The 144,179-nt window shown below is 44.2% G+C and overlaps 2 protein-coding genes across 3 annotated transcripts in view; both read right to left on the bottom strand.

Moving 5' to 3' along the window:
- Positions 1 to 18,651, bottom strand: part of LOC122935394 (trichohyalin-like) — a 26,380-nt gene extending 7,729 nt beyond the window's left edge. The window contains exons 1-7 of the mRNA XM_044291166.1: positions 18,428 to 18,651; positions 17,221 to 17,298; positions 14,273 to 14,351; positions 13,278 to 13,392; positions 10,497 to 10,681; positions 3,300 to 3,454; positions 1,097 to 1,259 (exon numbers count right to left, since the gene is read on the bottom strand). Coding sequence (XP_044147101.1) covers positions 1,097 to 1,259; positions 3,300 to 3,454; positions 10,497 to 10,681; positions 13,278 to 13,392; positions 14,273 to 14,351; positions 17,221 to 17,288 — 765 coding nt within the window. The 5' untranslated portion in view covers positions 17,289 to 17,298; positions 18,428 to 18,651. The remainder of the gene's footprint in view (positions 1 to 1,096; positions 1,260 to 3,299; positions 3,455 to 10,496; positions 10,682 to 13,277; positions 13,393 to 14,272; positions 14,352 to 17,220; positions 17,299 to 18,427) is intronic.
- Positions 18,652 to 36,977: 18,326 nt separating this feature from the next.
- On the bottom strand, positions 36,978 to 131,319 carry RNF217 (ring finger protein 217). 2 transcript variants are annotated; one of them, XM_044292271.1, is made up of 7 exons: positions 130,478 to 131,319; positions 61,198 to 61,431; positions 57,052 to 57,216; positions 46,535 to 46,736; positions 45,688 to 45,759; positions 42,786 to 42,855; positions 36,978 to 39,233 (listed from the first exon to the last, which is right to left on the bottom strand). In XM_044292271.1, coding segments are annotated over exons 1-7 (1,278 nt in total). In that variant the 5' UTR covers positions 131,012 to 131,319; the 3' UTR covers positions 36,978 to 39,232. The 2 variants fall into 2 exon arrangements, with proteins under 2 accessions (XP_044148206.1, XP_044148204.1); XM_044292269.1 differs by having other exon boundaries at positions 42,796 to 42,855.
- Positions 131,320 to 144,179: the final 12,860 nt, after the last annotated feature.

The following is a 144,179-nucleotide window of genomic DNA, read 5'->3' as shown; positions in this document are numbered from 1 at the left end:
CCTCTTCATTCAGTCTTGGCCAACTCAGTTTGCCAAATTTAGGTTAGGAGAACCCATTTTCTTAGTAATTAGTTGTCCTAGTGGTGTGTTATTCAAGAAAGCATTTAGCTTTAGGAAAACATTGACTAAAACTCAACAATTCACAAAACATTAAAAATCCATGGCAGTTATTGAACGGTCATGTTTCAGACAGAATGCCTTTTGATTTATGGGACACTTTCATCAGAACGAGGTATTTTTTAAACTGAATATTCATAATTTTTTTTAGCACTTTTTGCTGTTTTATTTTTCACGTTCTTCTGTAGCACAGAGAGATAAAACTCCTATATACATAGGGAACCCATTACAGTTTACTGCTGCTGTGAGTGGAAGATGTAATCTACTGATAGATTGTAGAATTGGGATAGCTGTATGACATATCTATTCTTGATAGGCCTAGATATAGATGTCCACAGAAGATCATTCCATCAGTGTCATATGTGGTGCCCTAACTGAGTCATTCATCCTCTTCCCTATCTGGCCTAAGTGAATAGTCAGATTGAGAAAGTCAAGCAAGGTTGAATGCTGTAGTGAAAGTCCAAAGAGAAAGTTAAAAAACCAGGATGGGAAGTAGAATACATAGAGTGACTTCAACAAATGATATCTAAAAAACCATCCACTCATTTTTACTAGAAAACAAATAACATAGAATATTCACAAATAGGTGGTTAGTATGTGATAAAAACGTTAATGGTAGTGTCCCTTCACAATTGTCTAAGCTGAGCACTCAAAGTAATTGTGTTTGTAATTGTTTTTTGTTTTTTTTAGTTAGGACTTGCCTGTGCATTGAAGAATACACTTTTTTTGTTGTCTCAGTGATGTGACCCCCACTTATTCTCAATATTATTGGCATATCCTGTTGGCTGAATTTTGACTTTAACTCGAACATTATTAGGTTCTCTTCTCTAGAACCCCCAAAAAAATTTATATGTAAAATTCTATTGGTGCTCACCTTTAGCTTATAAAGTAGCTGAGGAGGTCTAAGTCAACTAATTAAAAGTAGGATTGTCTTTTGTGTGAAACCTGTGGTTGCATGTAAAAGAACAATAATTCTTACTATTTCCAGCTGTTTGGTAAGTTCCAGTAGTTGGGTTTGCAATGCATTGTTCTCATTGGTCAGCTCTGCACAGTCGCTCATCATTTTCTGCCTCAGGACTCGCTCCTGTTCAGACAGCAGATCTTTCTCCCGAATTTGTTGATGGAGGAAACTTATTTCATTCCTGCAAAACCATAGTCTGTGAATTTTAACACCCAATCTTCATCCATTCTGCATACCTAAAAAGGGTCATCTTAAAAACAGATCCCATTTGCCAAAAAGATTCTTTAACAAGATGTTGCCATAAGTACATTGGCCCAAATAAGTCCTAAAGATAGTGCTGGACAGGCTGTCTAGACCTCCACCAGATTTATCACAGCAGCTCAGGCTGGATGATAAATGTGGAGAAGGAATAGACACCTTTCTCTGACTCAATCCCAACTATTGGTTGGCTTACTTTGACACAGATTTTTATGGCAGAATTGTGATGCAAAATGGAGCCTCTTAGGCCTTACTTCTTTCCTACAAAGCTCTACTTCCCTTTCCACCAAGGCTCGTCCCTTTACTTTGACACAGATTTTTATGGCAGAATTGTGATGCAAAAGGGAGCATCTTAGGCCTTACCCCTTTCCTACAAAGCTCTACCTCCCTTTCCGCCAAGGTTCGTCCCCTTGTCAAGCATGTTGGAAAAAAAGTGTAGAAACCCTAGAGGCACCAAATTGCTCCACTATTAAAACAGATTTTTGGTGTGGACACATTAGCAAATATGGGCCACGGTTTGGATCCAACTCATCAACCGTGTGGTATTTTCACACTAGCGTTATTCTTTTGCGGTATTGAAATCCGGTAAAGGGTCTCAATACCAGAAAAAGACGCTTCTGTTTTGTCCCAATGCATTCTGAATGGAAAGCAATCCGTTCAGTATGCATCAGGATGTCTTCTGTTCCATCCCTTGTACGGTATGTGACCGGACAAAATAGCGCAGCTTGCTGCAGTATTTTTTTCCAGCCAAAATTCCGGAACACTACCGCACTTGCTGGATCCGGCATTAATTTCTATTGAAATGTATTAATGCCGGATCCGGTACCAAATGTTCTGGAAATTGCCGCATTCTGTTTTCCAGTCTGTGCATGCGCGTTTTTTTCTAGCTTTGAAAAAATGAAATCCTGGATCCGTTATTACGGATGATACCGGAAAGACGGATCCAGTATTTCAATGAATACATCTAACGGATCCGGGGGAAAAAGATATTCATTTGCATACGGATTTCCAGATCCAGCAGGCAGTTCCGGCGACGGAACTGCCTGCAGGATTCTAACAGTGTCGGATTCTAAAGTGTGAAAGTACCCTTATATGTACATAGAAAAGACATCTGTTAAGCAGATTGGATTGTAAATCTTATTGTGAATATAGATTTGGATCATACATTGTCCAATGCCAATATGAATGTGCCAGAACTCAGGAAAGAAAATGCTACAACAGATTGTAACCTGAAGGCATGTATACTGAAGGGATCTTTATGTATCGCTTCCAGTAAGTCTGAGGAAGAACATGTACGGTATACCAATGTGCGTTGATCTAAGGCCATCAATGAGGAGGCGATTCACGTAACATTAAAGAAGAAAGAATACACGACCCAGATACCAATTTCTTATTAGTGAAAATAGAATTGGTCTTCTGGTGACACTTCAAATTCCTGACTCCTCCTACCCATTGATCATATCTAGATCATAGGTGACCACAGTCCTGGTTCCTGGCACTCTTCTGGAATATGTACCCATTTCTGCCATGAAAAATACATTTTACATGACTTGTGCTTGATGTACTTTTACAGTGTCTGACTAACTACTCTATGAGACTTTAATATGATTATTTTGCAGTCACCCTCACATTGTAGGTCTACTGTATGTATAGACATTGCAATGAGGAGTAACTGCATGGGTCAACACTGTGCAGGTAGCATGTTCTGGATCCAATGGTCATTGACATTGATCATTAAGTTTTTGGCCATTTATAAAACACGATATAACCACAGTTGATTTTGGAGAGTTGGCAGGACTAGCTGCTGCGGCACAGGATTCTATGCTGACGATGACAGAGTCTTCTGCATGGCAGGTAGCCATTATTGTGGTTTCCAAAAAGTACATAGTTAGTTGGCCCCCTGCTACAGATTATCCTCTTATTCTAAAGTACTGTAGTTGTTAGAAGAAACACATCTGTGCACCTTAAGTCAGGTGTAAGCTGATTCTGAGTCACCGCTGTGTGTTTGATCAGCTTTTCCTCCATTTCATGCCTGGCTGAAGTCACTTTCAGCAGCTCCATTCTCTTCTGTGACAGTTGATTTTCCATCTCTTTTTGTTGCTCCATTCTTTGCTTCAGCTGTTCAAAATAAGGCAGATTGACAAACTTGACAAAACTAGACAAAAAGAAACTATTGACAAAAGACTAATCTGGCATGTCTGCAGCTAGTGCGCCGCCCATTATTCAACTGAACTAACATATATGGCTATGGACACGTACGTAGAATATAATGCAATGATTCAGCTTCTCTTCTGGACATGGCTAGGTTCAAGATCCTTGTGTCTGCCTCTCTTCTGACAAATTGTACTTGATATATTTATTATATGCTTGTGGGCAACCTGGGTGCCATATGCAGGCCATCCAGCCAAACTACAAGCACCATGACTAAGGCCGTGATCAAGGTCTATTGTTGACCAAAGCGTTTGCCAGTGGCTAAATATTATTCTCTGGATGGATAAAAAAGTTAAAAAAAATCCAAAAAAGCTTTCCAATAAATAAGCATTTAACGAAACAGAAACTAGAGTGCCGTGGTTTTCTCTTCAATTGCATGACCTTTGTATACCACTGAGCCACCACCTTCACCGCAGAGGTGTGCCGTTCAGCTCCTTTCCCATATGCAGGCTGACCTGTAGAAGGGTAGGTGTTTTACAACCAGACCCAAAGCGTTCTTATATCAAATCAATCAAAACTCTCAAAAATGACACATTAATTACCTATATCAATTAACGTATACCGTATTTTTCGCCCTATAAGACGCACCGAGGTTTTTAACCCCTTAGGGACCCATGACGTATCGGTACGGCATGTTTCCCGAATCCTTAAGGACCGAGGACGTACCGGTACGTCATGGCTTTAATTCGCGATTCCGGCGCCGCGGGGGTTAATCGGAACGGGATGCCGGCTGAAATCATTCAGCCGGCATCCCGTAACATTTGACCCCCCCGTATAGACGATCGCAGAAAACCGCAGGTCCATTCAGACCTGCGGTTTTCTGCGTTTCCGGTCCATTCGGGTGTCCTGTGACCCGATGAACCGGAAAAAGACTGCGATCGGTGGCGTAATTTTACACCACCAATCGCAGTCCGAGGATTTGAGGAGGCGGTGCTGGCCCTGGTGCTGAACACTGCTGTCCAGGGTGCTGATTGGTGCAGGGGAGAGAGGCGCGAGATTCAAACTTCCTGCGCTCCTCTCTCCCCTCCTCTTCCTGTCCAGCACCCTGACCGTGCAGCATCGTTCAGCACCAGCTCCTGTGTCCCCCTAATCGGCATCCATCACCCTCCTGCACCCATCGCCACTCAGGTAGGTTAGGGTCAGTGAGGGAGAGGCACCATTAGGAAGGGAAAGAAGGGAAAAGTTAGTTAGGAAAAAAAAAAAAAAAAGAACTTTTACACTAAACTTTTTTGATCCATCTATCAGACCCCAGAGCCCCCCCTGCCACTTGCCCCCCCCTACCAGTGGTGAATTTGATGGTGGAGCAGACGAATCTGTACGCCCAACAGTTCGTCGCTCAAAACCCAGGCTCATTTTTGGCATTTTTGGCTAGACCCGGTGGCTGGACGCCGGTCAGTGCAGCCAAAATGAGGACATTTTGGGGCCTCGTGCTGCATATGGGTCTAGTCCAAAAACCCAGTGTCAGGCAATACTGGAGTGGGGACGTCCTATACCAGACCCCACTGTACAGTATGGTCATGACACGTCCCCGGTTTGAGGCCATCCAGAAATGTCTGCATTATTCCGATAATGCAGCATGTCCACCCCGAGGTGATCCTGCCTATGACCGGCTGTATAAGATACGGCCGGTCATCGACCACTTTGGGGCCACATTTCAGCAGGCCTACGTACCTGGAAGGGAGGTCGCGGTTGATGAGTCTCTCGTTGCGTTCAAGGGGAGACTCAGTTTCCGCCAATACATTCCCACAAAGCGGGCGAGGTATGGCGTGAAGCTATACAAAATTTGTGAGAGTACCTCAGGGTACACTTACAAATTTCGTGTGTACGAGGGGCGAGATTCCCGTATTCAACCCTCAGAATGTCCCCCCCACTCTGGGTGTTAGCGGGAAACTCGTGTGGGACCTTATGCACCCACTGCTGGATAAGGGTTACCACTTGTACGTGGATAACTTTTATACCAGCATTCCCTTGTTCAGGTCCCTTGCCGCCAGATCCACGTTCGCTTGTGGGACCGTGCGGAAAAATCAGCGCGGCCTCCCTGCCCACCCCCTCCAGGTACCTATCCCCAGGGGTGAGACCCGTGCACTTACCAGTGGAAACCTGTTGCTGGTCAGGTATAAGGACAAGAGGGATGTCCTTATGCTGTCCACAATCCACGGTAACAGCACCACCCCAGTCTCTGTGCGAGGTACCACGGCAACGGTCCTCAAGCCCGATTGTATCGTCGACTACAATCGGTATATGGGAGGAGTTGATCTCTCTGATCAAGTCCTCACGCCATATAATGCCATGCGCAAAACCCGGGCATGGTACAAAAAAGTTGCGGTCTACATGGTGCAGGTTGCCATGTACAACTCTTTTGTACTATCCCGAAGCGCTGGCAGCACAGGGACATTCCTCCAATTCTATGAGGCAGTCCTCAAAGACCTGATCTTTTCGGACCGGGAAAGAGCAGGCCGGAGTACCTCGGGAACTGGAGGCGCCCGGATCGTCCCTGGCCAACACTTTCCAGGTGTGGTCCCCCATACTGGAAAGAAGGGACGAACCCAAAAAAGATGCAGAGTGTGTCACAAGAGGGGGATACGGAAGGACACCACCACTCAATGTGACACGTGCCCCGATCATCCGGGCCTCTGCGTTATCGATTGCTTCAGGGAGTATCACACTTCCATGGAGTACTAAATTTTTATAATCCCCAACAGTCCACTAGAGAACATAAAACACTATGGCTCTTAGACTTTGGAGACACAGAAACAATTTTTTTCCCCAAAAAAAATATTAGTTTTAGAGCAGGCATCCTCAAACTGCGGCCCTCCAGATGTTGTAAAACTATAACTCCCAGCATGCCCAGACAACCTACAGCCATCAGCAGGGCATGGTGGGAATTGTAGTTTTACAACATCTGGAGGGCCGCAGTTTTAGGATGCCTGCTTAGTGTCTCCAAAGTCTGAGAGCCATACAGATTGGGCATCGTCGCGTGCGTAAAAGTCGTCGCTATAAAAATAACATTTGACCAAACGCCTCGAATGAACGGTGTTAAAAATATAAAACAAGAACGGTGCCAAAACACCCATTTTTGGGCAAAATTTCAATTTGAATCCCTTTTGCCGGTAATAAAGCAAGGGTTAACAGCCAAACAAAACTCAATATTTATGGCCCTGATTCTGTAGTTTGCAGAAACACCCCATATGCGGTCGTAAATGGCTATATAGCCGCACGGCAGGGCATAGAACGAAGGGAACTCCATACGGTTTCTGGAAGGCAGATTTTGATGGACAGTTTTTTTTTTGACACCATGTCCCATTAGAAGCCCCCCTGATGTAGCCTAGACTAGAAACTCCAAAAAAGTGACCCCATCTAAGAAACTACACCCCTCAAGGTATTCAAAAGTTACTTTACAAACTATGTTAACCCTTTAGGTGTTCCACAAAACTAAATAGCGAATGTAGAAACATTTTTAGAATTTAATTTTTTTGTTACATTGCCTCAAAAAAGAGTAATATAGAGCAATCAAAAATCATATTTACCCCTAAAATAGTCCCAAAACAACAACCACCTTATCCTGTAGTTTCCTAGATGGGGTCACTTTTATGGAGTTTCTACTCTAGGGGTGCATCAGGGGGCTTGAAAGGGTACATGGTGTAAATAAACCAGTCCAGCAAAATCTGCCTTCCAAAAACCATATGACGTTCCCCTCCTTCTATGTCCTGCCGTTTGGCCAAACAGTAGTTTACGACCACATATGGGGTGTTTCTGCAAACTACAGAATCAGGGCAACCCATTTTGAGTTTTGTTTGGCAGTTAACCCTTGTTTTACTCCTGGAAAAAATTGATTATATTGGAAAATTTTCCAAAAAATAGAAATTTCGAAATTGTTTCTCCATCTGCCATTAACTCTTGTGGAACACCTAAAGGGTTAACAAAGTTTGTAAACCCAGTTTTGAATACCTTGAGGGGTGTACTTTCTTAGATGGAGTCACTTTTTTGAAATTTCTATTCTAGGGGTGCAACAGGGGGCTTCAAATGGGACATGGTATAAACAAAACCAGTCCTGCAAAATCTGCCTTCCAAAACCCATATGGTGTTCCCCTCCTTCTATGTCCTCCCGTTTGGCCAAACAGTAGTTTACGACCACATATGGGGTGTTTCTGCAAACTACAGAATCAGGGCAACCCATTTTGAGTTTTGTTTGGCAGTTAACCCTTGTTTTACTCCTGGAAAAAATTGATTATATTGGAAAATTTTCCAAAAAATAGAAATTTTGAAATTGTTTCTCCATCTGCCATTAACTCTTGTGGAACACCTAAAGGGTTAACAAAGTTTGTAAACCCAGTTTTGAATACCTTGAGGGGTGTACTTTCTTAGATGGAGTCACTTTTTTGAAATTTCTATTCTAGGGGTGCAACAGGGGGCTTCAAATGGGACATGGTATAAACAAAACCAGTCCTGCAAAATCTGCCTTCCAAAACCCATATGATGTTCCCCTCCTTCTATGTCCTGCCGTTTGACCAAACAGTAGTTTACGACCACATATGGGGTGTTTCTGCAAACTACAGAATCAGGGCAACCCATTTTGAGTTTTGTTTGGCAGTTAACCCTTGTTTTACTCCTGGAAAAAATTGATTATATTGGAAAATTTTCCCAAAAATAGAAATTTCTAAATTGTTTCTCCATCTGCCATTAACTCTTGTGGAAGACCTAAAGGGTTAATAAAGTTTTAAAAAACAGTTTTGAATACCTTGAGGGGTGTAGTTTCTAGAATGGGGTCATTTTTGGGAGGTTTCTATTATCTAAGCCTCACAATATGACTGCAAACCTGAACTGGTCCATAAAAAGTGGGATTTTGAAGATTTCTGAAAAATTTCAAAATTTGCTTCTAAACTTCTAAGCCTTGTAACATCCCCAAAAAATAAAATATCATTCCCAAAATGCTACACACATGAAGTAGACATATGGGGAATGTAAAGCCATCACAATTTTTGGGGGTATTACTATGTATTACAGAAGTAGAGAAACTGAAACTTTGAAATTTGCTAATTTTTAAAAAAAAATGGTAAAAATTGTATTTTTTGTGTGCAAAAAAATTAACTTTTTTGACCCAATTTTAGCAGTGTCATGAAGTACAATATGTGACGAAAAAACAATCTCAGAACGGCCTGGGTAAGTCAAAGCGTTTTAAAGTTATGAGCACTTAAAGGGACACTGGTCAGATTTGCAAAAAATGGCCAAGTCCTTAAGGTGAAATAGGGCTGAGTCCTTAAGGGGTTAAGGAGGAAAAAAAAATAAAAAAAATTTGAACCAAAAGGTGTGCCTAATGGTGTTATGTGGGATCTGGGGATGGCACTGTTATGGGGGGGGTCGGTGGATGGCATTGTTATGGGGGTCTGTGGATGGCACGGTTATGGGGATCTGTGGATGGCACTGTTATGGGGATCTGTGGATGGCACTGTTAGGGGGGGTCCGTGGATGGCATTGTTATGGGGGTCTGTGGATGGCACTGTTATGGGGGGTCCGTGGATGGCATTGTTATGGGGGTCTGTGGATGGCACGGTTATGGGGATCTGTGGATGGCACGTTTATGGGGATCTGTGGATGGCACGGTTATGGGGATCTGTGGATGGCACGGTTATGGGGATCTGTGGATGGCACGGTTATGGGGATCTGTGGATGGCACGGTTATGGGGGGCACTGTGGATGGCACGGTTATGGGGGGCACTGTGGGTGGCACTGTTATTGGGGACTGTGGATGGCACTGTTATGGGGGGCACTGTGGATGGCACTGTTATTGGGGACTGTGGATGGCATTGTTATGGGGGTCTGTGGATGGCACGGTTATGGGGATCTGTGGATGGCACGGTTATGGGGATCTGTGGATGGCACGGTTATGGGGATCTGTGGATGGCACGGTTATGGGGATCTGTGGATGGCACGGTTATGGGGGGCACTGTGGATGGCACTGTTATTGGGGACTGTGGATGGCACTGTTATTGGGGACTGTGGATGGCACTGTTATGGGGGGCACTGTGGATGGAACTGTTATTGGGGACTGTGGATGGCACTGTTATGGGGGATCTGTTGATGACACATAAATAGCATTTTACGCTATGTGTCATACACAGACCCCCATAACAGTGCCATCCACAAATCCCCATAACAGTGCTATCCATAGAATGACCCCTAATAGGGATGAGGGGCCGGCATCCAGCTCTGTAATTACAGCGGGCCCGGTGCAGTCACTGTATTCTGCTACACCGGGCCCGCTCACTGTAGGAATCCTAACTGCAGGCAATGCTAACAGTAGTCTTTTATGCAGCCTGTACTTACGATTCTAACTTTCCGGCAGCCAGCAGGCAGGAGGCTGAGCTGGCGGGCGGGCGCTAAAAACGTAACTCACTATGTCACGCGCCGGCTCTCCCTTCTTCATTCATAAAGTGGGCGGAGCCGGCGCGTGACATAGTGAGTTACGTTGTCAGCGCCAGCCCACCAGCTCAGCCTCCTGCCTGCCGGAAAGTTAGTATCGTAAGTACAGGCTGCATAAAAGACTACTGTTAGCATTGCCTGCAGTTAGGATTCCTACAGTGAGCGGGCCCGGTGTAGCAGAAGACCCTGTCCAAGACCCTGATCCTGTCCAGAGGAACGCGTATTGCTGCCAGGAACGCTGATGAGAGCTGAGGTCATACAAGACCTGTGCGGTCATTTTAAATATTACAGCTGAGTGTCCTTGCTCAACCATGGGTTTACTGACCTGAACTCAGCTTTATAGGCATATATTCTTGGTAGAGATGAGCGAACCTGTCGAGGTTTGGTTTGGTCCAGGTTTCCCGAATTATTAAAAAAGCATATTCACAACATATTCCTAGATAACCCCTTTAAGGAGCACCTTATATGTGGTTATACTATATTGACAGCTGTAGGAACACTGCCCCATATGCTCCAGTAGGCCACATACCTGTGTCTGAAGTGCAGTTATCCTCTGGCCACTGTTGGATACAATGACCATCTCACGTTCTAACTCCTGCTTGTTGAGAAGTATCTCCATCTCCTTCTGAGAGATCCGTCGGTCAGTGAGCTCCTTCCCTTTCTTCAGCTGAACTACATCCTCAATCAAATGCTGCTTTTCTTTGGAATGGGAATCTACAGCAATTATATTGGAAAAATAATAGACGGTATTAGGAAAAAAGCATTGGGGTATATGTATTATTACTGAACAGTATGCCGCCATATCACTTCAGTGTAGCATGCACATGTTCCAAGTAGAAATGAGCCAATTGATTTGTCTCATCAACAAGACTTCTTCACCTGTGAGCAGGGCCGGTGCCACCCATAAGCAGAGTAGGCCACCGTGCATAGCGCACTCTTGCTGGGGGCGCCAGCGTTCTGGAGTCTGGCTGCAATAGAAGTGCAGCATACGGGTAGGCTACCCGACACTGCTAGATTTGAATGTGCATTTCCCTTTAAGCCAGTCAGGCCGGTTACCGGCAATCTTTATCACAGCCAGCAGAGGGAGCCCCCAGTTCAGTATAAATAGGCTAGGGCCTAGCTCAGGAAGGGAGAAGTTTCCAGACTCAGTGCAGAGAGGGTTCCCCTCCTGAGTCCGTATGCATAGAAGTCAGAAGGGCATAGCTAAACAGCCTGAAGACACAGAATACCACAGAGGCCGATCAGATAAAGCAAGAGGTACTCAAGATAACAGAGGAGGTACTAGATAAGGACAGCTTCAAGGATACGCCAGATAAAGGGCATTAGACCTTGGAGAGAAAGTCACATGTTTCAGGACCAGTCAGGAATAGTGTGCAAGCCGCCTGTACTGCATCTCCTGTAATTAACACTCTGTAAAGAACATTGCTAAGACCGGCCATTCTGTACTTCTAAGAACCAGCTGTATTCAAATAGTAACCAACTGTCTTTCATGGAACGGCGCTTCCAACTGCGTCCATGTATTATAATCACTGATATTCAGTAAAGTTCCAGTTTTTGGTTGGCTATCCCGTGGTTGCTTCATTCTTCTACATTACTATACACGGCGTGTCACCGTTTAATTGACACTGGCGTCACGAACAATCAACATCTGCCTGTTCCAGTATTTGCCCCAATTGAAGACGACAGTGGATCCCAGGTTAGTGGGTCAATCTGCACTACAAAGCCCAGCATACACTACTGACCCCCTGGGACACTGCAGAAGTCTCAGTAGCAGACTGCTACTAGCAGTGGCATTGCAAGGGGGGTACGGCGGGTGCGGGCTGCACCGGGTGAAATGTCTGATGGGGTAATCCCGGTCCAACACACACGCCTACGCAGCCAGCCCCGTCCCGGCGGAAGCCCCGGCGCTGCACTATCCTCTTGAGCGCATACAGTGTCAGGACGTTGTGTGCACACTATGACCTGATGCTGCACACCGTCAGGTGAAAGTACAGCGCCAGCGGGAAGACGGGAGCGGGAGGAAGAGGAGCCGCAGCGTTCTAGGTAAGTATTGTAGTATGTAGTTAGTTCCGTTTGCCGCAATGATTTAAGTTTTGATGGGGGCATTGGGGGCTGAGTGGGGGGGTCTTTGGCTGATCTGAGGTCTGAAGGGAGCTGAGTGGGGGTGTTTGGGCTGATCTGAGGTCTGATGGGGGGGTCTGTGGGCGGGTCAAAGGGTGCGTGGTCAATAGGCGGCAAAATTAGCTTTTGCCTAGGGTGGCAATAATCCTTGTGAGGGGCTGTCTCCACTGCTTGAAATACAGGGCCGAACATCTCGCCTGACCATGACAGTCTCTTGCCTGTGCAGCACAAGCGCAGTGGCTCTGCTTCCACTTCTGGAGCAGGAACTGTTCATGTGCCACTATTTCAGTAGAGGCATCAGGAATGTGCAGGCACAGGCCAGCAGCACAATGATGTCATTGGAGCGCCTCTGGCTTGTGCTGTCAATCTAAAGAAAGGAATCAGCTCTCAGCAGAGCCAGGAAGAGCAGGCCAAGGCCTGGAACAGTGAGATAGGACAACCCCTCTAACTGAAAAGAAATTGCCATATTGAAGGTACTATCCTATGAATGAGATCATGTTTTTACTTCACACAAGGGCTCATGCACATGACCGCTGGTCAATGAGGCTGCAAAAGATGCAGACAGCACACCGTGTGCTGTCTGCATCCATATGTCCAATCCGCAGTACCTGCAAAAAATAGAGGATAGGACAGTTCTAGTATGCGCCAGACGTTCCATTCCGCAAAATGCGAAATGCAAACAGCCGGTATCCATGTTTTGCGTGTCTGCAATTTGCGGACCTCAAAAATAGCTACGGACATGTGCATGAGCCCTAAGGCTGGGTTCACATGACTTTTTTGCCATCCATTTAACTTATACAAAAAATTTGCAAGCGCACTGCTGTAAACGAAGCCGATGCCCTCAAAGATTTATCGTATTGTTCATGCCCAGGCTCAGAGGTAAGCTGTGCAAGTGCGGGAACCCGGGAGCTGGAGAGGATGATGTAAGATGGTTACAGGGCTGGCCAGATGAGGCTGAGGAGGAGCGCAAAACGCTGAGGGGCCGGGCACTTACAGCCAGAAAACCTGCCCTAGGGCACTTGTTAACCTGTGTTTGCATACCATGAAAACCTTGTTTTTGCAGCTTTAGAAAATCTAAAACAACAAAAGTACCGTTATGGTCGTGTGTGTGCAAGAAGGAAATAGAAGAAGTGTAGGACGTGAAAAGTTGATGACAGACTCTCTTTAAATGAAATGAAGATAATAAGACCTTCAGCTTCTCTGATCTGTCCTCTGAAAGATTCTTGATCTCGCTGTAACATAAGCATATGGGCATCTTTGCGCTTCACTTCCAGTTTGAGACCCTCACATTCTGAACGGAGATCCTGAGAAACATAAAAAAATTAATGGTCAGTCGTGTACCTGTATGTGCAAGCTTGTCCTAGTCATAGAGGTTCTTAACAATTATAGTCTGTGTTCCAGCAAATCATCATTAAGTTTTACATTAAGAAATGATTGCCTTCTGCTTCACACTGAATCCCTTGTCAACTTGATCTGTAATCTCTGAACTCCTGACAGCTCATAAACACGATCTGTCATTAGTAATGTGTATGTCCATACTCACCTCTATCCCTCTGCTATGTACCCACATACCAGCAATAAAATGCATAGAGCGGACTTCTTCTGGAGTCTTCTCCATTATGTCCTCTCAATGTATTCCATGACTGGTTTGTGTTTGTACAGCAGGGGAATGGAGGGTTGTGATGACATACAAATTACTGATCTGGAGTCAGCGGCAGATGTTCTATACATGTATTACTGTACTTTTTAGGGCTTGCTGCCGGAGATGACTGATTCCCTTTAAGCTAAATTCTTATTAAGTTGATAACAATTTAGCTATAATGAGCATTTGGGAACTGTCATGAAAGTACAGATAAAGGGCTACAGATCGGGCCTCCAGAGCAGCTGCATGGCAGAGTAATGAAGCAGAACGTGATAGTCTGTAGATGCACTGAAACTGAAAGTTGTAAAGGAAAAACAGTTGGAAATCTTTATTAAAGACCTATGTAAAAAATCATTTTAATTCCAAAATGAGTAAAATGCCCCTAAATGTGGCCATAGCCTTTAAATCCCCTGCCACTGTGGTGGTCCCTGACAGTCTTTATTACTGTGCTGCTGTGGTGACATCAAGTCATCTGGCCTCAGCGGTGGGGCACTAGAATCCACATCATATAAATAACACTTAGGGAATAACATGTCTCTTACCAGAAGCTTCCTGAGCAGATGATCTGCTTCCAGGGTGAGCTGGGGCTGAAGATCTGCAGCCTTTTTAGTCTGCTCACGAGTAGAGATCTTAAATTAAGGAACCATGTAATAGGGATCTGAATCAGCTCAATTGTCCAGTGTAGCCAGCAGACAAGTGTTATATCATCCAGCAAACATCTTTACGATGACCTCCCAAAATTGCATTGAAAAGTGATCTTCTAGAGCAGGAATGCTCAACTTGTGGCCCTCCAGCTGTTGCAAAACTACAACTCCCAGCATGCCTGGACAGCCCACAGCTATTACGGCATGCTGGGATTAGTAGTTTTGCATCAGCTGGAGGGCTGCTGGTTGAGCATCCCTGTTCTAGAGGGTTGTCTTCTAAAGAAGACGATTAGCATGCAAAATACATGGCCAGTCATGCATTTCCCTGCAGCTGCTGCTAGGAAAATGTAAGGCCCCATGCAGACGAGCGTTTGTCACGCTGCGAGTCCGCAGCGTAGCCTCCGGCCTAACCTCCCAGCACTGCCGGGGTCGCATAGCATTCTATAGATTTTTATGATGCTATATAACCCTAAAGCCTCATTCACACGTCAGTGTTCGGTCAGTGATTTCCATCAGTGATTGTGAGCCAAAACCAGGATTGGAGCCTCCACAGAGATAAGGTATAAAGGAAAGATCTGCACCTGTTCTGTGTTTAGAGCCGCACCTGGTTTTGGCTCAAAATCACTGATGGAAATCACTGACCGAACACTGACTGTGTGAATGAGGCCTAACAGTTCTGAAATGTATTAGATGACACTGACATAATGCTCGAATATAGTCTGATGATAGCACGTTGGTGCTGAAACGCGTCACTCTGCTGTCATGTGTGACCAATAAATTTACCGTACTAAAAGATATCTACTGCGAAGTGCCGGTCTTTTTTGCAACACTGACATAATGCTGTCAGTGTTATCCAATACATTCCAGAACTGCAAGGGTTACATTGCATCATAAATCAATATAACTCTATGCGACCCCGGCAGTGCTGGGAGGACAGGCCAGGAGCTGCGCTTCGGACTCGCAGCATGACCAACACACGTCTGCAAGTTGCCTAACACTGTATGGCAGAGATTCAGAGGATGGTTCGAGTCCATCAGAATGGAAGAGGCTCATACAGGGTGGCTCTATGGCAGTTATGGCTGACCTTGGCACTCCAGCTGTGGTAAAACTACAACTTCCAAGATGCCCCCTTTGCTTGGCTGCTCTCAGAACTCTGTAGAAATAAATGGACCATTCTGGGAGTTGTAGTGTCCTGGAGTGCCAAGGTTAGCCATCACTGCTCTATGGCGTAGCAGTGCAGCCAGAACTGAATGGAGTTGCAGCATGTTGCTGCGACTGCAACCCCAGAATCACAAAATTTCCAGCAGCGTTGTATTCTTTTTTGTGTGATTCTGGCAACTTGTGACAACTTGCGAGTCTCGCTGTGACTCCATTCAGTTCAATGGCTGTACTGCTACACAGCGATCATAGGTTGTGCGATGGGTGTTGCGGCCAAGATTGCAGTTTTGCCCTAAAGCTAAATAAAATGAAAAGGACAATTCCGGCACTTATTGTTCTTCCCATAAAATCTTCCTCTTTATAGAATCACATCATATGCGGAACAGTATCACAAACAGCCCTAAAGCTACATGCGCACGACCTTATGTGTTTTGCGGTCCGCAAAAAAAAAGGATGACATCCGTTTTTTCTTGCGGATCCATTGTAACAATGCCTTAAATGGACAAGAATAGGACATGTTCTATTTTTTTTGCGGGGCTACGGAACTGACATACTGATGTGGACAGCGAATGGGCCCACATCCTATCCACAAAAAAAAACGGAACGGACACGGAAACAAAATACGTTTGTGTGCATAAGGCCTAAGGCTACATTCACATGACTGTATTTTCAGTCTGTGTCCACTCTGCTTTTTTTTTTTTTTGCGGATTACACCTGGATCCCTTCCCTGTGGCTGCAGAAATGTGGACAGCACATAGATGTTATCTGTGTGCTGTCTGCATCCATGCGGCCGTGACGTAAATTACATCATATTTTCTATTCTTGTCCATTTTGCAGACAAGAATAGGCATTTTTACAATGGGGCCCGTGAAAAGTGCTGGATGCACAAGGACCAGATCCGCAAATTGTGGACTGCAAAACAGATACCGTTGTCTGAATATAGCCTAAAGCTTCTCTTCTACTTCAGTACATGAGGGCAGGAGCAATGCTGGCACCTGGGCTTCAGGATACAAAATGGTGATTTATCTGAAGACCACCATAATTTGTAAAAAAACAAAATTTATATATATATATACACACACACATACATTTACACACACACTAAGGCCTCTTTCACATGACTGTCCCCCCCCCCCCCCGTATTTTGCGTTCCGTATACGGAACCATTAATTTCAATACTCTGTATGCATTCCGTTTCCGTATTTCCGTTTTGTTGAGAGATAGAACATGTCCTATTATTGCCCGCAAATCACGTTCCGTGGCTGCATTTAAGTCAATGGGTCCACAAGAAAAACGGAACACATACCGAAATGCATCCGTATGTCTTCCGTATCCATTCCGTTTTTGCGGAACCATCTATTGAAAATGTTATGCCCAGCCCAATTTTGTCTATGTAATTACTGCATACTGTATATGACATACGGAAAAACGGAACATAAACAAAAAACGGAACAACGGATCCGTAAAAAACGGTCCGCAAAACATTGAAAAACCCATACTGTCGTGTGAAAGATATGTCATTGATATAACTGGCTGTCCAAGTAAGTCACATATAACACAGAATTTGGGCTTTCACCATTCTATTAAATCTAATATTTAATTAGCTGTATTTAGCTTAATTACACAGATATCTATCATCGCTGTAGAAAATGCACTGTTGCTCATTATTCTCTACTGGAAAAGGATATAGGAAGTTAGCCTCAAGTTCCAGGAAGTATATCTGCTGTTGCAGGTTCTTGATATATTCTGCTTCCATAGCTCTAAAACTGAGAAAGAGAAACAACCTGAATACTTTAGTATGTATTCTACATTAGTAGTATAGTTATATACTGTATATACCTGTATACAACCTGAATAAGTATGTATTCTACATTAGTAGTATAGTTTTATACTGTATATACCTGTATACAACCTGAATAAGTACGTATTCTACATTAGTAGTATAGATACATACTGTATATACCTGTATACAACCTGAATAAGTATGTATTCTACATTAGTAGTATAGTTTTATACTGTATATACCTGTATACAACCTGAATAAGTATGTATTCTACATTAGTATAGTTATATACTGTATATACCTGTATACAACCTGAATAAGTACGTATTCTACATTAGTAGTATAGATACATACTGTATATACCTGTATACAACCTGAATAAGTATGTATTCTACATTAGTAGTATAGTTTTATACTGTATATACCTGTATACAACCTGAATAAGTACGTATTTTAAATTAGTAGTATAGATACATACTGTATATACCTGTATACAACCTGAATAAGTATGTATTCTACATTAGTAGTATAGTTATATACTGTATATACCTGTATACAACCTGAATAAGTATGTATTCTACATTAGTAGTATAGATACATACTGTGTATATACCTGTATACAACCTGAATAAGTATGTATTCTACATTAGTAGTATAGATACATACTGTGTATATACCTGTATACAACCTGAATAAGTATGTATTCTACATTAGTAGTATAGATACATACTGTGTATATACCTGTATACAACCTGAATAAGTATGTATTCTACATTAGTAGTATAGATATACTGTATATACCTGTATACAACCTGAATAAGCATGTATTCTACATTAGTATAGTTATATACTACTGTATATACCTGTATACAACCTGAATAAGTACGTATTCTACATTAGTAGTATAGATACATACTGTATATACCTGTATACAACCTGAATAAGTATGTATTCTACATTAGTATAGTTATATACTGTATATACCTGTATACAACCTGAATAAGTATGTATTCTACATTAGTAGTATAGATATATACTGTATATACCTGTATACAACCTGAATAAGTATGTATTCTACATTAGTAGTATAGATATACTGTATATACACACACATATAGTAATAGTGGATACACTGGTTGTTTCGTGTAGCGCGACTGCCCTCTGGTGGCGGACTGCTGCTCTGCAGGACACTGTAGCTCAGCTAACAAACGTCACGTCATTAAGTACTATAGAACGGCAGTGACATTTTAGGGAGGCGTGCAGTGGGTCAGCACACTACCGGTACACGGAGCCTTCCTCTCGGTGCAGCGTCCTTCAGGCTTCCGGTGTGAGCAGGACGCGGTGCCGGTTGCCCAGGGATGCAGTCACTTCCTGTGTGAGGGGGGTGGAGGCACAGACGTGTTACTGCCCAGTGTGTACAGTGGCACGGAGTGCTTTCTTACACTGTGTGGCAGAAACTGGTGCAAAAAGAGAGTTTTCATACCCTGTAAATGGTGTTGCAACTAAATTTAGTTGCAGTTGGGGTTTTTACACCGCCCTTGCCTCTTTCCAAAAAGGGGGCATGATGCTGCGCAGATGGTACTTACTTTCACGCAAGTGTTTAAGATTTCCGGTATTGAATTCTGTCATAGGGGCTCAATACCGGAAAGAAACGCTTCAGTTTTACCCCTATTCATTGTCAATGGGGACAAAACTGAACTGAACAGAATGGAATGTTCCAAAATGCATTCCGTTCCGTTTAGTTGCGTTCCAGGACCGGAGAGCTAACCACAACTTGTAGTTTGCTTTCTGTCCTGGGATGTGGAGCAAGACGGATCCGGCATGACCCACAATGCAAGTCAATGGGGACGGATCCGTTTCCTCTGGCACAATCTAACATAATAGAAAACTGATCCGTCACCCATTGACTTTCAATGGAGTTCATGACGGATCCGTCTTGGCAATGTTAAAGATAATACAACCGGATCCATTTATAACGGATCCAGTATAAACGCTAGTGTGAAAGTAGCCTTCGCGTATTTCTGAGGTAAATGATGTGCCCCTGCTGCCTGTGTACCTCGATTTCACAGGCAGCAGGGGCACACTTTCATTAAAAGTGATGGGATGATGGATGGCGCTAAATACAGGGTAAGGGCTTGTTCACATGACCGGTCCGCAAATTGCGGATACGCAAAACACGGATGCTGCCTGTGTGCCTTCCGCAATTTGCGGAACGGACAGCCCTTTATAGAAATGTCTATTCTTGTCCGCAAAACGGACAAGGATAGGACGTGACTTATCATTTTTGCGGGGCCACAGAACGGAGCAACGGATGCGGACAGCACACAGAGTGCTATCCGCATCTTTTGTGGCCCCATTGAAGCGAAAGGGTCCGTACCAGAGCCGCAGCTGCGGAACAAAACCACAGTCGTGTGAATGAGTCCTAAGGGCCCTTGCACACGACTGTATGCCCTCTGAGACATACCGTCCGTTAGCGGGCTATATGTCCCTGAGCGGCATTGATCATGTGCAGAGGAGCACACAGCATCATAGATTACAATTAGGGATGAGTTAATCGACTTCGGATGAAAGATCCGAAGTCCATTCGCATAAAAGCAGGAGCTCCGTACAGTATTAGAATGTATTGGCTCTGATGAGCCCAATCTATAAATTAACTTGTACTGCAAAAAAACATTTTCCGAAGGTTCCAAGTGGTACCTTGAAACCAAACCCGAGTTTGGGAAATGTTTTTTTACAGAGAAAATGTATTTATGAAGTTATTATGCGTAGTAATAACTTCGGCTCATCGGAGCCAATACATTCTAAGGCCTCATGCACACGACCGTTGTGTGCATCCGTGGCCGTTGTGCCGTTTTCCGTTTTTTTTCGCGGACCCATTGACTTTCAATGGGTCCGTGGAAAAATCGGAAAATGCACCGTTTTGCAGCCGAGGCCGTGATCCGTGTATCCTGTCCGTCAAAAAAATATGACCTGTCCTATTTTTTTGACGGACAACGGTTCACGGACCCATTCAAGTCAATGGGTCCGTGAAAGAACACGGATGCACACAAGATTGGCATCCGTGTCCGTGATCCGTGGCCGTAGGTTGCTTTCATACAGACGGATCCGAAGATCCGTCTGCATAAAAGCTTTTTCTGATCTAAGTTTTCACTTCGTGAAAACTCATTTCCGACAGTATATTCTAACACAGAAGCGTTCCCATGGTGATGGGGACGCTTCAGGTTAGAATACACTGCAAACTTGGTACAAGACTGCCCCCTGCTGCCTGGCACCACCCGATCTCTTACAGGGGGATATGATAGCACAATTAACCTCTTCAGGTGGGGCACCTAAAGGGGTTAATTGTACTATCATATTCTCCTGTAAGAGATCAGGGCTGCCAGGCAGCAGGGGGCAGACCCCCCCCTCCCCAGTTTGAATATCGTTGGTGGCACAGTGTGTGCCCATCGCCCCCCCCCCCTTCCTCCCTCTATAGTTAAAAATCGTTGGTGGCACAGTGTGTGCCCATCGCCCCCCCCCCCCCCCCCTCCTCCCTCTATAGTTAAAAATCGTTGGGGGCACAGTGTGTGCCCATGGCCCCCCCCCCCCCTTCCTCCCTCTATAGTTAAAAATCGTTGGTGGCACAGTGTGTGCCCATCGCCCCCCCCCCCCCCCCTTTCCTCCCTCTATAGTTAAAAATCATACTTACCTGCTTGCTGCTGCGATGTCTGTGACCGGCCGGGAGCTCCTCCTACTGGTAAGTGACAGTTCTTTAGCAATGCACCGCACAGACCTTTCACTTACCAGTAGGTGGAGCTCCCGGCCGGTCACAGACATCGCAGCAGCAGGCAGGTAAGTATGAATCTTCTACAATTGTACTATTGCTAAGTAACCATGGCAACCAGGGATGCAGTAGCTTCCTGGTTGCCATGGTTACCGATCGGAGCCCCAGCGATTAAACTGGGACTCCGATCGGAACTCCGCTGCCACCAATGATGGGGGGGGGGGGAGATGGAGGGGGTCGATGGGCACACACTGTGCCACCAACGATTTTTAACTATAGAGGGAGGAAGGGGGGGGCCGATGGGCACACACTGTGCCACCAACAAATTTTAACTATAGAGGGAGGAAGGGGGGGGGGCGATGGGCACACACTGTGCCACCAACGAATTTTAACTATAGAGGGAGGAAGGGGGGGGCGATGGGCACACACTGTGCCACCAACGAATTTTAGCTATAGAGGGAGGAAGGGGGGGGCGATGGGCACACACTGTGCCACCAACGATATTCAAACTGGGGAGGGGGGGTCTGCCCCCTGCTGCCTGGCAGCCCTGATCTCTTACAGGAGAATATGATAGTACAATTAACCCCTTTAGGAGCCCCACCTGAAGAGGTTAATTGTGCTATCATATCCCCCTGTAAGAGATCGGGTGGTGCCAGGCAGCAGGGGGCAGTCTTGTACCAAGTTTGCAGTGTATTCTAACCTGAAGCGTCCCCATCACCATGGGAACGCCTCTGTGTTAGAATATACTGTCGGAAATGAGTTTCACGAAGTAGCTCATATCCGACAGTATATTCTAACGTAGAGGCGTTCCCATGGTGATGGGGACGCTTCAAGTTATGTTCAGGTGTCCGCCTGGCCGTGCGGAGGCAAGCGGATCCGTCCAGACTTATAATGTAAGTCAATGGGGACGGATCCGTTTGAAGATGACACACTGTGGCTCAATTTTCAAACGGATCCGTCCCCATTGACTTGCATTGTAATTCAGGACGGATCCGTTTGGCTCCGCACGGCCAGGCGGACGCCAAAACGACTTTTTTTTCATGTCCGTGGATCCTCCAAAAATCAAGGAAGACCCACGGACGAAAAAACGGTCACGGATCACGGACCCACGGACCCCGTTTTTTCGGACCGTGAAAAAAAACTGTCGTGTGCATGAGGCCTAATACTGTACAGTGCTCCTTCTCTGTACAGTATGGGAATGAAATTTAATTTAAATCGACTTGGGATGTTTCATCCGAAGTTGATTCGCTCATACCTAATTACAATGATTCTGTGCACGCTGGGTCGCCTGCTGTGATATTGTCCTGCACTTATAAGATCATATGAGTGCGGGACAATAGTCCTGAGGGTGAAACGACGTGCACAGAATCACAGTAATCCATGATGCTCCCCTGTACATGATCAATATCGATCCAGGAGATATGGACCGCTCACGGACTGTATGTCTCAGAGGGCAAGGGCCCTAATCCTGGAGGAAAACCTCATAGAAGCTGCAAAAGATGAGATGGGGGCAGAGGTTCACCTTCCAGCAGGACAATGACCCTAAACATACAGCCAGTAAGTAAAAACGGATCCGTTTGCATTATCATGGAAAAAAAAAAGTTTATTTTTTTTTGTTCATGGTAATGCAAACGGATCAGTTTTGAACGGATACAAGCGTTTGCATTATAGGTGCGGATCCGTTTGTGCAGATATCAGACGGATCCGCACCTAACGCAGGTGTGAAAGTAGCCTAAAATGCAGGGGCTATTCCCCTTGTAGTGAATATGTCAGCTCCAGTTACAAGAGAAATCAGCAATAAAAAATGTAATGTTAATGGCCTCCCAAAAGTTTTGTATGACTTTATGAGGAACACAAAAAAAAAAAAAACAACCACCACCACCACTGGTGACCATAATTTATACATCCCTTTTTACATCCCCCAAATTTAAAAAAGTATAAAATTATTTTAGTTTACCCCCTTTTTATTTTTAATAACTACAGTTCTCAGCAAGGCTCGTCTACTTCTCCAAAGGATTTCATTCAAGGTCCTGTTCATACAGGATGTGGTTTTATTTCTGTGCATTTTTTATATACGTTTTTGTTCCCCCCCCCCCCTCCCTTCCCGGAGCCATAGGTTCTTTTATTTTTCTATTCACATAGCCATGTGAGGGCTTGTTGTACTTTCTACTGGCACCTTCTTAGGCTACTTTCACACCTGCGTTCGATCGGATCCGTTCTGAACGGATCCGATCATATTAATGCAGACGGTGGCTCCGTTCAGAACGGATCCGTCTGCATTAGAACTTAGAAAAATTTTCTAAGTGTGAAAGTAGCCTGAGCGGATCCGTTCCGACTTTACATTGAAAGTCAATGGGGGACGGATCCGCTTGAAGATTGAGCCATATGGTGTCATCTTCAAGCGGATCCGTCCCCATTGACTTACATTGTAAGTCGGAACGGATCCGCTCGCCTCCGCACGGCCAGGCGGACACCCGAACGCTGCTTGCAGCGTTCAGGTGTCCGCTCACTGAGCGGAGCGGAGGCTGAGCGCTGGCAGACGGATGCATTCTCAGTGGATCCGCCTCCACTGAGAATGCATTAGGGCCAGACGGCTGCGTTCAGGGCCGCTTGTGAACCCCTTCAAACGGAGCTCACGAGCGGACACCTGAACGCAGGTGTGAAAGGAGCCTTATATTGCATATGATGTAGTGGGACGCTAGAAAAAAAAAATCTAAAATGGGGTGGCATTGGGAAAAACCCCCCTCAAATTCTGCAATAGTTTTATGGTTTTATTTTTACGACGTTTCCTTATGCAGTAAAACTGGCCCGTTACCTCCATTCTGTGGGTCAGTACGATTATAATGATAGCTCATTTACCGTATATAGTTTTTCTGGTGTTTTAATACTTAAAGAAAATAAGTAAAAACTTATATATATATATATATATTTTTTTTTATATCTTTTCAAAAATTTTACACATATTTTAAGTCCCCTTAAACATGCAATTTAGGCCTCATGCACACGACCATTGTTGTGTTCCATTCCGCAAAATGGGGTTCCGTTGTTCCGTGATCAGTTTCCGTTTTTGTTTCAGTGTGTCTTCCTTTATTTTCGGAGGACCACCAGACAATAAAGGAATGTAAAAAAAGTCTAAGACAGATTTGCCATGCAAATTATAGGAAAAAAACGGGCGCGGACGCGGATGACAATCTTGTGTGCCTCCACATTTTTTAGCGGTCCCATTGACTTGAATGGGTCCGCAAACCGTTTTCCGCAAAAATAGGACAGGTTATATTTTTTGGACGGACTGGAACCACGGATGCGGATGCAAGCAAGTTCAGTGAGTTTGCGTTCTGTTTTTTCCGCGCCGGTGCAATGCGTCTTGATTCGTTTTTCACGTGTGATAAAAAACTGAAGGTTTACAAACAACATCTCTTAGCAACCATCAGTTTTTCACGCAGCCCCATTCACTTCTATGGGGCCAGGGCTCAACAATCACAGACATTAGCTCCGTGTGTCTGCTTTATAAGGCTACTTTCACACTAGCGTTATTCTTTTCCGGCATTGAGTTCCGTCCTAGGGGCTCAATACCGGAAAATAATGGAACAGTTTTATCCTAATGCATTCTGAATGGAGCGCAATCTGTTCAGGATGTCTTCAGTTCAGTCTTTTTGCCTTTTAAGGACGGAGATAATACCGCAGCATGCTACAGTTTTATCTCCATCCAAAATTCTGGAACACTTTTCCCATTGACATGCATTAAGGCCCTGAATGTTGCGGCAAAACGGATCCGCATGCTCAGAAAAATGTGAAAAAAATAAATGCCGGATCTGTTTTTCCGGATGACACTGGAGAGATGGATCCGGCGTTTCCATGTATTTGTCATACGAATCAGGATCCTGACAAATACCATCAGTTTGCATACATTTTAACGGATCCAGCAGGCAGGATCCTCTGCCGCAAGTGTGAAAGTACCCTAAACAAGAGACACCCAGCTGCTTTGGTGCCCTGCGCTTTGGAGCCTATTTTAAAGAATAGATTTCCAATGTACAAAAGTATGGCGGATTTCCTCAAGGGCTTAAGCCCTTTGAGGCCACTGCAAACTATTTTGGTTTAGGTGGAAAAGCCCTTTAGGCTAGGGCTACACGGCAGCATTGTTTGCAATGATAGTCAATTGTGTAGTCATGCAAAATGCTGCGAATGCAACGCGACAGTCAAATCCATCCAAGTCAGATTTCTTTTTTGCAGCATGTCACTTTGCAAAACCATTGACTATCATTGCAAAAAATGTTGCGAGACTTTAGAGCGACAAGAAGTTGACGTGTAGCCCAAGTCTTAAAGGGTTTGGTTGTCTGGCAAGATAAAAAGCCTTTTAGCTGTTGCCAGAATACGAAATAATAAAACTGTATAATATACTTTAATTCTGCAGACTGCTCTGCCAGCCTGATATTGACCGCCTTCTCCCTTGAATCCACGGCAGTTTTATTTCCCATTATAGCGAATGGTGGTCTTTTACGCCGTACTCGCCACTTGAGAGTAGGAGTGGGGATGTCAGCCGGGACTTCGGCCCCGACATATTAACAATCTTTTACACCTGGAAACATGCATAAAAGAGGTGCGAAAACGATTCCAGTCTGGGGCTGGAGTAGTTTTCACTCCAGGCTTACAGAGCGCTGGAGTTGCCTCTGGATAGGTCATCAGTGTCTAGTTGGTGAGGGTCCGACCCCCGGGACCCCTGCCGATCAGCTGTTTGAGAAGGCATGGGCGCTCCTGTAAGCACCATGGCCTTTTCACAGTTTACCAAGCACAGTAGATAGTACATGGTAGAGCGCTGTGCTTGGTATCGCAGCTCAGCTCCATGGTATCAACCCTCAGCCATGTCGTCACTGGCCTAGCAAAAGCGGAGAAATTACTGCAGCACTCAGAGGAGCGCCGGAGCTTTCTTTAACAGATGATCGTGGGGGTACCAGGTGTCAGACCCCCACTGATCAGATACTGATGACCTATCCTGATAATAGATCATTAGTAGGGATGAGCGAACTTCAAGTTTTGAAGTTTAGGTATATGGTGAATTGCGCTATGGATTCCATTTCCACAGACCATAAACGCAATTCTACGACGGAATGCATAACCCAATCCCTTTAGAGGCATTCCGTTATGCTGGTCATAGACTTCTATTATGATGGAAAGCATAACAGATTGCCTCTAAACGGATTGGGTTATGCTATCTGCATTGAATTACATTATGGTCCGTGTTAATGGAATCCATAACGTTATTCATCATATACCCGAACTTCAAAACTTGAAGTTCGCTCATCCATAGTCATCAGTATAAAAATCTCAGAAAACAAAAAACTAATTGTGTCTGACAGATAACCTCACACCCTTCTGGTCTATGACTGATATTCTGTAATTTTCTAACCGCATCTCCTCTTTGTGGCAACCTTCAATTTCCCTTCTCCCTAGCTAGTCACCCATAATTAAAACGTAGGGTCACCTTCCAGCTATTTTCATAAACATGTGATAAGTAGAAGTTCTCGAATATATTGTTCCTGGAATGACATCCAGTCACTGTGAGAACATTCTGATAAGATGATGCACGTTTTTTTGCCAAATCAAGTTCTCTGCCGTTGCTCTGAGTAATCAGTATCAGACACATGCAGCCACTTATTGAATGCTGACAAATCTGAAGTTCTCAAAGCCCACATGTTATCAGAATACTCCAGCGATTCTGTTGACCTTGAATGAGATAATTCCACCTTATATTGCATCATCAGAGAGGTCCCTAAAGGCTATAATTCTTGGCTCTTCACCAATTACATATATAACAAAGCAACTTTGCAAACAGAATGCATAAAAAAAAAACAATTGTACACTTTTTGAACAAGGTTGATGTTTGTTGCTCCATGGTTCGCCTACACAATCTGTGCATTCTAGTCACCAAGGAGCTAATTTTTAAAGGGGACACTTTATGGTTACTGTTGACCAAGGTCTTGTAAAATTACTATATGATAGCCTTTGGTGATATTTTGCACCATTTACTATATTTCATAATGTAAGCCCCCTTGTTCACAAAGTCTTTAGAGCTGTTCACATAGAGGTCCTGTCCTTAAGATGGCTGTTGATGGAGGGTCCAGAAATCACATCAATCACCTCCATTCAAACACACTAATTCTGTACTTGTAATGTTGGGAGTTTAGAGCAGGTGTAGTGTGAGAATGATTGATGTGTTTGGGGGAAGGGGGGGGGGGTTGCGCTTTTAAACGGATAACCTTAACCAAACCCCGCACCTTCCTCGGCAACCTCAACAGAAAACAGCCACTACAGTGAAACCTGTTAGTGCTAGGCTCCACTTCCCTTTAGGCCTCATGCACACAAAGTATGTATTTTGCAGTCTGCAATAAACAAATTTGCAAAAAATTCCATATTTTGTGGAACAGAACAGCTGGCCCCTAATAGAACAGTACTATCCTTGTCCGTAATGCGGACAATAATAGGACATAAGAAAAACGGAATGCACACGGAGTAACTTCCGATTTTTTTTGTGGACCCATTGAAATTAATGGTTCCATATACGGTCCTAAAAAAAAAAAAAAAAGGAACGGACACGGAAAAAAAAAGCGTTTGTGTGCATAAGGCCTTAGTCTTGGTTGCGTAATGCTACCTGCAGATGGGTGCAGGTTTACAGATTTTCATGCTGATTTCTCTGCATTTCATTACCAAATTTTTACCCCATTATCACCCTTTGCATTGCAATGGGTGAAATCCACGCCCAAAAAATGTAAAAATCCACACGGCAGATCAGTTTCCGCACCGAAAAATATATGCAAACTGTATATAAGATTCAGCAAATTTTATTCAGTCTCCTGGTACTGTTAACCCTATTCTTGCCTTCGAAATTACAGAAACTGTGACAGAATTTGACAAAACCTATTATAAATTAATGAGGTCCATTGGGCACTGGTGGTATCAGACATATGATGGATCCAGCAGGGCATTGTGGTTTTTGTTATAGGCGGAGGCCACAAAGCCTTATCTGAATGTTGCCAAGTTTAGTAATCTGAGCATTGTACTTAGTGAAGTTTACTTATTTTCGATGAAGAATCGATAATCCACAGGGATCCTTTGGTTTCAAGATAATCCTTCTGTGGAAGCAAAATGGTGACGATAAAGAACCACCAACAGAATAGAATAAATAAAATGTATTATACTCACAAAGGTAGCAAAAAATTAGGCATAGCATAAAACCATATCAGTCCTTGTTACTCTGCCCGACCTAGGTTTTGCTTTTGCTTCTTCAGGGGGCGCATGCGGTGTTTGGCTTTACCTTATGAGGGACACCTGGATATTTGGAGCAGCGTGGTCCTAGATTAAGACAAATTGACTGTGTGAATCAAACCCACTTCACTTTGGGACCTGCAGTGCCACTAGTAGGCAAAGTAATCGAGTAACTTTTCTTTTTTGAAGAATAATATAGCACCTTATGTATCACCGGCAAGTTTTTAGATGTGTCTTTCTGTTCACCCATAATATAAGATATTTTTTTCTATTTCCAGACCCTATTTCTCGGACATCCCTGATGTTGACACTGTTGCAGTGGTGATCCCACCTAAGCTGAATTGTTAGCTGGCTGTTGTTGAGAACACTTCTCTATTATGTTAAATGGTATCTGTCAGCAGATTTTTACCTATGAAACTGGATGACCTGCTGTATGTGCGCTTGGCAGCTGAAGGCATCTGTGTTGGTTCCATGTTTATATGTGCCTCTGAGAAAAAATATGATGGCCCTGCCAACCAGAGTGGAGAGGGCGCGGCAGCTTCAGAAAGAGAAGGTCCCCTAGGTGTAAAGTCAATGCCTCAGTTGCCCCTAGAGACTCATCTGCATATATTAAAACATTTTTCTCAGCAATGCGGGCACAGAGACACGTGGACAAAATAGTTGGTACCCTTCCATTAAAGAAAGAAAAACCCACAATGATCACCAAAATAACTTGAAACTGACAAAAGTAGTAATAAATAAAAATTACTGAAAATCAGCTAATGAAAATCAGACATTGCTTTTGAATTGGTGTTCAACAGAACAATAAAAATATATATATAAAAAAAAAACAAAACTAATGAAACTGGCCTGGACAAAATTAATGGTAACCTAGAAAAGATTGAAAATAATTTGACCATAAGGACATGTAAAACTAAGGTGTGTCCTGTAATTACCATCACACGTGTGTTCAAATTTAAAATCCATCAATTTGCCTATTTGAAGGGTGAAAAGTAATCAATGTGCTGTTTGGTATCATGGTGTGTATCACACAGAACATGGACCAAAGAAAGCTAAGGAGAGAGTTGTTTTAGGAGATTAGAAAGAAAATTATAGACAAACATGCTAAAAGGTAAAGGCTATAAGACCATCTCCAAACTTGATATTCCTGCTACTACAGTTGCACATATTAGTAAGAAGTTTATAAGGTCTACCGGACTGTAGTCAACCTCTCTGGACATGGCCGTGAAAGGAAAATTGATGACAAATTGAAGAGACAGATAATATGAATGGTAACCAGAGAGCCCAGAACAATTAAAGAGATTAGAGGTGAACTCCAAAGTCAAGATACATCAGTGTCAGATTGCATCATCCGTAGCTTTCTTAGCCAAAGTTGACTGAATGAAAGATGACCAAGGAGGAAACCACTGTTGAAAGCAAGTCATAAAAAAAACCAAGACTGGAATATGCCAAAATGCATATCGACAAGCCACAAAGCTTTTGGGAGAATGTAATTTGGACAGATAAGACAAAACTGGAGCTTTTTAGCAAGTCACATCAGCTCTATGTTCACAGACGCAAAAATAAAGCATACAAAGAAAAGAACATTTGGGGAGATATATCAAACTGGTGTTAACTAGCCCATAGCAACCAATCAGATTCCACATTTCATTTTTGACAGCTCCTTTGGAAAATGAAAGGTGGAATATAATTGGTTGCTATGGGCAACTAAGCTGGTTCTACTTTACACCAGTTTGATTAATGACCCCAATTGTGCCTACTGTGCAAAATGGAGGCTGCTCAGTTATGTTTTGGGGTTGCTTTGTGGCATCTGACACAGGATGTCTTGAATCTGTGCAGGGTACAATAAAATCTCAACTATCAAGGAATTCTGGAACAAAATGTGCTGCCCAGTGTCAGAAAGTTTGGTTTCTGTCGCCTGTCAAGGGTCCTCCAACAGGATAATGACCCAAAACACACAGCTTAAAACATCCAAGAATGGCTAGGAGTAGAGATGAGCAAATTTCCACTTGCACTCTGTTTTTTAGCCCATAGACTTCTATTATGACGGAATGAATAACAGAATACCTCTAAAGCAGGCATGTTCAACTTGCGGCCCTCCAGCTGTTGCAGAACTACAATTCCCATCATTCCCGGACAGCCTACAGCTATCAGCCTACAGAAGGGCATGGTGGGAGTTGTAGTTTTACGACAGCTGGAGGGCTGCAGGTTGAGCATCCCTGCTCTAAAGGCATTCAGTCATAGAATTGCGTTATGGTGCGTGATAATGAATCCATAACGCAATTCACCTTTTACCACCAAACGAAGTGTGAACGAAATTCAAAATATTAAATTCGCTAATCTCTAGCTAAGAGCAAAAGTACTGGACTATTCTGAAGTGGTCTTCTATGATCCTTGATCTGAATCCTATTAAACATTTGTGGAAAGAGCTTAAACATGCAGGCTGGAGAAGGCACCCTTCAAACCTCAGACAGCTGGAGTAGTTTGCTCATGAGGAGTGAGGCCAATATACCTGTGGACGTACAAAAATCACTTGAATGCAGCAATCGCCTCAAAAGGTTGTGCAACAAAATATTAAGTTAAAGGGGTTGTCTCACTTCAGCATTTATGTAGAGAAAGTTAATACAAGCCAATTACTTATGTATTGTGATTATCCATATTGTCTCCTTTGCTGGCTGGATTCATTTTTCCATCACATTATACACTGCTCGTTTCCAGTTACAGACCACCCTGCAATCCATCAGTGGTGGTCCTGCTTGCACACTATAGGAAATAGAGTCAGCCTGTCTAGTAGCCGGGACCATGGGAGCTCACATAGGCTGGTGCTTTTTACTATAGTGTGCAAGCATGGCCACTGCTGATGGATTGCAGGGTGGTCTGTAACCATGGAAACGAGCAGTGTATAATGTGATGGAAAAATGAATCCAGCCAGCAAAGGAGACAATATGGATAATCACAATACATTAGTAAGTGCCTTGTATTAACTTTCTCCATAATAAATGCCACTTGCTGAAATGAGACAACCTTTTTAACAGTACCATTATTTTTGTCTAGGCCAGTTTTATTAGTGCATTTTATAATTTATTCTGTTGAACCACAATTCAAAAGTAACGTCTGATTTTCCGTAAATTTTTATTTATTACTACTTTGGTCAAGTTATTTCAGTGACCATTGTGGGTTTTTCTTTTTAAACGGAAGAGTGTATGAACATGGGACCAACACAGATGCCTTCAGCTGTCAAGTGCACATGAACCTAGCTGACCTGTTGCATGCCTGGAATAAATACAGTCAGGTCCATAAATATTGGGACATTGACATCATTCTAACATTTTTTTGCTCTATACACCATCACAATGGATTTGAAATGAAACAAGATGTGCTTTAACTGCAGACTGTCAGCTTTAATTTGAGGGTATTTATATCCAAATCAGGTGAACGGTGTAGGAATTACAACAGTTTGCATATGTGCCTCTCACTTGTTCAGGGACTAAAAGTAATGGGACAGAATAATAATCATAAATCAAACTTTCACTTTTTAATACTTGCATGCAAATCCTCTGCAGTCAATTACAACCTGAAGTCTGGAACACATAGACATCACTAGACGCTGGGTTTCATCCCTGGTGATGCTCTGCCAGGCCTCTACTGCAACTGTCTTCAGTTCCTGCTTGTTCTTGGGGCATTTTCCCTTCAGTTTTGTCTTCAGCGAGTGAAATGCATGCTCAATCGGATTCAGGTCAGGTGATTGACTTGGCCATTGCATAACATTCCACTTCTTTCCCTTAAAAAACTCTTTGGTTGCTTTTGCAGTATGCTTTGGGTCATTGTCCATCTGCACTGTGAAGCGCCGTCCAATGAGTTCTGAAGCATTTGGCTGAATATGAGCAGATATTGGCCAAAACACTTCAGAATTCATCCTGCTGCTTTTGTCAGCAGTCACATCATCAATAAATACAAGAGAACCAGTTCCATTGGCAGCCATACATGCCCACACCATGACACTACCACCACCATGCTTCACTGATGAGGTGGCATGTTTAGGATCATGAGCAGTTCCTTTCCTTCTCCATACTGTTCTCTTCCCATCACTCTGGTACAAGTTGATCTTGGTCTCATCTGTCCATAGGATGTTGTTCCAGAACTGTGAAGGTTTTTTTAGATGTTGTTTGGCAAACTCTAATCTGGCCTTCCTGTTTTTGAGGCTCACCAATGGTTTACATCTTGTGGTGAACCCTCTGTATTCACTCTGGTGAAGCCTTCTCTTGATTGTTGACTTTGACACACATACACCTACCTCCCGGAGACTGTTCTTGCTTTGGCCAACTGTTGTGAAGGGTGTTTTCTTCGCCAGGGAAAAAATTATTTGGTTATCCACCACAGTTCTTTTCTGTGGTCTTCTGGTGTTGCTGAGCTGACCGATGCGTTCCTTCTTTTTAAGAATATTCCAAACAGTTGTTTTGGCCACGCCTAATGTTTTGCTATCTCTCCGATGGGTTTGTTTTGTTTTTTTCGGCCTAATGATGGCTTGCTTCACTGATAGTGACAGCTCTTTGGATCTCATCTTGAGAGTTGACAGCAACAGATTCCAAATGCAAATAGCACACTTGAAATTAACTTTGGACCTTTTATCTGCTCACTGTAATTGGGATAATGAGGGAATAACACACACATGGCCATGGAACAGCTGAGAAGCCAATTGTCCCATTACTTTTAGTCCCTTAACAAGAGGGAGGCACATATGCAAACTGTTGTAATTCCTACACCGTTCACCTGATTTGGATGTAAATACCCTCAAATTAAAGTTGACAGTCTGCAGTTAAAGCATATCTTGTTCGTTTCATTTGAAATCCATTGTGGTGGGGTATAGAGCCAAAAATGTTAGAATTATGTTGATGTCCTAATATTTATGGACCTGGCTGTACGTCTATCCTAAGATAAAAAAAAAAAATAATATAAAAAGGGCAGACTAGATGGACCAGGTGGTCTTTTTCTGTGGTCAATTTTCTATATTTCTAATAGGCCCAACATCATGGTATGAGAAACATGCTCATATCATGATTTTTTGCATCACCATGCTTTACGGTCTTCACAGTGTACTTTGGCTTGAATTCAGTGCTTGTGGTCATCTGACAAACTGTCTGCAGCCCAAAAAAGAAAAATGTTGCTTTCATCAGTCAAAATGTTGTGTAATTTTCTTTTTGGGCCAGTCAATGTATTCCTTGGCAAATTTTAACCTATTCAGGACATGTATTTTTTTTCCCCCAACAACGGGACTCTGATGAGAGTTCGTGCTGGTAACCTGGCTTTACTTAATCATCTTCCGATTATAGCAGTACTTCAGATCTTCTTTGATCTTTCTGGAGGTGATGATTGGCTGAGCCTTTGCCATTTTGGCTATTCTTTGATCCATTCAAACAGTAGTTCCCCACTTCCTTCTGCGTCTTTCAGGTTTTGGTTGCCACTTCAAGGTGTCTGAGGTCATTTTAGCTGAGCAGCCTATTTACTGCATTTTTGTAACTTTCTCAATCTCCAACTTTTTAATCAAAGTACAGTATATTCTTCGTTATAACAATGTCTGGAACAACCTATTTTCCCCAGTATTTCAAAAGGAAATGCACTGTAACCAACATGTGCAACATTTATCACCCTCCTACCTTAAAGGGGTATTCCAGTTAGATTAAGTTATCCTCTATCCACAGGATACAGGTTAACTATTAGATCGTTGGGTCCCTACTGCTGGGACCCCCCACAATCACAAGAACGGGTGCCCCGTATCCCCCCCTGGAAAAAAAAACGGAGAAGCAGGTTGCATACGTGTGTGGCTGCTCGATTCATTTCTATGGGAGTTCCGGAAATAGTCAAAAGAGATCCTTTAGGGGATTGCTTCTAGCTCATGTGGCTGCAATAGGGACACTAAAGGTGGTTGCGTTACAACTATTTGACTGTGACCTTAGTGTGTGTCTTCACCCTCTTAGGTTACCTGCACACGGGTGCAGGTATACAAACAAACAGAAAATCCTCCCGGAATTCCATGATATTTTTTGTGCATTCCTGCACCAAAATCTGCATGTGTTACTTGCAGTTTTTGGCACTGATTTTATGCATATTTTCCACAGATCTCATTCTTGCATTAAAAGGGGAGAGATCCGCAACATGCGCAGGTAGCTTTACAAGCACATAGCTTTGAAATGCGATGCAAAAGTCTTGTGATATAATTCATGCTGTGAATTCTGACCTGCAAGGACTTAAAGAGCCCCTTTCAGCATGATCAACCCTATTAAACCAGGCATACTGCCTGGTAGGCTTGACCATGTTGATTAAAATAATATTATTTTTTATATATATATATATTTTTTTTTTTTTTGTCTGTGTGCTAAACAGCTGCAGGGATATCTGCATTTTTATTTATATGCAAATAAGCAAGATGGAGCACCAGGGCCGAGGCGGAATCCTTGGAGTACTGCTTTTGTAACACTGCTATGCTCTGCACACTCCTCCCTCTACTTGATTGACAGGGCTAGAAAGCTGTATCCTAGCATGTACATATCATATACACCATTATAGCCTTACCATGTTGAGAATAGAGGTTTTCTATGCTTAGAAAGCTAATACATATTACCGGTTTATTCACAGGCACGTCCACTATTCTCAAAATGATAAGGCTATAGCATAGAGGTAAGTGGTCTCCTTTGCAAGTAGATGTCCCAGGTTCAAGTCCCGGGAGGACGGCTATATTTTTTTTCTCCCTCACTTAACCCAAATAATATATTGCTGGTTTCTTTATAATCATATATTGTGCCTTTGAAGAAACCAGTAATATGTATTAGCTTTCTAAGCATTGAAAACCATTATTCTAATGGTAAGGCTATAGTAAGTAACGTATATGATATGTATATGCTAGGAAACAGCCCTATATGCTCCCTCCCCCTATATGCTCTGTGGAGAGTGTGTAGAGCACAAGGGTGTTATAAAAGCAGTGCTCCTAGGATTCAGCCCTGCCCCCTGGTACTCCAACTCGATCATTTACATATGAATACAAAAACACAGCTGCAACCTTTTAACATACAGACAAAAGAAAGGTATAGTTTTAATCAGAATGATCAACCCTACCAGGCAGTATTCCTGGGTTAATAGGTCTCTACAGTGCTTAGGAGTGGATTACCAAAAAGCAGATTAGAAATACATATTTTTACAAAAAAATTTAAACTTTACAAATTAAAGTTTTATTTTAAATGTAAGTAAGTATATATGGTACAATGATTTCCATTCTGACATAATAACAAACAGGACAGCAGAGGAGTATAAAAAAATGTTTATTTCTAAAACATTACCAAGCCCATCTGTTTATTCCAATGACAAGTCACTTATCTGTACGTTTAGCATTTTATCTTGTAACAAGATGGCATGTTAATTTTCACCTACTGGAAACTTGTATCATGTCTGATCAACCTGCTATACCAGTCGGAACAACTGGGAACATTCTGGGCATAACTAACAGGAAAACAACTGATTCAGAAAATAAGGCACTAAAGTATATTTAAACAAGTATGCAACCACTGTGTATATGCATATACTTGCAGTATATACTGTGCACACATCCATATGACACAGCACCAAATGGAAGCCTATGGAACGATGTTTATCTTCACCTAGAAGCCATGTTTATGTCATGTGCAATTAAAACGTATTTCTTAAAGTGCAGCTTGTACATTATCATTAAATAAGTTACATTAAAATGATGGTGTGTGTAATGCCAAACATAAATATTAAATTACAGTACAAGAGACACAGTCACCCGATTACCCCGTAATGCTAAAGTACAGAAACAAGAAAAAAAAACCTCTAGGTTTGAGAGAAACCAAAGAACCAAATTATATTCTATGCAGACATCTTACTTTTCGGCCTCACAGCTAACATAACAAGGTTCTATAAAATAAAAATAATTAATGGCTACAACCGTATCATAGTATTTTACAAAAACTGTCTGTGAGAGTGAAATCACTAAGATTGTACTGAACACAAAACAAAAGAAGAACCCAAAAGAGTAAAAAAAAAAAAAAAAAAAAAAAAGATAAAATAAAAATACACACTATAAATCACTTATTATTATTAATCAAATAAGACGCACATCGAAACAATTGAGGTGATCTGTACTCAACGATATCAGACTTATAAATGGAATAAATAAAAATGCAGTGTACTTTAGAGGGGTATTAAACTAAAGGAACAATTGGCCATAAAAACTAAGCCATACTGGTTGTCAGGCTTAAAGGGCATCAGTCAGCAGATTTGTACATATGAAACTGGCTGACCTGTTGCGTTTGTGCTTGGCAACTGAAGGCATCTGTGTTGGTCTCATGTTCATATGTGCCCGCATTGCTGAGAATTTTTTTTTTGTATATGCTAATGAGCCTCTAGGAGCAACGGGGGCATTGTTGTGACTCCTAGAGGCTCAGCTCTCTCTGAAACTACCTCTCCACTTTGTTGACAGGGCCAGGCAGTAAAAATGTCATCACACCTGGCCTGGTCAGAGTGTATAGGGTGCGGCAGTTGCAGAGAGAGCAGAGCCTCTAGTTGTAACGGCAACGCCCCTGTTGCTCCTAGACGCTAGTTTGCATATATTAAAACATTTTTCTCAGCAATGTGAGCACATATGAAGCTGGGACCAACACAGATGTCTTCAGCTGCCAACCGCACATGCAACAGGTAAGCCATAGGTACAAATCCACTGACAGATGCCCTTTAAGAATTAGCTTCTCAGAAACTGGCTAGGTTCACATCCCTGTTAGGCCTCTTTCACACGTTAGTGTGAATCACGGATATGTGCTCTTCTCTGTGGACAGCACATGTACCTACCAATTTTAATGCATTTATGGAAAAACAACAGAGACATACTCTGAAGTCTATGGGTCTGTGAAATCCATCAGATGAAATCCGAATGGCAAAAAACAGACACATTGACATCTTCACAGACCATCTTGTCACGGATGTCATCGCAGACGTGTGAAAGAGGCCTTAGGGTGCCTTTCCATGTGGCAGATTCTGTGGCAGAAATCTCTGAAAACCAGTTCCATTCATCTAAATGGGGTTGGTTTGGCGTAAAGCGCTTGGATTTCAGATGAATGGAACAGATTCTCAGTTGCAACAAAATCTGCGGCAGGTGAAGGCACCCTTAGTGGCGTACACAAAAAAAACAAACAAAAAGCAGTGCATGCTGTGCTGTTTTGTCTGGTAAACCCAATGAGTCCATCAGACGCCCTTCATTTCTATCATATGGCACTTTTTTCTTTAATTTTTATGCCCCTAGGATGGAACAGAAAAACTGAAAAAGTACGTGTCCTATACTTGGCCCCAAAAAGCAGTTCACCGATTCACTGAAGTCAATGGGTCCACACAAAAAAAGAAAAAAAAAGCAACATGGTCGTCATCCGTATTTTGTGGATGCTCGTTTTGGGGATTGTGAAATGCAAACAGTTGTGTGCATGTGGCTTTAGACACTGAAGGAAGATCCTGCATGGGAAGGAAATAGTCTAATAAAGGTGATGCCAGGATTTATGGCACTTGATTGCTGAGGCCAGTGATCGGCTGCAGTACGGCACATCATTGTTGGCAGCCTGTAAACAAAGACCATAGGGCGCCACCAGAGCATGTGCAATGATAGGTGGGGTTTTAATGAGGCAAGTATTGTTTTTTTCATTGAAGGACGTGTTTTTTTTTTTTGATCTTGGACAACTCCTTTAGAGGGAACCTGCCGTCAACATTATGCTGACCTCACTGAGGGCAGCATAAAGTGGTGGCAGACACACTGATTACATTGGTGTGTCATTCATGAGCTCAAAGTAAGTGGTTAATCATCACAGCCCCGGCCTGGAAAAGAGTAACAGTTGCCTAAGAAGAGTCATGGTTGTTCATGAGCTCCTCCTCTCTCCACCCACCCGCTGATGATTGGCAATTCTCTCCTAGGGTGGGCGGGATCTCACAGATAAGTGTGACTCTTCTTCAGGCAGCCATGACTCTTTACCAGGCCCGGGCTGCATTAATTACTATGCTGGTTCTCAGCAACCACTTACTTGTAGCTCACGAGTGACATACCATTGAAATCAGAATGTCTGTCGCTACTTTATGCTTCCCTCAGAGAGGTCAGCATAAAGTTGATCACAGGTTCCCTTCAAATTATCTGCACTGCTCTAATATATTTTTACTGTCACAATCAATACAGCTATAAGACTCAAGAGACAGCTGCAGTGAACTTACACTCCCTGCACCTACCCTAGAGGTTAGAAATTGGGGTCCCGCCTTTACAGTAGTCTAAAGTTTGACATTATGTTAACCAAAAAAAAAAAAAAAAAAGGCTGCTGAGAATTAGATTTTCCCACAACAGTACTGCTCCCTGTTCCAATATCTGTCTGCAGCTGTAGTAATTCATTGTGTGAATCGGGGGTACACACTGCCCAAATCAAATGTGAGCGTCATAAACATTAATTCATCAAGTAAAATAGCAGAATGTTATTTATTTGGCGTATATCTAATGCTGGAAACAAACAGTTAATCATTGTCCCAATGGTCAAGAACATTACAATGACCTTGAGTGTGAAAAGTATCAGTGCAATACACTTCACTGTACTGAGTGAATTACTTGCTAGAACAAACATACACGTTCACCGAACACAATCTCACCGACAGCAGGGAAGGGATGTACAGAAACAATAAGGCAATGTATTCCTAAGCGGTCTGAGACACGTATATACATTCTGGCCCCTGAATGCACAGATACTTAAGAAACGCTGAAACATATTATCCAAGGCTCTCACTTCAGTACAATCCATACATGACGGCTTTTATGGCTTCTGACTAGGACTGAGACTCTGGCCAAGGCATTATACCAGCCTGAACATCTGTAAAGGCAAAAATCAGTAAATCAAAATCACTATTTGGCAAAATGGCTTTCAAATGGCATCGTCAACATAGTAGTCTTCAAAAATGTGTGACATCTTGAGAGTCCCATGCATTCTTTTCCCATTTAGAATAATGTAAAGAGGAACAGAACACATTTTTTGATTACTGATCTGGAAGTTGGGATAAGGTTACAGAAAATGAGGAAATGTAGGATTCTTGTGTGACAAGACCTCTTACAGCAACAAATAGTGTCCAGTTACATTACTGGACAGTTTAGCCACCTTATATTTATGCGATGAATGTATCAAGTACTTAGGCTGATGGTCCAGAGAAACCCAAATATCTAACCAACCAATTTTGTGGCTGGAGTTTAATGCATTATTTTTATTTATTTTTTAAAGGGGTTAAAGTGGCATAGGAAAAAAATAATCAAATAATAAATAATTATGTAATCCAGTGACTGCCGAGTGGTCATGAGACCGGAAGTAGAGACTGTCGGGGTACCCAGAAAGCATGAAAACAGGAGTGGCTGGAGGTAGGAGTTGGGCGTTTTAATTTTGTTTTTATTTATTTTTTTATGTTTTTAACGTTTAAGGAGCTAGTCAACCCCTTAACTGTGGAATGATTTCTAGTGCCAGATGGATTGGTTACTCTATCTCAGAATTCACTGATCTATCCAACAGTGGTCTCTAACAAATTATGCCCAGAACAAAAAAGCAACCCATTCTGTTGGTGAACTGGTTAAGATTGCCAGACTGGATAAAGCTGGCAGGGAGGAGACATTACTTCAAATAACCATGTTTTAACAGTTGCTTGTGGAAGAGTTAGCCATGTTCACCTCCCCGGCAGGAAGTTCCAGCAGAGAGCAACCTGCCGAATTTCTCTGGATCCGGCATTGCCAGATATTATAATTTACAGCCAATTGACTGTAATGAGGTGTGGCGGTGATCCGGGTTTCGGCCAGACAAAAACCATTGCATGCAACAGTTTTTGGTCCAGCCGACATTTGTGCCAGATCAGGCAGCTGGAAAACTAGCTGGAGATGTGAACGCGGCCTTACTTGAAGCACAGAACCTGCATGAGCAGAAGGTAGGTTCAACTCCTGTCAGTTAAGAAAGGGAAACTAGGAATACAGCAGACATGTGCTCACCAAAACTGGACAGATGAAGACTGAAGTAGTCACAAAGAAGGTGACTCACAAGGCATCGTTCATCCCCAAACTAGTTTCATGAACATGACTGGGTTCAGAGTGGACTAGCCAGTCACCACATCTCAATCCAGTAGAGCACTTTTTACATATGGGCGAAATGGGAGATTTGTGTAGCTAATAAATCTGCAGAAACTGTGTGGTCCCACTATGACAACATTGACCAGAATAAAAAAAAAAAAAAAAAAAAAAAAAAAAAAAAAATTGTTCTGAGGACAAAGGAGAGATCCTATCCAATATAAAGCTTACCTAATAAAGTCACTGAGTGTACATTAGCGTGATTTTATGACAAATCCACGTTTAAAGGGGTATTCTGGTTTTAACAAATTATCCCCCCCCCCCCCCCCCCCCATCTCTGGCGCTCCCATATATAACCATGATATTTATACAGTCAATAGAAGTTCTGCGTTCTTGTATCATTGACATCTTGTCCTGAAAATGCCCACTGGTGGAGGATCACGTGATCTGTCCATATGCAACCTTCATTGAAATGCACTCTCGATGCAAAAAGTTTCCTGGATGTACAAAGGACCTGCACAAGTGCAGATAATAGCTTTGTGGCAAGGCAAGGAGTGTGGCGTAAATGACAAGAAATCAGAACGTCTAATGAATGGATATTAGTAGGTCGGTCATATTGCCATTTTTGAATACATAAAGCAGCCAAGCCAACCCTTTTTCAAGAAAAGATAAAGAGTAATGGTCATTCAGCTTCTGTCCACCTCACATAGACAACACTTCACTGGGATTGTAGGCACTACAGCAGACCTAGTATATAAATGTAGGGGTTTACCATGTGCAAAAGGTGTTCATTGGCAAAATGAAAACCATACAGTTCATTTTGGCATTTTTCTTCTTGGCAAACTAGGAAGGTCCTCTATAAAATATAAAACTTGATAATCCCACAAGCAGAAACAGAATCCAGTTCCCTTCCAACTTACAAAATCTTAATCACTCCTTAGGCAGCTGTAAATAGATATTAGATATTCGGTACTATAGCTATAAAACAATGCACATTACTACTTTATAATCCTGGTTACTAAAGACTGTTTATATATAGTTTAGTGTATGAGCAGGTTTCTGATCTTTTGGAGAAAGGCTACAGAAAGGGAATCCATTGGATGGTTTGGGAGATGCCACCTTCCCCTCAAAAGATATATTACGAACTTTAATATAGTCACAAGTACTACTCATTTATGCAAGTAAAAATATATATAACAAGTAGCTTGAAAGGGGATAGGGAATAAGTGTCTCATTTGTGGGAGTCATCTCCAGCAGTCCCATTAAGAATGACAGCCACTCCTTTCATTTGGGGAACTCAGGACCACTGTTCTCAAAACCTCTAATAAACCAATCAAAGCTGTGTAATGGAGAGAACGCAACGTACATTGTTAGTTTTTACACTCTAGACCGTGGCTGAACAGAAGATCTTACTTGTTGCTGAAGAGGAATTGTACTTGACATCGCTTCTATAAGTGGTATTTATACTACACAAGAGATTGCAACCAAGGTCTAAAATAAGCTAGAATACATGCCATTTTGTGGCAGAACATTGCTGTATAGATTAATACAAGCAGCTGACAATCCTTTATATTAGTGTTATATCGAATAGTTACTGCATCGCACTGTATTCCCTTAGAAGATGTTATAGGAAAGAAATGTTGCTTTAACAGGAGCTACGCAGCTTAACTATGAGAAGATACACAGGGGAGAAAAAAATAAAATAAATGCTGATAGTTGAACCCTGGAAAAAAATTAAAAAAATAAAAATAAAACTTAAATCTCTATGCAAGCTCATAATGCCAGAATATGAGAAATCTCAAAAACCACATCTTTTTTGTACACACTCTGTGCGTAATGTAAGAGTTCTCGTTACCCACTTTGCTCTGTACTGCACTTGGTAAAACTTTCCAACATTTATAAATCAGGGTTTCTTTAAGTAGGCCAGCTCTGTAACAAAGGCTTCGGAACAGACACAGGCTGCTCAAGCCTTCAAGTTCTGATCAGAATAATTTGATTGTCTAAAAAAAAAAAAAAAAAAAAAAATTATATGGAATCTGGTCTACACTTCTATGAAGGGAATGGCAATTCAAATAAGTGTTCCAAAATAAAAATACAAATATCACAAATAAAAAAAGCAGCAATTCTGGGCATATCCAGCTGGGAGTGCACCGTTATCAGGTGGCCTCATGGTCTGCCTTTGGGGGCTGTTTAGAATATTGAAGTAACGGTAGTCTACTGTCCATGTTCAAAGTTTAATTGACAAAGGTGGTAATATTCTCCGGCACACAGCAATTTTTGGCCCCCAGAGGACTTTTTCAAGCTTCAGGAAGTCCTCCACTCTTACCACGGCATACCAGTCCAAGTTCTTTTCCGTTTCTTTTTACAAAGGCAATAGATAGGCAGTCCAAATAACCCTAGGAGAAACAATAAAACAGACAGCGACACATTATTATGTATTTCCTAAATGGAAGAGTGGCTGTCAAGTAACTTTATACTGATAGCCTGTCCTCAGGACCCTACACCCCGCCGATCAGAAGTTCTGCACCAGACAGCTCTGTCCATTGTGTAGTAGATGGAGGTGGTTACTGTAGCGCTGCTCCTATTCACTTCTATGTGAGCAGCTCTGCATTAACCATCTGTGTCCACTACACAATGGATGGAGCTGAGTGGTTCCAGCGCTGGAGCTACAGAATGTTGGACCCCCACCGATCAGCATAAAAGTAATGGACAACCCTTTTGATACCATAATAAAAATAAGCCAATGCTGGCCATTACACAGTGAACCACTTTCTAAACTCCTCCATATCAGATCGGCGGGGGTCCGACTCTCGACCATCCGCCAATCAGCTGTTTGACGAGACCGCAGGACTCCTATGAGCTCTGCATTCTCTTCACTGTTTACCTGCTCACGGCCGACACTGCAGCGGCGAGCAGCGCAATTACAGTTCCTCTGTCCCATTCACTTAAATGCCACTGCAGGGCTCCTTCTTATTCAAGTAAATGGGATGGAGGAGCTATAATTACACTGCTCACCACTGCAATGTCCATGGCGGGCAGGTAACCAGAGAAAAGAATGCAGAGCTCATACCTGCGCTGCGGTGTCTTCGAACAGCTGATCGTGCTGAGAGTCCGATCACTGCCAATTTGATATTGGCAGGAATAGTTATCAATATCGGAAACTGGAAAACGCCTTTAAGGGCAGCCTGTAAGAGACAGCGTGTTACTTGTTACTCAGTACATCCCAGAGAGATGTAGACTAATCCCAATCAGCCAATTAAAATACATTGCATACTCCCTTCACCAACATACCATATCAGTAGTGGGTTGGTCAGTGGGTGTGACTCATTCTGGGCATAGAGATGGAAATCTTTGGACACTAGAGAGATCTGCTACCCTTCAGTGTTAAAATGAAACATATCCTTGTCTTTACAAGAACTTATTTCACTAGGAGAATCACTGTCAAAAGATGCTTTTCACATACTTTCATAACACAGTGGGGCAGTTTTACTTAGGGTACTTTCACACTTGCGGCAGAGGATTCCGGCAGGCAGTTCCGTCGCCGGAACTGCCTGCCGGATCCGGCAACTCGGACGCAAACGGATGGCATTTGTCAGATGGATCTTGATCCGTCTGACAAATGCATTGATGTATCGCATCCATCTCTCTGGTGTTATCCGGAAAAACGGATCCAGTATAATTTTTTTTTACAGATTTAAAAAGGTCTGCGCATGCGCGGACCGGAACAACAGATCCGTCACTAATACATTTCAATGGAAATTAATGCCGGATCCAGCATTCCCACAAGTGTTCAGGATTTTGGGCCAGAGAGAAAACTGCAGCATGCTGCAGTATTATCTCCGGCCAAAAAAACGTAAGAGGTAGTGAACTGATGCATCCTGAAAATAAACTATTCCACACCTTCCTAAAATGTTTGCACTTTACTGTACATCGTGTGGATATGTTCACTTAACTTCTTTTACTAACAAAGGATTTACTGGATGTCACATAGGGCACATCCTGGATTTTCGACATTAAATACATAAAAGGCATTGGAAAGGATTTGTGTGTTAGATGTGGATTTCTGTCTATCCCCCATCTGTATGAGCTCGTATACCGTCTGCAGGAGGATGCACAGCAGGTGTCCCAGATTACGTCCGAAGAGAGCAGACGGCTACATGTGTTCAGCTGCCAGCGGGCAAAGCTGAAAATAACTGCATGCCAGTTGTATAGAGAAAATGTTTTAATTATTCTAAGGAATAAGCACCCATTTAAAATGAAAATGTAATGCGCAAGATTCAGCTTGTTTTATGGTCTGATATTGTCATATATTTATTACATGTCTCATGGTTAATATTTCATGAGCATAACTGTGTCTTGATAGGATGGGATTGGCTGGTACTTACCGTAGAGGACTTTGTGCAGTCTGCTATGGAAGAATTGAATTGCTGCTGGCTTATACTGCTATATGGTATATATGTCCCTGAACTTTTTACTGTTTTACCAGATAAGATGGTGTTTAGTGGTTGTAGGCTGGGAGAGTGTAAAGACAGTACCTACAGCAGAGTCGGCAGGGCACAGATATAAAGAGCGTCATTCTTACCACTAAGTGGTATGTCGGGGAAAACCGCTGTATGGTGTAAGCTGCACAACAACGTGGCACACAAAAAACTCCCTGTTGTAACTGGCGCTGCTGATTGCGTGTTCACAAATTGTGGTACGTACTGAAAGCCAAATGTTCTTCTACTGACACCAACGGTAAGGATATCTGGAACCCTCCGACATATGGCATTAGAACGACAGGATTTTTCCTTTCATATCTACCATACTATATTCACGCAACCATGACGTTTAGGTCAGTGCTTGCACAAACCACATTGGAACTGACCACTGGATTGTAGTACTTACCTTCTACAGCATGGATGCCCAAACTGTGGCCCTCCAGCCATTGCAAAACTACAACTCCCGGCATGCCTGGACAGCCTACAGGTACTAAGGCATGCTGGGAGTTGTAGTTTTGCAACACCAGGAGGTTGAGCATCCCTGTTCTAGAGAATAGTCCCCCATTGTACAAATTGACTGATAAGTGAATGAAATACATTGCACATACTTTTTAGTCCAAGCTAGAAAATCTCAGGGACCAGGTGGTACCATGCCTACGGATTTAATTTCAGCACCTAACTTGCTTTATTTCTATGTTTGCTTCTAGTGAAGTTACTGCAAGTTCTTATTGTAGGAACGGTTCTTACCTATTACAACTGCAAGAGCCCCCAATGCCAGGGCAATGACTAGGAGGAAGGGTGCAATAAGTAGCTTCCCAGCTAAAAAAAAAGAAAAAAAAGAGGTCATCATTTTATAGAATAACAGCAGCCATAGAGATTTGTAAGGGGACTCTCAGTGTAACAAATGCACTGCAGATGGCAGTCCAGGATTGGTTCCACATTCACATATATGGCTGTATGAAGTCATGTTTCACACAACGATGCTGCAAATCTCAGGCATTAATCAAACCCTTACATCAGGAGGCTGCAGCATATGGAATCGTGGGAGCCATACATAAGAAGGGGAAAATCTATAGCTCCATTACATAGCTATCTTCAGAGTGTGGTCTGCCTTTTTAGACGAAAATATCTGCCTTACGCCTAATTCAGGCGCCAGTAATTAATGTATATGCTATCCGGACTGCACCCACATCAGTGGGTCACACAGACCAACTTGAACCATATTGTTGTCCTTTTTCTGTCCAAAACTCATTCAACTGAACGGTTCTGGGAAGAAAACCAGATGCACCCTGATGCAATACGAAAGTCCAGATACATCCATGCTTTGTTGGCAGAAGTCAGAATGTCCGTCTAAATTTGGCCTTAACGTTGGGTCACAACACTTTAATCATAGCGTAGACACTGTAGTTGAATTATTTTAATTGCACATTATGTAGTTACTATGCTATCTTTCATGTGATCTTGTGTAACTGGTTTTGCCGCTGAAGACCAGGGTGTCTTTGTCCCATCTCAAGATTTGATCTTTCAGAGGTCTTCTGATGTCTTGAAAATGTGTTGCCATGCAAATAAAATGCCTAGTGATTCATGCACTCACCACAAACAGAGCCTCGCACTAATCTCCTTACATGCGGTCTCTCGGGGAGGTAGCGGTATTTGCATCCAAATATACTGAGGTTTGATGTGTGATCACCAAAGAAGCGCAGCTGGCGGTACCTCTCCCCACAACGGTAGCAGAAATTAGTGTTACACTGGGAACAGGACATATGATCGCATCCTTCTGTTCTCTGAATGTGGACCTGTAAGGTGAAAAGAAAAAATATACTCAAAGTAGGAGGCCGGGTCTATATCAAATTTAGAAGAATATTGTATGTGTCAAATCTCATTTTTCCCAAGTGATATTGTCTTGTGGAAATACAGACGGTAGTTAAGACTACAGGTGGAGCTTAATGAGGGACTGCGAGCTGACAAACTCTTCTGTATAAGGATTTGTATGAAGACAAAAAAAAATAAGAGGGACTAAATTTGGGCAACTTGCAACTGCAAGTTACAGTTCTGTCTTGGATTTTACAGCAGAGGTATGGTGTTTCTATGGACCTATTTTTCTACATTGGCGCCAATGTAAAGACACAAAAACAAAAAGTTGCGCAGTATTTGGGAAAATAAAAATAAAAAAATAGATTCTGAACTACCCAAGGTGGCCAGCAGAGGGGGCTTCTGCCCCATTAATATTTGTGTAATATTTTGTATGCTTGTACATTACACACAGACACATAGTACAACATAAAATAGATCTGATAATGACATAGCATGTTGGTTTAAATAGAATAATAGTTAAAATAATCATGATATCTCATTTTATAGGTCTAGTATAGGAAACAAAAGCACTCATAGAATGCTTTGCTAAAAAACATCAGATTTTTAGTGGCATATATTTCTACACTTCTTCTTACCAGAATACCCCTTTCAGCAACATGATTGACTCATTTTGTGCTTATTTTAATAGTATATTGGATTTAGGCGAAAAAATGAAATATCAATAGAGAAAATATTTGTCACTTTGGCATGGACTGTGATTACTGATGAGGCCACAGCAGAAAAAGATTTCACAATACATTACTTTATTAAAGGGTGAGCGTCCTTCTATTCTATCCATATGGACATCCCTTTAAGCTGCCCTGATTTAAAGAGCAACCAAATCCTTTCAAATAGCATCAAGATGCCTATTAACAAATGGCAGAGAGAGGTCTGAACTAATATGAATGATTATGCATGGAGAAAACATTCCCCACACATGAGTATTAGACTAATAGCTGTAATAGAAGACTGGTGTGGCCATACCCATGACCGGTGATATCCACCCATCTTCAGGCCACCTATGCTTCATGTGCAATGTGGCTAAAAGCTCACTGGTGGCGGATCTGTTTTGGGAAACGTGAAGTAATATTTTTATCCATGTTGGAAATCCCTGAGATATCTCAGACACTGATGGAATGATGGAAGTGTTAGTTTAAATTATAAGGGGTTGTCCCATGAAAAATATTCTACACTTTTCAAACCAGCACCAGTACATTTGTTAAAGGGAACCTGTCTACAACTTTATGCCGACCTCACTGAGGGCAGCATAAAATAGTGACAGAAATGCTGATGTCAGCGATGTGTCACTCATGAGCTAAAAGTAATAGGTTGCTGAGAACCAGCATCATAATCATTGCAGCCCAGACCTGGAAAAGAGTCAGATCTACCTGAGAAGAGTCCTGGTTATCCATAATCTCCTGCTCTCCTCGCCCATCTGCTGATGGTTGGCAGTTCTCTCCTAGAGAGAAAGGGAGAAAACTAGGTAGAAGCCTGTCAGCCATCAGCAGGTGGGCAGGAGAGCAGGACTTCATGAATAACCAGGACTCTTCTCAGGTGGCCGGGACTCTTCTCCAGGCCCAGTCTGCAATGATTGGCAGTTCTCTCCTAGAGAAAGGGAGAAAACTAGGTAGAAGCCTGTCAGCCATCAGCAGGTGGCAGGAGAGCAGGACTTCATGAATAACCAGGACTCTTCTCAGGTGGCCGGGGCTCTTCTCCAGGCCCAGTCTGCAATTATTGTGATGTTGGTTCTCGGCAACCACTTACTTTTAACTTATAAATAAAAATCAACTCACCTGTCTCTACTTTATGCTTCCATTAGTATGGGCAGCATAAAGTTGATGACAGGTTCCCTTTAATTGCATTTTATTAAAAATAACCAATGAGTTATCCAATAAAATGCGTCTGAATAGTGCCACCTGCTGTTTCTTCTTTTTCTTTTTTTCTTCATCCACCTCAGAAACATCACTGAGGTGGTCACACATGCTCAGTTTTAATCCTTCCACTGTCACCACCCAGATCCATTGTTAAAAGCTGTGACAGTTACATGGAGAAAGCTGCAGGAAAAAAGACATGCGGGCCCCCTGAGTAAAAGGCACGGGCCCCCTGAGTAAAAGGCACTCCCATGAGCTGACAGCCTGAAGAGAATCTAGCAGAGCAATTGAATCGGGTCAGGATCTATGTAAGGTACAGGGCTAATTTTAGCTGTGTTAGAGATGTCATGTACTATATGAGGTCTGATTTCCATTTTTGTATTAATCATGGCATAGCCCATTTAACTAGTAACCCATTCCAGAGTTATATAGATCAAACAAGCCTTGTGCATAGCTCCATTGCTATTATATCATGGGAATTTGATGTAATTTTATCATTTGCCACAAAATAAATGGACAATCATAGCGGATAAACTAAGGAGCAACTAACAAAATGGCAAACACCCGCCATTCTGAAAAAACAGAATATATACACAGACCTTCAGCCTCAGAGCAGTCATCTGAAGAGCTGTGTAATATAGACAGGATGTTTAATCACCCGTCACAGAACATAATCTGATCGCAATCTCCAACTGTTCCACAATACAGGGTATCCCATTATCCCACTGCTTATCCCACCCACAGCTGTAATCCCTCCACTAATCCGGATTATGCTTGTGAAGGTGACAGGGAAAATTTACTGGCTTGGTTTCAAGAGTTTCTACTACACTGAATATAAAATACTGGCTTGGCCCCAGGGTACAGCCAGGGAGCCCGCAGTTCCCCTTCATTAAAGGGAACCTGTCACCATGATTTAGCGCATAGAGCTGGGGACATGGGCTGCTAGATGGCCACTAGCACATCTGCAGTACCCAGGTCCCATAGCTCTCTGCGCTTTTATGGTGTTAAAATACCGTTTTTAGTGATATGCAAATTACCTCCTATGTGTCCTGTAGCCGGAGATGAGTCCAGCGGAAGGGAGCCCAGCACCGCCCCGCGTCCGCCGAATCTCCTCCTTGCCTGCTGACGTCATAGAGCTGCAGTGCCGAAATCTCGCGATGCGCGAGCTAGCGCATGCGTAGTTCGTTCCCTGTGCTGATTCCAGTACAGGGAATGAACATGATGCCGAGACTGCGCATGCGCTAGCTCGCGCATCGCGAGATTTCGGCAATGCAGCTCTATGACGTCAGCAGGCAAGGAGGAGATTCGGCGGACGCGGGGCGGTGCTGGGCTCCCTTCCGCTGGACTCATCTCCGGCTACAGGACACATAGGAGATAATTTGCATATCACTAAAAACTGTATTTTAACACCATAAAAGCGCAGAGAGCTATGGGACCTGGGTACTGCAGATGTGCTAGTGGCCATCTAGCAGCCCATGTCCCCAGCTCTATGCGCTAAATCATGGTGACAGGTTTCCTTTAAGAAAAGGACATGATATATATAAACTAGGATGTGCAGACTATCACATTTTGTGACGGTGCTGAAGATATAGGGCAGCTGGACTGGACTGGGCATTAGCGAACATGTTCTGTACTCACAGGGAAGTCATATGTCAGAATGCCAGTAGAAGTGAGTGTAATGTCATATCATCGACATCCCCCAGGAGTCATACACAGGAATAATAATCCTTGCCCCTGGTCTCATAGTCCTAAGGCTGGAGCTACACCTACACTTGTTACAGCACTTTTAATTGATTTGTATCAATTGAGCTACAGTTAGGCCCCTTTCACACGGGCGACTTTTCCGTGCGGGTGCGATCCGTGCGGCGAACGTATGGCACCCGCACTGAATCCTGACCCATTCATTTCTATGGGGCTGTGCACATGAGCGTTGTTTTTAACGCATCACTTGTACGTTCAGTGCAAATCGCAGCATGCTCTATAATGTCCGATTTTGACGTGACGCAGGCCCCATAGAAGTGAATGGGGTGTGTGAAAATCGGATGGCATCCGCAAGCAAGTACGGATGCCATGCGATTTGCACGCATGGTTGCTAGGAGACCATCGGGATGGAGACCCGATCATTATTATTTTCCCTCATAACATGGTTATAAGGGAAAATAATAGCATTCTGAATACAGAATGCATAGTAAACCAGCGCTAGAGGGGTTAAAATAAAAAAAAAAATAATTTAACTCACCTTAGTCCACTTGTTCGCGAAGCCGGCATCTCCTTGTGTCTCCGCTGCTGATGAACAGGACCTGGGATGAGCTGCTCCATTAAATAGAGCTTAAGGACCTTCGATGACGTCACTCCGGTCATCACATGATCTTTTACCATGGTGAATCACCATGGTAAAAGATCATGTGACGTACCATGTGATGACCGGAGTGACGTCATCGAAGGTCCTTAACCGGTATTTAATGGAGCAGCTCATCCCAGGTCCTGTTCATCAGCAGCGGAGACACAAGGAGATGCCGGCTTCGCGAACAAGTGGACTAAGGTGAGTTAAATTATTTTTTATTTTATTTTAACCCCTCTAGCGCTGGTTTACTATGCATTCTGTATTCAGAATGCTATTATTTTCCCTTATAACCATGTTATAAGGGAAAATAATACAATCTTCAGAACATCAATCCCAAGCCCGAACTTCTATGAAGAAGTTCGGGTTTGGGTACCAAACATGCGCGATTTTTCTCACGCGAGTGCAACGCATGACAATGTTTTGCACTTGCGCAGAAAAAATCGCGCATTTTCCCGCAACGCACCCGGCTCTTAGCCGGGCCAAAAAAATGACGCCCGTGTGAAAGAGGCCTTATAGTCTAAAGAAGTAAACTGACTTATAGTGCAGTGTACAGGGTAGCATACAAGTCAATTAAAAGTCTGGGTGTAGCTCCAGCCTATGGCCTCCTTCATATGAGCCTGCCCACCGCGGAAAGCATGCTCCATGTGGGAGCGTGATTTCCCGTTATGGACACTGCTCTTTTCACAGGATCACAGCAGTATAATGATTTATAATGCTCTGTGTTTCTGGCTTATGTTGCATCTACTGAATTATACTGACATAATGCTGTCAGTACAATTCAGTAGATGCAGGTCATGGAGAGACACACAGCATTACAAATTATAATGTCCTGCAATCCTGTGAAACGAGCAGTGTCCATAATGGGAAATCACGCTCCTACATGGAGCGCGTTTTCCACACTTGATGCGCTCATCTGAAAGAAGCCTAGGAGGTCCTAAATGGGAAACCACTGCAGAGAGTCTCTTGGCCTAGCAAGACCCAAATACTCACTTTTTTTGTATTATTTTGTGCTGGACTAATTTTTCTACCACGTTAACAAGGAAACTACACTCTTAACTGCTTAAAATGTACCTAACCCACCTAATCAGCAACCTCCGGCACTGCAGCTGTGATGACACTACGACTCCCAGCATGCACACTTGCTTGGCTGTTCTCAGAAGTCCCAAAAAAGTGAATAGAACATGCTGGGAGTTGTAGTTTCACAACAGCTGGAGTGCTGATCCCTGACCTAACCTTTTCTTTTTGAACAATTTTTTTTTAAAGCCTTTTTTAAATGAGCCATAATATTTTTTTTGTAATATACTTTATAATAGCAAAGACATGTGCACTCTGCGGTCTTACTAAACCCTCAAACGGATTTTAAAATTTAGAGATTAGCCAACACGTCCTACGATGTAGGACATGTCTGAGCCCGAACACCGCGCCAAGTTTTCTCAAGTAGCTTGGGGACCTAACAGGCCTGGTCAATATCAGTTCCATGCTGGAGGTAACTGGTGAGTTGAGTTGTTTGTGAGTCGGCCTCATGCTCCTGTAATTTGCCCACTGGTTCCTGGTATTGCCCACATGGCATAGGTAGGTGAGTGTTAGGTCCCGAGCTACTTGAGAAACCTTGGCGCGGTGCTCGGGCTCAGACATGTCCTCCTAGTAGGACATGTTGGCTAATCTCTCAATTTTAAAATCAGTTTGAGGGTTTAGCAAGACCGCAGAGTGCACCTGTCTTTGCTATTATTTTGTTATATTGCTATATTGATTATCACATCCACATAATTGCTATCTTGTGTAGGATGTCTATTGTGGTACTTGTGGGTCGCTGCGGGCATCCTCCACTGTATGCATTTTTGCTGGGGATCGTTATTAGCAACGGGCCACAAGTGCAGGATCTGCTCCCCTGTTTATATATGCACAACTGCATGTGGGTTTGAGCACTTCCTGCTAATACCATGCCATTCTTTTCAGTTTGTATATATTGTAATATACTTTACTTATTTTTCTGTCTCAGTGACCTAATAGGCACCCGAAGTTCAGGGAATCTGTATACTCATACATCATTGACGGTGACCCCGATTCCACTGTGGGACCGCAGTGAGCGATACATTATCACTACTCCTGCCTGTACCCACTCCACTAAAGCCTGGCATAGCACATCCAGAGTGGGCACAGGCAGGAGTAGTGATGTGCTATGCAGAACTCCTGCTTGCACTCTCCTTTCAAGAGCCATAACTTTCTTACTTTTCTGTTCACAGAGTTTATTTTTTGCAGGAGAGGTTGTATTTTTTAATGGCACCATTTAATGTATCATGGCACCCGAGAGATTCAATCACCGGTATCCATGGCAAACCGGGCGGAAAATCTGAAACAATCCACTCATGAAGATTTTGTAGCCGATCCTAAAATCTGCAATAATGGTATGTTCACCCACTTTACCCTAGCCCCTAACTAACACTGTCAGCTGTTTCAGTCAAACGAAAAAGTGACCTACAGTGGGGAAAACAGCCATAGCGAGAGATTCAGACTTGTGCATGCGCTGTGGGTTCTAACGCCAGGCTAGTATCATGCGCCCAATAAATAGCACGTGATCCTGTACGTGGACCCTGCATGGGTTCACCGCTCAACTCGGATATCACCTTTAATTTAATTAAAAATACTATTGGAAAATTCCTTTTAAGAGGTGAGTGCAATCAACCCTCTATATCCATATGTAGGATATATAAAAATAAAATAAAATAATAATAAAAATTAAAAAAAGTTAACTACATGTTTGGATTTAAATATTTCAGCCCACTTGGATTCTGGATCAAAAAATTGTTTCCGGGCCAATTATGCGCAAGCATGGTGGTGCCAGGTTACTTATCTATACTCCTTACAGTTTTTTTTTTTATAACTATATACCTTTGTTTTTACCTTTTGTATTTGTTCGCTGCTTAATGTAAAGAGATTTGAAAAAAATAAATAAAAGTTAAGTGACTGTTGTCTTCTGTTGATTCTAAAAACAAAATTCTCCTTCCCAACCCTTTCTAAACACTGTGGAGAACTGATAACAGCGTGTTTATACCTGCGTGTGTTCAGACGGCACAGGAACAGTGACTAGGGGTGCCCGGCACACGCCAATCAGATGGCCGTTGAGCATTCTTGCCTCAGGGAATGTGAAACAGTAAACTTACTTGACTTTTGTCAACTCAGAGGTGTTGCTGAAACAAAAGCTTCAACCTCACAAGGCCTGGCTACTGTCAGTCTTGTGCTTCAAAGTCGAGCAGACCACATATGGAGGGCACAGAGGAATAAATAACACAATAGACTGGTACATCTCACAGTGGAGCCCAATGTTCTCCAGCGACGGCCGATTATTGTAATGTGAGAGGAGATCATTGTTTGTGAAAGATTGTCCCAGTTAAATAAACTCTGGTTACAAAGCTTGCCTTTGCTGCAGTGGAGCGTCAATTATTAATGCCCGAATGACATTTGTGAGAATACAAGCTCCAAAACCACATTGCTGACAAAGGGGAACAGAGTGAACTCGTCTACCATCACCTTGTGAGATCAGTTAGATGTGTAAGGATGTGGCATTTCTGCATCACAGCATCTCAGCTGAAAGCAAAGGTAAATGCATCCATTATTTCTGAGCGTTCCCGTTTCACCTCACTGACCCAAAGAGGAAACCACAATTTCATTTTCCAGAGCTTACTTAGGCCTCAGGATGGATGCAGAGCGTGATGAGTCTTGAAGAGGTTGTCTTGCAAGACCATTACTCTTGTGAAGAAACCTGCAGTTTTATTGGAAAGTGCAGTCAACTATGCTTACCAGTGGAGCCAAAACTACTGATGCTTACCAACCATATGTATGCCAAAAACAAGACAGTAAGGGCCAGTTCACATCACAGTTTAGCTTTCCGTTCTTCTGATCTGAGGAAAACCGATTCGTTATTTTGAGCGTCAGTGATAATTCCATGTCACTTCCATCAGAGATCAAGCAAAAAAGTAACAGAAACGCCGCATACTGAGGCTGCACATCCAATTATAAAAATAAAATAGTTTATTAGTATACACAAAACCCCCCAAAATAGACCCCTGAGGAAGCCAGTTTGACCTGGCGATACACGTGGGGCGTATTATCCGCACACCATGATCACCTGGTGCCCTTATTCGATGAGTATTTTGTACTGTTTTTGATGCCATATTTATGGATTGTATATTTTCTTGGCAGTCTCATTTATGTTCCTATATTGAACTTGGCGTTTGTGGATATGTGTTGGACTTATTACTGATCCAAAACACAATGTTGTAATTGTATACAATGGTTTTAACTTTTGGGATTTTGTGTATACTAATAAACTATTTATTTTTACAATTGGATGTGGAGCCTCAGTGTGCGGTGTTTGTTACTTTTTTTTGCTTAGTCATGTGTTGATGCCATGGTTTGCACTCCTCCATTGAATGCGGTTTGCCCCCTTACTTCAGATTTTTTACTTCCATCAGAGATCAGCTATTTCTAAAGCAAACTGATCATAACTGATGCTCAAAATAACAATCCGTTTCTTCTTTATTTTTCTCAGATCAGAAGAATGGAAAGCTTATGGGTGATGCGAACTCAGCCTAAAGCAGATTTATGAATACTAAGATAATGTACACAGATGTAACACAGACGCTGGATGATAGGTGGTGTAAACTTAGACAAGACACTCTAAAGGTGCACCAAATTTCTTTAAGGTTGCCTTCACATGCTGCAGATTTTGTTGTAGAATTTTCCGCAACTGAAAATTTGTTCCATTGACCTGGATGGGGCTTGCAGAAATCCGTGTGCTTGCCTTCCCAATTCTGCAACAAAATCTGCAGCATGTGAAGGCACCCTAAGCCATAATCGTGGGCCAAAATTCTGGAACATTTTTCTGGTGCAGATTGTTTCATCTTCAGCACATCTCCTTTGCCAGTAGGCCATGCCCATTTTTCTAATAAGCCAAGCCCTTTGTTGGATGAGTCATTAAATATTGCCTTAAGGTCCATTCACACGTCCGCAATTTTACGGAATTGCAGAACCATTCACTTCTATGGGGCAGCACAATGTGATGCCTGGATCTGGAATTGCGTACCCGCACTTCTGTTCCCGAAAAAAAAAATAGAACCTGTCCTATTCTTGTCCGCAATTGCGGACAAGAATAGGCATTTTCTATTACGTACCGGCGATGTGCGGTCCGCAAAATGCGGAATGCACATCGCCGATGTTGGTGTTTTGCGGATCTGCAAAACACACACGGACGTGTGAATGGACCCTAAATGTGTCTAAACATTTCATACGGTAAGTGCACTGCAAAGCATGGATGCCAGTTTTTTTAAGCAATTTGATTAGTAAATCATCCCCAATGTTTCCCAATCCAGTCCTCAAGGAACCTCAACAGGACACATCTCCAGGATTTCTCATATGATAAAAATGTTATTACCTTACTGAATCGGATTAAAGGTGAAACTTGAAAAATTAGAATATGGTGCAAAAGTCCATTTATTTCAGCAATGCAAATTAAAAGGATTTTCATTAATGCAGCTTAAAATTTGAATTTTGTGAAAAGGTTCAATATTCTAGGCTCAAAGTGTCACACTCTAGTCAGCTAATTAATCCATATCCCCTGAGCCAGGCATCCTCAAACTGCGGCCCTCCAGCTGTTGTAAAACTACAACTTCCACAATGCCTTGCTGTAGGCTGATACCTGTAGGCTGTTCTGGCATGCTGGGAGTTGTAGTTTTGCAACAGCTGGAGGGCCGCAGTTTGAGGATGCCTGCCCTAAGCGAAGGGTACAGTACCTCAAAATTGTGACTTTGGGGTTTCATAAGCTGTAAGCCATAATCATCCAAATTATAACAAAAGGCTTGAAATATCTCGCTTTGCATGTAATGAGTCTCTCATATGTTAGTTTCACCTTTAAGTTGCATTACTGAAATAAATGAACTTTGCATGATATTCAAATTTTTCGAGTGTCACCTGTAGTCTGACCAAGTGCTTGGCTTAGCGATTTCCAGGAGCCATTTGATATCCTTTACACAGCCAGAAACTCACCTTGCACCTGGGACACTTCTGAGCATTCCTCTGCCCATACTCAATCTCATTGGCCCAGTGACGCAGAAGCTTGTCTCCTTTCTTGTACTCCCTGCAGTTAACGCCTTCATGCCAGGGAGAATGGCACTTAAAACACCATACAAATTGGCAAGATGGACACTGAATCTAAAAGCAGAAAAAAACAAAAACAAAAGAAACTATTACTTAAAAGTAGACGTGTAGTCATTTGTTACTGTCTCAAGTCATCCAATAAGGGGGGCCAAATAAAACTTGACTATATATTCATAATTAAATACAAATAAGGCTACTTTCACATTGGCGTTTTGTCTTTCAGTTTGTGAGATCCGTTCAGGGCTCTCACAATGGGTCCAAAACGGATCAGTTTAGCCCCAATGCATTCTGAATGGAAAAGGATCCGCTCCGTTCCACCTCCATTCTGCTCTGGAGGTGGACACCCAAACTCTGCTTGCAGCGTTTTGGTGTCAGTCTGACGAAACTGAGCCAAAACGTTTTCTATGACACAATCTGGCACAATAGAAAACGGATCTGTCCCCAATTGATTTTCAATGGTGTTCAAGACGGATCCGTCATGGCGATAATACATAATACAAGATAATACAAACGGATCTGTTCTGAACGGATGCAGACGGTTGTATCATCTAAATGGATCCGTCTGACAAATGCATTGCAATACCAGATCAGTCTTTCCAGTTGTCATCCGGAAAAAAATGGATCCGGTAACTTTTTCACATTTTTAAAGGCCTGCGCATGCCCAGACCGAAAAAAAACGGATCCGTTTTTTCCGGAACACTTGGGGCCGGAACCGGCATTTATGTATTTCAATGGAAAATAATGCTGGATCTGGCATTCCGGCAAGTGATCAGCATTTTTGGCCGGAGAGAAAACTGCAGCGTGCTGCGGTATTGTCTCCATCCAAAAAACGTAAGAGGGACTGAACTGATGCATCCTGAACGGATTGCTCTCCATTTAGAATGCATTAGGATAAAACTGATCAGTTCTTTTCTGGTATTGAGCCCCTAGGACGGAACTCAATGCCGGAAAAGAATAACGCTAGTGTGAAAGTACACTTATGAATTAAGTGCATCTAAATGCCATTAGATGTAAGGTAGCTATGCTACAAGTCAATACTCAACCTTTTAAAGGGAACCTGTCATCACCTTTATGCTGCCCATACTAACGGCAGTATAAAGTAGAGACAGGCGAGTTGATTTCAGCGGTCTGTCATTTATAAAAGGTAAAAGTAAGTGGTTGCCGAGAACCAAGATCCCAATCATTGCAGACTGGGCCTGGAGAAGAGTCCCGGCCACCTGAGAAGAGTCCTGGTTATTCATGAAGTCCTGCTCTCCTGCCACCTGCTGATGGCTGACCACCTTCTACCTAGTTTTCTCTCTCTCTCATGAGGTACTTCCTTAACTAGAATACTACGTTATGTTTCAAGGCCTGTTTAAAAGGTCAAATATTAATTTAAAGGATAGCTACCTTACGTCTGGCGGCATTAGAGGCTTTTTTTTGGGGGGGGGGGGGAAGACTAACAATGAGTCATGAGACAAGACATAACTAATTGATGTTTGTTATGAATGTATAAATATCGATGTCACGCGATAAAACAATTATTTGATTTTAGTTATATATGTATTGCTATAAAATGTCAATTTATTGATGTTGGCCATCTATGCATCATCATCTCTGAGGGGATCGATATAAAAGTAACAGGAAACCCCTTTGAATATTCTCAAGACTGTAGAGGTGATGGCTAACCTCCGGCACTCTAGTTGTGGTGAAACTACGACTCCCAGCATACTCCATTCATTTCTATGGAGTTCTGAGAACAGCCAAGCAAGTGCACATGTTGGGAGTCGTAGTTTTACCACAGCTGGAGTGCCGGAGGTTAGCCATCACAGGTACGAGGGGAGGACTGAGAACTTAAAGTGGCCCTGAAAAAAAAATAAACCAACAGTGGACCCATGTTGTAGGTGGGGCCAAACTGACAGAAGGCAGGGCAACACAAGTAGGCGGAGTCAACACATATAAGCAGGGAAAACTGAAGTAAGCAGGGACAGCAATACTGTAGTGCAGCACAAAGTACCGCCCCAGAAGGACCAAATACCACAGTGCAGCATAAAATACTGCCTCAGCAGAACCAAATACTACAGTGTAGCACAAAATATTGCTACCCGTGCCACAGCATGAAAATGTAGCATCGTCCTGAGGACGGCAATACAGCTGAATTGAGAAGAGCACCTGCGGCTGCTGGCCAAGTGGATAAGTGTCTGATGCTCCAACATTAATTAATGCTGAGAGCATCAGATCTTCATGTACCTGGCTGGCGGCCATGAAGAGGCCTTGGGTGGTCCTCTGGGCATCGACCTACCGGGAAATTTCCCAAATCGTCCCTGACATCTACCTTCCACCTGTTGTGTGCTTGAGTAATTTCAGCAGATCAGTGAACCTCCACATTCTGGTTATATACTGAAATCAAATTTGCATCCTAGTATACTGTGGCATCTCTAATATTGCCATGTAATACAAGTCATAGAGCTAAAAGTCTGCAATACTGTTACTAATGAATTGTAGGCACTTTATGTGTTATGTAACTGCTCTACATATTAAAACCTTTCAACAAGCTACAGTTTAGTCATCTGCAGATTGGTATGCTAATAATGATGGTGATCCGCTGGTAATCCCAAAGGGAATGTGGTAACTTAGGTTCAGCATCGATGCACATTCGAAATAAGCTGGGTTTACCCTCAAGAAGAACATGGTCAAGCAATAGAGCTCATCTATTTCTATTATACATTTTCACTGAGCGTTTCATTAATTTTTACACACGTTCCATCAACTGACGTGTGGTTGATGCTAGATCTACATAACGTAACCAAAGCTATAAGATGGCAAATTCTCCTTCCACCTAATAGGCAGCGTCATCTCAGCAATACAATCATTTATATGGTACCATGCAGATGTTGGCCTTGGCCGATTTAAACCGCATGATAACAGAGCTACAGTATATACTGTAATATACTAATAAGATTTCAGTAAAAGGAGCATTTAGGTTTTGTTTTATTTTCCATACATTTTTAGATGTCTGGTATCAATCTCAGACAGGTTTGTTAGGGTAGGTGCACACCGGACCCCATTGACTATAATGGAATCCAGCAGGGATCCTGCCACTTTCTGGCATATGTACCTGTTTTCACCCATACAAAAAACATTGCACGCAAGTTTTTGTTTTTTTCCGGCCAAAAGCAGGCATTACTCCAGAAAGCGGTGGCATCACATTGAAATCAATGGGATCTGACGGTGAACAGCAGTATCTGGCTAGCCTGCAGGATCCATTTAACAGGTGGTCCTGGTTAAAAGGAGAGTTATTTTAAAGGAAATGTGTCACCAGTTTTCTGGTGTAAAAGAACAGTGAAATCTATGGCAGTTCGGAGCTGCTGCAGATTTCAGTTTACGCACATGGGCTGCTAAAGGCTTGCGCAGTCATAAATCAGGTGCATATATCATAGATCAGCATAAAACGCGGGTCTTTGATAAATAAGGCCACTGCCACTATCAGTCCTTCCACTTGTAATAATTTTTTTACGATGTGGAAGTTATGGCATGTGCATAATAATTTGGAAAATTGTGTATAATGAGATTTAAAAAAGAAGGACCAGGGACTGGCAGAGCTGTGCGAGAACCATATTATGTCACGGTCACAACGAATGGGAGTTGCTGACAAATTATTACTGCCTTCAGGAATTAATGGAGTACAGCCCCAATGCCAGAAAGTGGGAGCTGCATACAGAGCCTTGTGTGTACATAGTTCTGCCAGCTTGCCTCATCTAGGCCTCCCTCAGTGCAGAGAGGTCACCACAATCAACCCTATTAAACCAGGCATAACGCCTGGTGAGGTGAATTTAATGAGCCCTCTACCGCTGCAATTATATGTACTGTTGCAGCATAATTATTACTTTTATTCCTATGCAAATTAGGTGATTGGAGCACTGAGGGGCTGGCCTAGCCCCTCTGAGCACCGCTTCACCCCCTCTTTTCTCTGACTGCCAATCCCCCTCATGGCCTGCCCAACCTGTTGGCCAGTCCCACCCAAATCACTTCATTCTGCGATCACCACTGGCTTACTTTGAACTTGTTCTCGGATTTGCTCGGGTTTGGAATGTGGATCTTCCTCTTGAAGGTTGTGAAGTGCCTGCACTGCGGGCAGGGCTTCGTGCTGGAGTCTATACGGCTAAGTTCCAGGAAGTACTTGTACTTGATGATGTCATCATGTGGCAGGTTGAACAAAATGGTGGATTCCTCCAAGTGTTTATTGCACTCTGTTATTGGGCATTTAATCTCCACTTGACCAAGCTGCACCTGTTAAGTAAAGGTAAGAGATAAGCAAAGGTTTATCAATGTTGTCTCTTCTGTGCTTTGCAGAGTAAAGTCAGTTTTGTAAAAAAAAATATATTACACAGCAATTTATAACACAAAGGAATATTTGACACATTGGGACATCTTCAGTTTGAATGTACTATATCCACTAGGAATATGGTTTTCAAACGTTGATCAGAACCCTCTGTGTGGGGAACCAATGCTTTCAGTGCAGCACTTTACCCCTCTCAAGTAAGCAGACCACAAAGAGCAATACTCCGTCTACAGAAATGGGACCCTGTGTACAAGGGCTATTCACAGGAGCAACTACTCAAATCACATGACACCATATAGTAATGATATTTCAATCAAAAATAGTTTCATTGCTGACTGTTTTGTGCTTCTGTATTGAGAAATAAATGCTGCATGCTAATACATACAATTATTGCTGTATGTACATGTACCGTATCTTTCACACCATAAGACACACCGAACCCTGTTTTAGAAGGGGGAAAAAAAATAATATTTGAACCAAATGATGCCCTAAATAATTATTCTTGCAGACAGTTAAAGAAGCATTCCCTTATTCTGAGCTGTCAGAAAGGTACAGGGTGTAAACTGTAGTGAAGGTAATCTTCTTACCAGTGACTGTATTTGTGAGTTATAACCTCCCTTCTAACAACACAGCATCTTATGTGTGGACAGGAAGTCAGTTTATTCTCCGTATTCCCAAGGGAGCCTCAATGTCAGTCTCATAGAAATGAATAGAGAAACTGACTTCCTGTCCTGTGTCAGTTGGAGAGGCAAAGGGTCAGTCACATGACACAGCTAAGGATCAGAAGGGAGGTTATAACTACAAATACAGTCACTGGTAAGAAGATCACTTTCAATACACCTAATGGGCCAGGGAATAAAGATTTTTGTGGGAGTGTTAATGTTACCAAGTGACTTATTTTTCTCCATCATAATCTACTGCTACCCTTGACATACACTTGTTATTAAGACCTCATACACGTTTGAAACACAGCTACGTTGCCCCTTTATGCATGTGGTTTAGGCTACTTTCACACTAGCGTTCGATCGGATCCGTTCTGAACGGATCCGATCATAATAATGCAGACGGAGGCTCCGTTCAGAACGGATCCGTCTGCATTATTTTTAGCATATAACAGCTAAGTGTGAAAATAGCCTCGTACGGATCCGTCCAGACTTTCAATGTAAAGTCAATGGGGGACGGATCCGCCTGAAGATTGAGCCATAATGTGGCATCTTCAAACGGATCCGTCCCCATTGACTTACATTGTAAGTCTGGGCGGATCCGCACGCCTCCGCACGGCCAGGCGGACACCCGAACGCTGCAAGCAGCGTTCAGCTGTCCGCCTGTCCGTGCGAAGGCGAGCGGAGCGGAGGCTGAACGCCGCCAGACTGATGCAGTCTGAGCGGATCCGCTCCATTCAGACTGCATCAGGGCTGGACGGCTGCGTTCGGGTCCGCTCGTGAGCCCCTTCAAACGGAGCTCACGAGCGGACCGACGAACGCTAGTGTGAAAGTAGCCTTAATGTGTAGATTAAGTTTTTGAGGTATTTTTTGGCCTCTATTGACCCTCTTGTTTTAATTTTCTCTTAGGTTTTCTTTTTTCTCCTAGATTCTACATTCATTTTATTGACCATGGTACACTAGTGCTGTGCACTTTTCAACTTTCCTACTGCTTCCCAAATACTCTGCAATTTAGACACCAAGAGATACTCTTGGGCACCTGATGTGCCATGCTTCTTTACTCTGCTGCTCCATGTGCACTATGGCGAGTTTCCATCTTAGGCTAGTTGCACACTAGCAGTAGCGATCCCAGCCTGAAACAGCCTGACGGAACAGCCTGCTGAATTTCTTCGCACTCCGGCATAGCTGGAGGTTTGTAATTGTATTCTATGCCGAGACCCTGCTGCATCACACTGTCAGACATACTGACATTTTAGTCCCATGTTTTGGGAGAGAAAAAAAAAGTATGTCTTCTTGTTTATTTACTCCCCCTCTCTCCACAATAACCTCTGCACAGGTCACAGAGCATGTTAGAAAACACAGAAATCAACGAGGTCCCCTCCAGATTATTGTGTCTATGGTCCAAGTGGCTGCTGTAAGGCATCTCTAACTGCTGTTGAAAACAGCTCAGGCAAGATGACTGCCTCCATTATCTTCCACGGAAAATAGGATAAAAAAAATAATCTATAAATCAGAAAATAATAGATTAGAAAAGAAAGTGTTTGTTACTATCTGATTTTAATTGCCGAAAAAAAGATAGGTGACCCATTCCCTTTCAGCATCTCAGCCTTGTATAAGCTTCCTCCAGAAAGGAGACCATGGCATGTCTCAAAGTCAAAGAGGTTATTTGTTTTTTTACAGCTGGAGAGCTCCAGGGTTCACCAAGGTTTGGTTTGTTATGTGAGACATCTTAGAGAGAATGATTTATGGTATAGTGAGCAGAGTGATCACTAAAAGCTAGCATGTATGGCCTTCTGATACAAAATCTAGAACTCTCCAGATAGAAGTATGCAATGGAAACACACAGTAATGATTAACAGACCCGCCTTTTGAGTCCCTGCTGTTCTCATCCTATAGAGCCTTACCGTCTCCTGGTAAGCACTGGTGTCATCTAGATGGGTAACTTGTGACCCACTGATCTCCACGCTCAATCGGTTTAGCTGTTCTGTTGACACAAATTAAATCCCGTCCTCTGCACAACCTGACACGGAGCAGCAGGTTCAGATGCTTAGTCATTCCTAATTACATCAGACGCAAACGTAGCATGAGGGATCAGCTCTAGCCTCGACTTCTACGAGGCCAGGAATGTGCTGCTTAGTCTACAGCAAAAACCGTACATATGGATATGGGCAATATTTAGTCACAGGGACAGTTTATGTTTGGCAGGCGAGTGCGACAGTCGTGTCAGGGCCAAATTTACTAACATTTATGCATGCAAACCGGTGCATGGACTGCTTTAGAATCGCCTAATATATGATAAGGCGCAGCAACGTAAGGGGGAATCTAAGACCTGGGGGGGGGGGAATTATCAAAGACCATCTTTTGTTTTGCCGGTCTTTGATAGTCCCTGTGCTGCTGAAGGAAGCGCCTACCTCTGACGGATATAGTTCTCACTCCTCTTTTACGCCCGTTTCCAGGTGTAAATGTTTGCAAATTTGCCAGGGCTGATGTCCTGGCCCCCACCATTCCCAAGTGGTGATGATGGCTCAAAACCCCCGTGAGACAGAATATTGCTGCATGGGAGTTTCAAAAGTTGCAAAAAGGGATCTTGCATCTTTTTACTCCAAAAACTGGCGTAGCTTTCATACTATATTTTGCAGTATCCATTTTCCACATACACAAGTCTATGGATGACAGGTGACTACACAGTGGTGTCCATCAGAGGTATAAGTCAAGAGGTCCTCCCATTGTATACCTCCGGCAGACACCAGAGAACACAGTGTGAAAGCAGCCTATTACAGCCATGTACATATGAGCCCCTAGCCTGTGTCTATGAATGACACACACTAGGGCTGCACGATATGGGAATTTTGTGCGATTTGCGATTAGGGCCCTAAAAATTGCGATAACGATATGCGATGCAATATTTTAAGGGAATTGTGCTAGAGGTCTATTTGCTTGGATTTTCAAGGCAAAAGCACACACAAATTACCGATAATGCTGAAATGTAGTTATGCTCAACTCAACTGAAATGCACAGTGTTTTTCAAAATAAAACATTTTACTAAATTAAATAACATATTTGCATTACTGCAAAAGTACAAAATACAAAACTTGCCATTTTCTTAATAGCACTGCACAGAACAGATAAATAGAATAAATAGAAGAACATTTGTTCATTAAAATAACGACTTGCCTCCAGCCCATCCTCCCTCCCCAGCACTGTAACTGATGTATCGCCGGCCGCGCTGTGCAGCACAGCGGCCGGCAATTCATCCGTGTCAGCCACGTAAAAAGTCAACCATCGCTTTATAAGACGCACTGCCATTCTCCCCCCACTTTTTTTGGGGGAAAAAGTTAGTCTTATAAAGCGAAAAATATGGTAATACAATTGCAGCATTTTTGGGTCGGCCAATTGGCGATTGCGGTATGGCGATTTATTGCTTTGGCGATATATTGTGCAGGCCTAACACACACACACACACACACACACATATACACATACATACATACCCACTAAAAGAGTTAGGGGGAGATTTATCAAAACTGGTGTAAAAGTAGAAATAGCTTAGTTGCCCGTAGCAACCAGATTCCACCTTTTCACAGCTCAGCTGGAGTTAATTTCACACCTGCGGCTGTTCTCTCCGGCAGGCTGTTCCAGCATACAATGTCGTTCAACCGGACAGACAAAAAGAGTTGCGTGCAGTGGACCCCATTATAGTCAATGGGGTCCGGCAGGCACATGGCAGTAGCCGGCAATGCTGGATCCGGACCGTCGGCAGGTCCTTCACAATCCTCTGCAAGTGGATGAGGTGAGTGATTTTTTTTTTAACCCCTAACAGGCCATATTGAAGTAGTGTAACCGTTTCTTACAGCAGGGCTTGACAAATTTCTTTGGAATCTAGGAGCCAGCTAAAAAAGTTAGGAGCTAGGCAGAGCTGCGTCATAAAGCCCCTAGTAGGTGCCCCCATAGTGCTCCCCCCCCCACTTTTCCATAGAGCCCCCACCCCCCCAATAATGCTGTATACCATGTTACATATACCGCCGCTCCGTCCCCGGACCCTATTGACTATAATGGGGACAGGGGTGGAGCTCCGGCGCAGCACGGCAGTTCGCGGTGAGAGGCCGCCGGACTAAAAAGTTGGACATGCAATACTTTTAGTCCGGCGGCCTTTCACCATGCAATGCCGAGCTGCGCCGGAGCTCCGCCCCCATTATAGTCAATTGGGACTGAGCAGTGGTCCGGCGAAACAGCGGAAGGACGGATCCGACATGGGTGAACAGCCTGCCGGATCCGTCCTGCCGCAAGTGTGAAAGTACCCTTAGTTATATAGCTACTGAATGAGACAGAAAAAGGGATGCCTTTAACATATATATCTCCATGAGAAGCCAATTTGATCCTAAAGGGTTAATTCAAACTGTAATCTAAACTCTGTCCTGTCACTTCTCTTATCTCTCTGCTCCTGTCCCTTAAAGGGTTTCTACCACTTCGTTTTCACATAATTAGCTTTCAGACACTAGCGATCCGCTAGTGTCTGCTCTGCCAAACAATCCTAATATAATAGCTTTTGGGGCAGCCGTTTCGAAAAAAAAAATCTCGCGCATGCGCTGTGTGCGTCTGTATTCGGCGCATGCGCAGTGAATGTCCGACCGCTTCCCTGCTCAGACATCTCCACTGCGCCTGCGCCGATGACGTCATAGTGCTCCGAGGAACAGGCGCAGTGGAGATGTCTGAGCAGGGAAGCGGTCCGACATTCACTGCGCATGCGCCGAATACAGACGCGCACGGCGCATGCGCGAGAATTCGTCCGCTTGATCGCATTCCGGAGGAGATGGGCGGGCTGGAGGGACGCGCTGGGCGGCGGCATTTTGTGACGGTAGACCGATCCTCTAGGTGCTAATGACGCCCCCATAGCACCTAGAGCAGTGTTTCCCAACCAGCGTGCCTCCAGCTGTTGCAAAACTACAACTCCCAGCATGCCTGGACAGCCTTTGGCTGTGCGGGCATGATGGGAAGTGTAGTTTTGCAACAGCTGGAGGCACACTGGTTGGGAAACACTGACCTAGAGGGTCATTAGCATATCAATATAAGTTCTTTTTTTAGCGAAACGGCTGCCCCAAAAGCTATTATATTGGGATTGTTTGGCAGAGCAGACACTAGCGGATCGCTAGTGTCTGACACCTAATTATGTGAAAACAAAGTGGTAGAAACCCTTTAATCTTATCACTGCTGCAACAAAAGCATCAGCCCCAGTGTAAACTGTTCTAGAGTCTGACTCGTGGTTCTTTTAACTCCAAGAATCAAATGAGTCTCTTACCAAGTCGGATCTTTAGATTCTATAACCTTTGACTCATTCGATTCTTTCTCAGACTCCCTGTACTTGTGTCAGTGACTCAGACCCAGAGCTGCTAGTGCTTGCATTGCCTCAGCTCTGATTGGTTGGTGGGGTGTCATCAATAAATATAACTTGGACAACCCCTCTCTCATTTATTCATATACAGGAGGCGGGAGCTGGCTGCAGAATCACATAGCCGGCTCCCGACCTAATTTATACCGATATTCTGGGAATTTTTATTTTTTAAAAAAAAATAAAAAATTCCCACAAATCTGCTGAAAATTAATGTTTATTGTTAATGTGTAGTTTTTTTTTTTGAGTTAACTACCGCAGATCGCAGCTACTGCTCATAGAGGTCGGGAGCCGGCTATGTGATCCTGCAGCCAGCTCCCGCCTCCTGTATATGAATAAATGATAGATTAATCTTCATTGGTGGTGCAGTGGACATAGCTCCTCCCCTCCTCCTGTCCCCTCTCTCCTCATTGGCGGCAGCAGCAGCAGCACAGGGGGGAGGAGACACTGCTTCCTTCTCCCCTGTGCTGCTGCTGAGGGAACACGGAGAGCGCTGTCAGCAGCGCGATCTGTGTTCCCCATACACTATCGGAATATCGGCAAAATAGATGCCGATACCGATAGTGTTCAAAATCCTGAATATCGGCCGATAATATCGGTAAATCCGATAATCGGTCGATCCCTATTTCAAACGGTGCTGCCTCCGGACAGAACGGCAGCTCCGCACCCATCGCCCGGGCACCTTTGAAAACGGGCTGACAAATACCCAAGCGCCAGGACTAAATTCCTGGTCGCCATGGCGACCTGGTGCCTGGGATTTGTCGAGCCCTGTCTTACAGCCATTAGACTGGACTAATGCCAAAGTGGCCGTTAAAAATGGTCTCCATTATTTCAATGGAGTCCGTCAGGCCGTAAAAATGGACAAAAATATGACATTCTATTTTTTGACGGCCGCTATTCACTGGCAATTAAAAAAACGGCCATGTGAATAGCCCCCATAAAATGCAACGGTTCAGAAAACGGCCGTGTGGCGGCTGTTAAAAAACACAGCCATTTTTCCCTGTGACTGTAGCCTAAGGTCAACAAATACTGCACTGACAAACTGTTAAAATACATACAATATATAGCCATAGTATAAATATCTTTTCAACATGGCAGCATTCCACGTCATCTATGCCTACTCAACGTGTCGCACGGACTTCAAAGTAGTCTCATGAAAAAATAATTCGGGGAGCTTTTATTACTAGCTGGCCATTTTAGATGTATGCTCGGAAACAAGAGCCGTGGTTGAAAACAATCTATTACAAGCGTTTACTCTGTCTGAACATGGTGGTAACAGCCAAAACCCGTGCTGACAGGTGGGTTTACCGATAGCCAGCATTAATTACTGCTATCAAGGGATATCTTCCAAGTACACCGCTACAACTGGAGTTCCCCTTCATAATCTACGTAGTTTCTTTCAACTTTGATAGTGTGCTGTCCGCATCAGTATGTCCGTTCTGTAGCCCCACAAAAATAATAAACACCATCCGCAAATAAAACTAAAACGGATGCCATCCATTTTTTTTGCGGACCACAAAACACATACAGTCGTGTGTATGTAGCCTTAACATCAGGCAGTACAAAAAAAAAAAAAAGTACAAGATAAAAAAATTCAAGGAATTCAAATTTTACTCAACTTTTTATACAGGGTTCTGCTGTGACTTACTGCAAAAGGTCTTTCAAAAGTCGCATTTTCCTGTAATAGACTACATTTGTCACATAGTCATTGATCCAGAGTAGAAGGGGGTATTATATTTTATAATCAACACACCTCTCCACGAGCTGAATTTTAAAAGTTGTTATCCAGCAAGAAAAAAACTGCCTAAACAGCTTAGGCCTCGATTACTTCGCAGTCAAGATCTGGCTGCCTGGTTCTGCACAAATGCCGGACAAAAAAAACAAACAAACAAACAAACAATTGCGTTCACTGTCGGACCTCATTACAGTCCATGGGGATCCAGCAGTCTGCCGAAACAGGCTGCTGGAAGTCCTTGACGGAGATGTGAATGAGGCTTAAGGGTACATTCACACGACAGTGGAAAAACTGCTGCCATTTTTTTTTTATGGCCATCACACGGCTATTTTCAGAACCATTGCAGTCTATGGGGCTATTCACATGGTAGTTTAACAGCCAGTGAACATGAATAGCAGTCATCAAAAAATAGGACATATCCTATTTGTGGTGTGTTTTGATGGCCAGAGGGACCGCATTGAAATCAATGGGTCCGTTTGTATCAGCTGTTTAACCAGAAGTGCACCCGTCTAAAGCTCAATAAAAATGGGTACACTATGAAAAAGAAACACTCACCTTACCATAGGCCCAAGAAGCGACACTTGCTTGCACTGGAGGCAGCAGGACATGACGCTCCGAGCTTGATCATGTGACGTTATGACATTAGGAGTGTCAGGTCCTGCTGCCTCCATTGTGGAGAGGTATTCATTTTATTTTATTTTTTTAATTGTTGCCACTATTGTGGAGGGAGGGCATTATATATATGGAGGCCATTAAGAATACAAGGGGCACTATGGTACCATTCTTTATACAGGGGACACTAAGGGGTCCATAATAAATACTCAAGGCCACTAAGGGGGCTATAATGTATACTAGGGCATTAATATATATTCAGAGCGCTGTAGGGGCATAATTTATACAGTAAAATAAAAAGCCAATGAAATTCATCAGTTTTTAATGGCAGATGCAAAACGCATGACAAATGGAAATCGGTTTGTTATTTCCATCAGTTAGGCCTCATGCACACGACTGTAGCAGTCCATGCCCATAGTGCGGCCAGCAAACAGTGGGTCTACAATATACGGGCAACGGCCACGTGTGCACCGTATCACGGATGCAGACCTTATTACTTGAATGGGTCCGCAATCCGGAGGACACGGTGCGGAACTCCGTAGCGCTTCCGTAGGTTTTCTGTCCCTGCCTCGGCACCACAAAAAAAGTAGTGCATGCATGAAATAACTGATTACATAGCTGAAGTGTGAACTCAGCCTAAGGGCTCATGCACACGACCGCTGCTTGTTTTGTGGTCTCCAAATTGCGGATCCTTGTCCGTAATACGGGCAATAATAGGACATGTTCCATTTTTTTGCGGTATGGCCATGTGGGTCAGCGCTACAGCAGTCACATGTCTGTATCGGGAGGGAGCAGGAAATAGAGACTAATGGCTCCCCTGGGCAGTACCGGACCTGGAGTGGCGAGGGATAGGGTAAGGTGAATATGCAAGGCGTTTTCAAAATACTTTTTCCCGCCTGGTCAACCCCTTTCATTTGGCTGCCATTTACCTTAGGCCTCTTTCACACTGACGTGTGCGGCCTGTTGCCGTATTGCGGCCCGCAAACTGCAGGCCGCAATACACGGACGCCGTTCCGTGGGCATTCCGCATCACGGATGCGGACCTATTCACTTGAATGGATCCGCAAATCCGGAGATGCGGAATGGTGCGGAACGGAACCCTACGGAAGCACTACGGAGTGCTTCCGTGGGGTTTCTTGCCGTTCTTCCGTTCCGCAAAAAGATAGAACATGTCCTATCTTTTTGCGCAGCGGCCGGATCGCGGACCCATTCAAGTGAATAGGTCCGTGAGCCGCTGCGGCTGCCCCACGGACTGTGCTTGTGCATTGCGGCCCGCATTTTGCGGGCCGCTGCACGACCACGGGCCACACACGTCAGTGTGAAAGAGGCCTTACTCAAGGAGTAGTTCAAACAATAAAAATAACTGATGCCGAAACAGATCCCTAAAAACAATCCCATATCTTCAGACACAAAATTACCTAAAAGTATTAAACGTATACAAATGGAAAAGTTCTAAAGAAAAATAAAAGTAACAACTTGGCATGCCCCCACTCTCTTCCAATAAGGCTGGACTTCATGAAAGGCAGTCCAGCTGTTTTTATTGGAGGGCGAGAGGGTACCACTGACCGCTATGTTTTTTGAATAGTGAATGCGCCTAATCTCATAAGCCTTCCAGTGATGTGACAAGCCCACATGTCCAGGAAACCAAAAATGTTTTCCCATGCTGGAGTGTGTGAGCACATATCTGGATGTAAAGTGAAAAGAACGTCTGAAGCTTGGCCAGGGGAAGCCGTGAAGAGCCTATTAATAAGCCAGCAGGTCACTTAGAAGTGTTCTCTTGCAGGGGACTCTGGGGAGCTGCCAGCCAGGATACATTTTTATGCAGGAGGTCAACTACCCGGCTGACGTTAAATTGCCAATAGTGATGTTCACATGTTTAAAGCTGAGCCATTAAACAGTTCTTCCCACAGGAAGGGCCAGCACACAGACATTTCCGTATATTTATTCAGTGTAGAAAAGTCCGTGAAAGAATCCAGTTATCCCAGATCAGGAGGCGCGCAACAAACAATTCACAGCTAAAGCCTGGCCAAAAACAGACGGATATTTTGATCGGTACAGCCGTTCATGTCACAGTCCGTCTGGATGGTATCAAAGGAACATCGGAGAGCTGCTCTGTAGGATCAGCTCCTGTTCTGGTGGAGTCTAGTCATCCTTATATTTCATGGACAATGTCTTGTAACTCTACGTTTCAATGCCTGCCTGGAAAAATCGATAGTTTGCCATGGGATCCATGAGTGATCAGTTGATTGTCCGGCAGCCACACTTTGAGAAGACTTGTCTCTGAAGACCGTAATAGCCTTCACTTTACTATTTACATGAGCTCTTTAAAAAGTCATGAAACACCGTCTCGCTGTATTGAGTGACTATAATGGAGAGGAGCAATAAAACAACCTATAAAAAAGCTGTATACGTTCCCACGCAGTTGTAACGGTACTATACAGTACAGTGCACCTTTGTGTTTGTTTCTCCAGCTTCATTTACTTTTAGAAAACCGGTTTCATTACTGTAAAGCCAGCAGACTGTGTTTGTGTGCTCAAATCAGTGCCCACTAAGCCTTGAGCTGATGACCCGGCTGGATGCCAACGTTGCACTGACTAATGCTGGCCATACACAGAGGGATTATCCAGGATAGGAAAATACGGCTGCTTTTTTTCCCCCCCAGAGACAGCGCCACTCCTGTCCACAGGTCGTGTGAGGTATTGCTGCTCAGAGCCCCATTCAGTCCAATGTAGCTGAGCTGGACAGATGTAGTGCTGTTTTTTGATGAAAGCAGCCATGTTTTTCTAACTCTGGACAATCTCTAACAAAAGCAGTCCCGTAAGAAATTTTAATTTTAATATGTTTTGGTCCCTAAGCCTTTATATTTTTGTAATGTAGCATGAATTTTCTCACAATTTGGCCTCATGCACACGACCATTGTTTTAGTCCGTATCAGAGCCGCAGTATTTGCAGCTTGGATGCGGACCCATTCACTTCAACGGGGCCGCAAAAGATGCGGACAGCACTCAGTGTGCTTTACACACCTGTTGCTCTGTTCCGTGGTCCGCAAAAAAAAAAAAAATATAACCTGTCCTATTCTTGTCCGTTTTGCGAACAAGAATAGGCAGTTATATTAATGGCTGTCCACATCGTTCCGAAAATTGCAGAACGCACACGTACGCCATCAGTGTTTAGTGGATTCGCAATTTGCGGACCGCGAAACACAACGGTCTGTGCATGAGGCCTTTCTTTATTCTGGATTTATCAGCATACCGTTCCTCCCCTGTACCAAGTGAGCCACACTCCTTGAATCTCTGGTGTGGAACGGAAGTCAGTCTCTTTAGATGCTAAGATCACCATAAGGCCCCTTTCACACGGGCGAGTATTCCGAGCGGGTGCAATGTGTGAGGTGAACGCATTGCATCCACACTGAATCATGACCCTTTTTTTTTCACGCAGCCCTGGCCCCACATAAGTGAATGGGGCTTCAGTGAAAAACCTATTGCACACAGAAGCAAGTGCGGGTGCGATGCATTTTTCACTGATGGTTCTAGGAGATGTTGTTTGTAAACCTTCAGTTTTTTTTATCACCCGCATGAAAAACGCATCAAAACGCATTGCACTCGCACGGAAAAAACTGAACGCAATCTCAGACAAAACTGACTGAACTTGCTTGCAAAATGGTGCGAGTTTCACTGAACGCACCCTGAACCCCGTCACGCTCGTGTGAAAGAGGCCTAAGGCTCATGCAAATACATTTCTGTGTGTTCAGAAGGTCAGCCCACCAGTCACATGGTACAACTGATGTACAGAGCGGAGGCTGATAAAATCAGGAATAGCCTTGCTGTAAGAAAATTAGCGTCATTACCATTTGCCTAACGGCATTAGAACTGGACCAAAGCATTTTTTTTCAGAGTGCTTCTATAAACACAACTGAATCAAGCAGTGCTGATGATGAGAGTACAGTAGACTCAAAGTCAGGCAAGCGCTCACACCACCGTATGTTAAGTCACTAGGATGATGTGAGTTAGGACTCATGTACACGGCCGTTGTGTGCACTGGGGACTGCAATTTGCAGTCCCCAATGTATGGGCAACACCCACGCGGATTCCGCGGACGGATCCAGACCCATTCAACTTGAATGGGTCTGTGATCCGTCCACACTACAAAAAAGTATTGCATGCACTAATTTTTTGCGGTGTGAAGGCACAGAGAGAAACCCCCTGAAAGAACTATGCAGTGCTCCGTGCCTGGGTCCGCATCCGTAATGCGGTGCAAAAATGGCCGTGGCCCGTATATTGTGGACCTGCTGTCTAAAAATGGCCTTATGTACTCAAAGTATGACTTTCTTTATGACTTGTATAATAAAATAATTTACAAACGAAAAATGGCCTTATGTTATACGTTCATATTTGCATTGGAGGCTCCCATTCGAAACATAGGGAGGTGTTGGTGGCATCCTATGCCAGGAGAGAAGTGCGGCAATTACCGTATATCTGCCATGAACTAGTAGCAGACCTCAAACCCCATTTCTGGAAAATAAAATGTGTGTAGGCTCTGTTCACATCTGCATAAAATTTCTCCATACAGTGCCTTGCAACCCCCTTGACTTTTTTTGTGTTTTGTTACATTACAGCCTTAAGTTCAATGTTTTGTTCATCTGAATTTTATGTGATGGATCAGAACACAATAGTCTAAGTTGGTGAAATGAAATGAGAAAAATATATAAATAAAACTATTGTTTAGAAATAGAAAACAGAAAATTGGCATGTGCGTATGTAGAAGTCACATAATTAGTGAAATGATATCCACCTGTGTTTAATCTAAGTGTCACATGATCTCTCATTACGTATACATACCTTTTTTGAAAGGCCCCAGAGGCTGCAACACTCAAGCAAGAGGCATCACTAACCAAACACTGCCATGAAGACCAGGGAACTCTCCAAACAAGTAAGGGACAATGTTATTGAGAAGTACAAGTCAGGGTTAGGTTATACAAAAAAATCCAAATCTTTGATTATCCCCAGGAGCACCATTAAATCTATCATAACTAAATGGAAAGAACATGGCACAACAGCAAACCTGCCAAGAGACGGCTGCCCACCAAAACTCACGGACCAGGCAAGGAGGGCATTAATCAGAGAGGCAGCACAGAGACCTAAGGTAACCCTGGAGGAGCTGCAGAGTTCCACAGCAGAGACTGGAGTATCTGTACATAGGACAACAATAAGCCGTACGCTCCATAGAGTTGGGTTTTATGGCAGAGTGGCCAGAAGAAAGCCATTACTTTCAGCAAAAAACAAAAAGGCACATTGTGAGTTTGGGAAAAGACATGTGGGAGACTCCCAAAATGTATGAAGGAAGGTGCTCTGGTCTGATGAGACTAAAATTGAACTTTTTGGCAATCAAAGAAAACGCTATGTCTGGTGCAAACCCAACACATCACATCACCCAAAGAACACCATCCCCACAGTGAAACATGGTGGTGGCAGCATCATGCTGTGGGGATGTTTTCCAGCGGCCGGGACACTGGGAAACTGGTCAGAGTTGAGGGAAAGATGGACGGTGCTAAATACAGGGATATTCTTGAGCAAAACCTGTAACACTGTGCGTGATTTGAGGCTAGGACGGAGGATCACCTTCCAGCAGGACAATGACCCCAAACACACTGCTAAAGCAACACTTGGGTTGTTTAAGGGGAAACATCTAAAAAGTGTTGTAATGGCCTAGTCAAAGCCCAGATCTCAATCCAACAGAAAATCTGTGGTCAGACGATCCAACTTGAAGGAGTGGTACCAGTTTTGCAAGGAGGAATGGGCAAAAATCCCAGTGGTAAGATGTGGCAAGCTCATAAAGACTTATCCAAAGCGACTTGGAGCTGTGATTGCTGCAGAAGGTGGCTCTACAAAGTATTGACTTTAGGGGGTGAATAGTTATGCGCACTGACTTTTTCTGTTATTTTGTCGTATTTGTTGTTTGCTTCACAATAAAAATAAAACATCTTCAGTTGTGGGCATGTGCTGTAAATTAAATTATGCAAATCCTCAAACAATCCATGCTAATTCCAGGTTGTGAGGCACCAAAACATGAGAAAAGTCACTGCATGTGACATGAAAATGTGTGTGGCATGCAGTGTCATTTTTCACATCAAACCAATGGACACCACGGCAGAAACTGACAAACCCCATTAAAAGCCAACTGATCTATAGTATGACAGACCCAGCAGAAGACATACGAACCATAGGAAGTCTTAGGCTACCTGCACATGTTGCAGATTCCACATGGTTTTTACACGTGGATTCCTGTGCGGAAAAACAGTTGCATAATACAGTACCAGCAAAGTATGAGATTAGACACCGCTTTTCTGCCATGCGGAAATTGACTGGATAGGAAAACTGAGCACATTTAGAGTGGCCAGTCCAAATTTTTCTATTGCTAACATAGATTATCTATTTTTGGGAACGTTGGCTAGTGTTCAAAACAATGGCACTGTTCTCGCGTCACTAGCCAGCTGTCACCAAACAAGGAGGCTCGTGTTACAAAGCTGTATTATCCATTTGTAGTTCATTCAGGAGACAAGTATACAAACGTGCAAATAGAAAGAAGCTTATAGAAGGGGACTTTACTACTTTTGCTAGAGGCAGAAAAACTCAACCAATGTAAAATTATCTTCTGAGCTCTTCAGGATTGTCCACATGGCCATATGTTTGGGCACGTGTTCCATCCAAGCGTTTCTTTCAGACTTGATGTGAATGGATCCCAGCAAAGCAGGAATACTTTTCTACATGAAGCACAGCTTACATCAAATGCTGTTTCCAGTCCAATATACTACAAAATACATTAAAGGGAACCTGTCTACAACTTTATGCCGACCTCACTGAGGGCAGCATAAATAGTGAAAGAAATGCCGATTTCAGCGTTGTGTCACTACTGAGCTAACAGTAAGGGTCCATTCACACGTCCGTTTTTTCTTTCCTGATCTGTTCCGTTTTTTCAGGAACAGATCAGGACCAGATCTGGACCCATTCATTTTCAATGGGTCCTGGAAAAAATCGGACAGCACAATGTGTGCTGTCCGTTTCCGTTGTTCCGTTCCGCATGTCCGTTTAAATATAAAACATGTCCTATTCTTGTCCTGAAAAATCGGATCCTGGTACAATACAAAGTCAATGGATCCGCAAAAAACGGATGACATTCGGATGTCATTCCGTATGTCATCCGTTTTTTGCGGATTCCGTTCCTGGAAACACATAACAAATTTTTTTTTTTTTTTTTTTTTTTTTCAATTTTTTTTCAAAGAAATCCAAACAACTTTATTTGATTATTGAAATGTATACATGCTCCCGTTTTTTGCGGATCCGCAAAAAACGGATGACATACGGAAACATTTTCAGGAACAACGGATCCGCAAAAAACGGACCGTTTTTCAGGATGAAAAAAAACAGGACGTGTGAATGGACCCTAAGTGGTTGCTGAGAACCAGCATCATAACCATTGCAGCCCAGGCCTGGAAAAGAGTCAGATCTACCTGAGAAGAGTCCTGGTTATCCATAATCTCCTGCTCTCCTCGCCCACCTGCTGATGATTGGCAGTTCTCTCCTAGAGACAAAGGGAGAAAACTAGGTAGAAGCCTGTCAGTCATTAGCAGGTGGCAGGAGAGCAGGACTTCATGAATAACCAGGACTCTTCTCAGGTGGCCGGGACTCTTTTCCAGGCCCAGTCTGCAATGATTGTGATGTCGGTTCTCGGCAACCACTTACTTTTACCTTATAAATGACAGGCCGCTGAAATCAACCTGCCTGTCTCTCTGATGACAGGTTCCCTTTAACATTAAAATCAGACATCAGCTCTTGCATGCAGTATATGGAGATGAAACCGTGGCACTCACTAGGATACAGCTCATAGCACTTCATTCAAACAAGATGGCATTAAGTCAGTGGGGTGGATGACCACGCTTTCTCAGGCTTCACGCTCCCCGAAATGTTTTAGTAATACGCAGTGAAATGTATCCTGCGAATACCCCTGGTTCATCCCCATGTACTGCATTGCATTTACTATTAATACATTAACCACCTCCCGTCTGCACGTTGACTATAAACGTCCAGGAGGTGGTTATCTATCTCTGAATGGACGTTTCTGAACGTCTAGAGATCGCAGCTGCTCGCTAATCGTGCAGCTGCAGATCACGTTGCCCGCTGTCAGTGACAGCAGGGCAACCCTTAGAGATGGCAGGGACAGTTCCCAGGTGTCCCTGCCTTCTAGATCGCTGTATACACAGCACTCACCGAGCGCTGTGTATACAGAGCAGCAAGCACTATGCGCTTCCTGTTCCGGTGGTCATGTGAGTCGGGAGAGTGCAGGAGCTATCGGGTCTTTCACAGACCTCGTACCTGGGGCTACTATATATAAAAAAATATACAAAAAGTGAAGGTAAATGTCCCCCAGAGGTCTTGTATGCCCTTATGGGGGCTGAAAAGTGTAAAAAAAATAAAATAAAAAAATAAAGTGTTAAAATAAAAAAAAAGGTTTCACATGTAAAAATAAAAATTCCACAAGAAATTAAAAAAATTAATAAAATAGACATATTTGGTATTGCTGCGTCCGTGACGGTCGGCTCTATAAATATATCACATGATCCGAGTCCGATAAACACCATTAAAAAAAAAATATATATAAAAAAAAATCACAAAAAGTGCAACACCAAGTGATCAAAAAGTATGTCCCACAAAATGGTACTAATAAGGCTACTTTCACACTAGCGTTCCGGGCTTCGCTTGTGAGTTCCGTTTGAAGGCACTCACAAGCGGCCCCAAACGCATCTGTACTGCCCTAATGCATTCTGAGTGGATGCGGATCCGCTCAGAATGCATCAGTCTGGCACAGTCTGTCCTCCGCTCAGCAGGCGGACACCTGAACGCTGGTTGCAGCGTTCGGGTGTCCGCCTAGCCGTGCGGAGGCAAACGGATCCGTCCAGACTTACAATGTAAGTCAATGGGGACGGATCCGTTTGAAGTTGACACAATATGGCTCAATTTTCAAACGGATCCGTCCCCCATTGACTTTCAATGTAAAGTCTGGACGGATCCGTCTGAGCAACTTTCACACTTAGAATTTTTTCTAAACTATAATGCAGACGGATCCGTTCTGAACAGATCCCATCGTCTGCATTATAGGAGCGGATCCGTCTGTGCAGACACCAGACGGAACCGCTCTGAACACAAAGTGTGAAAGTAGCCTAAAACAGTCACCTCATTCCACAAAAAATTAGCCCCTACATAAGAAAATTATTTATCCCCTAACATACCCCTTTTAAATTTTTGAAAAGGAGAAATATTGGAATTGTGGAATTTCGGACATCATTTTGAGCTTGGGGTAGCCAATAAGGGTCTGAACGTACTGCATTGAAGTCTTTCATTGAAGGTATACAGTACTTTAGGAAGATTTTTCAATCTATATAAATGTATAGCCATACATCATCCATTGGCCAAAAGGTTAAAGGGGTATGTCACGTTTTGATGTAATACTGATTACCTTTTCTCAGGATAGGTCATCAATATCAGATAGGCGGGGGGGCTGATTGCAGGAACCCCCGATCAGGTGTTTGAAGAGAACGCAGCGCTCATAAGCACTGTGTTCTCCTCTCTGTTTACCTGCTTACCGTTGACTTTGCAGCGGGGAGCAGGTGTAATTATAACTCTGCCGTCCCACTCACTACTATGGGGTGGCTCCTGCATAGTCAAGTGTATAGGAGGATGCTGAGAAGAGAACACAACACTCGTATGAGCACTGCGTTCTCTTCAAACAGCTTATCTGCAGGGGTGCTGGGAGTCGAGCCTAGGGTTGAGCGGTAAACCAGTGTCAACGATATACCGCGGTATTAAGAAACAGCGATATCGGTGTTTCCAAATAACCACTGTATTTGGTGACCTCATAGGCGCGATCATATGCGTGCTGACCGCTCCTAAATCTGTGTCAGCCCACCCCTGCATCATGCATATGCGTACCGTACATATTACTTCCCGCAGCGGCCGCCCTCGACTCCTCCTCGCTCCCATATTCAAGTCTCCGCCCACAGGAGAGAGGCGCGTAAAGTCAGTCAGCAGTCCGTGTCCAAGCCAAGGTGGGGGAAGAGGAGTGAGAGACCCTAACGGCCCAGGTGTCAGAAATAAAGGTTGTACTGTCTATGTCTTCTGCGGCCCTGACCTTGCCTGCAAGCTGCACTGCACATGGCCCACTGCCTGCTGAGCAGCCAGCCCATACAGTATGTAACATCTCCTTGTGCCCCGCTGCCCGCCCATACAGTATATAACGTCTCCTTGTGCCCCGCTGCCCGCCCATAGAGTATAACGTTTCCTTGTAGCCCCAAGTGTTTTTTTTCTTCTAAATGGGTATTTATTGCGATAGATCTTGTTATCGCGATACATTTCTTAATATTGCTTTCGTGGGAATATTTTTTATATCGCCCAACCCTAGTCGAGCCCCCACGATCTGATATTGCTGACCTATCCTGAGGACAGCGCCGGCTGCGTCCTATATGTGGTCATGTTATCGCCTGATGAAGGGTTTATGTTAGCCCGAAACGTTGCTGCTTGTGTACCACTGTGCCCGGCTGAAATGACATGTACAGTTCTTGAGGTGGAGCCAAGAACAAAACCTGGACGTGCACCCAGTTTTGCCAGGTTAAGAAAGAGTGCTGTGGTCAAACATATTTGAAACTATCCTGAGGACAGGTCATCAACAAAGCAGGCAACACTTTTAAAGAAACACATGAGTGGTATGTTTTTTTTTTAGGTAGCCTACGATGCAGGAAAGTGTATGACTATGTATACAACCCATCCTTGTGGCCTCTGTTGAGTAAACTGGAACTTTTCCTAACCTACACCCCGAAGGTATGACTCAAATGCAGCGTGCACAGAGCTAGTCTGCACAATGCATACGTAGACTAATACACCCAGGTTATACTGTGTAAAGGTGAATGACAACAGTAGTTCTGCTGCATTTTTATTTCCAGTTGACGTCATCCTATTGTTGAAAAATACAATATGGGAAAGTTTGGCCAAACTCTTCTATACACTCATTACTTCAGGCATAAACAGTAACGCAAACAAGAAGTTAAGTAGTCCATAGAAACCAGATCACAGATTTCATTGGAGCAGTACCTTGGAACCGAACCAGAGTTCGGTAAAAGGTTTTTAACAGTAGAAATTCATTTCTGAAGTTACCCAAAGTCTTGCAAGACTTTGCAAAGTAATACATTCGGCTCATAGGAGCCAATACATCCTAATACTGTACGGAGCGCTCGCTCCGTACAGTATTCTAACAGAGTTTTATGTAAATCGACTTGGGGTGTTTCATCTGAAGCCGATTCGCTCATCCCTATTGATGAGCTATCCTTAGCAAATTTGCTTCCGTTTAGACAGATCCGTTATTACAGATCTACCAACGCAGATGTGAACCCTGCCTAATCCTGTATAGCTGTGTGCAAAGCAGTGCTGTAGATGCCGACAGTGGAAAAACAGTGCCTGGGAAATGGCTTTGAAATCCTTAAAGGGACACTGTCACCTGGATTTCACTTACTGAGCTATTAACATCACCACATCAGTCTCCACGATTTATATTAAAATTTACTAGTATTACAGCCCTGAGTCTTGTAATTTGTCTCGAAAATCGCTTTTATTAATATGCTAATTACCTCAATAAGGAGCCCAAGGGGCTGTACCACCGGCCGTTGGAGCCCAGCCGCGCCCATTACCTCCCCACTGCTAATTTATTCACTCCTCTTCGCCAGTGTAATAGGTTTGTTGCGCTCGAAATCTCGCACATGCGCCGCAGATACAGATGTCAGCACCCGTGTGGTGTCCTGGCATCGGCCTCACAGAACAAAGTGCGCATGCGCCAGCTTAGCTCAACCCGGAGATGCGCGAGATTTCGGGTGCAACAAACACATTACGTCGGCGATAAGCAGTGAATAAATTAGCAGTGGGGCGGTGCTGGGCTCCTTATCGAGGTAATTAACATATGATATGATTAAAAGCTATTTTCTAGACCGATTACAAGACACAGGGCAGTAATACTAGTAGATTTTAATGTAAATCGTGGAGACTGGTGATGTTAATAGCTCAGTAAGTGAAATCCAGGTGACAGCGTCCCTTTACCGTCACATGTCTTTGTCCTTGTGGAATCATGAGCTGGGCACCTGCACAACGCTTTGTCATCTAAGAAACCGCAAACAGAAGCCTGGAAATATGAGACAGGGCGAGACAGATACATAACGCAGGAACCACACCCTATCCACTAATGGTTTGATGGTGGACTATCAGATACAATTTATAATGGATTTACATAATTAACAGTCTATGAACTGCGTCAGGCCACTTTCTTTTAGAATCCTGCCTAAAACGCGGCACTTCCTGCACTCGGGGGATCTCATATTTACCTCAGCTTTGACAGATCTGGACTATGAATCTTCATAGGTCGTTCTGAATTAGCCAGACGCTTCACAGCAGAGGCCTTATACAATGCTTTCCTAGGACAGACTGTAACCGTCCTGGTATATGAGAAGAATAATCTACCACACGGCTTCCAGATTATGGGTGTTTCTAGATTAACAGCCAGATAATAAGTAGCCATAAGGGGAAAAAAAAAAGAATTATGTTGCGGAACAAGTTTAATCTCATTCCATGTCTTCTAGCTCATAACTATTTTTCCACCATAATTACATTTTACGTGTCATTTAAAAGAGAATACGTCACTTGCTCTGGGGCCTGTAATCCACTATCTTGCATTCACACGACCAAATGTATTTCACAGTCCACAAAAAATACAGATGACATCTGGGTGACGTCCGTGTTGCATCCATCTTTTTTTGCGGACCCATTGTAACCATGCTAATTCTTGTCCACAAAACTGACTTCTTTGCCGGACTGCCGAACGCATACAGCGCGTTGTCCACATCTTGTGCGGCCCCATTGAAATTAAATCGGTCCTCCTCATCTGATCTGCATTATTTTTTTTTATATGGTTGTGTGAATGTACAGACCCCCCCCCCCCCCCCCCCCAGAGCAATTCGCTTGGGGGACACATGGGGGCAATGACACCCCCTTTTTTTCCATTATACATTAGGTTAGTTCTTGTTCTCTCTCCAACCCCCCCCCCCCCCCCGCCCCCCGCCCCCCCTATTTTTCCCTGTCCTGCTTTCCCGCCTTATTTTTCAGGTAAAATTACCTCAGTCAAGGTGAAGATGTAGTTTAATCAGGTTGGAACTGGTTCCTGTTTCTTTAGATGAAGATATACGGCGAGTCAAGCCATGCTCCTGATTGGTTGCTGCCCGTTGCTTGGGGGAGATTTCCAGCGCTGTGATTTGTTCTCGCCCACACGGCGGGAAATTTCTCCCCTTTATATTCCCAGGTTCGGTGCTAATTCAGGGCAGTCGGAGAAGATTTAATTAATTGATTTAATTAATTGATTTAAATTATGGTATTTATTTATGGTTACCCTTAATAAAGCACTGCAGCCATTTCTATTCTATTCTATTAAGTTGTCAGTGTTTTATTTATTTAGTTAGGCTTTTGAGGCTGAGTGTTGTCATTTGCCTCCATGGGGCCTAACTCTGTCCCTGGGAAATCTGTCTATTATGTAGAAAAATACGTTTTCGGACTCTTCTCCAGTGGCATTGGACACGTGTAGTGAAGAGAGGTGTCCTTGACTTGTCCATGTACACCACACCGCTGGAGAGGAGTCCGGGACTAAATTTTGGCAATTTCTAACTTCTACCTTATTCTAGGTAATCCCTTACATGAGTAAGCCGAACCCCAGCTGCATAACACAGCATGCTGGTAGTTCAGTAGCCAACAAAGCAAGCAACAGGATCCCTTTTAAAAAAAATTGTATTCTACCATGACTGCCTCCATACAGAATTGAACACCACACTTAGAACCCAGGATGGCACCCAGCACCATGCCGGCACTAAATACAGAGTGATTCACAAAGGATGGTACAAAAGTAAAGTCCTGTAGTTAAAGTTAACAAATTCTGCTCTTGAATACAATAAGCTGTGCCGTGATTGATTATTTATTTTCAACAGTTGTCACGAACAGTTGTCGCACTTCAGAAAGTGGCATTTATCATGTAGAGAAAGTTAATACAAGGCTCTTACTAATGTATTGTGATTGTCTATATTGCTTCCCTCGCTGGCTGGATTCATTTTTCTATCACATTATACACTTCTCATTTCCATAGCTATGACCACCCTACAATCCAGCAGCAGTGGCCGTGCTTGCACATTATAGGAAAAAGTGCCGGCCTCTTTGGTGGACAGGACCGTGGCCGAGCTTGCACACTATCGGGGAAAAAAAAAAAGACTAGCCTACAGTGTACTTTTTCTTATATAGTGTGCAAGCATGGCCACCGTTGCTGGATTCCAGGGTGGTGGTAGTAGCCATGGAAACCAGAAGTACATAATGCAATGACAAATGAATCAAGCCAGCAAAGTAGACAATATTGGACAATCACAATACATTAGTAAGTGCCTTGTAATAATAAATGCTATTTGCTGAAGTGACACAAAGGAGCAGGTTTAAAATGGCGACTTCACGTCAAGAAAAAGCTGCAAGAACGGAGTCTATTGCGACAGTACAGTGAAATCTTCAGAATAAATTTGGTAAATGTGCGCAGCATAGAAACTACATTTCTCTTTGGGTGAAGTTATCGGAAACCACTGGCTGTTTGTGTCATGGGAAAAGTCTGGGCCACCCAAAGACTTCAGAAAAGACAGTGAACAGAATTTGAGCCGTGTACAAGCATATGGGGTCATTTATCAAACTGGCGTAAAGAAAAACTGACTTAGTTGCCCATAGCAACCAATCAGATTCCAACTTTCATTTTCCAAAGGAGCTGTCAAAAATGAAAGGAGGAATCTGATTGGTTGCTATGGGAAACTAAGCCAGTTCTACTTTACACCAGTTTGATAAATAGCCCCTATAGTCCTTTAAAGGACAATGCCGACAAGTATGGAAGTACGAGTGCTACAAGCCAGGGTGTGGCGTATCTTTCACAACATCTCCAATGTAAGGCACACAGATTACAAATTCTTTAGGCGCTGCAACTGGAGGACAAACTGAAATGGCATGCCTTTTGCACTGACTTGCATGGCCAATTGGAAGAGGATAAATTCACCGACAGGCTGGTGCTCAGCGATGAGGTTACCTTTTACTTGGGGCAGGTCAATCCCCACAAAATTAGAGGCAGTTCCCATGGAGGCTTTTGCCGTGGAATTTTCGCTGGCAGCCACGTGGTTTCTGCCTCCTACTCTTCCCAATGGGAGACAGCGCTGAGGATTGAGGAGCAACACCAGGATTTCGGCACAGCTGCCTACCCCCCAAATTCCGCCATTATTAAGCACATGAGGGAGTCAAAGTAAATATATGTTCTCTGCAATGAGCAGGCGCAATGTCTACGGACAGTTAGTTTTTGCAGAGAATACAGTCAGTGGCCACTCCTACCTTTTAAAAGGGTATTCCAGTTTTGCAATTTTTAGCGTCTACTCCATAGCAGTCCAGTAACATTTTCCCGATTACATCCTGTCTATATCTGAGATATGATAAAACTTGTAAGGCTCTGCCCTATTGACACAATATCAATGAGCTTGCAGGTGGCAGCAGTACACTGGAATATACTGAATTAAATCCCATTACTGAATAAAAATGGCAACCTGATTATTTCATGTTGGTGTCCCCTTGGGTGCCAAAAAAAAAAAAAGTAAAATTTAAATAAAATAAAAAATAAAAATGACCCTCCATTTCCCCAGAATAAAAAAATTAACAATAAAAAATAAAGATCATAGGCATTTCAAAATGCCTGAACTATTAAAATATAAAACATATTTATCCCATAAGGTGAACCCTGTAATGAATTTGCTGTTTTTGCATTGCTTCTCACAAAAAAAATGATCAAAACGTCATACACACTGCAAAATAGTATCACTGAAAACTACACATAAAAAAAAGTCCTCTCACAGCTCCATAGACTTAAAAGGGATCCTGTCAATCTTTATACCGACCTTACTGAGGGCAGCATAAAATAGTGACAGAAATGCTGATGTCAGCGGTGTGTCACTCATGAGCTAAAAGTAACCATTACAGCCCAGGCCTGGAAAAGAGTCAGATCTACCTGAGAAGAGTCCTGGTTATCCATAATCTCCTGCTCTCCTCGCCCATCTGCTGATGGTTGGCAGTTCTCTCCTAGAGAGAAAGGAAGAAAACTAGGTAGAAGGTGGCCAGCCATCAGCAGGTGGCAGGAGAACAGGACTTCATGCATAACCAGGACTCTTCTCAGGTGGCCGGGACTCTTCTCCAGGCCCAGTCTGCAATGATTGGCAGTTCTCTCCTAGAGACAAAGGGAGAAAACTAGGTAGAAGGTGGTCAGCCATCAGCAGGTGGGCAGGAGAGCAGGACTTCATGAATAACCAGGACTCTTCTCAGGTGGCCGGGACTCTTCTCCAGGCCCAGTCTGCAATGATTGTGATGTTGGTTCTCGGAAACCACTTACTTGTAACCTATAAATGACAGGCTGCTGAAATCAACTCACCTGTCTCTACTTTATACTGCCGTTAGTATGGGCAGCATAAAGGTGATGACAGGTTCCCTTTAAGTAAAAAGTAATGTGGGTCAGAATATTGCAATGAAAATTATTTATTTTTTTAAGCATTAAGACACAAGCAAAACAAAAATGTGGTATCGCTGTAACCACACTGACCTGGAGAATAAAGGATACAAGTCAGTTTTACTGCACAGGGAACGCCGCAAAAACAAAACCTATAAAACTGTGGCAGAGTTATGGCTCCGGGAAGGCAGGGAGTAAAAAAGCAAAAAACTGAAAAATCACCACAACTGGAAAGGGTTAACAAAGGGCCCTCCGCAGCATGGTTATGTTTGTAAACTTAGCAATGGGTAGATTTCCTCACAGTGGCAAAATGATCACGTTGTATTACTCATGCCAGGCTTTTATTACAGAGAATTAAAGGGCGGCGATGACTGTGCACACATTTGGTATTTAGGTGGCGCCTTCAACTACAATTGCAGCGGCGAGAACAGGAGTAAAGAGCTAGGTGTGCAGGCCATTATGTGGCGGAAGAGACTGTGACTGGAGCAGCAATTCCATCCACTTTCTTAAGCTACTTTCACACTTGCGTTCAGAACGGATCCGTCTGCATTATATTGTAAAAAAATGTCTAAGTGTCAAAGTAGCCTCAGACGGATCCGTCCAGACTTTACATTGAAAGTCAATGGGGGACGGATCCGTTTGAAAATTGAGCCATAGTGTGTCATCTTCAAACGGATCCGTCCCCATTGACTTATATTGTAAGTCTGGACGGATCCGTTGCATTCTGAGCGGATCCGCATCCACTCAGAATGCATTAGGGCTGGACGGATCCGTTCGGGGCCGCTTGTGAGAGCCTTTGAACGGAACTCACAAGCGGAGCCCCGAACGCTAATGTGAAAGTAGCCTTACTTGCGCCATTTTTGCAAACATGACGCATCAGTAGTATACTTAATTTACAGAAACACGGCAGAAAACATAATCGTACCTCTTCATTATGGATCATCTCCTGGAGAGCTTTTTCATCAACACATAAGTGACAACCACTAATCAACACCATTACAGTGCTCTTAAAGTATAACTGTCATATATATTTTTTTTTGGGGGGGGGGGGGGGGGGGTATTGGATTGTGGTGATTAATATCACCTTGGTGGCCTATTTCCACTTTTCACTGTGTACTCAATTACCCCTTAATTCCACAGTTTTGTTCCCTGTACTGCCTACTTTTACCTGTGCTTAAAATCAGGCATGGTCCGTCTATGTGTTGAAGGACGGAGGACGCAGAAGCAGGCAGCGTGCAAGGTCAGATTACTGACAGCCAGGGACTGTAAGTAAATGATTAAAGCCAGGTCCTCCCCAGCAGCTGATAACAGTGCCTGGGCTGTGTGCACTTCTCCCTGTCCCTGCGCTTGGCAGACGCTCCCTCACTCAGCAGAGCGGGAGAATGCAGAGTGGAAGCAGCGCAGACCAGGGAAGGGAGATCTGCCGTCTGCTCAGTGTATAAATGAAAGAAACATGTGGTAAGAGGACCCCTTTGTGCTGCAGGAGATTAACCCTTTAGGGGGAGGGCTCTGGTTACTGACACTTTTGGGGGGCTATTGTTACTGGCTAGTGAGGGCTGGCGGGATTAGCCTCAGGGTGAGGGCAGTGGCGGCCATCTTAACTGAATAGTGAAATTGCAGTTTTATGCAGACTGGTTGCTAAGGGCTGAATCTTATTAAATATGGGGTAAGTCAGTCTAATAGTTTATTCTGATTCTGGAATATCATGTTATTAGTAACTACAGTTATCCTTTAAGAGTTGTCACAGAACTTTTCATAGTCAGCGAATGGAATATAAACGGTATTGTTACGGCCGCTTCAGACATACGTGATCTCTGGACAAAGCAGAGTTGGATTTCAGCAAAAAAGTGGTTTCCTTTTTAGGCCTTATGCACACGGCCGTTGTGCAGCCGTTCCGTGCATTGAGGACCGCAATTGCAGTCCCCAATGCACGGGCAACATCCGTACAGCTGGCTGGACCCATTCAAGTTGTGGTCTGTCCGCACCGCCCAAAAATATGACGTCATATTTATTTGCGGTGTGGAACAACGGAAAGAAAACACCACAGAAGCACTCCGTAGTGCTTCCGGTGTTCCGGAGATGCGGAACAGAATCACAGAACAGAATTGCGGACCCATTCAAGTGATTGCCGTGGATTGTCGACCCACCGTTTGCAGGCCGCAATATGTGTGCATGAGGCCTTATACTGGGAAAAATGAGAACATTTGCTGATAAGTAAGCAGAGTTACAACCCCCCTTCCCCAAACAATCTCGACTCCCTTTCTCTTACTATGCGTCACAGTAGAGTTCTCCATTGTATTCGTGGATCTGTTTACGGAATTACGGGCTATTCACAAATGTGAAAGTAATCCATGGTTTATGGGTTTCGGAGAAGTTGACTTCCCTGTAGCTACTCCATGTTATACATATACAGTAGATCTACTGTATGGCATTGTTAAAGGGGTTGTGCAGTGCTACAATATTGAGGACCTATCCCCAGCATAGGTCATCAATATCAGATCGATGGGGGTCTGACTCCCTGAAAAGGTTGTGGCACTCATCCGAACACTACTTCCTCTTCACCATTTAACTGCAAGCTGTGTAGGGGCGGTGCAGTCTAATTGCTTGCCCCCCCTTCAAGTGAAAGGGATGAACAGTTGTAATTACACCGAACTGCTGCTATTGGCAAGTATTTAGACAGTAAAGAGCGATTCTCAGGCTAGGTCATCAATTTTGATTGGTAAGGGGGGTCCGACACCCGGTTTTCCCCACCAATCAGCTGTTTGGGTAGGCACCGGCGCTCCTGTGAGAGCCGCCGCCTTTTCTGGGCTCGCCAAGCCTGTGCCGTACATTGTATAGCGGTTGTGTTTGGTCATAAGACCGATGAACGCGAAGTCACTAGTGTGAGCGTCTCTGATCAGCGGGGTCTCGGGTGTCGGACCCCCACCAGATACTGATGACCTATCCTAAGGATAGGTTATCAGTTATGAAGTCTCGGAAAACCCCTTTAATGACCCATCCCGAGAACAGGTCATCAATATTGTAGCAGAAAGGAACCCGGAGATTATAAAATCCACAGCCCTTATTCAAAATCCATATAAGACAAAAAGCGATATAATATGGACTTTTAATCTTGCACCTTTTTGCCTTTTATGGATTTGGAATAAACGTGGGTTTTAGAAGCTCCTGATTCCTCTCTTTACATGCTGACTATGCACTCCTAGGCTTTGAACTGCTAATGTACAGTCAACATAAATGGTGCTCTCCCTCACACCTTTATTACTCTGATTTGATCCTCCACTGCCTTCATCACAAAAAAATGGCGCCAGAGTCTCAGACTGCACGGTATGCAGTGATAATCTCAGACATGCCCACAGATGGACTAGTCAATGACTGGTTCTGTGTATGGGTACTGGTCCATCTGGAGTAAGGGAAGTGTCTTAGACTACCACTGAACATAGTGCGTCTTGGTGGCCATTTTGCGATTGGCAATGAAGGAGCTGAGGTAGGATGGACCACAAGGTCGGTAAGGATAGTCAGATTGTCGGTTTCATGGCATTTTCAGTCTTCTAGAACAGTGTTTCCCAACCAGCGTGCCTCCAGCTGTTGCAAAACTACAACTCCCAGCATGCCCGCACAGCCAAAAGCTGTTTTGCAACAGCTGGAGGCACACTGGTTGAGAAACACTGTTCTAGAATACTTATGGTAACGTTACGCAGCAAACTGGCTTCTTGAAACTAAACAAAACCCCATGTGTCAAAAAATAAAATGCTAATTAACAACTCATCCACACGGGATGGGTAAAGAGGAGTATACCCAACAGACTGCCAATTAGATAGTTTTAAATAGCTATTTCCTTGTTTTGCTCAGTTTATATGCTAGTAAACACTGGAGTATGAATTAGGCAATCTGTTTCCATTCTAGATAAGTAGTACTTAGGAATCCTGCCTCGATTTTTGCCAAGCAAATCTCGCTATGTAAGCTGGTGAGACTTTTCATTTACACCAATTAAAATGGAAACGCGCAAGTCATTCCCGGTATAAATAAGACTTCAGAGCCTACATCTTATTCTTTTCATAGAAACCTAGTCAGATCCAAGAGGAATGTACTTCATTTTAGATTATTTATAGTGACATCTATAAAAAAAAAAAAAAAAGGAATAATGTGTAATAATGTGATTAAAAAAACAACAACAAAAAAAAAAAATTATATATATATATATATATATATATATATATATATATATATATATATATATATATAACGTAGCTATTTATTTTTTTGTTTGAAAACTTTGGAAGAGGCTGCCATGTTGGAGCCCCACCTGTAGTGTCTACTGCAGCAGAACCAGTAGGTAGCTACGAGGAATAAGACTACATCCAGGAAGGGGTGGCATACTGCCCCTCCGTTAGAGACCACTAAGAGCGTTATCTGTGTGTGTAGAGTTAACATCCTGCCTTATCTAGGCTTCCAGCAGGATGGCAGAACCATCATTAAATCCCCCTCTGATGATAATAAGGACATTGTGTTCCTTATCCCAGTCATACATCAAAGCTGACAAGTGAGCTACAGAAAACAGGAAGTGTCAGCATAATGGGGCAGACGTGATAATCCTGTCTAAAAGACAATGTAAAGGGATGTCTAAGAGAATTAAAAATCTTGGACAACCCCTACAATGTCTTAAAATGAAAAACATGATTACTCACCTGTTTCTCCAGCCCCGTACGCTGCTGCACTGGTCCTATACACACACTGTTGTAGATTTAGCACGTCACCACTGCAGCCAATCACTGTCCTCAGCTGTCGACCACTAAGGACAGGGATTGGCTGTGGCAGTCACATGCCGCATCCAGGCACGTCACTACTGCTGTTTGTGAACAAGCAACGGCAGGAGGGGTGGATCAGTGCCACAGAGAGGGGTGCTGGAGAATGTGCGAGTATAACTTTTTTTATCTTAAAGGGAACCTGTCATCAACTTTATGCTGTCCATACTAACGGCAGCATAAAGTAGAGACAGGTGAGTAGATTTCAGCGGCCCGTCGTTTATAAGTTAAAAGTAAATGGTTGCAGAGAACTAACATCACAATCATTGCAGACTGGGCCTGGAGAAGAGTCCTGGCCACCTGAGAAGAGTCCTGGTTATTCATGAAGTCCTGCTCTCCTGCCACCTGCTGATGACTGACAGGCTTCTACCTAGTTTTCTCCCTCTCTAGGAGAGAACTGCCAGTCATCAGCAGGTGGGCGAGGAGAGCAGGAGATTATGGATATCCAGGACTCTTCTCAGGTAGATCTGACTCTTCTCCAGGCCTGGGCTGCAATGATTATGATGCTGGTTCTCAGCAACCACTTACTGTTAGCTCAGTAGTGACACAGCACTGACATCAGCATTTCTGTCACTATTTTATGCTGCCCTCAGTGAGGTCAGCATAAATTTGTAGACAGGTTCCCTTTAAGACCTTGAGTTTTAAGATTTTAATTCATCTCAGATAACCCCTTACACAGGTCACTTATCAGGAAGAAACCTATTTGTTGGCTCACTTTGCAGCAGAATTGTATACCAAAATTGTGCTGCATGGTGGCACAACGTAAACCACCCCATTTCCAGTCAAACCACATTCCTTACCATTAAGTGTTGTCCCCTCAACAGATGCAGTGCATTAGTCTTTTTGGCTTACCTTCTTCGTAAATATGCATAAAACGAGATACGCCAAAAAGATTATGGCAGAATTCAAACACAGTCACGTTAGTAAATGCAGATCATTGTGTCTTCCCTGACTGTCATGACGTGCTCTCCTGCCATCCTTACAACGCCAAACCAGAGGGCATCAAGACCAAAAGCATTAATCATATCTGGTGGTGCCCTCCTTCTTACACTTTCTTGCTGTACAGTACAAACAAAGGTGGGGGTTGTTGCCCTACTCATTGCCAGAGGTTCGATCAGGACTGGAATTACAGGCATGTAGCTAACCTCTCTTTACCAATCCTATGAAGAGGTAACCTTCAGGAGCAGACATCTTTCTATGGATGTGCAGAGGCCTCCCTCGGGGTTCCTTGACTTGCAGTTTTCTCAGAGTATATATCTCTCAGATAATCATTATAGTCCATACCTATGCAGCATCCGAAAATACTCCAGGTCCTGAAACTTTTAATGCCCTTACAAAACAAATGTACCATTTATATAAAAAATGTGAAGGAGAATTCACAAACCACAGGCTACTTGACTATGCAGTGACTAGAGCCCTGCAGTCATATGGGCACTAGCACCATATCCATCAAACACACCATCTTGAAAAGGGATGGTGGTTAAACCACCTACAGAGAGGTCTACATAAAAATAGAATGAAACAAACAGACAAAAAAAAAAATAAATATCATCGAATAACTACAGAAGTAAAAGTCCATCACCTTAGACCCAGTCATGTATTTTGCCTTCATCTTTTTCAAAAGGGCACAGAGTAGAAAGAAGGCCTTATGCACCTGAAAGTAGTTTTGGTCCGCATCCGATACACACTTTTCAGATATCAGATATGGACTTATTCATTTCAAAGGGGCCACAAGACATACAGACAGCAAACCGTGGACTGTCCGCATGCTTATGTCTATTCCACGGCCCTGGAGAAAAACAAAACAAAAAACACCACACTACAAAAAGTGGACGGAGCTTAGTAGTTCTGATGAAGGAGCTACTGCCAAACAAAAGATCTCAGGGATGCCAGAAGATGGGCCGATGCCGATTTTATATTGATGGCCATCAATATCAGTCCCAGAAAACATCTTTGAAAGGGAACCTGTCTCCAGTTTTATGGTGTCCTAACTAAGAGCAACATAAATAAGTGACCGATTTGCTTAGCAAAATGCTGGGTCACTTTCTTTAATTGAACAAGTCAATCTGCCAACATCTTGTATTGAAAAGCTCCAGCTGATAATGATGAGTCATGAATATTCATGAGCTCCTGACTTTCCTCTCCCACCTGCTGCTGAATGACAGTTTGTTTCCATAGGAATCAGCAGCAGGTGGGCAGGGGAGTGGCTATAGCTCTGAATTAAATATACACTGGACTCAATGACATCACACTGGACTCAAATCAGCTCATTAGCATGCGGCATTTTTGTGTGTATATTATGAGGTAACCATCTGTCACACCAGTAAGTGAATACATCTAAGGTACTTTTCAGTAGGTAATGATTGTATATAATTGGTTAGATTATAATCAAATATCCACATGACCGGTTCCCTTTAAAGGGCTTCTGTCACCCCACTAAAGTGATTTTTTTTTTTTGGGCTAGTGAAATTAGTTATATTGCGATATATGACAATATAATTGTGTTACTTTGATCCAGCAGTTTCTGCAAAAAACGAAGTTTTATAATATGTAAATTCGGTCTCTACCAGCAAGTAGGGCGGCTACTTGCTGGTAGCTGCTGCAGAAATCCGCCCCGCCCGTCGTGTTGATTGACAGGGCCAGCCGGGATCTCCTCCTCCGGCCAGCCCTGTCGGCATTTCAAAAATCGCACGCCTGTGTTGATTCGGCGCAGGCGCTCTGAGATGAGGAGGCTCGTCTCCTCAGCACTCCCTCAGTGCGCCTGCGCCGATGACGTCTTCTATTTCGGTGATGTCATCGGCGCAGGCGCACTGAGGGGTGACTTTAGTGGGGTGACAGAAGCCCTTTAATCAAGCTTACAGGGGTTGTCCAGGCTTTTAATATTTATGACCTATCCTCATGATAGGTCATCAATATCACCCAGCACCCCTGCCAATCTTCCTGTTCACTGCTGCAGTCTATGTCAAAGCAGCAGTGAACAGGAAGAGAGGGGACACGTGCGCCCAGCGCTCGCAGTCTTCTCATACAGGAGTTTGTATGTTGCCCCCGTGTTTGTGTGGGTTTCCTCCGGTTTCCTCCCACACTCCAAAGACATACTGATAGGGACCTTAGATTGTGAGCTCCATTGGGGACAGTTGGAGGCTAATGTCTGTAAAGAGCTGTGGAAAGAAGTAGCGCTATATAAGTGCATAAAATAAATAATAAAGAAATACAGCCGATTGGCGGGGGTGCCAGGTATCAGACCCCCACCGATCTGATATTCCTGAGGATAGGTCATCAATATAAAAAGCCTGGGCAACCCCTTTAAGGTTACACAATGGAAAATAAATTAAAAGCCATGTACACTTTCACAGTCTCTCTTTTGTTATTGCTGTAGTGTTTCTTAATGGGTAAAGAAGCAACAGTCTTGGTTAAAAGTTTATTACCATTTTGTATGTACTGCTGCTATGCAGATTTGTCTCCATAGTAACAGACAACTAACAAACTCTGTATAACCTGACCCTGCAGTCATACTCCCATTTGTCCCCTAATTTTTCCTAACATATCTGGTACATTAGCAGGAAGCATGGACGGACAGACAGAAAGCAGTAATACTGCAGGATCAGACTACACAGTGTTTGTTTGTTGTCTGTTACCATGGAGACTCACAGGGCTGAATAACAGCTGTAGGAAAAAAAATTATGAAGACCAATTGTAAAGTTGCAGTCACACCCGTTGGATCCGCAATCCGGAAGGAGCATGTTCTATTTTATTGCGGTGCGAATGGATCAGGGACCCATTGAAGTTGAATGTGTGTTCATCTGCACAGATGTTGCCCGTAAAATGGTGACCGCTAACTGCAGTCCCCAATGCATGGAACGGCCGGATACACTTTCATGTAAATGAGGCCTTAAAGGGGGTTTTAACTTTTTCTATGCAAATGATGCTGGTCTCCAGATTAAATTTTCATCTCTTTTACTCTCATTCTCTGGTGGACTTCTCTTCCCTTTCTGTGGGTTAGCAGCAGCAGTTCATCCCATGTGACAATCAAGTACCTGCACTGCCATTTTCTCATTATAATTCTCAAGTATAATATTTTTATTGCAAGACTATTGCGTTAATACATAATCTGAATTGCCCTATTCACTGCACAGTAATACTTTCCGTGGGATAAGCCCTTTAGAAAGTACAATAAAAGACCAGAGCCCTGGAATTTGATTCCCATGTAACAATGTGCTCAATATGCTTTAACCAGATTATATCCCAGTCACTAGCGCAGAATAGCAAACAGAGTACAGCACGCTACAGATCACCTTTTGTTCTAATGAAAGCAGGTTCTGGGGCTGCGCTGCTGCAGAGAACGTTTTTTCTCAAAGCACACGACCAAAACAATCAAAGCCCGATAAAATTCTCCCGTGTCCAGCACTGATCTGTGACATGTCAGCACAATCAATTGGGACCAATTTATCCAGGTGCTAAGGAATGTAACCCGTCTCAAGACATCGAAATCCCACTGATAGAACAGAGAAAACCTGATACTACGAAAGTAAAGTTCAACTCATGTCTGCCTATAAAAAAAAGCCATGACTTTCCTTTAAAATTTAAACAAAAGAAAATGCTATTTGTTCAGAGGCTGCATACATCATTATGGCTAGTATTGTATTCTATTATTCTACTGGCTGACCTATAGTTCCCATCATTTTGGAGTGCAATGGGCTCTATTCACAGCGGAGTTAAGAGCGTATTCCAGCTTATTTGTTCATTTATTTCTTTAAAGAAAAAGAAATCATACACTTCCTATATACATGTATTAACAGTAGGCACACACAGTGCAGTTGACCCCTATCTGCACAGTAGAACGGTATAGCCCATGGACCAGTTGGACCTGTGTATGGGCTGACTGAATCAGTCATGTGACCCCTGTTCAGATAGCCAATAGGTGAATAGAACTATTACTGCCTGCAGCAACACCTCAGCATTAGGGATGAGCGAACTCGAACTGTATAGTTCGGGTTCGTACCGAATTTTGGGGTGTCCGTGACACGGACCCGAACCCGGACATTTTCGTAAAAGTCCGGGTTCGGGTTCGGTGTTCGTCGCTTTCTTGGCGCTTTTGTGACGCTTTCTTGGCGCTTTTTGAAAGGCTGCAAAGCAGCCAATCAACAAGCGTCATACTACTTGCCCCAAGAGGCCATCACAGCCATGCCTACTATTGGCATGGCTGTGATTGGCCAGAGCACCATGTGACCCAGCCTCTATTTAAGCTGGAGTCACATAGCGCCGCCCGTCACTCTGCTCTGATTAGCGTAGGGAGAGGTTGCGGCTGCGACAGTAGGGCGAGATTAGGCAGATTAACTCCTCCAAAGGACTTGATTAACTGATCGATCTGCAGCTGTGGATCATTGAGCTGCTGATCCTCAATTGCTCACTGTTTTTAGGCTGCCCAGACCGTTTGTCAGTCACATTTTTCTGGGGTGATCGGCGGCCATTTTGTGTCTTGTGGTGCGCCAGCACAAGCTGCGACCAAGTGCATTTAACCCTCAATGGTGTGGTTGTTTTTTGGCTAAAGCCTACATCAGGGTGAAGCTGTCACACCAAGTGCATTTAACCAGCAATAGTCTGTTCATTTTTTGGCCATATACAAAATCAGGGGCAAGCTGCGCCTGTCACCAAGTGCATTTAACCCTCAATGGTGTGGTTGTTTTTTGGCTAAAGCCTACATCAGGGTGAAGCTGTCACACCAAGTGCATTTAACCAGCAATAGTCTGTTCATTTTTTGGCCATATACAAAATCAGGGGCAAGCTGCGCCTGTCACCAAGTGCATTTAACCCTCAATGGTGTGGTTGTTTTTTGGCTAAAGCCTACATCAGGGTGAAGCTGTCACACCAAGTGCATTTAACCAGCAATAGTCTGTTCATTTTTTGGCCATATACAAAATCAGGGGCAAGCTGCGCCTGTCACCAAGTGCATTTAACCCTCAATGGTGTGGTTGTTTTTTGGCTAAAGCCTACATCAGGGTGAAGCTGTCACACCAAGTGCATTTAACCAGCAATAGTCTGTTCATTTTTTGGCCATATACAAAATCAGGGGCAAGCTGCGCCTGTCACCAAGTGCATTTAACCCTCAATGGTGTGGTTGTTTTTTGGCTAAAGCCTACATCAGGGTGAAGCTGTCACACCAAGTGCATTTAACCAGCAATAGTCTGTTTATTTTTTGGCCATATACTACATCAGGGGCAAGCTGCGCCCGTCACCAAGTGCATTTAACCCTCAGTAGTGTGGTTGGTCAAGCTGTGACACCAAGTGCATTTAACCAGCAATAGTCTGTTCATTTTTTGGCCATATACTACATCAGGGGCAAGCTGCGCCCGTCACCAAGTGCATTTAACCAGCAATAGTGTGGTTATTTTTTGGCCATATCCCAGTCTAATTCTGTCACTAAATCCATACCGGTCACCCAGCGCCTAAATACTAGGCCTCAAATTTATATCCCGCTAAATCTCTCGTTACCGCTGTCCTGTTGTAGCTGGGAAAGTTATTTAGTGTCCGTCAAAGCACATTTTTTGTTCTGGGTTGAAGTACAATTCCCAATTTAGCAATTTCATAATTTAGTGGTTTCTGCTATATCAGAGCTATTTGAAATCTATCCCTAAAAGGGTATATAATATTCAAGGTGCACATTGGGTCATTCAGAATAACTTCACACACACCCGCTACTGTGTATTTTCAAGTCTAATTCTGTCACTAAACCCATACCTGTCACCCAGCGCCTAAATACTAGGCCTCAAATTTATATCCTGCTAAATCTCTCGTTACCGCTGTCCTGTTGTAGCTGGGAAAGTTATTTAGTGTCCGTCAAAGCACATTTTTTGTTCTGGGTTGAAGTACAATTCCCAATTTAGCAATTTCATAATTTAGTGGTTTCTGCTATATCAGAGCTATTTGAAATCTATCCCTAAAAGGGTATATAATATTCAAGGTGCACATTGGGTCATTCAGAATAACTTCACACACACCCGCTACTGTGTATTTTCAAGTCTAATTCTGTCACTAAACCCATACCTGTCACCCAGCGCCTAAATACTAGGCCTCAAATTTATATCCTGCTAAATCTCTCGTTACCGCTGTCCTGTTGTAGCTGGGAAAGTTATTTAGTGTCCGTCAAAGCACATTTTTTGTTCTGGGTTGAAATACAATTCCCAATTTAGCAATTTCATAATTTAGTGGTTTCTGCTATATCAGAGCTATTTGAAATCTATCCCTAAAAGGGTAGATCATATTGAAGGTGCACATAGGGTCATTCAGAATAACTTCACACACACCCGCTACTGTGTATTTCCAAGTCTAATTCTGTCACTAAACCCATACCTGTCACCCAGCGCCTAAATACTAGGCCTCAAATTTATATCCCGCTAAATCTCTCGTTACCGCTGTCCTGTTGTAGCTGGGAAAGTTATTTAGTGTCCGTCAAAGCACATTTTTTGTTCTGGGTTGAAGTACAATTCCCAATTTAGCAATTTCATAATTTAGTGGTTTCTGCTATATCAGAGCTATTTGAAATCTATCCCTAAAAGGGTATATAATATTCAAGGTGCACATTGGGTCATTCAGAATAACTTCACACACACCCGCTACTGTGTATTTCCAAGTCTAATTCTGTCACTAAACCCATACCTGTCACCCAGCGCCTAAATACTAGGCCTCAAATTTATATCCTGCTAAATCTCTCGTTACCGCTGTACTGTTGTTGCTTGGAAAGATATTTAGTGTCCGTCAAAGCACATTTTTTGTTCTGGGTTGAAGTACAATTCCCAATTTAGCAATTTCATAATTTAGTGGTTTCTGCTATATCAGAGCTATTTGAAATCTATCCCTAAAAGGGTATATAATATTCAAGGTGCACATTGGGTCATTCAGAATAACTTCACACACACCCGCTACTGTGTATTTTCAAGTCTAATTCTGTCACTAAACCCATACCTGTCACCCAGCGCCTAAATACTAGGCCTCAAATTTATATCCTGCTAAATCTCTCGTTACCGCTGTCCTGTTGTAGCTGGGAAAGTTATTTAGTGTCCGTCAAAGCACATTTTTTGTTCTGGGTTGAAATACAATTCCCAATTTAGCAATTTCATAATTTAGTGGTTTCTGCTATATCAGAGCTATTTGAAATCTATCCCTAAAAGGGTATATAATATTCAAGGTGCACATTGGGTCATTCAGAATAACTTCACACACACCCGCTACTGTGTATTTCCAAGTCTAATTCTGTCACTAAACCCATACCTGTCACCCAGCGCCTAAATACTAGGCCTCAAATTTATATCCTGCTAAATCTCTCGTTACCGCTGTACTGTTGTTGCTGGGCAAGATATTTAGTGTCCGTCAAAGCACATTTTTTGTTCTGGGTTGAAATACAATTCCCAATTTAGCAATTTCATAATTTAGTGGTTTCTGCTATATCAGAGCTATTTGAAATCTATCCCTAAAAGGGTATATAATATTCAAGGTGCACATTGGGTCATTCAGAATAACTTCACACACACCCGCTACTGTGTATTTCCAAGTCTAATTCTGTCACTAAACCCATACCTGTCACCCAGCGCCTAAATACTAGGCCTCAAATTTATATCCTGCTAAATCTCTCGTTACCGCTGTACTGTTGTTGCTTGGAAAGATATTTAGTGTCCGTCAAAGCACATTTTTTGTTCTGGGTTGAAGTACAATTCCCAATTTAGCAATTTCATAATTTAGTGGTTTCTGCTATATCAGAGCTATTTGAAATCTATCCCTAAAAGGGTATATAATATTCAAGGTGCACATTGGGTCATTCAGAATAACTTCACACACACCCGCTACTGTGTATTTTCAAGTCTAATTCTGTCACTAAACCCATACCTGTCACCCAGCGCCTAAATACTAGGCCTCAAATTTATATCCTGCTAAATCTCTCGTTACCGCTGTACTGTTGTTGCTGGGCAAGATATTTAGTGTCCGTCAAAGCACATTTTTTGTTCTGGGTTGAAATACAATTCCCAATTTAGCAATTTCATAATTTAGTGGTTCCTGCTATATCAGAGCTATTTGAAATCTATCCCAAAAAGGGTATATAATATTCAAGGTGCACATAGGGTCATTCAGAATAACTTCACACACACGCTTCTGTGCATTTCCAAGTCTAATTCTGTCACTAAATCCATACCGGTCACCCAGCGCCTAAATACTAGGCCTCAAATTTATATCCCGCTGAATTTGAATACAATACATTGGGCCAAATAATATATTTGTTGTTGTGGTGAACCATAACAATGAGAAAAACATCTAGTAAGGGACGCGGACGTGGACATGGTCGTGGTGGTGTTAGTGGACCCTCTGGTGCTGGGAGAGGACGTGGCCGTTCTGCCACATCCACACGTCCTAGTGTACCAACTACCTCAGGTCCCAGTAGCCGCCAGAATTTACAGCGATATATGGTGGGGCCCAATGCCGTTCTAAGGATGGTAAGGCCTGAGCAGGTACAGGCATTAGTCAATTGGGTGGCCGACAGTGGATCCAGCACGTTCACATTATCTCCCACCCAGTCTTCTGCAGAAAGCGCACAGATGGCGCCTAAAAACCAACCCCATCAGTCTGTCACATCACCCCCATGCATACCAGGGAAACTGTCTCAGCCTCAAGTTATGCAGCAGTCTCTTATGCTGTTTGAAGACTCCGCTGGCAGGGTTTCCCAAGGGCATCCACCTAGCCCTTCCCCAGCGGTGAAAGACATAGAATGCACTGACGCACAACCACTTATGTTTCCTGATGATGAGGACATGGGAATACCACCTCAGCATGTCTCTGATGATGACGAAACACAGGTGCCAACTGCTGCGTCTTTCTGCAGTGTGCAGACTGAACAGGAGGTCAGGGATCAAGACTGGGTGGAAGACGATGCAGGGGACGATGAGGTCCTAGACCCCACATGGAATGAAGGTCGTGCCACTGACTTTCACAGTTCGGAGGAAGAGGCAGTGGTGAGACCGAGCCAACAGCGTAGCAAAAGAGGGAGCAGTGGGCAAAAGCAGAACACCCGCCGCCAAGAGACTCCGCCTGCTACTGCCCGCCGCCATCTGGGACCGAGCACCCCAAAGGCAGCTTCAAGGAGTTCCCTGGCATGGCACTTCTTCAAACAATGTGCTGACGACAAGACCCGAGTGGTTTGCACGCTGTGCCATCAGAGCCTGAAGCGAGGCATTAACGTTCTGAACCTGAGCACAACCTGCATGACCAGGCACCTGCATGCAAAGCATGAACTGCAGTGGAGTAAACACCTTAAAACCAAGGAAGTCACTCAGGCTCCCCCTGCTACCTCTTCTGCTGCTGCCGCCTCGGCCTATTCTGCTGCTGCCGCCTCGGCCTCTTCCTCCGCCTCTGGAGGAACGTTGGCACCTGCCGCCCAGCAAACAGGGGATGTACCACCAACACCACCACCACCACCTCCGTCACCAAGCGTCTCAACCATGTCACACGCCAGCGTTCAGCTCTCCATCTCACAAACATTTGATAGAAAGCGTAAATTCCCACCTAGCCACCCTCGATCCCTGGCCCTGAATGCCAGCATTTCTAAACTACTGGCCTATGAAATGCTGTCATTTAGGCTGGTGGACACAGACAGCTTCAAACAGCTCATGTCGCTTGCTGTCCCACAGTATGTTGTTCCCAGCCGGCACTACTTCTCCAAGAGAGCCGTGCCTTCCCTGCACAACCAAGTATCCGATAAAATCAAGTGTGCACTGCGCAACGCCATCTGTAGCAAGGTCCACCTAACCACAGATACGTGGACCAGTAAGCACGGCCAGGGACGCTATATCTCCCTAACTGCACACTGGGTAAATGTAGTGGCAGCTGGGCCCCAGGCGGAGAGCTGTTTGGCGCACGTCCTTCCGCCGCCAAGGATCGCAGGGCAACATTCTTTGCCTCCTGTTGCCACCTCCTCCTTCTCGGCTTCCTCCTCCTCTTCTTCCACCTGCTCATCCAGTCAGCCACACACCTTCACCACCAACTTCAGCACAGCCCGGGGTAAACGTCAGCAGGCCATTCTGAAACTCATATGTTTGGGGGACAGGCCCCACACCGCACAGGAGTTGTGGCGGGGTATTGAACAACAGACCGACGAGTGGTTGCTGCCGGTGAGCCTCAAGCCCGGCCTGGTGGTGTGTGATAATGGGCGAAATCTCGTTGCAGCTCTGGGACTAGCCAATTTGACGCACATCCCTTGCTTGGCGCATGTGCTGAATTTGGTGGTGCAGAAGTTCATTCACAACTACCCCGACATGTCAGAGCTGCTGCATAAAGTGCGGGCCGTCTGTTCGCGCTTCCGGCGTTCACATCCTGCCGCTGCTCGCCTGTCTGCGCTACAGCGTAACTTCGGCCTTCCCGCTCACCGCCTCATATGCGACGTGCCCACCAGGTGTAACTCCACCTTGCACATGCTGGACAGACTGTGCGAGCAGCAGCAGGCCATAGTGGAGTTTCAGCTGCAGCACGCACGGGTCAGTCGCACTACAGAACAGCACCACTTCACCACCAATGACTGGGCCTCCATGCGAGACCTGTGTGCCCTGTTGCGCTGTTTCGAGTACTCCACCAACATGGCCAGTGGCGATGACACCGTTATCAGCGTTACAATACCACTTCTATGTCTCCTTGAGAAAACACTTAGGGCGATGATGGAAGAGGAGGTGGCCCAGGAGGAGGAGGAGGAGGAGGAGGAAGAGGGGTCATTTTTAGCACTTTCAGGCCAGTCTCTTCGAAGTGACTCAGAGGGAGGTTTTTGGCAACAGCAGAGGCCAGGTACAAATGTGGCCAGCCAGGGCCCACTACTGGAGGACGAGGATGAGGAGGAGGTGGAGGAGGATGAGGATGAAGCATGGTCACAGCGGGGTGGCACCCAACGCAGCTCGGGTCCATCACTGGTGCGTGGCTGGGGGGAAAGGCAGGACGATGACGATACGCCTCCCACAGAGGACAGCTTGTCCTTACCCCTGGGCAGCCTGGCACACATGAGCGACTACATGCTGCAGTGCCTGCGCAACGACAGCAGAGTTGCCCACATTTTAACCTGTGCGGACTACTGGGTTGCCACCCTGCTGGATCCACGCTACAAAGACAATGTGCCCACCTTACTTCCTGCACTGGAGCGTGATAGGAAGATGCGCGAGTACAAGCGCACGTTGGTAGACGCGCTACTGAGAGCATTCCCAAATGTCACAGGGGAACAAGTGGAAGCCCAAGGCCAAGGCAGAGGAGGAGCAAGAGGTCGCCAAGGCAGCTGTGTCACGGCCAGCTCCTCTGAGGGCAGGGTTAGCATGGCAGAGATGTGGAAAACTTTTGTCAACACGCCACAGCTAACTGCACCACCACCTGATACGCAACGTGTTAGCAGGAGGCAACATTTCACTAACATGGTGGAACAGTACGTGTGCACACCCCTCCACGTACTGACTGATGGTTCGGCCCCATTCAACTTCTGGGTCTCTAAATTGTCCACGTGGCCAGAGCTAGCCTTTTATGCCTTGGAGGTGCTGGCCTGCCCGGCAGCCAGCGTTTTGTCTGAACGTGTATTCAGCACGGCAGGGGGCGTCATTACAGACAAACGCAGCCGCCTGTCTACAGCCAATGTGGACAAGCTGACGTTCATAAAAATGAACCAGGCATGGATCCCACAGGACCTGTCCGTCCCTTGTCCAGATTAGACATTAACTACCTCCCCATAACCATATATTATTGGACTCCAGGGCACTTCCTCATTCAATCCTATTTTTATTTTCATTTTACCATTATATTGCAAGGCTACCCAAAGTTGAATGAACCTCTCCTCTGCCTGTGTGCTAGGCCTAAATATATGCCAATGGATTGTTGCAGTGGTGGCTGACGTGAAGCCTCATTCTCTGCTATGACATGCAGACTGATTCTCTGGTGACATGAAGCCAGATTGTCTGTTACGGGACCTCTCTCCTCTGCCTGGGTGCTGGGCCTGAATTTATGACAATGGACTGTTGCAGTGGTGGCTGACGTGAAGCCTGATTCTCTGCTATGACATGCAGACTGATTCTCTGCTGACATGAAGCCAGATCCTCTGTTACGGGACCTCTCTCCTCTGCCTGGGTGCTGGGCCTAAATTTATGAAAATGGACTGTTGCAGTGGTGGGTGACGTGAAGCCTCATTCTCTGCTATGACATGCAGACTGATTCTCTGCTGACATGAAGCCAGATTGTCTGTTACGGGACCTCTCTCCTCTGCCTGGGTGCTGGGCCTAAATATCTGACAATGGACTGTTGCATTGGTGGCTGACGTGAAGCCTGATTCTCTGCTATGACATGCAGACTGATTCTCTGCTGACATGAAGCCAGATTGTCTGTTACGGGACCTCTCTCCTCTGCCTGTGTGCTAGGCCTAAATATATGCCAATGGATTGTTGCAGTGGTGGCTGACGTGAAGCCTGATTCTCTGCTATGACATGCAGACTAATTCTCTGCTGACATGAAGCCAGATTGTCTGTTACGGGACCTCTCTCCTCTGCCTGGGTGCTGGGCCTAAATTTATGACAATGGACTGTTGCAGTGGTGGCTGACGTGAAGCCTGATTCTCTGCTATGACATGCAGACTGATTCTCTGCTGACATGAAGCCAGATCCTCTGTTACGGGACCTCTCTCCTCTGCCTGGGTGCTGGGCCTAAATTTATGAAAATGGACTGTTGCAGTGGTGGGTGACGTGAAGCCTCATTCTCTGCTATGACATGCAGACTGATTCTCTGCTGACATGAAGCCAGATTGTCTGTTACGGGACCTCTCTCCTCTGCCTGGGTGCTGGGCCTGAATTTATGACAATGGACTGTTGCAGTGGTGGCTGACGTGAAGCCTGATTCTCTGCTATGACATGCAGACTGATTCTCTGCTGACATGAAGCCAGATCCTCTGTTACGGGACCTCTCTCCTCTGCCTGGGTGCTGGGCCTAAATTTATGAAAATGGACTGTTGCAGTGGTGGGTGACGTGAAGCCTCATTCTCTGCTATGACATGCAGACTGATTCTCTGCTGACATGAAGCCAGATTGTCTGTTACGGGACCTCTCTCCTCTGCCTGGGTGCTGGGCCTGAATTTATGACAATGGACTGTTGCAGTGGTGGCTGACGTGAAGCCTGATTCTCTGCTATGACATGCAGACTAATTCTCTGCTGACATGAAGCCAGATTGTCTGTTACGGGACCTCTCTCCTCTGCCTGGGTGCTGGGCCTGAATTTATGACAATGGACTGTTGCAGTGGTGGCTGACGTGAAGCCTGATTCTCTGCTATGACATGCAGACTGATTCTCTGCTGACATGAAGCCAGATTGTCTGTTACGGGACCTCTCTCCTCTGCCTGGGTGCCGGGGCCTAAATATCTGAGAATGGACTGTTCCAGTGGTGGGTGACGGGAAGCCAGATTCTCTGCTATGGAACCTCTCTCCAATTGATTTTGGTTAATTTTTATTTATTTAATTTTTATTTTAATTAATTTCCCTATCCACATTTGTTTGCAGGGGATTTACCTACATGTTGCTGCCTTTTGCAGCCCTCTAGCCCTTTCCTGGGCTGTTTTACAGCCGTTTTAGTGCCGAAAAGTTCGGGTCCCCATTGACTTCAATGGGGTTCGGGTTCGGGACGAAGTTCGGATCGGGTTCGGATCCCGAACCCGAACATTTCCGGGATGTTCGGCCGAACTTCTCGAACCCGAACATCCAGGTGTTCGCTCAACTCTACTCAGCATGTCTTAGGCCTTATGCACACGGCCGTTGTTTTGGTCCGCATTCGAACTGCAGTATTTGCAGCTTGGATACGGAACAATTCACTTCAACGGGGCTGCATAAGATGCGGACAGCACTCCGTGTGCTGTCCGCATCCGTTGCTCCGTTCTGTGGTCCGCAAAAAAAAAAAATATAACCTGTCCTATTCTTGTCCGTTTTGTGGACAAGAATAGGCAGTTATATCAATGGCTGTCCGTGCCATTACGCAAATTGCAGAACGCACACGGACGCCAACCGTGTTTTGCGGATCTGCAATATGCGGACTGCAAAACACACAACGGCCGTGTGCATGAGGCCATACACTGATCTCCATGTGTCTGTGCTGACTGTTTGGTAGCTTTCTTTTACAGTGACCTTTATTAACATGACAACCTCTTAAAGAATAACTAAACCTTTGTGTAAAATTTTAATAAGATGTCCCTAATAAAACTTTTTCTAAATACTCTTTTTTAATTTTGTATTTTTATTATACTTTTTCCTCCAAGGTGCACCATTCGCTGTGCCCTTAAAACGCAGTTCTCTGTACACCGCAGACAGCACAGCGGTGTACGGAGTACAGACTGTGAAATTTAGGGTCCATTCACATGTCCACATCTTTGTTGTGTATAGCGTGATGGAAAAATGAATCCAGCCAGCGAAGGAAGCAATAGGGACAATCACAATACATTAGTAAGTGCCGTGTATTAACTTTCTCTACATGATAAATGCTATTTGCCGAATTGACACAACCCCTTTAATTATCCCATAGAGGTGTCTGCATGATGACCTAGCACATGTATGTTATAATTCAGTCGGTTACTGGCCGACACCATGTTTAGTCCTATTCAGTTAGTCCATGGATGCATTACACAGGTCTGACTGACCTATGGGGAATACCATTCTACTGTGCAGATAGGACTCAACTGCACTGATAAAGAACAGTATATGAGGACAATTTAAACTCATGTATGTTAGAAAATTGTATGATTTCTTATTCTATAAAGAAATAAAATAAATAAATAAAACTGGAATACCCCTTTAAGTCTACAAAAACCCTACTGAAAAAGGGGTTATCCAACAGTAGAAATACCTATAGATGATACTTACCCGGTCCCCGGCACACGCGCCCCTCCGTATCTCAGGTGACGCTAAGGAGGCTGGTCACCGTCCTGCTATTGGCTAATTCCCCCCCCCCCTGTCGCACAATGAGGAGATGCAGGGGTGGCCGTGCAGCGTTCTGGAGGGCTGTGTGTGCCAGGGACCAGGTAAGTATCGTCTATAGGAGGGGCTTGGGCATTGTAACTTGGGGGGCATTTGTACTATTGGATAACCCTTTTAAACATATGTTAACTGGCTATAATGTGTGTGTATATAGGGAATTTAAGACAAGGTGTGAACAGCATTGTATAACTAATAAATTATAAATGGCCTACTACACCTAAAGAAAAACCCATCCCCCTACTCCTAATAAGCTGGTAAATACATTATTATAGGTGGTCTGTATTGTCTCCTATAACAACTATAATCCCTGACTAGACACCCTAAAACCTCAGCGGTCATATATGTGCCATACTGGTTTGTATGAAAAATTAAATTGTGAGCCTTTGGGACAATTTCCGTTCAGCACATATGAATAGGTTGATGTTGTAAAAGCAGTAGGAATAGACATACTGTACATTAGCCTTCTAACCACATGTACATTATACGGTATCTTGGGTTCAGTTTTTAAAGGAACTGCAGGAACCACATTGACTAATGGGACTCGGCGGGAATCTGGACGCTTTCCGGGATAAATGCAGAGTTTTGGCCGGGCATATACCGCGCATGCAGCAGTATTTGCCCGGCATAGGACGGATATCGTCACTCTAGTGTGAACCCTAGCTTTAGTAAGAGATCCGGACAGGCATCTTAAGTCAGTGATCCATTATTTTATTTCTGGTACAGAACAGCACGACATTCTAGGCTATTGTGTCCATCAATGAGCAAGAGACCCGATTGAAGACGAGAACGTATGAACGAAGCCTCAAGTGTATGAAAATATACTGCTGTGGTAGATGACCATCGGTTCTTCTATTCACATTTCCCACGTGCTACCAACATTCACTAGAAGTTGAAATGGGAGGTGGGGGACAGGAATAAAGGACCAGTTGGCTTTTGACCCCGTGACCTCATCTGGATTTGGATCCCATAGGTTTTCCTGTCCCGACTCCTGTTACCTCATCTATTTATTTTACATCAGGCCAGTGTCCTGTCTACAGAAAGGGGTTTTCTGTTTACGTTTCTGGGAACTGATCATTAGAAATTGTATTAAATAAACCCATTTTTCAAGTGGATTATTCACGGTGTGACAGATTCATTTATTTATCACTTCTCTACACAACAGATGGTACATTTGGGGCATCTATCCACAAGGACACCCACCAATCACTAGAACTAGGTCAGTCCTCCAATGGATACCCATAAGAGGAGACATGAAGGCCTCCGCATGTGTGCACCCCTGTTCCATGTAGGTTTATGGGAGAAATGTTCACAGCAGGAGGCGTTCACAGAGGATAGGAGTTATCCTATCTTAATGTAGCAGTAGTCACCCCGCACTGAACATTTATCACCTATCCCATCTTTCTGAAAAGCCTTAAAGCCCCAGTTTAAGGGGAAAATGGCTCTGACAAGTGGCGACGGTTACGATTAGACAAGTGGTGTATCCAGCAAGCTCTGTTGCGGTCAGTGGGACTGTCTACACTGTATACAGAACTGTGTCTATGAGAATAGTGAAGACGTCTCCGGCTGTGCCTAACCATGGTACCATGTCAAACTCAGGACCTACATCTACCTAGTGTGGGTTCCAGGGCATAAAATAAGCTTACATAGCACTTACTATTTTCCAGATGGGTATTGATCAAGGTATAGAGAGATTTTGCTTCAGAGTTTGGATTGGCACAAATCCGCACACCGATCAGCTCCATTCTCTGTAAAACGAATACCCATGGGCCCGGAGATCTGATTAGGATTTCGGGGCTGAATAATATAACGTTTTCTATGTGCTGTAAACTAAAAGAATGGCCTCTATCTCATGACAAAATGAGACACAAACCTCAGTCTACACTCATGCAAAAATGAGTTTCTGGCCCGTACAACGCAGAACAGGACCCATAGGCCACCAGCATTACTTCTATATTCCCGTAATACAGCATACCATGGGGCATATCAGGATTTTTTTCTCATGAATCCCAAAGGAAATCAGTTACAAAAAAACTTCACGTACCCATGGATGAAATTATACGGAGGCATGTAATCAGTCATAAATCAGTGCGTGAATCATCTGATGATGTAATCAGAGGACATAGATGGTGGATAGATCACTGTAGTCCTTATTTCCTAACCTTTCAGATCCCCTGAATAAATGTTGGCGTATGTCAAATAAAACTGAATTAAAAAGGGCAGATATAAATAATTAACTTTCGTTACGTCTCTAGACGGCAGCTGTAAAGGAGCGATAACCTTGAAGTCTCTAAACGGCTATTTGACGCCGCCTCGCCATGATGTATGGATTCTAGCTACAGAAATAGATGTAGGGCCTTATGCACACAGATCCTTAATATAGCAGCTGTACATTTCAATGGTGGAATGCAGGTGTGTCCCAACTTCATTACATCGTGTAGCCTTACTCAACCCTGGGTGCTGCTATTTAAGGCTCCTTACGTTTCAAAATGGGAAATACGGAGGCAGAATTGGAGCAAAAACAGTAGCTAAAAAACAACAGCTAAAAATCCCCCCCCCCCCAGATGTCGCCTCCTTAGATAGCAGACAATGCACCTGCCTCACAATGATATGCAGAATACATTTTACAGAAATATTGTGCCACTAGCAAAATATGTGGCTCCAAACCATCAGAGATTATCAAACCTGACCACACCATTAGCAGATGTTGCATTATTATATTATTGTATTTTATACAGTGGTCACTTAACTATACAATTATATCAGGGACAAACATTCGGGGGGGGGGGGTCACTTTCTAAAGACTGCCGTTTCACAAAAAAGTCTACATTAAACGGATGGCTCAGACTGATGTCAAAGGATAGATAAGCGTAGTGTGCTACTCTTTTGTATCGTCCCCCCCGTCCCCCCCCCCCCCCCATATATTTGAAACCGATGGCAATAATGTTATGTGAACCCAACCTTGGTAAAAAGCCTGCCATTGAAAGAGACAACCATTTTTTTTAGGATGTGCAGGCCTCTAAGTTTGTTGCACCTGTGAAGAACAAGTGAAAAATGCTGTCATTTAGGCCTCCTGCACACGACAGTATTTTTTAACGTCCCGCAAAACATGGATCCGTTGTACCGTGATCAGTGCCCGTTTTTCCTTCCGTGGGTCTTCCGTGATTTTTGGAGGATCCACGGACATGAAAAATGAAAAAAAAATCTAAGTCAAGTTTGCCATTGAAATGATAGGAAAAAACGGACACGGATCACAGAAGCGGATGACAATCTTGTGTGCATCCGTGATTTTTCACGGACCCATTGACTTGAATGGGTCCGTGAACCGTTGGCCATGAAAAAAATAGGACAGGTCATATTTTTTTCACGGCCAGGAAACACGGATCACGGATGCGGCTGCCAAACGGTGCAGTTTCCAATTTTTCACGGGTGCACACAACGGTCGTGTGCAGGAGGCCTTATGCTGTTGTAATAGGGCTATTTTCTTAAGTCCCAAAAGTGTAAATGGAGAGTGCACTGTGCATGCACGGCCACCTCTCCATTCACCGCTATGGGACTGCCAGAAATAGCCAAGTAGGTGCTCCGCTATTTTCGGGACTCTCATAGTGGTGAGTGGAGAGGTGGCCACTCATGCACGGCTGCTTTCCATTCACATCAGGGGTCCCATTCTGGAGATAGCAGGAGGTTGCAGAGGTAGGACACACACCTATCTGACATTGATAGCATATCCAATGTCTGAGATGGGAATACTCCTTTAAAGCTGTTGTAAATGATCCCCCTTTAGGGCTCATGCACAAAATACGGATGACTTCCGTGTGCATTCCATATTTTGCAGAACGGAACAGCTGTCCCCTAATAGAACAGTCCTATCCTTGTCCGTAATGGGGACAATAATAGGACATTTTCTATTTTTTTTTTCCGCGGAACGCACAGACACAGAATGCACACGGAGTAACTTCTGTTTTCTTGCAGACCCATTGAAATGGTTCCGTATACGGTCCGCAAAAAAATCCCCCAGAAAAGACACAGAAAGAAAATACGTTTGTGTGCATGAGCCCTTACTATGAGGGCAGTACAAAGAAGTGGAAGATACTTTCAGCAGTTTGTTATTTAAAGGGATTGTGCAGTGCATCCTCCTGACTCTCTTCATCCACTGACAGACTTCTCCCTATTACTCTCCATAAGGAGAAATCTGTCAGTCAGCGGCTGGAGGGCAGGGGAACCAGCATTTTCATGAATACATTGGACTCCCAAAACGGCAATGTAATTGCTCAGAAACAACTGCACTTTAAAGGGGTTGTGCAGTGGGTAAATGTTGATGACCTAACCTTAGGATTGGTTATCAATATCAGATTGGGGGGCATCAGACTCCCAGCCCTCCTGCCGATCAATTGTTTGAAGTGGTAACGGGACGCATACAAGCGCTGCGTCCTCTTCAAAATTACCTGCGCATCATCTTGCTTTTAGTAACGGCGCAGTGCATTTATAACTGCTCATCCCATTCACTTGAAAGATGCATCAGCCTCTATAAGTGAGAAGACGTGCAGATAATTTTGACGTGGAAGCAGTGCTTGCCTAAGTGCCACTACCGCATCAAACAGCTGATTGGCAGAGGTGCTGGGAGTCTGATGCTTCCCCCCCCCCCCCAATCTGATACTGATGACCAATCCCAAGGATAAGTCATCAACATTTACCCACTGCACAACCCCTTTAAACTGCAGTTGTCTCTGAGAAATTACATTGCAGTTTCAAGAGTCCAATGTATTCACGAAAATGCTGGTTCCCCTGCACTCCAGCTGCTGATTGACAGACTTCTTCCTATTACTCTCCAAAAGGAGAAATCTGTCAATCAGCGGCTGGAGAGTCAAGAGGATGGGGAGAACATCCATATGGATGCATTGGACTCCTGCCTCACACTTTCGGCTATGCATTACAACAAATATCAATGCAAACGTCACACTACCTTATGCTGTCCTCGGAGGGGAACATAATGGAGCTCACAGGTTTCCTTTATATTTTGGGCCTCGACCAATACAACAGAAGCTTCACGTTATCTTTACTTCTCAAGTGGTGTCTATAGATCTTTGCAAGCAATTAGTTCCATCAAGTGTGATCAAAAGAGGTGAGAGTCTTTCACATCAAGACCGTCTAAATATATTTCTACTGGGCCTTTATTAGCAATTTTGAAAATAAACCTGTCTATTTATAACTAGAACGTGTGGAAGTGGCACAAATCACACAATGAAGCAGAGGCTGAGATCTCAGTGCTATCCAGATTTCGCTATTTAAAGGGACTTCATGAAACAATCTGTTCCCCAAATTCATGTGTTCACCACGCTCTTCACCTATCACTGCCATTTAGCAAATCTTTAATTATTATTAACAGGAAATGTGCTATAGCCAGAGGACATCATTGTATAAGGCCTCATGCACACGACCGTGGTGTGTTTGGCGGTCTGAAAATCACGGATGGCGCCCGTGCGCGTTCCGCAATTTGCGGAACGGCATGGACAGCCTTTGTTATAAATGCCTATTCTTGTCTGCAAAGCGCGGACAAGAATAGGACAGGTTATATTTTTTTAAGCGGGGCCACGGAGTGCTGTCCGCATCTTTGGTGGCCCCATTTAAGTGAATGGGTCCGCATCCGAGCAGATGAGGACCAAAACAACGGCCGTGTGCATGAGGCCTAACAGTGCTCCGGACTAAAAAAATATCAAGGAGCCATTGGCTCCTAACCTGAAAAATTTTGTCGCCAAATCTAATTTTTAGTCACCAAATTTAAAATACATATAATTACGGTATAATAAAAAATAAAAAAAACACATGTCTTTCCTTGTGTAGTTACCCATTTGTCTCTCCTTTTGATTCGTTCTACTGACCCCATAAATCTTGAGGCTCACCGTCCTTCATTACACCCCCTCACTGTTCCTTCATTAGAACCCCCACCTACTATCACCCACATGGCTACTGTAGTGTTCCAATTAAAAAAAATGGGATGCTTAGGAGCATGAGGTTTCCTAGGCTACAGCCCACACAGTTAAAGGGGTTGTGCACTAATTTCTTTGAATTCTCAGACTAGCCAGATTCACGTTGCTGATCATGCATCCTTGATCCCTAGGTGCTGGGCCTTGGCTCATTCGCTTCCAGGACGTTTTCATGAAGGGACTCAAGACAAGAAACGGGGGCTGGGGAGCAAAGGAGCCAGGACCCAGCACTGGGGATCAGTATGATCACCAACAAAGGTCCTGCCAGTCTCAGAAATTAGTGTACACAAAAACTTTAAGGAGTTAATTTTTTAAGGGGGTTTCAAACCAGTATTCTTCTATATGTGACACAGAATGGGTTAAATTAAACTATCCCCACTGCAATTCTTAAAAGGGATTGTCTCATTACAGACAATGGGGGCATATCGCTAGGATATGCCCCCATTGTCTTATAGGTGCGGTTACCACCCGCTGGGACCCGCACCTATATCGAAAACAGAGCCCTGAAGGTGAAGCCGCCCTCCATTCATTTTCTGTGGGGCCGGCGAAAATAGTTATGCAGCCAGGTGCCCCCCTAGACACCATTTCTGCAGCCAGGTGCCCCCCTATAGACACCATTTCTGCAGCCAGGTGCCCCCCTATATACACCATTTCTGCAGCCAGGTGCCCCCCTATAGACACCATTTCTGCAGCCAGGTGCCCCCCTATAGACACCATTTCTGCAGCCAGGTGCCCCCCTATATACACCATTTCTGCAGCCAGGTGCCCCCCTATATACACCATTTCTGCAGCCAGGTGCCCCCCTATATACACCATTTCTGCAGCCAGGTGCCCCCCTATATACACCATTTCTGCAGCCAGGTGCCCCCCTATATACACCATTTCTGCAGCCAGGTGCCCCCCTATATACACCATTTCTGCAGCCAGGTGCCCCCCTATATACACCATTTCTGCAGCCAGGTGTTCTCTCGAAGGAAGTTAAAGAAAAAAAAAAAAAAAAAAAGAAAGAAGCTATAAATACTCTCCTAGTTCCTCACGATCCCAGCTCCAGCACAGTCCTGCTTTCCTGCAGCCATAGGACTCAGAGACAGCTGAGATAAGGGTATAAAAGATGGTGGAATAGCAGTCAAGCGCTGGAGGCAACAGCCATAAAGTTAGCGGATGGGGTCAAAGGGAGGGTATACTAAAAAGACAGTTTTTCTTAGTGCAATACCCATGTAAAATAAACTGGCAGGCAGGAAACAGAATCCTTGCAGACAGGAGCCCAAGAAGCAGGAACCCAAGCCACGCCAACCCTCTATGCCAGGTAGTGTAGAGGCGGGAAATTGGGGAGGAAATTATTTTGGCCATTTAAATTCAACCCCTCCCAAAAACATCCTTTAACAGGTAAGTAGTCTTAGTTTATCATATATATTGTGTATGATCAGATGATGTTGTAGACAGATTCTTAAGCGATACGTTAAAGCCTTCGAGGGGCTGCATATAATTTGAAATACAAAACATAAAAGATGCTTATGTAATTCATTGAGAACACACGTTTTTTGCTGTGATACACCCATAAGCTGAGGACAGGTATTTAAGCACCTCAATGACAGGTTCAAGCAGTTTAACTTGCTTATCCCTCCCTTAATAGACACAAGAAGCCAGTTCTGTCCTTGACAGTTCATGTTTATGCTGAACATAAGCCTCAAACCTCCGGTATAGTCCGAACTTGTGACACAGGCAAGGATGACTTGTTCAAAATGTTACCACAGTAATCCGGGACAATAGAAAGGACACCAGAAAGCCACAGATTTAGGGCTCACTCTATCCATTTTTGTGGTCCGGCAAGAAGTGGATACTGGCCATGTGCGTTCTGCATTTTGCGAAACGGGCAGCCCTATGATAGAAATGCCTAATCAAAGTTGCGGAACAGATGCAGACCCAAATATACGGTCTTGTGAACGGACCTTACTCCTCCCCTCCACCTCCTAGTCTCATGACGCCACTGCAAATCCCGTCTGTTACCTTCTGTGGACAGCGGCTTCACCCACTGAACTGCACGTGCGCCAGAAGGATGTATAGTTCAGGGGATGAAGTCGCTGCCAACAGGTCACAGACGGCGCAGGCGCCCACATAAAGGAGATGGGCTCGCCCAACCTAATTAGCATAATTATAAACACATGTTTTTAGGGGGCAAAATAAGAGTGATCATGACCTAGAGGTACACTTGAAAATGGAACGGAGTTGCGGTTAAAAACAGTCCAGGGTGGTGTTAGACTCCCTTTGACATTGACATCTGTTGATACAGGACAAGTCTATAAAGAATTGCTAGAAACCTTACAATCTGGCTTATTTCAACCTGTATCGCCTTAGTAATTTACCGATCCCATTATTTTTTTTGGTCATAGCTCATTAAAAGGGTTCCCTGAGGCTTTTATATTGATGACCTATCCTCTGTATCTAATCGGTTGAGGCCTTCTCCATGGTCACCAAGCACAGTGCAGTACATTGTATAGTGGCCGTGCTTGATATCATGCTCAGCCCCATTCACTTCTATCGGGCAGAGCAGCGCCTAGTCCACGTGACCGATAAGTGTCCGTCAGTGGCCTAGGCTAAGCTGCAAGAAGGCCGCGGTGCTCACAGGAGACAGCTAATCGATGGGGGGGTCCCAGGAGTCAGACCCCACTGATCAGATACTCCTGCCCTATCCTGAGGAGGTCAGGCCATGTAAAGAACACGTGTCTGGGAAACAAGAACACACACTATTTATTCTGGCAGCTCGTGGTATCTAGCTTTGGTCCATTTATCCATCTGGTTTACATTGGAGAATTGAGCGGAATGTAAAAGCTGAAGCTCTTCTGTAGTAAACGTGTCTACCAACGAGTCAGCGTATTGATTCTAAGACAATGCTGCGTAGTGATCCACTGGTTAATAAGTACACACAGAGCAACGCCGTCCTGCTTATACACTATGCCAAAACGCGTGGGGGTTTGTTGCAGGTCATATTGAGTCCTTGAAATATAAACAACAAGGTAACAGAGCATTGATCCATAAAATGAACATCATAATTGGTGGAGGTTCGCTTTTTGATGCCTTAATTCATAAGACATAGTAGGAGAACTTACACAACGCCTCTGCTCACATCCAAGTGGGACGCTCAGTTTGGAGCCTCCATTGCCAATTCTGTCACACAGCAGCGCTATTACTTCCAGCAAAATGATGGACACTGGCAGAACAGCGTTTTTACAAAAATACTTTGGGGCCAGATTTATCAAAACTTGTTGCCCATAGCAACCAATCAATGCTCACCTTTCATTTCTTAAAGAGTTCTGAAAAAAATGAAAGGTGAGGTCTGGTTGCTATAGGCAACTAAGACAGCTTTGATAAATGCATCCCTTGGTTTTAATACACAGCTGAAGAAAGTCCCAGAGCGGCAAAACCTTGATAACCGAAATAAGCCTCCAGATCATATCAGGTTCCAGTTTCTGGCCACCTACCGCTAGGACCATATTGTGGTAATAGGTATGATACAATGCAGCTACTGCAATGTTACGCCCCATGTACACGACTATCAGTTTCGCGGTCCACAAACTGCAGATGTGGCCTGTGTGCTGTCTGCATTTGATTTGTGGACCTATTGTTTTCAATGGGATTGTGGTCTGAATTTTGCAGAAAGGACATACGGACACGGAGGGTACACGGATGATCCGCATTAGGGATCGACCGATTATTAGAAGTACCGATATTATCGGCCGATATTCAGGATCTTGCACATTATCGGTAACGGCATCTAACCTTGCAGATATACCGATAATGCGTATAAAGCATATACTAGTGAGCGCTTATGTTATGGAAGCGCACACTAGTATGCATTGGGTGCCGGGAGCGGGGAAGAAGCGCAGCAAGCGCTTATGATACTCACCCTCCCTGGTCTTCCCACACTGCACTGTCCTGACCCCGTACAGCATAAGGACGTAGTGCACACTATAGTGGGCCGGAGAAGACAGGGGAGCGAGACGAAGATGAAGTGGAGTCGTGGCGCAGGAGAGGTGAGATGTTTTTTATTTTATTCATCTGAGGTCTGATAGGGGTTAATAAAGGTCTGATAGGGGTTAATAAAAAGGGCAGATCTGAGGTATGAAGGGGTTAATAAAGTCAGTGAGGGGGGGGGGGATGGTGTGGAAATTGGCATTAGTATATTATAAATGTAAATTATAAATTTACTATAAACTAAGGGCTTTATTAATTTATAATAAACTAGTGGCAAATGCAAATTTTCACCACCTCAGTGACTACCAACTAATATAATATATATTATGAGATATGAAATATCGGTATAAATTATTGGCTATCGGCCTGAAAGTTCACAGATTATCGGTATCGGCTCTTTAAAAAATAATAAAAAAATATATATATAAAAAATGAAAATAAATATCAGTCGATCCCTAATCCGTATGCTTTCCGCATCCGTATGTCTAGTCCACAAAATGATAGAATATGTCCTATGCGGACCAGGGATCCATTGAAGTCAATGGGCCCCTGCCAAAAAACTGAGAATGCAACAAGGATCGCATCTGTATTTTGCGGATCCACGATTTGCGGACCGCAAAACTGATACGGTTGTGTGCATTGGGGCCCATAGGCCCCCATTATACTGATAGAGGAGAGAGTGTTTGTTACATTTTTTTTTTTTTACTACATGGAATAGCGCCATAAACTGCAATATACCATACAAAGCCATCCAGTAAAAAAAATATATAAATACAAAATTAGCATGGCCGCCTATAGGAGACATTAAATGCATGCGCCTGATGGTCTCAGGAACAGACTGCGACAAAGTGTGAAAAGTGCCTTAGTTGGATGATTAGCGGTATGTTACATTCCTAGCTATCGCTTCAGACCTCCCCCCTATACACATGCACACTTGGCTCAGTCAAGCAGAGTCACTGCCATACATCGCTGAGAGCAAAAGGATGGGGCAGGTTGATATCCAGCTTTCTTGTCCCAACATCTGGCGGTCCTGGAGCTAAAATGAATTAATCTAGTCGCAAAATTGGCTAATTTCATTTTATTTTCATTACCCCAAGATAAAACATAGGTCTGCTGTCCTCTTTGCACTGGAAGGGACCTTTGTGTCATAACCTAGCACAATAAAGATAAAATGACTTGTGCTATGATGACAAAGATAAAGATGATACAAGGAAGCAAAATATAATAAAAGGAAAACTTGCAGGAGGTCAGATACACGTAAGCTAAAGTGAACTTAAAGAAATCGAAATAAATTCTGTATATTGAGTAGTGTTTTTTCTCCGTTCACGTTGCTGATTTTAAAGGGGTTGTCTCACTTCAGTAAATGGCAGTTATCATGTAGAGAAAGTTAATACAAGGTACTTACTAATGTATTGTTATTATCCATATTGGCTCCTTTGCTGGCTGGATTCATTTTTCCATCACATTATACACTGCTCGTTTCCAGTTACAGACCACCCTGCAATCCATCAGTGGTGGTCCTGCTTGCACACTATAGGAAATAGAGTCAGCCTGTCTAGTAGCCGGGACCATGGGAGCGCACATAGGCTGGTGATTTTTCCTATGGTGTGCATGCACGACCACCTACTGATGGATTGCATTGTGGTCTCTAACCATAGAAATGAGCAGTGTATAATGTGATGGGAAAATGAATCCAGCCAGCAAAGGAGGCAATATGGATAATTATAAGACATTAGGGTACTAGCGTTGTTCCGGCAGGCAATTCAGTCGCCGGAACTGCCTGCGGGGTCCGGAATAACGTGTGAAAACAGATTACATTTGAATCCTGGTCAGGATTCTGATCACAATGAAAAAATGCATTGGAAAAAACGGATCCGCCATTTATGGACTTTAACTTAATTTGCACATTTTTCTGGGTTAACATACAAAAGCCGGATCCAGTTTAAAGGAACACACGGCACCGGATCCGGCATTAAGGCAAGTCAATGGGAATAATGTCGGATCCGACGTTCAGTCAAAGTGTTCCGGATTTTTGGCCGGATGTAAAAATACAACATGCTACGGTTTTCTGAAAAGCCTGATCAGTAAAAAAAGACTGAACTGAAGACATCCTGAACCGATTTCTCTCCATTCAGAATGCATTAGGATAAAACTGATCATTCTTTTGCGGATTTGAGCCCCTAGGACAGAACTCAGCGCCGGAAAAGAAAAACGCTAGTGTGAAAGTACCCTTAGTAAGTGGCTTGTACTAACTTTCTCTACATGATAAATGCAAATTACTGAAGCAAGACAACCCCTTTAAGTTCTGCCCCTCTAAGGCCCCTTTCAGACGAGGAGGGACTTCCAGGCATTGGACTTGTTACACGGGTGTGCGGCTGCTCCCATCCTGACCTCCCTTCGGCACCAGCACCGAAAGCACTCCGCGCATGTGCAGATAAACACAACAGAGTCTACTGTACCTGCGCATGTGCTGAATGCTTAGAGCCAACACAGATGAAGACGCAGCCAGGTAAACAGTCACATGGGTAAAACAAGTGCCTGCAGCCATCTTGATTGCTATGGACATGTCAGTCACTGGAGTGCACTGTGGTCCAGGGGGGTGGGGGGCAGGCTTGATTATAACAGTAAGAAACGCGGGTAGGAACTTCCTTAGGTAGTACCCACAAGTTTGTCAGAGATTTTTCAGAAAGGGGCTACCTCTTTAAATGTAACTTGTAGAAAATAATTTTACTAAAAACATGTCATTTACAGCCTTCCATCAGAAGTACCCACCGGAAGTACTGACCAAGGTAAAACTCTAAAAGCAGGCTGTCATGTATACCAGTGTAGGGGTACACAGTGCCATACGTTGCCCATGGAATCCTATGTTTCAAAATTAAAGTCAGGTGAATGGCGTACCATGGATGTACATTTGGCCTATATAGACCAGGCGTCTTTACATTGCATATGCCAAATGTAGGGCTGGAACATGACGCAAACGTAGCCTAATCATGAGAAAGCCTTAGGACGATGCGTGTAAGGAAAGGAAAATTACCTGCATTATCGCGTCATCTCCAATGAGATTAAACAATGTACACCTACCAGTTTTTCAACCGCCGTGTACATAGCAGAAGGACATAGTCATCCGTACAATCATTGCAATTTTTACGTGCAAACTCAATATAATAGTGGCATATACATTAGGACATTTACGATACTTTATGGAGTCATTTACAACTACCCCTACGCCAGAAAAATGGCATAAAAAAAATTATAAAAAAAAAAAATCACAAACCCCCATTTTTGTGCAAATGCCATTTTTAAGCTGTCCTCACCACTTTCCAAAAAGGGGGCACGGGGTGAGTCCCCACTATGTATTTGTCCTGGCTTTAACTTTATATAAAAAAAAAAAAAAAAAAAAAAAAAAAAAACACACACACATCCAATAACAACTTGGGGTACTTTCACACTAGCATTTTTCTTTTCCGGCATTGAGTTCCGTCCTAGGGGCTCTATACCAGAAAAGAACTGATCAGTTTTATCCCCATGCATTCTGAATGGAGAGTAAGGGTACTTTCACACTTGCGTTGCTTGATTCCGGCAGGCAGTTCCGTTGCCTGAACTGACTGCCTGATCAGGCAAACTGTATGCAAACGGATGTCATTTTTTCTGACTGATCAGGCATTTTTCAGACTGATCAGGATCCTGATCAGTCAGAAAAATGCCTGATCAGTCAGAAAAATGCATTGAAATACCGGATCCGTTTTTCCGGTGTCATCAGGCAAAACGGATCAGTTGTTTTTTTTTTTTCATTTTTAAAGGTCTGCGCATGCGCAGACCGGAAGGACGGATCCGGCATTCCGGTATTTTGAATGCCGGATCCGGCACTAATACATTCCTATGGAAAAAAATGCCGGATCCGGCATTCAGGCAAGTCTTCAGTTTTTTTCGCCGGAGATAAAACCGTAGCATGCTACGGTTTTCTCTTTTGCCTGATCAGTCAAAACGACTGAACTGAAGACATCCTGATGCAAACTGAACGGATTACTCTCCATTCAGAATGCATGGGGATATGCCTGATCAGTTATTTTCCGGTATAGAGCCCCTGTGACGGAACTCTATGCCGGAAAAGAAAAACGCAAGTGTGAAAGTACCCTAATCCGTTCAGGATGCATCAGGATGTCTTCAGTTCAGTCTTTTTGACTGATCAGGCAAAAAGACTGAACTTGCCTGAATGCCGGATCCGTCCTTCCGGTCTGCACATACGCAGACCTTTAAAAACATGAAAATAATAAATACCGGATCCGTTTTGCCTGATGACACCGGAAAAACTGATCCAGTATTGCAATGCATTTTTCTGACTGATCTGATCAGTCTGAAAAATGCCTGATCAGTCAGAAAAATGCCATGCATACAATTTGCCTGATCAGGCAGGCAGTTCAGGCAACGGAACTGCCTGCCGGAATCCTCTGCAGCAAGTGTGAAAGTACCCTGACTAATGTGTTTTTGCCCAAATGTGTTGGGTGAGCAACTAGCCTGTTTTTCGCATGCCCATGTACAGAGCCATACATTGCTAATGGCTGTGCTTGGTATTTCAGCTTAGGCCTATCCACTTGAATGGAACTGAGCTGCGTCTGGACCCTGTGACCAAAGAACAGGAGCGCTGTGGCCTTTTTGAACTGGTGATAGGTGGGGCGGTGCTGGGGGTTGGATACCCACCAATCTGATTTTGATGACCTATCCTGAAAAGAGATCCTCAATATCAAACTCCAGGAAAACCTCTTTAACAACATATACATGTTCAACCAGGCAGGCATACTTCGTGAATGGGGGAGAAAACTGGGTCCGGTCAGGACGCACAACCTGTGAAAAGCTAATGTGTATGTGCAGGTTAAAGGGGTTTTACGGGATTTTTATATTGATGTCCATCAGCTGTTGCGAATAACTCTGGTGCTGGAGCTGCTTACTGCAGTACTGTTCCCACTCACCTTAATGGGGGCAGTGCTGCAGTAACCAGCGCTGTCCTCTACACAATGGAGGGAGCGGTGTAGATCAAGTGCCAGAGCACTTCCTAAACAGCTGATTAGTGAGGGCGTCAGATCTGATATTGATGGCCTACCCCATCAGTAGGTAATCAATCTAAAAATCCTGGAATACCCGCTGTACCCTGTATCTTTGTCAGTCCCATACAGATGAATAGAGTGGTAGTGCGCATACACGACCTCCGCTCAATTCAAACTCCTAGCTGGCGGGGGTCTCATCAGTTAGACACCCAGCAAACACTTAGGCCCTGGATAGGTGATGTGTTGTTAGAGGGAAAACCTTTTAATAGCTACGCCGAGTCTTGCGGTTGCACCCCCGGCAGTCAGACATGTACCCTGTGGATGGGTGATGCCCTGTGTAAATGCGCTTTTCCTTCCACCATCACAGCAATTATGTCCTCTCTGAATGACAACTCACGCTATATAGTTGAATACTGGTGAAGCAATCATACCAGTATAACAAGTAGAACTTTAGAAATAACATACCGCCATATGGAAAGTATTGACTATAAATAGACCAGGTTTTTTCTTACTGTTAAAAATAGTTGTCATTTTCATGTGGAATTACTCTGGGATTTTCAGTCCAATACAGAACTAGCAGCACAAGAAAAGTGACCAAGGAGATTATGACTGAATGGTGAAAGACTAACCAGTCTCATCGTCAGACCTCTTAGGCACCATGCACACGACCGTGTCCGCTGTGCCGGACGCAAACTGCGGATGTGCAAAATACTGATGCAGTCTGTGTGCCATCAGCACTTTTTTGGGAGGCCGATTGACTTTAATGGTTCCATGGTCCTCATTTTGTGGGCATGTTTTATCTTTTTGCGAAACAGACATACGAATGTGGAGAGCACATGGATGATCAGTGTGCTTTCCGCATCTGTATGTCCATTCCTCAAAAAGATAGAACATGTCTTCTACTTGTCCTCAAACTGCACACCATGAAGTCAATGGGTCTGTAAAAAAAAAAAAACGGATGCAACATGGACGGTATCTTTCTTTTGAGGATCTACAACATGCGGAACACAAAGCGGATACGGCTGTGTACATGGGGCCTTACTGAATGTCCACGGCCATCTACTGCGTCACTGTTCTGATACTAGCATGTTGAAGGACATTGCTTCCACTTCACCACAGAGATGAGAGGCAAGGCTCTTCCTGTGTCAGCCTGAAGTAACCTGCGGCACTCCAGATGTGGTCAAACCACAACTCTCAGCATGCTCTATTCACTTCTATGGGAGTTCAGAAAATAGCAAAGCCGTGCATGCTGGGAGTCGTAGTTTCACCACAGCTGGAGTGCCAAAGGTTGCTGAACAAGGTGTAAAGCCTTCAAGAAGGCCTCTAGTAGTGGAGGTCCCTCTGCAATTCCAAATGCTGCTGCGAGTGGGATTTCAACTAAATAGATGAAGGGCTAGACATTGTACTTGCCAGAAAGTATTGCAGAGATTATTTTTACAAAAGCACTAGGTCAAAGAGAAAGCCTCTCTTTAAATACAGGACTTGTGCCACATCTCCATAATATGGAGCCACAGAGAGCGTGTACCTCTGTGCAAGAGTCTCTGCTGTGTGCACGAGGCCTTAGGACGTAACTGCATCCATGGGGCAGAAGACTTATCAGAGGGATCAGTCATCAGTCGAGATGTTTGGCATCAAGCGCTGGAGTGTGGAACTTCTTATGAAATAAGGTAATGAAATGGCTCATCTTTTATAGGAGGTAAGTTACACCCTAATATCCATAATTCCCCTATTTAACTACAGCAGCAGGTTAAGTATACAACGTCTAGACAGACACACAAAGGCATCACACAGTCAATATGAGCTGATCGCCTCCAGCCTTTTCTAAGTGCCGGCCTAACCTCATGTTCCCAGTGCTGTTTAGTTCTGGCACTGACTTCACGCGAACAGCGGAAGTGCGGGGTGTCAGCACCCCTCCACCCCCAGATCAGCTACTGGTGGTCTATCCTGAGGATAGGACAACACTTCGAAAACCCTCTCAACATAAGCAGTAGATAACTGTAAACTGAGGACACAAGATTTTTTAGGGCATATTTTTCCAGGAGCAGCAGGAATGTAATGTTGTGCCTTGGAGTTGGATCAGCACATGGTTTTAGCCCCAACGGGGACAATATCATCTGCATGTGGTCACCGACCACCGCTGCTGTGCGGAAACTGGGCAAGAATGGACAAATCCATTTTCTTTCAGTGATGCGAATTTCAAATCCGTACACCTGCGTCATAGTGTATGAACCACAGAGCAGATTAATCAATAAGATGCTTATCTTAATCATTCATTTTTTTATGCAGATCTTGGCTTGGAAAATATGCCAAAATCCTTGTCAAAAAGCTGCTGCGTCAACATGCCCCTAGCAGTGTGGGTAGTAGTAGTAGAGGGGCAGAGTGCATTACTGAATACACAGGGGACCACTGCTGTACCAGAAAACACTTTAAAGCATTTTCTTTCAAATAAAACGATATATCGTGTTTTTCGCTTTATAAGAAGCACTACTCCCTCAAAGTGTGGGGGGCTGCCAGTGCGTCTTAGGCTAGGTCTACACGACGACATTTGTCGCGCAACATTTTGTTGCACTAATGTCACGCAACAATTTTTATAATAGTCTATGGTGTCGCACTGCCACATGCAACATGCTGCGACTGCGACGCAACAGTCGCAGAAAATCCATTCGGGATTTTTCAGCGACTGTTGCGTCGCAGTATGTTGCAGTGCCACACCATAGACTGCTATTATAAAAATTGTCGCGCGACATTGGTGCAACAAAATGTTGCGCTACAAATGTTGCAGGGTAGTTGTGCCCTGTCGCGTGACAAATGTCGTCGTGTAGACCTAGCCTTATGGTGTGTGAATACTACACAGAGTGAGGACGTCAGCGAGCTGTGACCTTACGCTGTGCAGGTCGGGTCACAGTACAGTGCGCGGCAGGAAGAAGAAAAGCAATGGATGTGAGGAGCGGTGGAGACATCCAGGACAGGAGAGGCAAGTGTTTTTGTTTTGTTTTTTTATCTGATCTGAGGTCTGATTGGGGGGCTTATTAACATAAGAAGTCTGATAAAAAAAAAAAAAAATCGTATTTTCTTGCCTCTGATGGGCAGGTGTGTCTTATAGGGTGAAAAACATACATATATATATATATATATATATATATATATATATATATATATATATATATATATAGTGTGTACTTCCTTTACTCCTGTAAAAAGGACCCGATTTTGGCTTCCAAAACCACATCAGGATACCCGACTACGTGGCTGAACCCTTACAAGCTAGAAAAAAGGCACATCAATTTGGACCTTGCTAGAGATGCTTTTCTCTTATTAGAGGGCCATAAAATTATTATTTTTTTATACAAAATGTTAATGCAAATAAACCAAGAGACGATGCAGGGAGCATTGTCTCTTGGTTTATTTACATTAACATTTTGTATAAAAAACATTTTTTTTTAGGGCCCTCTAATAAATAGGATATCATTAACAAATGTAGCCGCACTCTCTCTATACTTTTCAAAGCATTGCAGTAGGCCTAAAAACTGACTGATGCTTGATTTACCTGCCCCAATAGTCAGGCCAATTATCAGGAACAAACATTACTACAAGCACTCGTCCCGATAATTGACCCATGTAAATGTGCTGCCGACCACCTGATGGATGAGCAAAACACTGATCTTTCAAACAGAATATTAAAGGGATATTCCAGTTGGTACAAGTTATCCCCTATCCATGGGGGATAACTTTAAGGACCCACACCGATCACAAGAACGGGGGCCCCATACCCCCTGCAGTTCCCTGAAATGACAGGAGTGGCCAGTCACACAGTAGAGCGCTCCAATATCTCCAGAACTCCCATAGGAATTAATAGAGCGGCAGAGCGCATATGCGACCAGCCGCTCCGGTCATGTTAGGGAAGCTGCAAGGGGTCTGCAGGGGATACAGGGCCCCCATTCTCGTGATACCTACCGATGGGACCCAAGTGATTCCCTATCCTGTGGCTAGGGGATAACTTGTACCAAAAGGAATACCCCTTTAAATCATCGTTTCTGGGCAGCAGTTTAGGCTGTCCAGAAACAATGCAGCTGTATGAGGACAAGCTATAGCAGTGGTCATGACTCATTCTCATACAGTGGAGGGGGTACTGCATGTAAAATGAAGCTCTTACCTACACTGACGAGCAGGCAGTTATCAGGAAGGAACAATTCCCTCCCAATAATTGCCAGCTCAGTTGGGCCATGTAAATCCAGCATAAGGCCATATTTACTACGGTCTTGTCATGTACACCACTTTTTTGGTGGAATCTGCAGCAGTTTTTTTTGCACATTTTTCTTAGTAATTTTTTTTGTCAGTTTTATAAATGTACAGCTGCCTCCATAGAAATGAGTGGAAAAGGAAGTATTTACACTACTAGCTCATTATCTACACAGCAATGGCTTGAGATTGGCACCACTTACATAAATACGTACAATAATTTATGTATAAGGGCATAAGAAAGCTCTACATGACTTCAGAGCTCAGCCTGCGTGGAGAAGCACCCCCTGCCAGCTGCGTCCTCTACTCTGCACTGAACACTTTCAGCGCTTGCGCAGTTGAGGGCGCAGTTGCCATCTTGGCAAGCTTTAACCACTGTGTGCATCTGGGAGGCTTCTCCATGCATGCTAGAAATAAGCAGGAACTTGGAGTCTGGCAACTCGGTGGTGGGTTCAGGGCATCCCTGGTGGTGGAAGATCCACAGTATCTGCAGTGAACCCACCACTGAGAAGACCATTATGTAGATACATTCTGTTTCCATACACCTCCTCTAAGACAGAGCGGCAGACCTCACCAATGTGTGGGTGAGGCCTCATGCACACGACCGGGTTTTTTTAAGGTCCGCAAAAACGGGGTCCGTAGGTCCGTGACCGTTTTTTCGTCCGTGGGTCTTCCTTGATTTTTGGAGGATCCACGGACATGAAAAAAAGAGTTGTTTTGGTGTCCGCCTGGCCGTGCGGAGCCAAACGGATCAGTCCTGAATTACAATGCAAGTCAATGGGGACGGATCCGTTTGACGTTGACACAATATGGTGCAATTGCAAACGGATCCGTCCCCTATTGACTTTCAATGTAAAGTCAGGAGTCCCTATTATACCATCAGAGTTTTCTACAATCCGATGGTATATTTTAACTTGAAGCGTCCCCATCACCATGGGAACGCCTCTATGTTAGAATATACCATCGGATTTGAGTTAGATCGTGAAACTCAGATCCGACAGTATATTCTAACACAGAGGCGTTCCCATGGTGATGGGGACGCTTCAGGTTAGAATATACTAAAAGAACTGTGTACATGACTGCCCCCTGCTGCCTGGCAGGTGCTGACAGGCAGCAGGGGGCAGACCCCCCCCCCCGCCCCCCACCCCGTAGTTAACACATTGGTGGCCAGTGCGGCCGGCCCCCCCTCCCTCCCATGTAGTTAAAGGGAACCTGTCACCGGGATTTTGTGTATAGAGCTGAGGACATGGGTTGCTAGATGGTTGCTAGCACATCCGCAATATCCAGTCCCCACAGCTCTGTGTGCTTTTATTGTGTCAAAAAACCGATTTGATACATATGCAAATTAACCTGAGAGGAGTCCTGTCCCTGACTCATCTCAGGGACAGGACTCCTCTCAGGTTAATTTGCATATGCATCAAGTCGTTATTTTTACACAATAAAAGCACACAGAGCTGTGGGGACTGGATATTGCGGATGTGCTAGCAGCCATCTAGCAACCCATGTCCTCAGGTCTATAACCCAAATCCCAGTGACAGGTTCCCTTTAACTCATTGGTGGCCAGTGGACCCCCCCCCCCTCCCTCCTAATTAAAATCTCCCCCCCCTATCATTGGTGGCAGCGGAAAGTACCGATCAGAGTCCCAGTTTAATCGCTGGGGCTCCGATCGGTAACCATGGCAACCAGGACGCTACTGCAGTCCCGAATGCCATGGTTACTTAGCAATTTGTAGAAGCATTATACTTACCTGCGAGCTGCGATGTCTGTGTCCGGCCGGGAGCTCCTCCTACTGGTAAGTGACAGATCATTAAGCAATGCACCGCACAGACCTGTCACTTACCAGTAGGAGGAGCTCCCGGCCGGATACAGACATAGCAGCTCGCAGGTAAGTATAATGCTTCTACAAATTGCTAAGTAACCATGGCAACCGGGGCTGCAGTAGCGTCCTGGTTGCCATGGTTACCGATCGGAGCCCCAGCGATTAAACTGGGACTCCGATCGGTACTCTCCGCTGCCACCAATGATGGGGGGGGATTTTTATTAGGAGGGGGAGGCCCACTGGCCACCAATGAGTTAACTACAGGGGAGGGAGGGGGGGCCGGCCGCACTGGCCACCAATGTGTTAAATACAGGAGGGGGGGGGTCTGCCCCCTGCTGCCTAAAAGCACACAGAGCTGTGGGGACTGGATATTGCGGATGTGCTAGCAACCATCTAGCAACCCATGTCCTCAGCTCTATACACAAAATCCCGGTGACAGGTTCCCTTTAACTACATGGGAGGGAGGGGGGGCCGGCCGCACTGGCCACCAATGTGTTAACTACGGGGCGGGGGGGGGGGGGTCTTCCCCCTGCTGCCTGTCAGCACCTGCCAGGCAGCAGGGGGCAGTCATGTACACAGTTCTTTTAGTATAGTCTAACCTGAAGCGTCCCCATCACCATGGGAACGCCTCTGTGTTAGAATATACTGTCGGACCTGAGTTTTCATGAAGTGAAAACTCAGCTCTGAAAAAGCTTTTATGCAGACGGATCTGCAGATCCGTCTGTGTAAAAGTAGCCTACGGCCACGGACGCGGATGCCAATCTTGTGTGCATCCGTGTTTTTTCACTGACCCATTGACTTGAATGGGTCCGTGAACCGTTGTCCGTCAAAAAAAATAGGACAGGTCATATTTTTTTGACGGACAGGAAACACGGATGCGGCTGCAAAACGGTGCATTTTCCGATTTTTCCACGGACCTATTGAAAGTCAACACCATGTGCTGTCCGCAACAGTTGCTCAGTGCCGCAAAAAAAAAATATATATATATATATACTATATAGAACATGTCCTATTCTTGTAAGCAATTGAGGACAAGAATAAGTATTTTCAATGATAGCCGCGGCATGTGCAGTCCGCAAATTGTGGAAAGCACATGGGCCGGCATCCGTGTTTTGTAGCTCCACAAAACACAACGCTCATGTGAATGTGGCCTAATATGTAGGAACTCGTATAATATACATGCCCTTGCACCGACATTGTAAGCCGTATGAAGTAAACAGCGGACAGGTAGCCCTACCCTCTTTATAACACAGCGTTCAGTTTTATAGGGTAGAGCCGTCAGCAGTAGTGAGCCAACGTGTGGTTTCAAGTTCCAAAATTCCGTTATGGATGCTGCTACCAGGAACCATAACGGAACTCTTTGTTAACCCAAACCTTGTACGCCAAACTTGAAAACACAAGTTCACTCAACACTAGTCAGCAGACATAACTTTCTTAAAGGGGTTCTCCAGGATTGACATACTGATGACCTATGCTCAGGATAGGTCATCAATATGAGATTGTGGGGTCCAACTCCTGGTGTTTTGTCAGAAAACCTTACCTCGTCAGATTCCCTTACCCCACGTGACTTCCGGGGTTGTGCGCCTCCGCGCAAGTGCAATACCACAGCACGGCGCCTCCGCGTAAGCGCAGTACCAGGGCATGGGTAAGGTAAAATTACAGTGAGCGTTGACTCATGGACGCGCGCACGGACACCGCGCGTGTGCTCTCAGGGGTAAGGAGATTTAACAAGGCAACACCGGAGGGCGCACGCACGGTGTCCATGAGTCAACACTTACTAATTTTACCTTACGCATGCCCTGGTACTGCGCTTGCTTGGAGGCGCACACCCCGGGAATCTGACGAGGTAAGGTTTTCTGACAGAACACCGGCACCTCTGCCGATCAGCTGTATGAGGCCTGCTCGCAGCTTACTGGGGACTGCGCTGTCCGTTGGATAGCACCCATGCTTGGTATTGCAGCTCAGTCCCATTTACTGCAATGGTCACGTGACCCATGTACGGTGACAGCGATGGGTGGAGGTGGCAGGAGTCAGACCCCTGTCGATCGCATACTAATGACCCCCTTTGCCAATCTTAAGGGTCCTCCCCCCTGGTTACCTGGGAGCTCAGGTAGCGCTTCAGGCACTCCTCGCACACTCCTTTCTTGCAGCAGGGAAGAGGCTTAATGGTCTTATCCTCCAAGCACACCCGGCAGCTCATCATCACCCTGGGGCCGCCATCGGCCAGGCTGCTGATCAGGAAGGGGGACAGTTCTAGCTCCAGGCTGGCCGGGCTCAGGGGGAGCTCGCTCGTCCCCCGCACGGAGCTCCGAGGGGTGCTGTCCGCCAGAGGGCGCTGCAGCTCCTGCTCCGCAGGGGGCACCGGAGGCAGCTCCCCAGAGAAGTCACTCTCCACGCAGTAGACGGTGCACAACACGCTGCACCTCTTCCTGGGCTTGTGCCCCACGGAGCCGACCAACCTGGCGGGCTCCTCCGTGTCTCTACTGGGTTCCCCAGCCTGCAGACCCCCATCCTCCTCATCGTCGTCGTCGTCCTCCTCCTCCTCCTGGTCGCTGCCCGCTGTGTGCTGCACGTCCTGGGTATGCGGGGCTTCCTCATGCTGATCCCCCATTCCCGGTGCCAGGCTGCCCATACAGCACTAGGAGCAGACACTCCGTGGACTTCACTTGTGCTTCCGGGTCCGTGCAGGGGCCTTTCACCCTCCCACTTGTGTAAGGGACGATCCACCGGTCTGGCCGGGCCGACGCTGCTCCTTGGTGACTGTTTCCAGCGGGCAGTAGCCCCATGCACGGTGCCCAAGTTGTCAGTGCAGGACAGCGCTGCTCTTGCCTGTATAGTCCACCGAGCAACCCCGGCAGTGCATAGCAGCGCGCAGCAGCCAGCGCCGGGGGCGGGGCCAAGCTGCATCTTTCCTGCTCTGCCACTCTCAGCTGTTACCGTATTCCTTATAGTAGCCCGCCCCCACCGCATTTCTCCCAGTACAGTCTAGCCAAGCAGTTGACTCTCAGGACTGTAACCACACTACCGTAATTATCTGACTCATTACTCATATGTATTTTACACGGTTATATAGCGCTTTACAGACATTAGCGCAATTATTTTTATAGTTATAGTTTAACTTTTTTGTTACCTGATATCTATTGGAGGGTAAACTAAAAAAAGAGGGGAGGGGGTGTTATATTAATAAGGGGGTCGTGTAGATAGAGAGTGGGTTATAGAAGGGGGATAGTGGGGGCTGGGGTTAGCAAGGAAAATAGGGAGAAGACTGGGCATAACATTACGTTTATAAAAAAAACTGCTGGTAACAAGAACCTTATGGTTGGAAGTTCAAAGGGATAAAAACTCAGAAAAAATAAAACTTGGTGTAATCTATAGACCCCTAACATCACAGAGGAGATAGAAACGCAACTGTATAACCAAATAGAGCGAGCTGCACAAGCTGGTATAGTGGTCATAATGGGAGAATTTAACTTCCCAGACATTGACTGGGATCATGGTTCTGCCTCAACCGCAAAGGGGAGAAGATTCCTCAACTTGCTGCAGGACCACATTATGGCCCAGTTTGTAGAAGCTCCCACTAGGGGTGATGCTCTGTTGGATCTGGTAATCTCTAATGATGCAGAGCTTGTTGGAAATGTTACTGTTCGAGAAGCACTAGGTAATAGTGACCACAAAATAATTATATCCCCACTAAGGCTGGGTTCACACCTAAGCGTTTTACAGCGAGTTCCTACGCGCTGTAAAACGCTCAACAAAGAGAAACCAATGCTTCCCTATCGGCATGGTTCTCACATGGGCGTTTTACAGCGCGTACGATCGCGCTGTAAAACGCCCGACGCCCCAAGAAGTTCAGGAGCTTCTTTGGGGCGTCTTGTCACGCATTCCCATACATAGACTTCCGGGAACGCGCGACAATGGGTGTTCGCTTGTTCCGGAGCTGCAATTGTAAACGCACATACAATCGCGCATACAGAGCGCTCCATCCCGCACGCTCAAGTGTGAACGCAGCGCAAAGTATAAGAAGCAAACTCTGTCAGGCAGAGCAAAGACACTGAATTTAAAAAGGCTAGTTTCCCTGGGATGAGGGCAGCATTTCAGGGCGTGGACTGGGAGCAGCTACTGTCACATAATAAGACTGAGTATAAATGGGAGAGCTTTCAATCCACATTGAGTAATTGCACTAATAAATGTATTTCTTTAGGTAACAAGTATAAACGGCTAAAATTAAACCCCCCATGGCTTACAGCTACTGTAAAAAGGGCAATAAATGACAAAAAGAGGGCATTTAAAAAATACAAATCTGATGGGTCAGCTGTACCGTTTGAAGATTACAAAGTCTTATAAAATTAATAAAATCTGTAAAAAGGAGATAAAATTAGCAAAGATACAAAAGGAACAGCAGGTAGCAAAAGAAAGCAAAACAAATCGTTAAAAAATTATTTAAATATATGAATGCTAAAAAACCAAAGTCTGAGCAGGTAGGTCCCCTAAATAATGGTAAAGGGGGGTTAGTCACTGAAGATAAGGAAAATGCAGAGTTACTAAATGTTTTTTTAGCTCTGTAGATACAAAAGAAGAGAAAGGAGCTGATATCTGTGGTGCTGGGGCTGTTAGTACATCCTGTGATATACTCAATTGGCTAACTGTAGATATGGTCCGAGAGAAGTTAAATAGGGTAAATGTGAGCAAGTGCTCCGGGTCCAGATGGATTACACCCAAGAGTGCTTAAAGAGCTCAGTTCAGTCATTGCTGTGCCCCTGTTTATAATTTTTAAGGATTCTCTAGGGATTCTCAGAGACTTCTCTGATGCGTTCAGTGCGACTAACTGGACTTTGTGGTAAACATCTGCATCATGGTGTCATTTGCCGAAGGGGATTAGATGGCGAGCGATCATCTGACTACTGATCTGGGGAAAAAAGGCCCCCATATGTAACAATTAGAGGGCAAGTATACTTTGTAGTGGCCTTGCAGGCATACTGCAGCATTTATGGGGTGGTGCTGCCCCTTTAAATTATTCCATCCATGCTTTGAGTGTAAGAGAGGAAGCCCACCAGTGGTGTATGATATCAGTCCTATGTTGTCTTATGTGTAAAGGGGGTTTGAACGGAGCCGAGCACCAATCAGGGAAGTGTTGGCAGGAGGACGACCAATCAGCTAGTGCCCTCAGGGTGATATTCATCACCATAGGTCTGTGTGCCTCAGTGAAAGACTGAAACCATCAGATAGTGAGACTGTTCTGTTGCCCATAGTAACCACCAAGCTTATAATAACATAACCATCAAGCTTTGTAGCCAATAGTGACTTTAACCGCTAAACACTGTGCCTCCTGCTGGAGTAAGGTCAAGATACAAGCGTCCATCTCATTGCTGTGCTGTCCTCAAGTTGGGTCCTAGATCAGGGTCAAGGGTCACACATAAAACTGACCGGGACCATGCTGTTATCTGTTAATTTATATGGTGAGTTCTGGAAGGGGTTAAATAAGAGCCACCGGGTGCTCGGTGTCACCGCCTGGTTGTACAGAACATACCTGCTCCCCTGAAGCAGGAAATCCTGCAATTGCAGGGGGGACGTAAATATATGGCTGTTATGCAAACTGCCATATAATGATGTGGTGCAGATAGGAAGGAGTTAATGCTAAGGCACATTGATGGTCACTAAAAGGTTAACACTGCCGGTGAGGTGACATCACAAGCATCTATGTCATAAGAGAAGACCCTATGTCAAAAGAGGGAGCACGGCCATATTTGATGCCGTACTTGATGGCTTGAGGTCCTTGAGCTTGACCACCTACATACAACCACCGTACCTTGATGAAATTTGGAGGTTCTAGCCGGAAGCCCATCGCCAAACGTGACAAAAGGGACATCCGCCTATCCAACTAGATCAGCCCGGCTGCTGCACCCCCCCCCCCCCCCTACTATTTATGTGGCAGCCACATAGTGACATTACCCTCTAAGCCCAAGGGAAGGGCAGCCCTCCAGCCATGGTTCCCTAGAGGTTTCCTCCACAGGGGGTTTTCCTCTCCTGAGTGCTGGGGGGGGTGACTCTCCATGAGTCGGGGGTTTGTCATTTTTAGTATTTTAAGTTAAGAATTTGGCCTTTTATTCCCCAATTAACGTGTCCTGTGTTTTATTTATGCTCTTTGGTTTCAGTGGTGTAAGTATTATTTTCTTAAAGGGATTGTCCAAGTTATATTTATTGATGACCTATCCTGAGGATACCTTTAAGGAGGGGGTTAAAGAGGTGTTCCCATTTGGGACATTTATGGTATACATCAATAGAATACTCCATAAATATGACATAGGGGTCGGGCCTACCTGCAGGACCTGCTCCTATCTCCAGAACAAGGCTCTGAAGTGAATTGAGCGCATACCATGCATGCATGACATCCTCTCTTCATTCACTTTCCAAAAATAGCGGGTACACTCAGCTATGGGAAGAGCAACCATCCAGCCATGGTTCCTAGAGGTTCCTTCCACAGGGGTTTTTCCTCTCCTGAGTGCTGGAGGGTGACTCTTGGTGTGTTGGGGGTTTGCTATTTTTAGTATTTTAAATAAATAATTTGCCCATTTAAATGTGTTTTGTGTCTTCATTAGCATTCTTTGGTTTCAGGGGTGTAAGTATTATTTTCTTAAGGAGGTGGTTAAAGAGGTATTCCCATTTGGGACATTTATGGTATATATTGATAGGATTCTCAATAAGTCCAGGCTATCTCCAGAACAACCATGCTGTGCATGCGTAGTGTGCTCCCCGTTTACTGCTATGGGACTTCCAAAAGTAGTGAACGCGCTCGGCTATTTTCGGAATTCCTAAAGCGGCGCAAACGTGCCCAGCCCTCACTTACAACTATGGGACTTCTAAAAAAAGGCAAGCCAGCGCTCAGCTATTTTCAGCGCTGAATGTAGGGTGGCCACACATGCGCAACTTGTTATCTGTTCACTTTGGGGGGGCTCCATCCTATCGATATCCTCTAAATGTCCCAGTTGGGAATACCCCTTTAAATAAAATTCATTAAGAAATAGCCAAGTTAGAGGACTCTTAACAGTGTAAGGAATCTTGCCACCGTTGCACCGAATGAGAACACTCGCTGGTGACGTTGAGGTTCAACAACTATTTATGTGAACACAATGCAGTGAATGTATCAATCTTCTAGAGCAATTATATGGTGTAGAAAAGTCGCTAATTTAGACGCAAGTCCCATTCTGTGCCTAAATTTGAGACTTTTTGCAGTTTTTCAGCCCTTTTCAAAAAGTGGTCTGGCCGTTCGGACCTAAAACATTTACAAATTTAGATTTTTCCTGAAATTTGTGACAGAGGCTCCTACCACAACCTCTGCTGCATATGTGAACCTAGACTGACCCAAATATATAAATCCATATTAAATATAATATTAGGGGATTGCATACAATAGATAATAACATAGGTGCCCTCCAGCCCCCCCCCCCCCCCACTCCCCGTCCTGAGGAATGGTCATAATTTAAAGGGAGTCTGTCACTTGACCATATATAGTGCTTACATTGTCCTATAGCACACCTATACATGAATGTAATAGTACCTTTGTTATTTTCTTTAGACATGCAAAAGCTGGAAAAACAAAGTGTAATTCATATGCAAATGAGCACTCGCAAGTGCCCAGGGGCGGCGTTCACTGTGTTGGAGCCCAGGCTGCTCTGCCTTTTTTCATTGTTTCCCAGCCTCTGCCTATGCCCGCCCCCCTATTCCCTTGCATCATCCTTTGGTCCAGTCGAGATCCCGCACCTGTGTATTGCCTCGCCGGGCCGGAGCATGCGCACTGTGATGCCCATTGTGGGAACGTTACCACTTTAACTACTGCGCATGCGCCGGCAAACGCCAAATCGCTGGCGCATGCACAGTAGTTACAGCGATGCCGTGCCAACAATGGGCATCGCAGTGTGCATGCCCTGGCCCGGCGAGGCAGTGTGCAGGCGCGGGATCTCGGCCGGACCGAAGGATGATGCAAGGGATTAGGAGGGAGGGCATAGGCAGAGGCTGGGAAACAATGAAAAAAGGCAGAGCAGCCTGGGCTCCAACACAGTGAACGCCGCCCCTGGGCACTTGCGAGTGCTCATTTGCATATGAATTAAACTTCATTTTTTTCAGCTTCTGCAAGTCTAAAGAAAATAACAAAGGTACCAGTACATTCATGTATAGGTGTGCTATAGGACAATGTAAGCACTGTATATGGCCATATGGAGGTGACAGAGTCCCTTTAACAAAGCTGTTTAACAGTCTTCATTGCTCCTAGAGTGCAGCTAAAAAAACATTTGGGTGCAGTGGAAGAAACAAAAACTGATCTCTGATTGACTGGTAGATGTTCATACCACCACAGTACCCCAATAATACCGCAAGCCGCAGTGTTGGACAGAACCCTCATACATTCAGTAGATGTCCAAAAAATAAAAAAATGGAGACAGCATGTCCAAAAAGGTGAGTTTTAATTCCAGATGCAACGTTTCGGCTTAGTGATAGCCTTTGTCATTTTTACTTAGGAGTGCTGTCCACCCGTGTTTTTTCCCCTCATACATTCAGTCTGTCTGGGATTGTCCTCATATGTGTCAACCATAGTTCTATATTTCCCTGTTGGGGAACTCCCATAAAATGTCTTGGTGTATATACTATATATACAGTATCTCACAAAAGTGAGTACACCCCTCATGTTTTTCTAAATAGTTTATTATATCTTTACATGGGACAATACTGAAGATATAACACTTTGATACAATGTAAAGTAGTCAGTGTACAGCTTGTGTAACAGTGTAAATTTGGTGTGCCCTCAAAATAACTCAATACACAACCATTAATGTCTTAACTGCTGGCAACAAAAGGCAGTACACCCCTAAGTGAAAATGGCCAAATTATGCCCAAAGTGTCAATATTTTTTGACCACCATTAATTTACAGCACAGCCTTGACTCTCTTGGGCATGGAATTCACTAGAGCAGGGATGTCAAACTCGTGGCCCTCCAGCTGTTGCAAAACTACAACTCCCATCATGCCTGGGCATACTACAGCTATCAGGGAATGATGGGAGTTGTAGTTTTGCAACATCTGGAGGGCCATGAGTTTGACATCCATGCACTAGAGCTTCACAGGTTGCCACTGGAATCCTCTTCCACTCCTCCATGACTACATCACTGCTGGTGGATGTTAGAGACATTGCACTCCACCACCTTCCGTTTGTGGATGCCCTACAGAAGCTCAATAGGGTTTAGGTTTGGATACATGCTTGGCCAGTCCAGCACCTTTACCCTCAGTTTCTTTAGAAAGGCAGTGGTTGTCTTGGAGGTGTGTTTGGGGTTGTTATCATGTTGGAATACTGCCCTGCGGCTTAGTTTATGAGGAGGGGGGGGGGGAAGGGGTCATCCTCTGCTTCAGTATGTCACAGGACATGTTGGCATTCATGGTTTCCTCAATGAACTGTAGCTCCATGCAGCCCCAAACCATGACACTCCCACCACCATGTTTGACTGTAGGCAAGGCACACTTGTCTTTGTACTCCTCACCTGGTTGCCACCACACTTGCTTGACACCATCTGAAGTTTATCAGACCACAGGACATGGTTCAAATAATCCATGTCCTTAATCTGCTTGTCTTCAGCAAACAGTTTGCAGGCTTTCTTGTGCATCATCTTTAGAAGAGGCTTTTCTTCTGGGATGACAGCCCTACAGACCAATTTGATGCAGTGTGCAGTGTATGCTCTGAACACTGACAGGCTGACCCCCCCCCCCCCCCCCACACACACCCCTTTAACCTCTGCAGCAATTCTGGCAGCACTCATATGTCTATTTTTAAAAGACAACCTCTGGATATGACACTGAGCATGTACATTCAACTTCTTTGGTTGACCATGGCAAGATCTTTTCTGAGTGGAGCCTATCTTGGTAAACCGCTGTATGGTCTTGGCCACCGTGCTGCAGCTCAGTTCCAGGTGTCACGGTCAGTGTGGGGGGAAAACTCCACACTGAACACAGGAGGGAAGGGGAACAGTAACTAGGCCTGGAAACTAAGGAAGGAACAAGTCACCTCCTAAATAACTCTAATCCGGGCCCTAACTACCTATCAATATGGATAGACTTTGAAGGTAGGAATATTCATATGTAGTATACCTACGCCCTTATTTCCCTATAAGGCCCTGGCATAACCCATTCCTCCCCAGATAGACAAATGGAAGTTTGTATCAGGCCCAGATATAAACAACAGGGAAAATAATAAACACAATACAATAAGAAAAGACAAGACTTAGCTTAAAGTAGAAAACTGGCAACTCCAGAAACACCACAGAGTACAACTGACCAGCTAGTAAGAAGACAGGAAGAAATTCTATAAACCGCACCTCCAAGAGTGAGAAGAGGCTACTTATGGGGAAAGTAAATTACCAACAAGCAACACCTGAAGCAAGGGGTGTGGCATTCAACAAAACACATACACAATAAGATCCACAAGAAACTTGCCAGTCTCTCTGATCTCCTGGTACCTGCCAAAGAAACGTCTGTGACACCAGGGTGTTGGCAATCTTCTTATAGCCTAGGCAAGTGATGGCAAACCTTTTACAGACTGAGTGCCCAAACGGCAACATAAACCCACTTATTTATCGCAAAGTGCCAACACAGCAATTTACCTTGAATACTACAGTCCAATATAGAATATCTTCCATGTACTTTATCATTTATTTACAATATCCTGCCTACATTCCGTGCGCTGCCTGTGCTGTTCATAGTGCGCCCTGCGCTGCTGAATGGCAGGAATAGTGTAAGGCATATTGGTACACCAAACCAGGGAGCGGGTGCCCACAGAGAGGGCTCTGAGTGCCACCTCTGGCACCCGTGCCATAGGTTCGCCATCACTGGCCTAGGCCATCTTTATGCAGAGCAACAATTCTTTTTTTCAGATACTCAGAGAGTTCTTTGCCATGAGGTGCCATGTTGAACTTCCAGTGACCAGGGTATGCACATGGGAACAGCAGTTTAGGGAAAGCTTTTAGGGATTGCTAGGAGGTGACCCTTTTCTCCCTAGCTTTTGGACCTAGTCGTTTGTTCAGTTTGTTTTCCTGTGTTTGGTTATTTCCCTGCTTACCTACCTATCGTGACATTGTTGTGTCATTCATCCACGACCATCACCTCATGTTGCAGCATGATAATGCAGGGCCCCATATTTCAAGGATCTGTACACTATTCCTGGAAGCTGAAAACATCCCAGTTCTTGTATGGCCAGCATACTCACCGGACATGTCACCCATTTAGCATGTTTAGGATGCTCTGGATCCGGCGTATACAACAGGGTGTTCCAGTTCCTGCCAATATTCTGCAACTTCGCACAGCTATTGAAGAGGAGTGGACCAACATTCCACAGGCCACAATGAACAACCTGATCAACTCTATACGACGGAGATGTGTTGCACTGTGTGAGGCATATGGTGGCCACACAAGATACTGACTGGTTTTTTGAACCCCCCCTCCAAGTAAGGCAAAAATGTGCACATTTCAGAGTGGGTTTTTATTGTGGGCAGTCTAAGACACACCTGTGCAATATTCATGCTGTCTAATCAGCACCTTGATATGCCACACCTGTGAGGTGGGATGGATTATCTCGGCAAAGGAGAACTGCTCACTAACACAGATTTAGATTTGTGAACAATATTTGAGAGTAATGGGTCTTTTGTGTATGTAGAAAATGTTTCAGATCTTTGAGTTCAGCTCATGCAAAATGGGAGCAAAACCGAAAGTGTTGCGTTTGTATTTTTGTTCAGTGTATATATATATATATATATACACAACAAAAAAAGTCGCCAAAAAAAAGGTCACACACTCCAGTATTTAGTTGGACCGCCTTTAGCTTTGATTATGGCACGCATTCACTGTGACATTGTTTCGCTAAGCTTTTGCAATATCAAAAGATTTATTTCCATCCAGTGTTGCATTAATTTTTCACCAAGATCTTGCATTGATGATGGTAGAGTCTGACTGCTGCGCAAAGTCTTCTCCAGAACATCCTAAAGATTCTCAATGGGGTTAAGGTCTGGACTCTGTGGTGGCCAATCCATGTGTGAAAATTAGGTCTCATGCTCCTTGAACCACTCTTTCACAATTTGAGCCTGATGAATCCTGGCATTGTCATCTTGGAATATGCCCGTGCCATCAGGGAAGAAAAAATCCATTGATGGAATAACCTGGTCATTCAGTATGTTCAGGTAGTCAGCTGACCTCATTCTTGGAGCACATACTGTTGTTGAACCTAGACCTGACCAACTGCAGCAACTTTAGATCATAGCACTGCCCCCATAGGCTTGTACAATAGACACTAGGCATGATGGGTGCATCACTTAATCTGCCTCTCTTCTTACCCCGATGTGCCCATCACTTTGGAACAGGGTAAATCTGGACTCCTTAGACCACATGACCTTCTTCAATTGCTCCAGAGTCCAATTTTTATGCTCCCTAGCAAAAAAATTTCCCGCCACATTTCTTCCTTGAATACGATGTGTCCCCACTATCCTTCCAGTTTTTAATAACAGTTCTTAACCAAATTTTAGTAGTTTCTACAATCTCCTTAGATGTTTTCTCAGCTTGATGCATGCCAATGATTTGACCCTTCTCAAACAGACTAACATCTTTTCCACGACCACGAGATGTGTCTTTTGACATGGTTGATTAAGAAATGAGAAGCAACTCATTGCACCAGTTGGGGTTAAATAACTTATTGCCAGCTGAAAGATAATCGCCCATACAGTAATTATCCAATAGGAGGCTCACAACTATTTTCTTAGTTAAATCCAGGTGGCGACCTTTCGGCTTTTTTTGGGGACAGGCAGTGTATATATATATATATATATATATATATATATATACAGTACAGACCAAAAGTTTGGACACACCTTCTCATTCAAAGAGTTTTCTTTATTTTCATGACTATGAAAATTGTAGATTCACACTGAAGGCATCAAAACTATGAATTAACACGTGGTATTATATACATAACAAAAAAGTGTGAAACAACTGAAAATATACCATATTCTAGGTTCTTCAAAGTATCCACCTTTTGCTTTGATTACTGCTTTGCACACTTTTGGCATTCTCTTGATGAGCTTCAAGAGGTAGTCACCTGAAATGGTCTTCCAACAGTCTTGAAGGAGTTCCCAGAGATGCTTAGCACTTGTTGGCCCTTTTGCCTTCACTCTGCGGTCCAGCTCACCCCAAACCCTCTCGATTGGGTTCAGGTCCGGTGACTGTGGAGGCCAGGTCATCTGGCGCAGCACCCCATCACTCTCCTTCATGGTCAAATAGCCCTTACACAGCCTGGAGGTGTGTTTGGGGTCATTGTCCTGTTGAAAAATAAATGATGGTCCAACTAAACGCAAACCGGATGGAATAGCATGCCGCTGCAAGATGCTGTGGTAGCCATGCTGGTTCAGTATGCCTTCAATTTTGAATAAATCCCCAACAGTGTCACCAGAAAAGCACCCCCACACCATCACACCTCCTCCATGCTTCACGGTGGGAACCAGGCATGTAGAGTCCATCTGTTCACCTTTTCTGCAGCGCACAAAGACACGGTGGTTGGAACCAAAGATCTCAAATTTGGACTCATCAGACCAAAGCACAGATTTCCACTGGTCTAATGTCCATTCCTTGTGTTCTTTAGCCCAAACAAGTCTCTTCTGCTTGTTGCCTGTCCTTAGCAGTGGTTTCCTAGCAGATATTCTACCATGAAGGCCTGATTCACACAGTCTCCTCTTAACAGCTGTTCTAGAGATGTGTCTGCTGCTAGAACTCTGTGTGGCATTGACCTGGTCTCTAATCTGAGCTGCTGTTAACCTGCGATTTCTGAGGCTGGTGACTCTTGGTCTTCCTTTCCTGGGGCGGTCCGCATGTGAGCCAGATTCTTTGTAGCGCTTGATGGTTTTTGTGACTGCACTTGGGGACACTTTCAAAGTTTTCCCAATTTTTCGGACTGACTGACCTTCATTTCTTAAAGTAATGATGGCCACTCGTTTTTCTTTACTTAGCTGCTTTTTTCTTGCCATAATGCAGATTCTAACAGTCTATTCAGTAGGACTATCAGCTGTGTATCCACCTGACTTCTCCACAACGCAACTGATGGTCCCAACCCCATTTATAAGGCAAGAAATCCCACTAATTAAACCTGACAGGGCACACCTGTGAAGTGAAAACCATTTCAGGTGACTACCTCTTGAAGCTCATCAAGAGAATGCCAAGAGTGTGCAAAGCAGTAATCAAAGCACAAGGTGGCTACTTTGAAGAACCTAGAATATGACATATTTTCAGTTGTTTCACACTTTTTTGTTAGGTGTATAATTCCACATGTGTTAATTCATAGTTTTGATGCCTTTAGTGTGAATCTACAATTTTCATAGTCATGAAAATAAAGAAAACTCTTTGAATGAGAGGATGTGTCCAGACTTTTGGTCTGTACTGTATATATACTGTATCTAGATTCCAGTACATTGTACATCTGAATATATTGTAAGAAGGTACAAGAAATCATTGTGGATGATAGGTACGTGCCACCGATGTTCCTGGCCTGGGTGGTGTAATAGCTGTTTTTCATGTGTCAGCAGCAGTTGCTGTTTGACACCTTGATACTTAGTATGGCTGTAGTAGCTGATCCGGGACGGCTTTTACTGGGAGTAGCTAAAGTGCTGGGTGGGTGACTACTCCCCATGTTCCAGGCCTGGTTTTGCCAGGCATTAAAACCAGCCAGCACTGCCAGGTGAGGAGGATTACCTCCATCTGACAGTGGAGCTCAGGAGGTCTGTGTGCTGTGATCTGAGGGCTGTGTTGGGATCTGGAGGTCTCAAACCCCTGTAAGGGCGAACAGGCCGCCTAACGCCTGCATGTGGACTTGACATGGCAGAACTTCCAACAGGTTGTAAAATAACACCCAGGAGAAAAGGTGACTGTTTTATATAAGAACTTTTCATGTGTGTGAACGATCACCAAGCAACTTGTGATTTTGTTTTGCTTTCATGTGTGAATAAACTCTGATGTTTTGAACAAAGAACTTGCATTTTGCCTCTGTGCTGCATCTGCTAATCCTAACTACCTGAGCGAATCCCCACAATATAATACATGGGGAAAAAAATACTACTGAACTTTTTAGTAGTGAGGATCGAGCACCTTAGTATAATGAAAGTCAATGGAAGGACCTGAGCATTAAACCAGGCACCCTGCTCTGAAGAAGAGAGGGTGCCTGGTTCATATGAAAAGTTCAGAAATAGATGGAACACCACCAAATCAGTACGGGAACAGCATGGGGAGGATGTCTGCATGCATCTTGGACTCCCATGTCGCTGCTGGGAGCGATGTTGTCCGAGTAGTACGCCACTTTTACAGACTGACAATAATATGCACAAAACCAAAGATAAAATCTATTGTAGAGTAAAAATTGTTAGGAAACATTCTTTCCTGTATATTTACTTGTATATAAAGTGCAAGTTTAGCCAAAAATGTTGTTGATTTTCGGAACTGGGCCATAATTAAGAGGGACGGCCGGTGGCATCCGTATTGTACCGCTAGAGGTGAAATTCTTGGACCGGCGCAAGAGGAACCACAGGCAATGACAATGAAAGTCGGAGGTTCGAAGACGATCCAACAGGCAACCCAGCGGCTTTATTCCCATTACCCGCCGATCATTTTCTGCGAAAACAAACTCTTTGGGCTCCGGGGGGAATATAGTTGCAAAGCTGAAACTTAAACTAATTGACGGAAGGGCACCTCCAGGACTGGAACCTGCGGCTTAATTTAACTACGCACGGGAAACCT

The sequence above is a fragment of the Bufo gargarizans genome, chromosome 4 (assembly GCF_014858855.1).
Source record: "Bufo gargarizans isolate SCDJY-AF-19 chromosome 4, ASM1485885v1, whole genome shotgun sequence".
Taxonomy (NCBI): Eukaryota; Metazoa; Chordata; class Amphibia; order Anura; family Bufonidae; genus Bufo; species Bufo gargarizans.
This window is presented reverse-complemented; position numbering and strand designations above follow the sequence as displayed.

Excerpts from the sequence above, each read along its gene's own strand:
- RNF217 (XM_044292269.1), bottom strand. The coding sequence starts at position 131,011 with ATGGGCAGCCTGGCACCGGGAATGGGGGATCAGCATGAGGAAGCCCCG. Across the intron at positions 57,217-61,197 it reads AATCCGAGAACAAGTTCAAA|ATTCAGTGTCCATCTTGCCA; the intron begins GTAAGCCAGTGG and ends TTCTGCTTTTAG. Across the intron at positions 39,234-42,795 it reads ACGGAAAAGAACTTGGACTG|ATGTTCAGGCTGGTATAATG; the intron begins GTATGCCGTGGT and ends TTGCCTTTACAG.